The sequence below is a fragment of the Maniola jurtina genome, chromosome 17, assembly GCF_905333055.1.
Source record: "Maniola jurtina chromosome 17, ilManJurt1.1, whole genome shotgun sequence".
Taxonomy (NCBI): domain Eukaryota; kingdom Metazoa; phylum Arthropoda; class Insecta; order Lepidoptera; family Nymphalidae; genus Maniola; species Maniola jurtina.
This window is the reverse complement of record NC_060045.1, coordinates 11,946,514-12,048,082: the sequence shown is the minus strand read 5'-3', so window position 1 is coordinate 12,048,082 and position 101,569 is coordinate 11,946,514. Positions and strand designations below refer to the sequence as shown.

The following is a 101,569-nucleotide window of genomic DNA, read 5'->3' as shown; positions in this document are numbered from 1 at the left end:
GTTGACCCAAATTTTGCACGCTATAGAATGCGGGTTGTAAAAATAATAAATGACTAATACTACAAGTTAAGGCAAATGGTTATTGGCATTGGATTGTGTTAAGGTAGTATAATAATAACAACGATAAAATTTTGCTAATGTTCTGGTTATATCCTGTATACATGCACATAATCATAACATTTACAACCCTTTCTTTAGGCCGTAACTCAAATATTTGTGAGCTCCAAAAAAAACTGGTACATGACTCTCTTCGCGTCGCGGTTTTGAGTGTAGGCCCTCAGGTATGGATGTAGGGTAGGACCTATAGAACGTACTCGGACTTATTAGCCTGCAATCTGTAGAGCGAATTTCGACTTTGCTCAGATTTAAGTTTAAGTTAAAACAAGCCAGATTTATATCTCTGGCATAACGCTGTCTCGTTTTAACCCTAAGTTATGTGTAGAGTGAACTTTGACTTATGCTCAGACTTAAGTTTCTATTAAACAGAAGTAGATTTATGTGTCTGAAACTGTTTCGTTTTCTGTATAAGTAAAGTCTGAGCAAAGCATAGTTCGCTCTATAGATATCGGACTTGGTCGGGTGTCAATTAAAGAACACACATCGTGGGTTGCGGAAAAGGCGTAAGAGGGCCCAAATGTTTTATACATATTTATTGATTTAACTTAAACAGGCCTAGTAGTAGCATCTTGGGTCAACGTCCTATATACACTTCAATCAATAATTTAAGCCAACCAATCATTTTAAGCCTCAATAGCTCAACGGTTATAGGAGCGGACTGAAATCCGAAAGGTCGGCAGTTCAAACCCCACCCGTTGCACTATTGTCGTACCCACTCCTAGCACAAGCTTAACGCTTAGTTGGAGGGGAAACGGGAATGTTAGTCATGAATAAAATGACTAATATTCTTTTTGGAAAAAAAAACATAGCGTATCTTGGCAAGGATACACGATTAATCTTATATCTTGGCCAAATACATTGATCAAGGATATTGGCAAAACGCTGGCCCAACGTCTACTAGTGACCAGAGTTTTCAGGGTTACTAAAAATTTTAAACTTAGACTTATTGTGTAAATTGTGTAATTAATAATTATTATTATTATGAAACGTTTCGTGTTTTGTATAGAGAGTTATATATTATTATCAATGTAATGTTTAGAAATCTATTAATAAAATGTGTTTAACTGAATTTGTGTTTTGTTTTCATGTATCTATTTCCCAACTGTTGCCTACAAACCTTTTTTTTAATTGATAGACTAGTGCTAGTTTTCCTTCACTGTTAAAGGAAGTGATATTTGATCGCTTAAAACGCACATAATTTGGCAAAGTTAGAGATCCTGGGTTTGACTTCCAGAAGCTCCAAAAACCACTAGCTCTCATCACTTAGGGCTTGTATAAGTAAAACTAATGAGAAGGTTTAAATAATAAACGTAGATTAATTAATCATAAGTATATTATATATATCGTTAGTACATTTCTTCAGCCAAGAAGCATAGAATCAGCGTACTCAGTAGTAGCACGGCTTACATGCGTTGACGGATCCAGGGGGCCATGGAGGTCACCCTCATGAAACCGGCGGGGTGGCCGCGCGTGCAGCCGCTGACGTGGCCGAATGATGTGATACCAATCTGTCAAATGAAAATATACAAGTCAGTACAGGTAGTTCAAATGCGGATCCACCATAGCTCGATAGCTCAAGTAGGTACCTACCTGCCTATTCAAAAAAACAAGGACAAATAGTATTAATTTATCATCATTTATATTTTATATTATAATCCCCGCGATGTTGCCACTCAATCATTGATAATCTTGATAAGACTCAATTAATTAATCATGTGGCAAATCAAATTATTAGGTAGGAATATCCTGAATATGTTTTGATCAATTTGATTTCGTAAAAAAAGCTTCAAGGGTTTTTCTGTCGCCATTAGGTATTTAGCTACGAATTATTGACAGCGAAATTTTGCCGTTTCGCATTGATCGTTTTTGCATAGAAATTCTGCGCTCAATCCACATTAAGATAACCGGTGCTTAACAAAAAGGTAGGTAGGTACCCCTTAAAGAATTCTTCAAATCTAAATCATAAAATATGCACTTATTTTACAAAATGTAAGTACCTACCTACCTATCTATAGGCAGGTACCTACGTTGTTGAGATTTTTTGTTTAACACCAAAAACAAGACAATTTTTATAAGCAAAACCAAGTACAAAATTTAAATAAACAAAACTTTTATAAAAAATCCTAAATATATTTGCCTCTAATATCTGTTAACATACCTACAGAAAGAGACAAAATATTATGTCTGAAACAATAGCAAGTTTCTATTTGACATAATATTATATAAGGAACTATTTATATTTATAGGCATTGTAAGTTTTGTCGAAAACAATATTATCTTAACTTTTTTCTTGGTGTACATACCTAATCTTTCATTCATTCTTACCTACTACTATACTTAAAAGATTATGAAGTGTAGATAATATACAGTTCGACAAGGCTCTTTTGGCACTTGAGTGAGGGCGCTGTTGTAGCTTTATGCCGACACAGCGAACTATCAACAAGTGCATGTCTCAAGCTGGCGGCTTTAGTTCCGATTTTGGCCACGCGCCAAAAGAGCCTTGGACTGGAGGTACACTGACCAGGATTCGGTTGTTGCCGGTGCCGATGGCGAGAGGGCCGCCGGAGTCTCCGCCGCAGGTGCTGCGGCCGCTGGGCGTGGCTACGCAGATGGTGGACGCGACCACGGTCGAGGTGCCGTAGGTGCGCGCGCACACCGCGTTGGTGATTACTTGCAGGCTCACGTGGCTCTGCACTTGGTTTTGTGAGATTCCAGCACCTAAAATAAAACAGTTTATTATAATTCATCATCATGGTAAGCCCATCGCCGGCTCACTACAGAGCGCGGGTCTCCTCTTAGAGTATGAAGGGTTTTGGCCATAGTCTACCACACTGGCCAAGTGCGGACAGCAGAACGGCAGACTTCACACACAAAGAGAACATTATGGTTCTCCATAATGTTCTCTTTGTGTGTGAAGTCTGCCATTCAAGCAAGCAGGTTTCCTTCGATGTTTTCCCTCACCGAAACACACATCTACAACCGCTTTACAGTCTTCGCCGGCGAAGACGATGTGCCCGATTTCTAACATTTTCGTGAACTCACGCCACGGTCTTGGAAGCGTACGGACTTGTCAGTCCAACGACAGATGCATCGCCCGCCCGCCCGTATGGCGGCGAGCACGAAGCTTCCCGGTGACGCTGTAGCAGCCTGTAGCTACGCAGCATACCTACACCTACTCAATCCGAAACAAAAACTCACCGCCAAGGAGGTTGTATCAATCTGTGAACGTCATGTCTACGGCCTCTCTGGCGCAGTGGTAAGCGTCTATTAAAGGTTCCGGGTTCGATTCCCGGCAAGGTTTGGAATTTTATAATTTGAAAATTGCTGATCTGGTCTGGTGGGAGGCTTCGGCCGTGGCTAGTTACCCTACCGCCAAAGCCGTGCTGCCAAGCGATTTAGCGTTCCGGTACGATGCCATGTAGAAACCAAAGCAGTATGGATTTGATTAAAACTGCCATACCTCTATCAGGTTAGCCCGCTTCCATCTTAGACTGCATCATCACATGCCACCAGGTGAGATTGCAGTCAAGGGTTAACTTGTATCTGAATAATAAAAAAATGCTTACTGTCACTAGTTCTTCCGTAGCCAGCGGCGACAGCCCAGGTGCCGACGTACTGGTCGTTACCGGTAGGAAGGTTAATACGGTTGATACTATCTGCAAAAAGCAAAGGATTTATTATAAAAACTAGCTGATGCCCGCAGCTTCGCCCGCGTGGATATAGGGTCTGAAATCCCGTGGGAACTTTTGATTTCCCAGGACAAAAGTAGCCAATCCATAATAGCCCGTCCCGGGGATGCAACGTGTACCACGTAAAAACATTTAAACGGATGATCCTATAAAAATCCCGAGGGATCACCAGGATTTAGGAATGCAATTCCTTACAGCATCTGGGTTGAGGAGTTGGGTCCTCGAAGTCAACGACAAAGTCTTTACTTGGTACAGATACCTTCAATATCAATCAATTTATAATCGACAGTTTCTAAATCCCATCAGTATTGATGGTGAGATTCCCTGCAGCATCAGGATTGTGGAGTTGGAATCCAATTTTTTTATGAAACAATGTCACAAAGTTCCTCTATCGATCAAAAAAAAATTTACGCAAATCGGTTCAGAAATCTCGGAGATTTCAGTGTACATAGGCAGAAAAACACAACTCCCTTTTTGAAAGTCGGTTAAAAAAGTAGCCTATGTTAAACCCTGGTCAACTCTCTACTTGTCAGTGAAAATCGCGTCAAAATCGGTTCAGCCGTTTCGAAGATTAGCCTTTTCAAACAGACAGACAGACCAGACAGACAGACAGACAGACAGACAGACAGACAGACAGACAAAAATTTTAAAAACGTGTGATTCAGTGTTGGTATCGTTCAAATAACCATATGAGCTTAATATGAGGTAATTATTTCGAGATTACAGACAGACACTCCAATTTTATTTATTAGTATAGTATAGATAAGTAAGTAGGTCCTTATTCGTCCACTATTCAGGTGAGGTGCTTTACACACGGCTGCCAGCCCACGAGATAGTTGTTATAAGTATTTGTTACATTAATATAGCTGTGCGAAGAAGACCTGGTCAACCAACCAAAACCTGAGGTAACTCCATTGAGGCTGACCTTCCAACAGCGAGACTCTCGTGGTAGGTGCCATATCTTGGTATAGTAGAGAACATGGAAAACTGCTGATGCAACCCTATGTTCCACGAGAATAAGTCGTAATTTAAAAAAATAATAAACACTGCTCTAACTAAAAAGTAAAAAAATCACATTTGAAAATTCTCAAAATTTAGGCAGTAACTCGGGATGATATCCTAAGGATTTTACCCATACTCCATTAAATCTACTTGGCTATTTGGAAATTGTGGTGGAATAAAGAAACTACCATACTAAATGAACCCTGAAAACACTTAGACTCCTTTTTTTGGTTAGTATTTGTAATAAACGGATTTAATCATCATAAATCATCACACAAAAGAGTAAGTTTTAATAGCACTCACTGGTATAGCCGACGTGGTTGATTCTGATTATAGCGATGTCGTTGTTAAGGTTGTTCTCGTTGTACTGGGCGTGCATCTCAACCAGGTTGGTGTTGATGCGCTGGCCGCCGGAGAACAGGCGGACGGAGCCGAGCACGACGGTGAACTGACGGGCCTGGGTGGTGCGATGTCTCCAGCAGTGGGCCGCGGTCACCAGCCTGGTGTTGCTGAGCAGGGATGAGCCGCACACGGACTGCCTGTTGTCAGTCAGTGTGATCACCAGACCACCCTTGAATAAACAAGTGGATATTAATTTATAACACCCCCGACAAGTGAAGGTTACAGTAACTTATAACATTCAGACGGCTGAACCGATTTTCTTGGATTATAGCTAAGAACACTCTCGATCAAGCCACCTTTCAAACAAAAAAAAACTAAATTAAAATCGGTTCATTAGTTTAGGAGTTACGATGCCACAGACAGATACACAGATACACACACAAGTCAAACTTATAACACCCCTCTCGGGGTTGGGGGTTAAAAATGGCTGTACGCAATGAGCATTCAAATAATAAAACCGATGACTTTGCAGTGGAGTGCTTGTTCAGTGTTCATGGAAATCACAGTGCTTTAGACATACTGAGATGGCCTTGCCATCCGTCATACGGTTTTATGACTGTCGGAAATTTGAAGCCTTGCTCTTAAAAACAAAAATCTCGCACGAAAAGAAATAAATTAGTTAAGATTCTGAGTAATTGTAGGAAAGGAAGTATAAAAAACAAAAGGGCAAAATAAATTGCTCTAAAGCTAAATTGCGTTAGGGTCGGTCATAAATTAGATAAAAGTCGTAAATTTTAACTTAGAAATCTCTACAAGTGTACAAAATTGTAATCACGTGTTATGCGAGTGGTCTAGGCAAGGCAAGGGCGTGAGAAAGTAAAAGGTACGGCCCATTAAGGGAAGTTTGAAATACATTTTATTTTCAGCCAATTAGCCATCAGCCAGAGAAATTCTGTGCGCAAGAGTGAACCAATCAGAAACCGAAATTTCGCTGGTTTTTTTTTGCATTTCAGATCATGGGCGTGGACAAAGATATCCGTGTGGACGTTTTAAGTCTACACTGGGGGACCGAGAGGAACATTCGATTGAGGTCTGGCTCAACGTGCAGTAGAGCCTAACAGTGAATATTAAGTGTATATTGCAATTGTATAGTTAATAATAGAAAAATTATAAATAGAATAAAATAGTGTGTATCCGGGCCAGCAGAAGCTGATATAGGGTGATGTACTAATTTACATTATATTTTAAACTAGATTATTTGAAAATCAGTTCCAAAAATCTTGAGTAAAGAATTATTTTACAAACTAAATTAGAGATGATATTATTATTTGGATATTAGGAGGTGTTACAATATTGTGTATAACTATTAGATTTGCATCCAAAATTATAGAAATGGGACATTTCTCTTTGTGGAACTAGGATTCAAATATATCTAGAATAAATAATGAATATATTATAATTTACGCATAATGTGTGTCCTTAAAATTTACTTTATTATAGAAGTAAGAATTATAGATAATATCTCTATTGATTATGTGGGCATGTGTGTATTTTAGATAAAATGGTGTACATAATATTATATAAAGCCGAAAGGGTTTTTTTGTTTGAATATTTGCTTTTCCCTTTCAATAATTAGTATGGCTTAGGAAGCAAATATTCGGCCAGGAATTAATTAATGTAATAAAGTTACTTAATTCCCAGTCTAAATAATAAATTCAGTTTCTCTTCTTTATTTGGTTTTAAACTGAGTGAGTAGTAGAAAATCTATTCACCAGTAATAAATTATATGAATATTATTTTCCTCTTTTATTGCTATATTTAATTATACCTATATGAAGTAGTGAATATTGGAAGGAGATTCAAGTTAAAGATTTATTAGTTATGGTTCATTTGATTTTTTGATATACCTCAAACTTAAGTCACATGTGTGCATATTTAATTTGATAACCTTCAATATTGACTTTCTCTCTCTAATACATACCTAAATAAAAGTACTTACTATGGAACTAAGAAATACAAATTTCTTCCATCTTACATTGAAATTAGTATTGAAATTGAGTAAATAAAATAACGTCATTTAGTGGAAGTTGATCACAAAAGTTAGGACGAAGCATCATTATCATCATCATGATCAATCTTTTATATGGTTATGAATGAACTAGAACATTTGAGAGAACTCTAGGGATGTGAAATTCTCACGATGGTTTTTCCTTATACTTCTATTTTCACAAAACGATTAGTACCTAATTTACCAAGAATGCTCTACACTACTAAAGATAATAGAGTTGGCTGGGTTCGAATCTCAGGCTAAAGACAAAGGGACCTTTTTACTTTCGAGTCATAGCTAAATTTCATCTACTTACCCCGAACGAGACAATGGAGTACACGCTGCCTCCAGAGGGCAGATGGCGAGGCAGGTAGGTACCTTTTTTTATTGTGTACCGATCTTTCCCAAACAGTATTTTAGGTAACATTATCTGTTAAAACCGACGCCAGCTGAATTTCTGAATCACCGAGTTTTTGAATAGATAAAAATACTAGTTTTGCTGTACTTTGTAATTCCTTTGCTTGATATTATATGGTACATGGTTGATTGGTGACGTACCAGCAGCGAGATTCCGGCACAAAGCAAACACGTCATGTCTTTATACAGCTGGACTCTCCGAACTAATAAATTGGCCAATTTATTGACAATCAATCAAACAAATATATAAATATACAAAAATACCATGGTTTTGGGGCGAGCCCAGAGCTCATTGAAAAGAACCTAGGTTTCCGTACCTAGGCAAATTGAAAACGCTTCGCAGCGAAATAGGAGAGTCCAAGTGCTGTGCCCCGATAACAATGCTAAAAGACTGAGATTTCAGTGTAGGGCTCCCCCCGTGCTTGAGGAATGCCGGTTGGTCTCAAACCGATGGCCTAAATAAGGCAAATACACGTATCAACTGATTTTCCACACTAACAGGACGTTCTAAATTAGCAGATCTCTCCACTCATTATATCTATTTTGAGGAATTGAAATTTTACATTAATTTTTTATAATTCAATCCGTGTAAACCTGTTAGCTGGTCGAGAAGTCTACGTGTTCACCCAACGTACTGTACCAATTAATTACTTGTAAATAACTCATGACTTAAATACCTAGGTGTTTCTATAATTCAGCTGAGTTTATTTCTTATTTTATCTCTTCATAATGCCTAATCTTAACCACTAGTATAGACGATCACAGCGTACCATCACAGAAATTTGATGCCGAGTGACCAGGGATCTATGTACGTATTCGAAATAACGATATGACTAGATTTACATTAACATAAAAATAACACAACGTAGAAATTGTGATTGGGTATTTGAGAGAGAAAAATTTATAAACTTACATTGCTATTTATAAATTATAAGTTTTAAGGACACACTGCATGTTGTTTTATATTTATATGTTGTACATTTACATTTATTTATGTATAGGGGGAGCAGGAGAGCAGAAATAAGCTGTATGTCTTATAAATGTAAAATTTACAGGTTTTCAGAAGATACTACAGAGATCGAGCTATTATTCCTTGCTTATTTCTCAGACTTAATTTTTTTCAAACTCTGAGAATACATATAATCGAAGCAGACCCAAACATGTGATTGCAATTAGTATCAGTAATATATTAGTATTAAAAATACGGCTTCGCGACTTATGAAAGTTATTCAAATAAAATTTAAGTTGGCACTTGGGTAGGTAAAAGAAATAGGGTCAAATTGAAAAAAAAAGATGTCTTCAGGTAGGAAGGGACGTAGAACAAAGCAAGTAGGTGCGGGGCAAAGCGATGTTAGTACCGTAGAATCGAGCGAACAAACAACGACCTTAGGGAATGCTACATTAGAGTTGATTTTGAAAAAAATCACCGAGTTCGAAGCAAAATTACATCAGTTAAATTCAAATACCGGTTCAAATGAAATCGCGAGCGTCTCTTCACACGAGTCGAACGGGATTAATGAAAATGAAAAATCTGATAGGCAGGGGTCGAATCTTGAAACCGCGAGCACAAGTACATTATCTGAGACCCGGAATTTATATGTTGTACAGCCGTCAGTAACTAAACCAAATTTCGACGGAAAACCATTCACTAACCCCATCGTTTTTCTTAAACGATTAAAGAAATATATAAGGGCGGTAAATGGATTAGATCGCGAAATAGATATAGCGTTAGGTTGCATCTCGGGGCATGCTCGGAAGGTTATGGACTTGTATTCGAAGGGCTGGACTACGTTCGCTGACTTCGAGATTGATTTTAGACGAAATTATTGGACCGAACAAATTCAGGAATCTATAAGATATAAATTGATTAATGCGGTATATTCAAGCGATTCGGGAATGTCGATGTCCGAACATTTTGCTGAGCAAGCAGAATCAATGCAGTCATTAACTATTGCGTTTAGTGAGAGAGATTTGGTCAATTCTATTATGCGACATTATGCTATAGATATACAGCGATTATGGTTTACTAGAACAGAGGAAGTTAACATCATGAACGGAGCGAAATTTCTTCGAAACATAGAGCAAAATATTGTTGAAAAACCTAGGCAATTTACGAGAGGTAGCGTTAGTAATAATTACAGAGGTAGACGATACAATGAGTCATCATCGAGACGACCTATTGTAGCAACAATGTCAACAAGAAGTTGGAGAGCTAGGGGAAATTCGACGAGGGGACGCGGCTATCGTGGTCGATTAGGTTCTAGGGTTAACTTTAACAGGCCTACGGTATCCGAATCTAAACAAATTAGGCCGACTATCACGTTCGTGAAAGAGGGCGAGGATCTTACTGTGTCTAAGAATGTGGGGGAGGGATCATCAAAAAACTAGAATGCCCAACACAAACGAGGTCAAATCAGTTATTCTTGTGTGGCACGGGCGTCAGAAAGACCTCAGATCACGAAAGGACAGGTGTAGTCTATAGGATCTTAATTAATAGTGGATGGAAGCCAGGACAGAGTCTGGGGACCGGAGATAAGGGACTTAAACGGTTATTAAGAGGCGGCGTTGATTATAACGAGTATAGTAGTCAATTTGAAATTAGGAGTATAGGAATCTTATTGGAAAACCAGTTTGAAAATGTAACAGAGTGTAATGAGTTAGGCGTGACTTGTGAAACTTGTATGAGGAGAGGTTTGAATGTGTACACAATGTATCATGAATTAGATGAACAAACCGATGTGAGTGTTGATTATTCTTTACCTAGGTTACCTGAAGTATGTGTTAGACTGTATGGAAGGAGTATGAGTGCACTCATAGATACGGGAAGTCAGATTAGTGGAATAACTAGGGAATTGTACGACTCTATTCTAAGAGAACATGGGACATTGCCAGAGATCGCTATTCCAGCAATTCAAATACAAGGCGCGTTTGGATCGCGAAGTGAAAGCACAAATCGGTTAGTGCTAATAGAGTTTCAGTTAGGTAGTACTTTAGTTGAAGCACCTGTACTAGTTATGCGACGTCTTCCTAGGTCATTGATACTAGGATACGATTGGTTAGAGCGGGTAAAAGGAATAGTGAACTGTAATGGTGAACACACTTTGACTATTGAACATATGGGCGTTAGGTCTTGTGTTAGGCTGAATTCGGACTGCAAAATCGAAAGGTTAGGGGGAGAGACGAACGCAGCCACGATCAATTTAATATTAAATCAAAACTCTAGGCCAGTGGAACAAAGTGTATTAGACATGAATTTAGATAGTGAGAAATTTAAGGGATTAAAATTAGATGACGCGAACTTAAGTAATGAACAAAAGGAATTATTACTACCTGTGTTAAACAAACACTGTAAGGTATTTGCGGAAGGTTTAGGTTTGACAAACAAGTACGAACACGTTATTGAGCTATTAGACGAAACACCTTTTGTAAAACACAGTTATCCGGTACCTTTGGCGTATAGAGAACAGGTAAAAACCGAATTAGAAGAGTTAGAAAAACTAGGCGTGATCAGACAGGAAGCGACTCCTTACTGTAGTCCTCTCACTTTCACAAAGAAACGAGATGGGTCAATAAGACTTTTATTGGACGCACGAGAGTTGAATAAGAAAATGGTAGGTGACGCGGGCGCGCCTCCACTCACATCTGAGATTTTACAATCCTTTCATGGAGTAAATTATATCAGTTTAATTGATTTGAATAATGCCTATTTTCAAATACCTTTGCATAAAGATTCTAGGAAGTATACTGGGTTCTCGTTCATGGGGAAGACGTATACTTATAATGTTTTACCTCAAGGATTAAAGACTTCTGTAGCAGGGTTTTCGAGAGCAATGGATTATATCCTAGTAGGAGTACGAGAGTTTTGCGTAAACTATTTAGACGACATAGTCATATTCACTACGGGGGACATAAAGTTACACTTAGAACATTTAGATCGAGTGTTAGATAAATTAGAAACCGCAGGTTTAACTGGAAGGTTAGAGAAGTGTCGGTTCTTATGTGTAGAGGTAAAGTTGTTAGGACACATAGTAAATACTAACGGGGTACGTATGGATCCTGAACGGGTTAAAGCCATATTAGACTTCCCTATACCTCGGACTATAAAACAATTACGAGGATTTCTGGGATTAATAAATTATTTCAGAAGATTTATTTCAAAATATAGCGAAGAGGTTAAACCACTGTGTGACCTATTAAAACAAAATACGAAATGGTCATGGACAGAGGAAATTAACGACTGTTTTGAAAGGGTCAAGAAATTGTTTATAGACACGATACTTCTTGTACACCCAGATCCTAAGGGAACTTATTATTTACAAACCGATAGCAGTAATTTGGGGGTTTCGGGTTATGTCTATCAATTGAATGAAGCTGGTGAAGAACAAATATTAGGGTTCTGTAGTAAAGCATTGACAGAGACAGAACGCAAATGGACAGTTACTGAACAAGAACTATGGGCCATCATTTTCAGTTTGTCAAAGTTTGAAACATATTTGAGAGGAGCGAATTTAGTCATTAGGACTGATCATAAAAGTCTGATTTTCTTGCAGACATGCAAACTATTGAGCGCTAGGATGATACGTTGGGTACATTATATAGGGCGATTTAATTACACAGTCGAACATGTGAAAGGTAAACTAAACATTGTAGCAGACGTATTGTCTCGACATTTAAAGGGGACCACCGATGTATTAACTAACAAGGTCACGGGGCCTGAAATGAATCTATTTAAAACATCATTAGGACGATTAGTGCGGGAGCGATGGAGAGAGATAGGTAGTTATCAAAGTCGCGACAAGACTGCTAGTGAGATAATTAGACGCGTGCAAACAGCAGACACTTCTGAATCAAAGTACTACGTGCTTAAAGAAGGGATTCTTTATAGAACAGACATAAAAGGGGATATCTTAAGATTATATGTTCCCGAGAACATACTAAGGGATTTGATAGTTAGCATACATGAAGAAGTAGGTCATTTCGGGCGATACAAGGTTTATGCTCTGATGAAACGTCAATATTATTTCCCAAATATGTCTCGTATAATAGGTCGTGTTGTAAGAGCTTGCGAGGCATGTCAAAAGTCAAAGCATGCTTTGGAAACGCACACGGGGCCGATAAAAACTGTAATAGCGAAGGAAATAGGGGAGAGAGTTTTTTGCGATATTTTTGGACCTTTACCGGCAGGACGATTTGGTTTTAAATACATATTCGTAATGCAAGATGCTTATAGTAAGTTAATCAGACTATACCCACTACGCCAGGCTAGTGGGAAGGCTACTTTAACTTGTGTAAAAAAGTTTCATAAGCAGGTCACAATTAAGACATTATGTTCAGACAGAGGCGCGAATTTTACTTCAAAAGTTTTCGAGTTAGGTATTCGCCAACTAGGTATCGAATTAACGCACACATCTGTTAGAAATCCGCGGCCAAATTCGACAGAGAGGGTTAATAAAGAGTTAGGTAGATTATTCAGGACGTATTGCGACAAATCGCATCGTTCATGGGTAGATCTATTATCGGATATAGAAGATTGTTATAATCAGGTAATACATACTACAACGGGATATTCGCCAAACGAGATTATATATGGAAAACGTACTCTGCTATCGACTGATTTCAACACTGACTCATCGGTGAGGACAGACTTACAGGGTGAACCGTTAGAACAGATTCGACAGCAGGCACGACAAAACATAGATAAGGCGGCCGAAAGTAGACAATTACATTATAACAAAAATCATAAGTTAATACAATTCGAAATCGGAGATTTAGTGAAACTTAAGACTTTTACGAAGTCAGATGCGGATAAAAAGTTGACAAAAAAATTCATGCGCTTATATGAAGGACCGTACATAATAGGGGCAGTTCCATATAATAATGTATATACATTAATAGACGTTCATACTGGTAAAGTTAAGGGTAACTACAATGCCATTCATTTGTTTAGGTACTATGTAGATAAATAGAAAGATAGGTAAAACTAGAGTATTAAAAGGGACAGAAAACAGGTAGTTTGGGGTACACTAAACAAAGAGATACCTGAGTTAAATAGCTATGGTCATGCCCGAGGGTATAATAGATAGGCGTAGGAGGTCTGATACTAGCGTTCTAATACAGATAAGGGGAAAAATAGATTTTGAAACAACTAGCACAGCTGCAGGGACAAAAGGAGCTACGTGTATTAAAAATCTATTTTGGGGGAGCGTGAGATGGCCTTGCCATCCGTCATACGGTTTTATGACTGTCGGAAATTTGAAGCCTTGCTCTTAAAAACAAAAATCTCGCACGAAAAGAAATAAATTAGTTAAGATTCTGAGTAATTGTAGGAAAGGAAGTATAAAAAACAAAAGGGCAAAATAAATTGCTCTAAAGCTAAATTGCGTTAGGGTCGGTCATAAATTAGATAAAAGTCGTAAATTTTAACTTAGAAATCTCTACAAGTGTACAAAATTGTAATCACGTGTTATGCGAGTGGTCTAGGCAAGGCAAGGGCGTGAGAAAGTAAAAGGTACGGCCCATTAAGGGAAGTTTGAAATACATTTTATTTTCAGCCAATTAGCCATCAGCCAGAGAAATTCTGTGCGCAAGAGTGAACCAATCAGAAACCGAAATTTCGCTGGTTTTTTTTTGCATTTCAGATCATGGGCGTGGACAAAGATATCCGTGTGGACGTTTTAAGTCTACACTGGGGGACCGAGAGGAACATTCGATTGAGGTCTGGCTCAACGTGCAGTAGAGCCTAACAGTGAATATTAAGTGTATATTGCAATTGTATAGTTAATAATAGAAAAATTATAAATAGAATAAAATAGTGTGTATCCGGGCCAGCAGAAGCTGATATAGGGTGATGTACTAATTTACATTATATTTTAAACTAGATTATTTGAAAATCAGTTCCAAAAATCTTGAGTAAAGAATTATTTTACAAACTAAATTAGAGATGATATTATTATTTGGATATTAGGAGGTGTTACAATATTGTGTATAACTATTAGATTTGCATCCAAAATTATAGAAATGGGACATTTCTCTTTGTGGAACTAGGATTCAAATATATCTAGAATAAATAATGAATATATTATAATTTACGCATAATGTGTGTCCTTAAAATTTACTTTATTATAGAAGTAAGAATTATAGATAATATCTCTATTGATTATGTGGGCATGTGTGTATTTTAGATAAAATGGTGTACATAATATTATATAAAGCCGAAAGGGTTTTTTTGTTTGAATATTTGCTTTTCCCTTTCAATAATTAGTATGGCTTAGGAAGCAAATATTCGGCCAGGAATTAATTAATGTAATAAAGTTACTTAATTCCCAGTCTAAATAATAAATTCAGTTTCTCTTCTTTATTTGGTTTTAAACTGAGTGAGTAGTAGAAAATCTATTCACCAGTAATAAATTATATGAATATTATTTTCCTCTTTTATTGCTATATTTAATTATACCTATATGAAGTAGTGAATATTGGAAGGAGATTCAAGTTAAAGATTTATTAGTTATGGTTCATTTGATTTTTTGATATACCTCAAACTTAAGTCACATGTGTGCATATTTAATTTGATAACCTTCAATATTGACTTTCTCTCTCTAATACATACCTAAATAAAAGTACTTACTATGGAACTAAGAAATACAAATTTCTTCCATCTTACATTGAAATTAGTATTGAAATTGAGTAAATAAAATAACGTCATTTAGTGGAAGTTGATCACAAAAGTTAGGACGAAGCATCATTATCATCATCATGATCAATCTTTTATATGGTTATGAATGAACTAGAACATTTGAGAGAACTCTAGGGATGTGAAATTCTCACGATGGTTTTTCCTTATACTTCTATTTTCACAAAACGATTAGTACCTAATTTACCAAGAATGCTCTACACTACTAAAGATAATAGAGTTGGCTGGGTTCGAATCTCAGGCTAAAGACAAAGGGACCTTTTTACTTTCGAGTCATAGCTAAATTTCATCTACTTACCCCGAACGAGACAATGGAGTACACGCTGCCTCCAGAGGGCAGATGGCGAGGCAGGTAGGTACCTTTTTTTATTGTGTACCGATCTTTCCCAAACAGTATTTTAGGTAACATTATCTGTTAAAACCGACGCCAGCTGAATTTCTGAATCACCGAGTTTTTGAATAGATAAAAATACTAGTTTTGCTGTACTTTGTAATTCCTTTGCTTGATATTATATGGTACATGGTTGATTGGTGACGTACCAGCAGCGAGATTCCGGCACAAAGCAAACACGTCATGTCTTTATACAGCTGGACTCTCCGAACTAATAAATTGGCCAATTTATTGACAATCAATCAAACAAATATATAAATATACAAAAATACCATGGTTTTGGGGCGAGCCCAGAGCTCATTGAAAAGAACCTAGGTTTCCGTACCTAGGCAAATTGAAAACGCTTCGCAGCGAAATAGGAGAGTCCAAGTGCTGTGCCCCGATAACAATGCTAAAAGACTGAGATTTCAGTGTAGGGCTCCCCCCGTGCTTGAGGAATGCCGGTTGGTCTCAAACCGATGGCCTAAATAAGGCAAATACACGTATCAACTGATTTTCCACACTAACAGGACGTTCTAAATTAGCAGATCTCTCCACTCATTATATCTATTTTGAGGAATTGAAATTTTACATTAATTTTTTATAATTCAATCCGTGTAAACCTGTTAGCTGGTCGAGAAGTCTACGTGTTCACCCAACGTACTGTACCAATTAATTACTTGTAAATAACTCATGACTTAAATACCTAGGTGTTTCTATAATTCAGCTGAGTTTATTTCTTATTTTATCTCTTCATAATGCCTAATCTTAACCACTAGTATAGACGATCACAGCGTACCATCACAATACAAATGAAATGAATTTGTTGTAATTTTATAGAATAAATTCATAATGTGTATTATGAAAAGAATATGAATTATGATATAATAGACATTAAATAATTATATACCCTACTAATTAATTATTTATTATCTGTAGATAGATATGCAGACAGGTCTGCAGTAAATATGCAGGGATTTTTTAGATTTTAAAACCTCTGTAAACTACGGATATTTGGCAAATAACTAAATATCATTTTAAACTTACAAGGTGAGGATTTGCTCCAAGTGTTGACTGACTGCCGCCTGCAATCCTGGAGCCATCGAAGTCCATAGCCTCTTCTGCGGCCTTGATACGAGCTGCCTCGGGGATTCCGATCTCCTCGTGGTAGTTGTACATAATGGGCACGTAGGCCTCCGCCGCGAGGGCCAGGGCTGCGAGGACGACCAGGAACTTCATGTTGCAGGGGAATGATGCAAGATGGAGACCTTCGCCTCGACGACAGCTTTTATACTCTTTAAGATAACCTGTATCTAATCACTAATTAGAGTCTTAAGATTAAGCTTTCGTTGACGTGATAATTATGTTATCTCGTTTAATTGATTTTTTTTTTTAATAAACTTTATCAGTTAATTTACTATTAATTCCACCTAAGAATTTTCGCAAGCGATGTAGAGATCAGAGAGCTACCTATAATATTCTCAGAGTTTTTCTACGTGAATAAATCAGAAATCCATCTAGCTAATACAATTCCGAAGAAAGTATTAAAAAAAATTACTTTATACGTAAGATTTTTCACACCTTTGTTACCTGTTATGTCCCAAAGCTACCATGATCCAAACTTCATAGTCGCTGATTGTTCCTCCCTGCAATACGCAGAGAAACTTTCAGCTTTTATAAAATAAGGAAGGTCTAGCCCGCGCTGGCTCTTAGTCCATTATTTAATGTATCTAAGTATAAACTGCATTTTTATCTGACAATGATTTATTACTGAATTAAATATCTTTTGCGAATCGGCTAAGCGATAGACGGATAATCTTTTGTTTATCGAAATAAATTATGCTAAGACGCTGTTTCCTGCTGATTGATATTTTCTGTTTGTTTGTTTAGTGTGTCACAGTGGATACATTATGGAATCGTTAGGCGTATAGAGTAGCCAAGGTACAGTTTGAGTATAAACAACTTGCACGGATTGCTCAAGCAGTCTCGGATTTTATTCAATAAGACAATTTCTATGGGCCCGGTATACTTCTAGGGCCTGGCGCATCGAAAAGTTAGAGATGCGCCCGAAATCGAATTTCGGATTGCATTATAATAAATGAGACAGACGAGATTTTTGTCAGCAACAAGCAAACAAGACTGTGCAAAAGATGATATGATTTGATATCAATCAATTCATAACTATTCTGTAAATCTATGTCTCTGATTACATAGATATTCATAGTACCATACTACTTATGTTGGTAAAAGTACAAAAATAGCATTTTCCGAGTCAAAGGGCGAAGATAATTCCGCGTCCGTAAAATTGCCGCGTCCACCGGCGGCGTAGCGTCGTAGCTTTAATCGTAGGTCGTAGCTAAGTGTAGCTTTATGTTGAATTGAATCGTACAAACTGCGAACGCCACCCCTGCTTGGACGAACGGGGCAATTAGTGATAGTCGATGCATTCGAATCACAATCGAATAATTCGATTGTTGCTATTATGCTGAAAAACAATCGATTATTCAATATTATTACTTAGCGCGCGGGTCTGTGGGACGAATGAATCAAAAATCATTGCGCAATTAAATAAATAAATAAAATAAATATACTTTTATTACAGTTGATTTAGATTTTCGATGTTCAATTCAATCCAATATAAACCTCATAAGAAAAGCCCAGAAGAATCACTCAGTGGTATAATCCGCTGATTCTGAGTTTTCTTAGAGAGAAATACTCAGAGTTTCTTCATCAGAAACGTGGAGATCCGTCGGGAGAACCAGGGTAACCGACATAGCTCAACGGGTTGCGAAGCGGAAGTGGCAATGGGCAAGGAGCATAGCTAGATAACCGGATAGCCATTGGAACCCCAGGGTGCTAGAATGGCGACCTTGCACCGGAAATCACAGAATTGGAAGACCCCCTTTAGGTCCTTAAGCAAAACCTAAGCGTGTAGAGTCCCAATGTCCAGCTGTGGGCATCTATCGCTTGATCGTGCAGTCTTGGCCAGTAATATCCATTGCTTGTCATTGAGATAACAATGCGCTTTTGTTATGTTATATAAGTTACGATCAAGATTAACAGGGCTCTCTCCGTCACTCGTTTCCACTCGTTTCATACAATCGTAGTTCCAATTTCATTTGAATATTAAGCAACCAAAGTCCATGAAATTTTGCAGACATATTCTAGAAACTAATATCTGTGTCTGTGGTGTTTTAGATTTTTCTAAAAATATGTAGTTTTAAAATTACAGGGGCTCCAAGATTTGTATGAAAATTTTTAAGACCGCGTTACTTTGAAACCGAATATTTTAACAGAAATCTGGAAAACCACAGACATAGATATTACTTTCTAGAATATGTCTCCAAAATTTCATGGACTTAGGTTGCTTAATATTCAAATGAAATTGGAACTACGATTGTATGAAGCGAGTGGAAACGAGTGACGGAGAGAGCCCTCTTAAGTTTGATAATATTTTTTTAATTAAAGCCTTTATCTACCGTAAAAATATTTATAAAAACTTAACTCTTATCTACAGATGAACCTGATTAAAAACACAAGATAGGTAGATTTTTTAAATTAATTATGCCATGTAACTATAATGATAAAAAAATATTGCTTTCCTAAAGAACTAAGAAGGAACCAATAAAACAGATGCATTAAAAAAGGTTTTTCTTTATTGACTAATGTTTTAACATCATAGTGTATTTATGTATGTGTGAAAAAACAGGTACAACTATGCCATATTATGTGATCCCTCACTGTCATAATCCGACGCGATGGCGTTCTTGCACTACTGGAGAAAGATGGTGAAGGACCTGCTACGTGCTAAGGTCATTCATCACACTAATATTATAAAGGCGAAAGTTTGTATGTGTGTGTGTGTGTGTGTGTGTGTGTGTGTGTGTGTGTGTGTGTGTGTGTGTGTGTGTGTGTGTGTGTGTGTGTGTGTGTGTGTGTGTGTGTGTGTGTGTGTGTTTGTTACTCCTTCACGCAAAAACTACTGGACGGATTGGGCTGAAATTTAGAATGGAGATAGATTATACTCTGGGTTAGCACATAGGCTACTTTTTATCCCGGAAAATCAAATAGTTCCCACGGGATTTTTAAAAAACTACATCCACGCGAACGAAGTCGCGGGCATCAGCTAGTATTACATAATTGTAAAATAAGTATATTACTTACTAGCTTATAACTAGCTAGCATGTAAGCTAGTAAGTAGAGGTTGAATTTTCAAAAATTCTTTCGTAGCGGATGTCTACTTCATATTAGCTATTTGCGAAATCTCGAAATCGAACCGATTTTAATTTATTTATTTTTTTGTTTGAAAGGTGGCTTGATCGAGAGTGTTCTTAGCTATAATCCAAGAAAATCGGTTCAGCCGCTTGAAAGTTATCAGCTCTTTTCTAGTTACTGTAACTGTAACCTGCACTTGTCGGGGGTGTTATAAATTTTTAATTTACACTTGTTACTCAAACTGACGTATCTCTAAAGTTGTTCCGGTGATCTCAATACTATAAGGAGTATGTGTGGTGTTCAATAGTAATGCCACTTTTAACAATTTTATTCAATTGCCGCAGTCCCTGTTGAACGGGAATAAAGGACGGGGACGACAGGACAAGTTTTTAATAATTTTATTCAAATCCCGCCGTCCCCGTCAACGGGGACACGGTTAGCGGGGACAACGGGACAAGTTTTTGATAATTTTATTCGAATCCCGTTGTCCCCGTTAACGGGGACCGTTAGCGGGGCCAATGGGACTACACGGTATCATGTCCGTTGGTTATCTATTTTCCTGCATGTGCATTCCTGCAAATGTACAAGGTGTACAGATTTATTTGGTTTAGCGGATATAGGTACTAAAACAAGCGTGTTGTTTCTTTCAGTTCATTTTATTTATTATTTATATTACTTAAATATTATTTTTAATGAGTTGAATTCAGAGGTTGCTAGTGATCCAGGGGGCGAAGGAGGTGACTCGCGCGAAGCCGCCAGGGTGGCCACGCTCGCAGCCGTCGCGGTGTCCAAACGACGTGATACCGATCTGGGAACACAACAAGAGTTAGTTGTAAAAAAAACGGTCAAGTGTGAGCCCGACTCGCACAGATACGGAACCCTAAAAATCACCCCGGACATGTGGAATGCATTCCGTCTATTGCGCGCAAGCAAGGAGGTGGTAGTGATGAATATGTGACAAAGCAGAGAATTTTCCAGACATTATCATGCAAAGATCATCATCGTCAAACGTCAACCTATCATCAGACGTCAACCGATCATCAAACGTCAACCCATCGTCAGACGTCACCCTATCGTTAGACGTCAATCCATCGCCAGCTCGCTACTACCCCCGACCCCCACTCCCAACCTCCCAACTCCTACTTGGGAGGCCTATGTCTTAACTACTAGGCTACTACCGCTACATTCTGTTAACTTCTCTGTAAACTTGGTTTATAAAGTGTATTTTCAGCCTCAATGGCTCAACGGTTTAGGAGCAGACTGAAAAGGAAAGGTCGGGCGGTTCAAACCCCACCCATTGCATTATTGTCGTGTTGTTCCTAGCACAAGCTTTACGCTTAGTTGGAGTAGGGTAATATTAGTCAAAAAAGAACTGACCAGAAGGCGGCTGCTGCCAGTGCCGATGGCGAGAGGGCCGCCAGAGTCTCCGGGGCAGGTGCTCTGGCCGTGGGTGGTGGCCGTGCAGATGGTAGAGTCGACCACAGTGGCGGTGCCGTAGGTGCGCGCGCACACGGCGTTAGTGATGATTTGCAGGCTCGCTTCGTGCTTAGCTTGACCTTGGGTGATGGGACGGTCTGAAAAAATTATCAAAAACACTGATGAAAAGAGAAGAGCACGAAGAGTATCACTGAGATATGAGTATGAGACTGACGAGGCTCGCTATAAAAAGGCGCTGGATCGCGATGAAATTAATTATTACGTGATACCAATTTAGTTGTTACTTTGGCAGTAACCTGATGTACCTATAAGTAAGTGAGATAGTCTCACGGTCAGGACACGCAGTCAGGAGGTAACGACAAAAGAAGAAGAAAAGGAAAGGGGGTTCTCAGACTTTAATGGAACTTCCTACCAGGTGAGATTGCAGTTAAAGGTCACAGTTGTCATCTGAAAAAAAAAAAGAAAAAAAAGAAACTCAATACTGACTGTCACCATTAGCGCCGAATCCCGCAGCGACGGCCCACGCTCCGACGTATTGGTCGTTACCGGTAGCGAGGGCGATTGGCTGTATGTTGTCTGAAAGAGCATTACAGCAAATTAAATACTTTTTTTTAAAAGCGAGCAAAAGAGCTGATGCGTCAGCAGATTCTAAATAGTTACCGCTGTCCATGAACATCTGCAGCATCAGAGGAACCAAACCCTCTTGAAGAGTTGATTTACAGAGGTAAAGAGGTAAATTTAGAGAGGTAAGGGAGAGCCCTTGAATAGCTCCTTATTGCCGTATTGAGAAGAATAAACACCGCAGATAGAAGCTAGTTTCACAATATGCAATTATAAACCAGGAGGTGAAAACATAAGTTTTAGCTGTGTATATTTATTTAGTTGTATGTAATAAACATTAAGTTCGTTATAAGTGCTCTGACAGGCCCGGGGCTGCAACATTACCAACTTCTGAACGCCGGATGCTTCGGAGAAAATTGGCCAAGCCTAGGCTTAAACTGGTTTTGATTTCATCCGCAATATGGTAGCCACTAGACCCACGGGTTAATCAAAAGTTGTACTCACTGGTCAAAGCAACGTGGGGCAGCATGATCATAGCAATATCGTTGTTCAAAGTGAGCATGTTGTAGTTGGCGTGCGTGGACACAGAGCTGGTGCTGACTCTGGTGCCGCCGGAGAAGAGGAGGGTAGAGCCCAGCACGACGAGGAATTCACGAGCCTGGTTGATGCCGTGCCTCCAGCAGTGAGCGGCCGTCACTGCCCTGGTGTTGGACAGGAGAGACGAGCCGCAGACCGACTGTCTGTTATTTGTCAGGGTAATCAGCAGACCACCCTAAAAAATGAAGAAACGAGACCTCATCAAACCACTCGCAGAGAGCCACTGGATTCAGGCGGTGCAAGACAATAATGGTAATGAATGGATATTATTTTATTATACTGTGTTTGAGAATAATTGAACCTTGTTACTGCTTTACGAAACCGTAGTACCTCAGAGGAGCCAGAAACCGGCGTCAACATCCTTATGAGGTTGACATCAAATCAACTCACACAAAAGTCAAAACCTTATTGCTAACTGAAACTATTTCTGACATCAAACTGTTTTTGTTTTCTGCCACGTACATCTGAGTAAGAGAAACTAATGATTTTCTAGGTTCCAACCAATATTATGCGTTACATTATGCGTGGTTGGAAATAATGCTAAGGCATTATTTCCACCACCGGGCTTTGCCGTTAGAGTGATAATTAGCCACAATCGTAGTCTCCCACCAGACCAGACCAGGGTCAAATTAGAAATTAATAAGTTCCTAAATAGTCCCTACTGGAAATCGAACCCGCGACCTCCCACTTACGGCTTATCACAGCGCTCTCCACTGCACCAGAGAGGTCGTCAAACGACATGATGAAACAGGATGGGCTCAATGGTTTTTTATAATTTACAACTTACCAAATGAGGTTGGGATCCAAGCCGCGATGGCTGTCCACCAACAATTCTGGAGCCGTCGAAATCAATCGACTGCTCCATCATCCAGATGCGCTTGGCCGCGGGGATTCCGACTTCCTCATGGTAGTCTTGGAAGATTGGAGGGAAGCCCACGTCTGCCGCGACCGCTGCCACCACACCGAGGATAACAACAACCAGAAGTTTCATTGTTGGTGATAGAGTGGTCTGCTACTTAGTTTCTGTGTCTCCAGTTTATATATTATTTAACATTTTATCTTATCTATATTAAAGGCAAATCTTTAATAAACATCTGTAATTTAATCAAATCCTTGTCTCAAAATCTGATAAAACAATTTTGGTGTTTTTGGAGGACTATGATACCTAAAGATACAACTGCAATGCTCACGCGTCGTAATTATATTTTAATCCATTGATCAATGATAATACGTATAATAATGATTGATAACGATGATCAATGATAATATAAGTGGGAAAAACCAAAGCCAACCAAAAAAATAAACCAGTAGCTCGATTCCGTAAAACCTGCATCAATCATTATTACAATCGCAATTGTTGTTATTGGCTAAATTTATGGTATTCTTGTTGCAACAATGAATTGTAGCCAATAGTGAGCGAGCGTCAACCAATCAGAGGTGATTGCGATCGCGACATCGTAGCTGTCGTTCTACCGCAATCGATCTGCATACTATGATAATACATGTATATGTGGAGCGTGCTATGTTGGATGTCTCTCATAGATAAAATCCGGAACGAGGAAATTAGGAAAAATAACATGACCCACATACCTATCTTTTGGATTAGCAACCGGAAGGGGCAGTGGGCAGGTGAGTCATGTATGTTACAGAACCATCGGACGATGGAGCAGGCGCGCTCAGGAGTGGCGACCGCATATGGTAAATGTAGTGTAGGACGAACTCCAGTCAGCTGGGACTTAGTTCGACTAAAAGAAGTTAGCAGGAAACGAGTAGATGAAGCAAGTAGACCGCCATGTTTGGCAGTGTGGTCTCGATAAGGCCAGCTGTGGGTGCGTGCAGGTCATAGACCACTGCGGGCTAATTCATTGGCTTTTCTTGGTCTCTGCTTTTTCGAGAGCGTGCCATGTCACACGGTTCTCTGTAACTCCGCTTTCGTCATCGTGCTGTTTTTAGGATTCCGTACCTCAAAAACGAAAACGAAACCCTTATAGGATCACTTTGTTGTCTGTCTGTCTGTCTGTCTGTCCGTCTGTCCATCGTGTCTGTCAAGAAACCTATAGGGTACTTCCCGTTGACCTAGAATCATGAAATTTGGCAGGTAGGTCTCATAGCACAAGTACAGGAATAAATCTGAAAACCCCAAATTTGTGATTACACTAAAAAAAAATGAGTTTTAATTTTAAAAGTAAGATAACTGTACCAAGTGGGGTATCATATGAATGGGCTTTACCTATACATTGTAAAACAGATTTTTATTTATTTTTATTTTTAATAGTTTTCGATTTATCGTGCAATATGTTGGAAAAAATACTCGAGTACGGAACCCTCAGTGCGCGAGTCTGATTCGCACTTGGCCAGTTTTTTTTAATAAAAAGTCTAAATTTGTATAACCTACTCAAACTCCAGTAAAATCTCGACAAAATTTTGCACATTAGATAACTTACATTCTGGAAACTAAGTTACTCGTAACTAGACTAAGTTGAGGGCAAAAGTCTAATATATCCAATATAATCAATACGTACGTAAGTATATTGTACTCATTGTATTCATATTCGTAGTAAATGATATAATCTTTTGATAAAGTTATTAACCTAATCAGTAATTAAAATAAGCATTTACCTACTAATCACCGGGAAAACCAATATTTTTGTCACGAGTTGATAGGCCATTTTGAATCCAGCTGTGAAAACAAATAGACAACATGATAATGAATCCGTCGGTCTGTCTGTCCGCGGGCTGTAAGTACCTCATGAACCAGGGACAACCCTCCACCTCCCACCAACCTCTCGGTTATATTGACCGAATCACGGGAGGGCGCCCGTTCAGTACTTGCTCTTGGCGTTTTCCCGGGGCACTTTCTTGACTTTTTTAGGGTTCCGTACTTCAAAAGGAAAAATGAAACCCTTATAGGATCACTTTGTTGTCTGTCTGTCTGTTTATTTTATTCAGATACAAGTTATAGCCCTTGACTGCGATCTCACCTGGTGATAAGATGCAGTCTAAGATAGAAGCGGGCTAACCTGGAAGGGGTATGGCAGCTTTTATCAAATACCCCTTTGGTTTCTACATGGCATAGTACTGGAACGCTAAATCGCTTGGTGGCACGGCTTTGCAGGTGTTACTAGCCACGGCCAAAGCCTCCCACCAGACCAGAACAGCAATTATAAAATTCTAAATGCTTGCCGGGAATCGAACCCGGGACTTTTCGGCTCCCACTTAATAAGACGACAGCTCTTACCACTGCGCCAGGGAGTGTGTCTGTCTGTCTGTCTGTCTGCTACCTTTTCACAGCCCAACAGTTTAACAGATTCTAACGAAATTTGGTACAGAGCGCATTTTGCAATGCGCCTTCGCTTAATATTATAGCAATTGTATAATTCAGACACATCAAATAAAGTGACCATTTTGCTATAATCTAATCTAGTAATTATATAATTAAATACACAGAAATCTAACTCTTTAAGATTTTCTTTCACATAGACGATAAAAAAGGATTTTCAGAGAAGTGTCTTGTAACAAGTATTACATTGAAACTTGAAACTATTGGATTTCAAGGGACAATAATTTATTATAATCAGGTAGAGGCTTTACTTTCGATACCTATAGTACGCGACAGGTTGAGATGGCAATCGGAGGACGAGCATCGGGTTAGTGCGGGTATGCGGGGTGTCCCCACCGCGTTTGCCGTCTCGACCAATCGTGTGCTACTTATCACTATCCCACTTCGATTGCCAGTGCCGAGTAAAGAGTATGAGGTCGGACGACAGTCAGAATTTACGTAATTGCTATCATATTTGATAAGGCGCTCATTTTTATAGCTATCCCACTTCGACCAACAAATTAGAGTGACCATGGCGTGGTCCAACTTCCCTTTCTCACTCAGCAGTTGAAGTGGGGTAGTGATAAGGTAGGTAGTAGGTATTGGAAGTAAAACCTTCACTTCTACTAAGTGATGTTACCATAATACGCTATTGCTCTGATAATAATAGAAGGCGCTTTGCAGATGTTTAAAAATTGGTTCACATATTATTTTCTTGACCCAGCGTAGTATTTATAATATATCAGCCAGACAGTTTCTCCTTTTACTATGGCTATATATGTAATTATTATACATAACTCAAAGTACTTTATACCTACATTATAAATAGGTATTACGGAAATGTAAGGAGCAGGAGTTTAAAATAAAAACGTTTTTTTATATAAAATTCAACAGTATAATTATTAAAATTTAAATGTACAATATTTACAAATTTACAACTACATACTAGATACGAGAGCGCCTTCACAGAAGGCATAATATTCAGGCACTTAATGTTAACTCATTAGTCTTTGAGACGTAGTACACAAAACTCAGATACACAGTTCATAAGGACACTTTCATCATACTCTAGATACGTGCAGAGGTCTCTTGTAGTAGGGGTGATGAGCTCTGAGCAAGGGAGGGGCACAGCAGGGAGCCTTGCGCGGCGGACAGAGGGCCTTGCGCCACACTATGGCGGACTTCTTCGACCACGCCCACGCTCCTGCGGCGATACCACAGGACAACCACAAACACATGGACACACCCCGCGACCCCGCTGTTACCTCAATGTTCCCCGCTTCCAAAGCAGCCAGCAACGCTAGGTTCGTCTGCGCTTCTCTATTCCTAGCTTCAATCACACGAGCGCCAGTCGCTAACGCCGCTAAAAACAAGTAGAGCAAACCCCCCGCGGCCGCTCGAGCAGCTAATCGCCCGACCCTCTTCGCTCCTCTCGAATCCAGCGCACGCCGCACTCTCATTATACCAGGACACGCGCCGATAGCTAACGAGACTGAAGTGATGAGGAGAGCACCTCTCGGGACACCGATCAGCGCCGCAGCCGCTGCATCCGATATACCACAAGTTCCAGCCAGCTCGTCAGCAGTCACTCGTCGAAGCGCTAAAGCTGCTGCAGTCCACGCGCCGGCCCAGCCCCAAGCCACAGCATGGAGATACGCCGCCGCCCGCTCCAAAGCTTCAGTGGACCACTCGCTCGCCGCCGTCAGATACCAGGCTACACACGCGTTAGCAAACCACGCATCAGCGGCTAACGTGAAGTAATAGGTGAGGGAGAAGAACGCGACGCAAGCCGGTGTCGCTAATCCGTCTACGGCTAGAGTGCTGCCCGCGCAAGAAACCGTCTTCGCTCCCAGCCAGCCTCGTGTGACATGCGCCAGGGCGACTATAGCATGGCACGCAGCCATCCATACCACCGGTCTTTCCGGATATCGGTATCTCGAAGGTTCAGCACAGAAGGTTATTAGTGCGAATAAGGTGGATAGTAAAGAGAACCAGGCGAGCGTAATCATCCAGATTTCGACTGTTCTTTTGTTCGTTTGGGCGTATCGCGCGTGTTGGCCGCAAGCGGGCCAGCACTCTCCGGTCGGTGCCCTGGTGTGGGCCGGGGGACACCCGGATTCTCTCAGCTCCTGTTCCTGAAAGGGCCAGGGGGGAAGCGGGTGAGGCTCAGGATCTTCGATCGCGTTGGGTGGTCGCATGCACAGTCTTCTGTCTGGACGGAGAGGGAATGCAGAGCAGTCGAGCTTGATGGTGCTGGGCAGTTCTTTGATCTCTTTCTTGCAGTCGTCGACGACCTTCTCGCAGAGCGCTCTGCAGGCGCTGACGGAGCCCGACACCTGCTCGGAGCACAGCGGAGCGAAGGCCGAGCACAGCAGGAAGCGAGCGTGCACCGAGCATTCGCTTGTGAGGATACCCGCGAACGCACTCATCTGTAACAAGAGAAAACATCACGTTAGTATTGAATTGCAATCAAAAGATTTCACTCGAATAACAATGCGTTAGAGGCGCCTACCGCGCTATCCAGTGTTAGTGGTTTGGTTCTCATTGGAATATTAAACCAATCAAACTCAATGTATGTAGAGTAGATATGTTCTAGATATTATGTTCAAACTACATTTGTCTGGACCACGCTACGAATAAGCTCCTCATAAAACAAGGTCCGGGCGTCAGATGTTTGACATAAGGAAGTCGGCCAAGAAATCTTATAGCTTCTACGAAAACCTAGTTATCTAGCATCTATAATAATTTAAAGATAGTTACAGTACAAAGGAAAATACACTGGATGAGTAGATGTTCCGTAATCCGTTTTATAATAAAATCTATTCCATAGTTTCAGTTTACTTTACGCTCAAATATCAAATGTTTATCGTAGCAAATAAATAATGCAACCGAGTACCGGGAATCCGATAGCTCAATGGATTAGTTTCCTAGAGTAAACAAACACCGCTAAAGAGCTTTGAACTATTCAATTCTACGTAGTCTTTATGTAAGCAGATTAAAGTTCATGTTCATATTGTAATAGTAAAACGGATATGTGTATCACAATAGGTACCCCTTTTTTATGTGATCCAAAGACATTTAAAACGAGTGCGCAATAAGCAAATGTTGGTTAAGGCAAAGTTTGACTATGATTTTATCAATATCTATCAACGAAATAATACGAATAAGTTGATTCAAGTCAAATCTTCTAAGCAAGCACAGTCCAACTTAGACCCTAAGACCTCATCATCTTTGTCGTCAAAGAAAAGCCTATTTTGCGATAAAACTTAAATTGTTAAAGTTTGACAAAATTCTTTATAGAAAGGGGTAGGTTTAAAATATAAAAATTTAGGGGAAAACTGTTATAATAAGTATATGAAAATATAGGTTGGACCTATTGTATTCTCCTGGAAATATTATAAAATCGATTATTTTCAAAATGACCTAATTTTACTCAACAAAAATTATTCGTTACACTAGCTGCTGTGCCCGCGACTTCGTTCGCGTGGAATCAACGCGCTTTATATAGCCACGGACGCTCAGGCGCGAGGCGTGCAGTAGGTACGTACTCTGTACCTACGATAAAAATGTTCGCCGTGATTCTATAAATTGACATAACTTTTTTATTTATGAACCGATTGACATGAAATAAACACTAAATGTTAAGTGAAGCTTACTACAATATATTAGTGAAAACCGTATCTAAATCGAATAAGCCGTTTCTGATATTATCGTGCACAAACACAGACAAACAGACAAACAGACAAAAAAAAATTAATTACAATTTCGGGTTCGGCATCGATATAATAACAACCCCTGCTACTTTTTTTTATATATTTCCATTGTACAGACACCACTTTTCTACAATTTTATTATATGTATAAATTAGAGTTAGTTACCAGGTACTATATGGTATAAGTATTATTATAAACTGGCACGAATAAAGGCTAAAAGTATTGTTAACATTTTTACAATGCTTTCAGCAAAAGTACTTTTTAAACGGAAATAAAAAATAATTGTAGAGTTGAGATCTCAGAATAAATAAAACTACGTTGAAATGCTCCCCTTCACGAAAATATTTTGAAGTGGTGCCGACATACTAAACCTTTTTGGAAGGCAAACACGCGTGTTTGTAGTAGGTACTTTGTACACAATTGTTGGCTCAAACGAGGCTTTTTGGTAGAAAAAAAAACTAAAAAAATGTAAGCATGCTTTAGTTCGCAGTCAACCTACCGTACAACAAATCTATAGAAGAATTGTGCCCGGATAAAGCTGTTTACCCATTCCTTATCTGGAACCTTTAATAAAGGCAGGTTTGACAGAATATAGCCATTTTAATGTAGTTTGTACTTAAAGTGGTTTTTTAGAGCTATAAATTACAAAGGTTTCAAAAAACGTAGAATGGTAATTAATAGTGATATCTTTTGACAATTATACGAGTCTGCAAGTTAAAAAGTGTCTTACACAATAATAATATAAAAGCTTATCACAAATAACACCGGTATAGAAACTATTAAAGGATTTATAGAGCATTTCTTGACTATTAGATATACCTACAGCTTCCCTACAGCATCCAAATTCAAAGTTAGCGAGTTCCATCTAGAAATGATCGTCTAAAACCGGTTTAGTCGCCAAAAATAAGAGTCTAATTTTCCGCTTGTTTGGCGACTAAAACTCCTACCAGAACAATATTAGGATAAAGTAATAAATTATCATCTATGTATGACTCGTATTGTTAAGTTTACAGGGAACAAGATTTTTCAAAATTAGGCCACTGAAAAACTTGATTTTAGATTTATGCATATATTAGCTATCGTGATTATAACTGGTATAGATACATCGGTATCGATTGGTAAATAAATCGTTGTAACATGGTCTCAACTCTCAAGGCACTGCATCACTTAACTTAGGAGAGATTCTTAGTTTACCGACCGCAATAAGGTATCTACCGCAATTTTTGATACTGAGGAAAACTAGAAAAGAGCTGATAACTTTCAAACAGCTGAACCGATTTTCTTCGATATAGCTAAGAACACTCTCGATCAAGCCACCTTTGAAACAAAAAAAAAACTAAATTAAAATCGGTTCATCCGTTTAGGAGCTACGATGCCACAGACAGGTACACAGATACACACGTCAAACTTATAACACCCCTCTTTTTGGGTCTGGGGTTAAAAAACACGTGCTAAGACTAACGCACTTCCTTCGCCAGATGATAAAGGTGTCAGTTTCGCCAATGATTGTGACTGACAAATACCTAACCTACCATCTATTGAGATGATACATATCTGCATGACAAAAGTCTTGATTCGTCCCAGTGAAGTGTGATCTTCACACTATAATATTGTAAAGGCGAAAATTTGTCTTTATGTGTGTGTGTGTGTGTGTTTGTATGTTTGTTACTCCTTCACGCAAAAACTACTAGGCGGATTTAGCTTTTTGGAATGGAGATAGATAATATCGCGGATTAGCACATAGGCTACTTTTTTCCCGGAAAATCAAAGAGTTCCCACGGGATTTCGAAAAACCTAAATCGACGCGGGCGAAGTCGTGGGCATCGGCTAGTTCATTCATAATACACGGGATTGTCTGATACAAAACCTATAACAGCCTTGGACGCTCAGATAGATATTATCTAAGTACTTTTTGCAATCGCAGTCATGGATTGGAACTTGGAAGCCAGTTTACTCATAATTACCCGTGCAAATCTAAAACGAGTCCTTTCCCTCGAAAAGGTTCTTCAACCGCACATTAGTTTCGTCGGCCTCGCAAAAACACAACAACTTCGTCCTTGCCTTTGTTCGAGGCAGTCGCGAGTTTTTTAGAGTTCCGCACCCGAAAGTGCCAACGGGACCCTATTGCTAAGCCTCCGTCCGTCCGTCTCTCTGTCTGTCAGACGGTTGTATCTTGTAAACCGGAATAGATAGTCTTTTAAAGAGATGAACTTTTCCCAGAGTGTATATTTCTTGCCGCTATGAAAACAAATAATAAAAATTTCATTATAGCCGCTATAAAAATGTGTTATTTCTCGTACCATTTGTGACACGGAACCCTTTGTGTGCGAGTCCAACTCGCACTTGGCCGATTTTTTTGGAAGCCCCTGCCAATGCCGCGAGCCGTGCTTTGTGAAGTTTGAAATGAATTGACGTAACTGGTAGCCACTTGAAAGTTGGAACCAGTTTTGGTCTCATTTTTATTTCGCTAAAATCTTGATTTTGATGTGACATTAGAGATTTTGAGTGAGGCACTTAGAAAGATTAATAAATATCTAAGACGTCTTCGAACGCTCCCAAATCGCAATGAAGGCCAGTGTGTCCAAGGCAAGCTAATAAGATCGATAGTTACACATTACAACTGATTCTGCGTATTTAAACCTGAATTTGCGCCTTACATTTGAACATGAATATGGAACATGAATAAAACAGTAGTTTTGTCGAGCAAGTTTAGTTACTTTGTGCATCATCCCTCGCTCTGGTCATTTAATTCGTTCACCAAACTAGGTTGCCTGTAAGAGATTGCTTTATCAATAAGGCCGCCTTAGCACCCTCTTGTTATAGATTCTTCTGCATCTTTAAATGTTTTCCGTATTTATGTTTGTGTGTGCAAAAAAGTTTTTCTAAATAAATACTTTGGACTTCTAACCGAGCAAAATCAGCATACAGGAGTTTTAGAACTCCATACGACATTAATAAACAAAGTTAATTTATGTCTTGCCACTCACGGCCCAAGCTTAAAACTTTTAACAAAGGCCGGGGGACGACAAAAAATTAATTACCGGTGGCAACCGAAAATAGCCGAGTACTCCGTCCGACGCCGACAAACGAGTGGCTTTGATGTCTCAAACAGCTGAGCTTTTCAAAATAAACAGACAACTTTCTGTTGCAATGAGCCGTAGAAACATTAAAGAGGGTTATGCCACTTTTTCTTGTGGAACATAATGTTTCGCTGATCCGTGAACGTTACTTTAGTCTGAGAAGAGAGAACATTATGCACACATATTTCAGAATTCAGATGCATAACGACTACCTACATGATAAAAAACAAGGTTTATTGATTGGGAAGACTTTAATTAGGTAATTAAATTTAAATACTGCATAACTGCAGTATACTTAGGTAGGTAGCTACTCACTAAAGTATTCATTAAAGTACAAAATAAAGCGCGGGAAAACATGGTGATCTTTTTAAAAGAAAGTGTTGCCCATTTTAAAGTTTTCTCCTTTCTTTCAGACTTACACATAATTAAAGTTAACTGGAAAAATACTAAACTTACTAGAGCTTATCACACTATCCGGATAATCTAAAGAAAATCTAGTTTTGCTTCAATACAGTTACCTAACCTTAACTTCACACGTCAATTAAATTATTTACGAAGTCCTCAGGCGGCGGGCTTTTATCGTCCTATCGCTAAAGCAACAAACAAAAACCTGCACGACAGGACGTCACACTGAACGCACGAGTATGTGTGTACGATTTGTCATAGAGGGAACTGTAAGCACGTCACTCTACAGTGCGCTTTACACATCTTTATGTTATTAGCATTTCGTAGTATCGGGCCGGGCTCACTACTTTACGTAATCTGAGGGTTTAGTTATCAGAGAGAGAGAGGCATAAGAGATAAGAGTTCACGTGACAGAAAGAAAGGCGTTCAATCAATTTTAGGCCGCAGTTTTAACAAGAATGCTATTCATTTATATATCTTTGCATAGTATAGCTTTTGTACCTGTCAATGGTGTTAACACCCTCATACCTTGTGTTAAGCATTCTCTGTGTTGCAGGCTTTATTTCACATGTCTATTTCCGAAGTGCTCGGTCGGCTTTCATCGTCCTATCAGCCTTTTGAAGTTACGCGTCGCTTCACACCAGTGCTCACAAGTTGCACGTATCTAAAACTTCCTTTAGGTACAAGTTTACAGCTTGGAGGAGCCGCGTTGTACCCCTCAGCGACGCGCATTGTGTGTGTTGCAGGCTTTAATTCACATGTCTATTTCCGAAGTGCTCAGTCGGCTTTGATCGTCCTATCAGCCCTTTGAAGTTACGCGTCGCTTCACACCAGTGCACAGTGCTCACAAGTCGCACTTATCTGAGACTTCCTTTACAGCTATTAAACTATAAATAATAAGTGCCAGTGGTTGATAATATTTATGTACTAACCTGTAGTCTGTACCCGCAATTTCGTCCGCGTGATATAATTTAAACAATGGACTTCGTCTGTGTTGGTGTTAACTGGCGGGCATGCTCTGCCTTTTTGGAGTGTTTTTTTTTTGTTAAAACTGACTGGAAAGCGCTCTAAGGGGGTGCCGTGCGTATGTCGGTGAGCGCCGGCACAGACGGGGTCCATACTTGTATAGTTTAACTAACTTGTTACAAATAACTACAAACTTGACTTGGCTAATCTTTGTAAAGCCAGACGAGAGAGGAAAAAAAAATTAAACAATTTTAACCACTATATTAATAACGGTATCTTTATGCCTCTAAAGGATAATGTAACTGGCTATACTATATACACAACATTTTAATTTGCACATATTACAGACGCGACTGCAAATCGAAACTGAAATCGAGAGGAATTTTCAAAATCGGATTGTTACTTCTCGAAATTACCTAAGTATACAAACTCCAAGTTAACTTTTGCCTCTTGTAAATTATTATTAATAGATATTACAAAGTTTTTGTTAGCATTTTCCTTACACTACACCCTGTATCACACTAATATTATAAAGGCGAAAGTTTGTTTGTGTGTGTGTGTGTGTATGTTTGTTACTCCTTCACGCAAAAACTACTTGACGGATTTGGCTGAAATTTGAAATGGAGATAGATAATATCCTGGATTAGCACATAGGCTACTTTTTATCCCGGAAAATCAAAGAGTTCTCACGGGATTTCAAACCTAAATCCACGCGGGCGAAGTCGCGGGCATCGGCTAGTAATTTAATATTATAACGTGTTTCGACACATTTTAAGTTAAGGTAGGTAGAGGTGTACCTACCTACTGTTCTTTTCTTATGAAATCTACTACTACCTTTGTTCCAATTATTTTCTATAGTAAAATTACGTTGATTACATAAATTCCACTCGCTGTTCCACTAAATCCTCGGCAGGTGTCCACTTTCACTGTTATATCATTTCATTACCTACAACAAGGTTTGTAATTGATCATGTAATCATATCTGCTACGTTTTGTCTACATGCATGTCTTAGATAAGGAAATGAGAATGAAAGTGTATGTCATATTCATACACGTAATATTATATTATACTTAATATACAACTTGCTATAATTAATTACTAACGAGTAATGCCTCACTTGTGCAGCGATGCGAGGTAGGTACCTAACTACGTTCGATTTCAGGCCACAAAAAAGATTCCGACGAATTCAGAACCTCCTCCTTTTTTGAAGTCGGTTAAAAAGTCTAAAAACTAACTATGTATTTTTTCCGATTTCCAGTAGCAAAAAGTTGGATTTTTTTTTTTCATAAAATATCTTTAAGCAGGACTTGTGCACTGCTATGAAACTGCCAAAATCATGAAACATTTGAAAAAAACAAGAAGGAATATGAGGGTTTTGGGAGTTAGGGGTAAAAAACAGGTTTGATCATTGAGATAAGTTTGTACTTGACCATGCTTGATAAAAAGCAATGCTGAGTTCTATATTGGAGCGCGCTTGCCTTGAAGATGGCTTTACTCTTCCTTGAAGATTATTAAGTGGTATTTAGCTTATAGTTATAGGCAGGTAGTTACAGCGAACAGGATATTTATTTGTCATCGTTTTCTGCGTAACTGCTAAGAGCGCCGTACAAAAAGTAGATTACATCATTGTTTACATAAATCATGGCATGGGAAACCATATCCGAAGTAGCTCACGTCATTCACGAATCCCCATAAACAAAATGAAACAGTCAAATCTTTATACAAGTATTAGTAGTTACACTGATTAATCGTAGCACTACTATAAACAAATTCTAGTATAACACAAAGAAGTACCTATAGACAGTTTATGTTATAAATTCTAACCCTTCTTTAAACAGCGGGAGAGTTATGGACGTTACTAGCTAAGACTACCGAAGATAAAAATATAGACTAACCCAGCCTAACCACGAAAAGACAACAAAAAAGTGTTTTTTTTCTTAGGTTTACGTGAAATAGTATTTCTGTAGTAAGTAGCACTAGCAACCTATTTAATATTTAATAACCATCATGATAATCGAGTGTTAAATATAAATCCTGAATATTATTCTTCATTTAATTACCTATAGAATTAATTAATTTCAAGTCGTAATTTGAATAATAGGCAGTTAATTTATTTAAGTTAGATCTGTGGAAATAAATCATATGAAATATCCTGAAAAACTACATATAATATTGTGTATAAGTCTATTATTTAATAAGTAATCCGTAAACGAGTTTGCAACACAAAAGAACGGTCACGCCGTCACGCTCACATATTATTTAGGTATATGTATTTATTTTTGCTACTAACCTTTTTTAAAACGTTGGGAAATGCGTTTACACATCGGGGAGAGCAACCTAGATTAAGCACTTGACTAATTAATTTTCACGATGCAGCGAATTTATTCAGAAGTATACTAGAAGTATGCTAGGTACTATTGTAATCTTAGCTTAAATTGCAAGGTCTAAAATTTTTGCATGTTGCTGTATTCTCTTTAAAACGCAGGTCACTCTCAGAAAGGATCTTCGAAAAATTCATCTAAACGGAGCCAGAGCAGTTCAGCCAGAACTAGCAATAACAAATAAAGCATGTTGTCGCTTGCGAAGCTTGGCAAAATATGGCAATACTAAGCAGTCGTTAGAAGTTTACAAGTAAATTATCCGCGCTGTATTCGCGGTCGGTACCGGTTTTTATATCAAAATGGTTGGCGTCGAGGCCGGTGAATTGTTTACGCGGTGGTTCTTTGATGTCTAGCTGTAATTAGGGTTGTCGATCTGAGTCATTAGAATTAAAGCATTGGTCAAACACAACGAGTGACGATAGCGTGTTCATCGAGGCTACTAAAGTGTCAATAAACTACGTGTAAACAAGGAATTTTGGAACGTGGTTTACACTGCGGAGCGCGCAAAAGTCACGCTGCTGCCTCGTTCTTTTTGACACTGCTTCATTGTCCTAGTGTTTATTCGGTTAAAAATTGTAAACACGGGCCACAACCGAGTAAAAAAAGTTATTAATAAGTTTTTCTGTCAAGGATTTCTTGGTAACTGTTCAGGGTTGTAAAGTTGCACCGTTAAGTTGTTGCACCTTAGGTATATGTCTTTGGTCGTGTCATTTATTGTCGTCAACGTTCCATCGAACTATGAGGAAATAAAGAATGCATCTGTGTATGCGTATTGTGTAAATACTTGTGCACGATCCGTTGAGATTGGCTATGCTATGGTCGACATATTCGTGACATGTCGCTTTGTTATCAAGCGAAAAATAAGCCGTGCCATGTCGCTACCTCCACGCATCTTGTCTGACCAGATCTTTAGTTATGTCGATTCGAGTTGATTGAAATTTAGTGCGCTCGCCTTCATATCAGTAATTGAAGTTTTTATCTAGCTCCATTTCCTTTCATCTTGTAATTTGTAAACTAGCGAAACTAATTTAGAAGTTTGTATTGACGTCGTTATTAAATGGGAAAGCTATTTATTTCAATTTTAGATTTATTATATGTACTTACTAAAACTAAACGTGGCAGTAACCTACCTACATTGTAGGTAAGTACATTATAAAGAGGTAAAAGTTCGTTCAGTAGGGGGTAAAACTAATTTCGGAACTCCGGAATTGAACCGATTTAAAAAAGAAAATTCATTCACTGATGGATAGTTAGGTACATTCTTACTTAATTATCGAATCATCGAGTGCTGCTACGACAAAAGGCAGATAACACGTGTAGAATGTAAATCGCACGGACGAAGTCGCCGGCAAAAGCTAGTGTCTCTATATTATTATTTTGGTCATATACTCATGTAACCTATCAATTATCATCAAATTTTAAGGTAGTGCACTTTTAAGGTTGCTTTTAAATCGCAGCACGTAGAACGCGTCTAATAATATAACATCGGACTATGAGAGTGAAGGAATAGAGAGTGCATACTGCATTCTACATCTGTGTTTGTGCACTATAATATCTCCTGCACTAAGTACCTACTTGGTCTAGTCTTTCAACGGCACGGTGAAATTCGTTCAGGATTTGTACGTTGCAGCAAAAAATGAAATGGAAATTGCAGAAAACTGCAGTAGGGTGACACCCCTATTGAGAAAATCGGTTTTTTTGTAGAATATTGGCATTTCTAAGGAATGTATAGAATAGTGAAGCCTGAAGCCTGACAATATACCGGATCTCCAGAACAGCAAGCCTAGGTGTAGCCATTCCACATCTCTCTATTATTAAGAATTAACACGCATTACATCAATGACCGCAATCTCATCCTCATCTCAGCTGTGTCCAATCTGATCAACAAAACCGATGAAGCAAATTGAACTGTATCTGCACGAGATAAAGTCTAAAACCCTATGATTGAATTGAGTAATTGCATAGTATCCAACCGTGGAATCTTATGCAAACTTGAAAAGGAGTTTGGTTAAGCGAATTTGAACTGTATTGTCAAGTGTTTAAAGTATACGGAGGTCGTAAAAGTAATTTGGTTGTGATTCTGTTGAGATCGGTCTCGAGCTTCACTGGATTATGAATTAGCCACGGCTGGCCGAATGCGGTGCCTTTACAAATTTTTATAAGGAATCTCGTGGACTTTTCGGCGACTGTCCACTCGTGGTCATTAGCGTACTCTTGGTTACAGAAATTAGCCTGTGTGGTTGCTAAATTAGCCTGTGTGGTTACTAAATTAGCCTGAGTGGTTACTAAATAAGCCTGTGTGGTTACTAAATTAGCCTGAGTGGCTACTAAATTAGCCTGGGGGTTACTAAATTACATTGGTGACATTTCCTTCTCTCAAATCGTGATCAATTAAGTAGGGGAGGTGTGCTCAAAGTGACTAAGTTAACTTTGAGTTAAGTAAAAAAACATATCAATAAAAAGTTATATAGAAAACTTTCCGGTATAGACCAATTTTATTGGTCAGCCAGGAAAGCGAAAAAAACCTTTCCAACCAGACATGTGAATTATCATAGCTTCCTGCTAATTAAATAAATGAAAGTGACTACTCTATAGGCTTCAGAGGGAACCTAGGCCGACTAGGTTCAGGTGCGAAACACTAAAAACAATACCTATCTGTAATCTGTAGATAAGTTACATAACAACGTTGTAATTTCGGCCGATAGTGCGCGGGAGCCCTAAATGCTTAGATGAGGGAAACTGGGTTCATTATTCTCTCAATCTGACTCGTTTTAATTTAACATAATAGATCTTTTATTTTTCAATGGAATCACTCTTACGTACCGATTGGTTCAGACGGCTTAGATGATTTCAATTTATTATACTTACACACAGACAGACAGCAGTCAGCAGACATATAGACAGGCTGAAGACAACGAAGTGATCCTACGAGGGTTCCTATTTTGTTATTGAGCTACGGAACCCTAAAACGATAATGTCCACAACCAAATCATTAGTTAACTAAATGACATCAAGATGGCGCTATCCGTTATTAACTTGTAGTTAAATTACTGTATCTAACCTACTGGTTTGACATTTCTTGTACGATGATACGGAACCCTTCGTGTGCGAGTCTTGAACTCGCACTTGACCGGTTTTTTATTTTGCCTCTACTGAAAAGAAAATAACAAAAATCCTTACCCACGAGCCGGACGTCAGAGACAGGGTAGGCAATGAGTTTTGCCTTTATGGAGAGAAGACGGCTTGCATGTTCTTTGAAATTTGAATGTCTTGAATAATAATATCTTCAACCTCTAGTATCTATCCCAAAAAGCACTGTTACATTAATTTTACCTATTATTTTCCTACCTATATAAATAAATAACTTATTTTTGGAGCGAAGTGTAGTCTAGTAGCAGAAATAAACACATCATTTGACGTCTACGGATGGACTAAGAGCCAGCGCGTGCCAGGCTTTCGTTATTTTATAAAAGCTGAAAGTTTATCTGCGTATTTACCCCAACACAGGGAGAAACTATCAGCGACTATGAAGTTTGGATTATGGCGGCTTTGCGAGATAACAGGTAATAAAGGTGTAAGAAATCTAACGTCAAAGTTAATATAAAAAAAATTGACTTTATACTTTGATTTTTAAACCTTTATTACCTGTTATCTCCCAAACTTCATAGTCGCTGATCGGTCCTCCCTGTGTTAGGAACTTTTGCAAAGAAACTTTTCGCATTTATAAAATGACGAAGGTCTGCCACGCGCTGGCTCCCTGTTTATGAGCTGAATGAAAGTTTATTTATTTCTTATCATGAAATATCTAGGCGCTAAACTACCGCCAACGTTATGTTCAGAGTTTCAGACCTAACACATAATAAAAGCTCACGTGAAATACGCATTTCAGCACCTCGTATCAGTAGGTACCTACCTGTCTGTCGATTCCGAAACTAGCGAAAGCATCTGGTTTTATCCGGAATTTTCTTTATTTCCTTAGGGTTTAATACATTATACCTACTATAATACATTTATTCAACCCATTTATCGAGTGCTAAATTCTACAAAAATCAGAAACGTAAGTATGATAGCGTTCTGCCCAACAACGTCATAATTATCGCGACAATTCCGCCAATAATCAACGCGTTAAACTGAGTGACCACACTTGAACGGCAAACGTCTAATGCCAATTGAATTTGGGTTAAAATCGTCTAACGCCAAACGGCAATGTGAATGCCGTTGTAAAATTAACGCGTTAGGTAGTGGTTACACCTTCAGCCATTAACGCGTTTTTCAACGGCGTTTCTACTAAGGTACTTCTAAATAATGTAAACATGATGCTAATGGAAGGCTTAACAGGCGTGCGGCGCGGCGCCAGCTGTTATCAGCTGATAAGCATATATGGGACAACCGCGAGTGCCCGCATTTCAGGAATACCTCGCTCTATTAGACAACAAACAGACTAGTTATTTTTCCAAGCCCAAAATATGCTGTGTTCAAATATACTAGAAAAATCCTACATAATATATTGCCTCTATGAAGTATTTCGACGACATAAAACTACATGAAACGCATTCTAGTTCATGATTTCAGAGGAATAGTTTTATTTATTTTTTATGGTTTAGGCCATTGTCCACTACGCTGGCCAAGTGCGGATTAGCAGGCTTTACACACTGTTAAAAATACTATCGCAAACTCTCAGGCATGCAGGTTTCCTTACAATGTTTTCTTTCACGGTTAAAGAAAGTCCAATCCAATCCAATCCATCATCCTGTATATGTCCACAGCTGGACATAGGCCTTTTTAAGAGCGCGCTACCAAACACAGTCCTCCGCCTTCCTCATCAACCAGCTTCCCAGCACCTTCTTAAGGTCATCGGCCAGTAGTTAAAGCAAGTGATATCACATAACTCCGCAAAGTTAGCGGTGCGTGCCCGGGATCGAACCCACGACCTTCCGATTAGAAGTCGGAGTTTACAGATCAAATACTCTACGTTCTATTACCTTTCGGTGTACAATAACTTACCAAGAATTCTCGCAAACAAAATGATTTTTCACAGCCCATTTAGTGTGTCATTGAAAATTGTCCACGATTTATTTGGTGTGGGGAATATTAGTTTCGTCAACATTGCGCCAAAGCAAACCGTTTGAGCCTTGGACGTTTGACGGCTTTTAAACTGTTTGGCAAACAGAAATACACGACATTCACGACCAAATAGCTCAAATAGCACACACGTGATCACGCTGAATAAATAATAGTGGACGTGAGACATGTTTCGACACACAAGATGTTCTGTTTATTTCAGAATGGTAGGTAGGATAATTAATTTATGATTATTTTATTATCATTATTCACAACCAATCGCATACTCACATAGTGAACAGTCTCCTCTCAGAATATTAACCTATATTCGCATCGGCGCATCGGTAATCTCCGCACACCTTTCAAAATATTATGGAGAACTTTCAGGGATGTAGATTTCCTCACGAATCCATACTTCCATACTAATATTATAAATGCAAAAGTGTGTCTGTCTGTCTGTCTGCTACGTTTTCACGGCCCAACCGCTGAACCAATTTTAATTAAATTTGGTGCAGACATGGGATACGTCCCGGGGAAGAACATAGGCTACTTTTTATCCCGGAAAATCAACGGGATTTTAAAAAAATCGACATCCACGGGTGAAGCCGCGGGTATCCTCTAGTATAATAAAATTATAAGCGTAAACGCACATGAGAAAAAGCCAACCTAAAAACGGCAAACGATACAATTTATGGCTGCTGCTAACTTTGAAAAAGTATGTTATAGAAACATATTATTTACAAAAAGCATATTGTCATAGATTTTAGAAGCGCCCATATTGTGAAAAGAATAACACACTTTCTAAAGCTATAGGTACTATTGCATTGAAGCAACTGAAAAACGCACGTAAAGAAACTGGACCACGCGACGTATGAAGCGATTTTTTTAAATTAATTATATAAATAAATAAGTGGATACCTACTAAGTACTTACCAGTTACCTATTTAGTAATAGGTGCTATATATATTGTTGTATATTATATGTTCTTAGGTAAGGTAAAGAGAAAGAGAAGATTCGACGGCAAACGTAGAAATTTAATGTAGGTACATAGTTAAAAACGAAAGTAGCCATGATAACATCTAGAGAGTGCCGGTTATTGTGAACAAGTAACAACTGAACAGAGAGTTTAAATATGGAGATAAGATCGGCGGCGAACGCATCGACTCGCTTTCGGTTCTAATGAGTTTCTATTACTTTTAGATCAACTTTTTTTACTTTTTATTCAGATTGTTTAGCTTTCTTACCCGACTGCTGAAAAGCCAAAAGGAAGGGTTATGACTTTAGCAGTCTATACATGTATGTATGTGTGTGTAGGTATGTATGTATGTGTGTTTAGTTTTCAACTTTATCTTGTTTGTAGCGTTGTCTTCATGTGGGAAAGAGATACGACCTATTAGCTAATCCGTATGTAAGTCGTTCCGGGAGTCACTCAATAACGTAGTGGGTTGAAGGCACAGAACACCTGTTGAAGGTTATATTCCGGGCACGCAAATCTAAATTCACGGAGCTATGTAAAGTATCACTTGCTTTATGAGTGAAGGAAAACATCATGAGGATACCTGCATGTCTGAGAGTTATCTATAAAGTTCTAGAAAGTGTGTGAAGTCTGCCATTCGCACTGGACGCCAGCGTGACGGACTAGGGCCTAATCCATCTCATTCTGAGAGGAGACTCGTACTCAGCGATGGGTTGTTCATCATGATGATGATGATGAACCAACCTACCACAAAATGTAAGGCTTTATGCCGCTCTTACTACCTACCACGTAATTACATCTTATAATATAAAGTACAACAAAAGTAAAGTAATACAAAAGCTTTTGTAAAAATGATATTCCGATGACAAAGGGCCGCAGGTTGAAACTCCCGATGCATTTGTATCGCATTATCCCCGACATTGAGATATACGACCATAGAGCAGCAAATCTCTTGCTTCTAAAAGCGCATAATATTTTAATGATTGCAAAGCTTAGAATCAACATGTCTAACAGTATTATGAAGCAAAACTGTGTTTGTTTGTTGGTGGATCCTTCAATCATGCCGCAGCGGAGCAAGGGTTTGTCGTGATTTTTAAATAGATATAGCTAAAGATTTGAGAAGTGGTAGGTAATCCTTTTTTATCCGAGAATACAGGATTTTTAAAAAACCATCATCATAATGACCATAAGAGTTGTATAATACGATAAAAATAGAGTTATTATTGACAGTCAAAGGAAAACCTCAGAAAAATGGCACGGCATATAATATGAAGCAATAGTGGGAGGGTGGATGGTGTCAGACATTGTGATTATCAAATTGTAGCTATCAAACTTCAGCCTGCAGAAGATCGATTATGGTAAAATGCAGTGAGACGAACGCAATTACCTGTGATTGACTGTAACTTTGTCGCTATTGGCTAAAATGCGTTATCACAGCTAAAATAACAGGTAGATAAAGGCAATAACAACAAAGGGGGTAGCAATGACTGATGCAGTTTTTTCGCAACCGTTCAGTTGGTCAAGAGCATGACTGGCCTACTTGTACGTACAGCAGTCAGATGGAGTATAACGTGGAGACATTGTTGCTCTAGTGAAGCCAACTCCCTACTCCCCGGCGTATCCCCGGTAACGGCCAGCCCATTCATCGGAGCGTGTCGGATGCGCCGTGCACGGGTTCGAACCCACTGCCCGTAATAATTGAACTGCATTCCTCGAACTGGCTACATTGTAAATGTACAGCCATCTTTCTTTCGGCATATTAAAATGTAGAGTCGCATTAAAACTTTTTACGAACATTCGGTTAAACCTTTTTTAACTTAAAGTAATTTTAGGGAGCCTTAAAGGTATGAACGGCTAAGATATTATAAAATATTAAAATTAGTGGAGACTGTCGACAAAAATGAAAATTTTAAAATTACGAAAACCCCGTATTTTTTTTGACATTTTGCATGATAAAGCAGTTGTGTTTTAGATTTTTCTAAAAAATATGTACATAGTTTTAAAATTACAGGGGCTCAAAGATTTGTACCTAAGTGAATTTTTAAGACCGCGTAACTTTGAAACCCAATATTTTAACGGAAATCTGGAAAACCACAGGCATAGATATTAGTTCCCGGAACGTTACTACAAAATATCACTGAGTATGATTGGTTAGTATTCCAATGAGAGACGAACTACGTTTGTATGGAGCGAGTGACGGAGAGACCCCTCTTAAAGTTTTTACCCATCATCCGCCAATCGCCCAATGCACCTACAGAAATTTTCGCTTCAAAAAATATTAATGATTAACCGTTAAGTCATTTTTCATGATAATTGCTAATTGCTTTCGCCTACGCACTATTCTGTAATGTGATAATAGCCACATCGAATGGATGGATTTACAATTCGATGCAGCCACACCCTAATCTCTAAGTTATCTAATGTCGATTAGTGAAGACTGAAGGTACCTATAAGGATGGTAGCAATTAGTCAATTTCGAGTTTATTCGAGTTGTTTAATCTCGGATTTATGGCCCGCGGGACTGATTGGGCCTCTGGGAATACGCGTAATGGACTCATGGACTTGAATCATTTATTTCTTCTACCGTTAAAAGTTATTTTAATGGATTTTAGATTAGGCCAGTCACTTTTATTTATTAGTAAGTAGGTAAATTACATTTTAAAATGTTGAACTGTTTTTGATTGGTAATGTTCCTATCGCTGCTTTCATCTAAATTCTAAATATTATAATATACTAACATATAATAAAGTCATAAGCACAGAATAAAATAATACAAGTTCTTGATAGATTTAAAATAAAAGCTAATCCTTCCGGTTTCTCTTTTACTTGAAAAATATCAGTGTATTAAAATAATAAATAAGTAGTTTAATAAATTGTTATTAAGGCTACCTATCCACGCAATAATTACTACAAGATCTGATAAAAGCAATAAATTCTCCACTCACAACTCAAAACAATGCAAAAACAAAATCGTCTAAGGACGACTACGAACGTCTACAAACTTAACAATACATTTGAAAAACTACTATATTATTATTGCTTGGAATAGGCTTTGGCCGTGGTTTCGTTCGTACCACCCTACCGTAAAACCACCAAGTGATTTAGCGTTCCGGCACGATTCCGGATGTAACATCCGTTAGGTAATTTTTTTTCGTATAAAACATAGCCTATGCCACCCGGACCTATACGACGAATCAATTGACACCTCATTCATCAAAATCGGCCTAGTAGTTTAGGCACTAGGGTGGATCACACAGACTTTGGATACAAACAAACATATATACATACATACCTAGACTGCTAAAATCATAACCCCTCCTTTTGGCTTTGCCGCAGTCGGGTAAAAATAAAATGAAGTAGGTATGTTGTCAATTTTTTGCCTAACTTCGTAGAGAATACTAGAATAGTTAATTTTAAGTACCTACCTAATTAATTGTGATTTTAATTCTAATAGAGTAAATTATTATTTTTTAAATGCTTTAAATACGCCCTAACATTATTTCGCCTGTCATGTATTCACAGTTATTAAAAGTACTATATTGTAATCACATTATTGTAAGTTTGTAATTGCCCTTACCACTCAGTCGGGTCGTTGCACGGGTATAAAGTAAAAAATAAAACCTGCGCGCGCGCATTCGATATCTTTGCCTTTGATCCTACCGGCGAACCCCCTTCGCGCATTCCCCTGCAAGACTTTATAACATATAATTGCAATTATACTAAGTATTTATGCGTTCACAACATTATAAATGGTATCTTTTTAAGTTTATTTCGTTGGATAAGATAGGTATAAGTACTTTGATCGGCGCGCAGTCGTGGAATGTAAGTGGTAACTTACTTTTTTGTAGCTACCCTTATTAAGATAATGACTATGTTTTTTGCTCAACGATGTAAAATGTGTTTAAAGTTCTCGATTCTCGGTTCAATAATGGGTTTTTATTGTTTTGGTAGCAAACAAACCTAGTATCACAGTTTTACGATATATATCATAAACTGTGCTGGTATATTATATTTTGTAATCCGTTGTATTGCCACGTCATCGTTTGAAGCTAAAGTCTTGAATTTCAAACTTGAGGGGTCTCTCCGTCACACGCTCTATACAAACGTAGTTCCAATTTCATTTGAATACTAAGCAACCAAAGTCCATGAAATTTCGCAGACATATTCTAGAAACTAATATATTTATGAATTCGGTTTCAAAGTTACGCGGTCTTAAAAATTCACATACAAATCTTTGAGCTCCTGTAATTTTGAAAATAAATATTTTTAGAAAAATCTAAAACACCACAGGCACAGATATTAGTTTCTAGAATATGCCTGCAAAATTTCATGGACTTTGGTTACTTAATTTTCAAATGAAATTGGAACTACGATTGTATGGAGTAAGTGACGGAGAGAGCCCTCTTAAACATATTTTGCTTAAATGAGTAGACTATAATTTAATTGATTTTTTCATCCCTGCCAAACACACCCCCTTTAGCTACTTAGCGAATATAGATAAATAATGGATAATTAAAACAAAAATCGATAGTTTCAGCGTCAATGACACGATAAGATCTAGATAACATATCGATATACAATTGATATTTTATTAATTGGACGAGGCGATGTAATCTTCAAGCGGTTGATATAATCCGTGATAATTACTATGATTTTTTTATATTTTTAATATTCTCATTATAAGGTATTGAGTTAGAAAATAAATTATAACATTTCTAAGAAAATATGTACTTAGTAGGTGTGTAAGAATAAAGAATACGTAACGCCAGGAGGGCCAGACGCTTTTCGAAAGAGAAAGGTAAGTAGGTACAATAATTTAGTTTTTGAATCTACGACCTTTTGGATTTTAATCATTTCCTAGTTATTTGCGCTATTGAGGCATAAAAGATACTTATAGAGGGTGAAAGTTTGTTCGCACGGGTGCAATGTACCTAGGTATTAATGTGGTAAATAATATTCAAATTTCATTTTCGATGAAAAGCTCTCAGTTAGCTTGATTTCTTCTAACATTTTGAAAAAATCGTCATATTTCAGCAAATTAACACAAAACAATACCAAACTATACTTACCTACGTATAAACCTTCCCCTTGAATTCTATTGATGAAAACCGAATGAAAATCTATTGCGTACCTACATAGTTTAAGAGATCTAAAGCGTACAAATGAACAGACGGTAGGAAATAACTTTTTTTTAGAGATTACGAGTAGTAATGTCATGTTATTCCGAAATTTATTACATACATATCTACTTACATAAACTACACATTACAAAAAGTTGCAACTTTGTCATATTATAAACAGGTTTAGTGGATTCGGGAGTTAAAACTTTCTTTCAAAAGTCAAAAGTGCCTCGCTTACCTGCGCTAATGATAGGGCCCCAAAAACTCACACCTTTTCCAAACAAAAAGTTCCCAAAAATTATAAACTCCAGACAATATCGGGTATATCAAAGACGCCGACGATTTATTGGAATGTTATAATATTATTCAGAAAGGCAAAATGTAGAGGTAACGTGGAATTGTTATATTTACGAGAAAATAGTTATCTAAAGCACACAATACATAGGTAACAGAACAGGTAATAGTTAGAAAATTGAGTAACGAAAATTTCAATTTCAACCCATCGCCGCCTCTCCTCTGAGAATGAGAACAATTTGGCCATAGTCTACCACGCTGGTCAAGTGCGGATTGACAGACCTCACACCTTCAAAAACTTTTGAAGGACTCTGAGACATGCAGGTGTTATATTTAACTGTTAAAACGCAAATAACTATGAAAATTTAGAGGTGCGTGTCCAGGATAGAATTCCAGACCCGCCGACAGTTCCTTCCCTTACGTTAATCATAAAATGTTCTAAATGATGTTGTAAATCGCATTGAAATCCACTATGTTTTAAATTATACGCGATTAAGTGGAAGGAAAACTGGACATTTTGTATTTCGGTATCATCTCTCTTTAACCCCCCACTGAGAAAGGATTTTCAGAAAGTTCCCTCAAGCAAAGCTGGGGTGTGTCAGCTAGAAAAACATTAGAAAAACGAAGCAAGTCAGGTACTTATAAGTGTATTGTATAGGTATTACTACCCATGTTATAAATGCGAAAGTGTTTGTTTTACCATATTATTATGAAGTGTTTATTTGTTTGCGTCGCAACTCGCAAAGGAGCAACGGATCGTCGCGTCATGATTTCTCGCATGATATTTTTAACTATAAGTACTTAATATGTAGGTATAGCTAAAGATCTGGAGAGTGACATAACCTATTTTTATCCTGGAAAAAAAATCAAATCCACGCGGACGAAGTCACGGACATCAGCTAGCTAGTATTTTATAGTTAAAAAAGATGAATTCGAATTTGGAAACCTTCAATTCAGGGCGTAGTGCGGGCAGCTCATATTTATGGTGTTCGGAACCAGTTTTAAAATAACTTAGCACGTTTTTTAGTAAAAGACCTTTGTGCGCCGCCTACCTGCTGTAATTAGGGGCAATTTGTAGCCCCTCAGGCCTCAGGGTTCGTTTCGCCGTTCGTGTGCTGTTGGGGTGACCAGGATTGTGGGGTAGCAACATGGGATAAGTTATATAATCGGTACAGTAGGTACTACCAGTTTTAAGACGCAACAAAATTGACGACTTAAGATTGTTTTAAACTTTTATTGTGGCAAAAGTTTGCACCAAAAAGCACAACTTGACGCCGAAAAAACCCGAATGTAGGTACTCCAATTAAATACAGACCTTATTGCTTGACGATAAGATTTTAAACACAAGAAAAACTGAGATTCGTGCTGTCTCGCTCATAATTCGCGCGTACAAAACTCGGGCATGAATGAAACTTTTGTTAATATTATGCATGTAATAAAATGTATGATGTATTCTTTTTATTGCACATCATTAAAGCAGAGAACAGATTTCAAAACAAAATTATGCTAATTAATTAGCTCCAATTAAGGCGGCTTGTGGGAAGTAAAGATAAGATAAGAATTTAAAATAAATAGAGTTATTATAGTAAGGATAGCAATTCTCTTTCACGCATTATTTAAACATGATTGTTTTGCTAATGAATAAAACATAATTATTCAATATTTCAAAGTACAGTAATACGTTAGCTCTCGACTTATGAGTTGAAAATCAATAATAAAATAAATCGTCTAATAAAATCTAATGCATGCGCATAATATTAAATTTCTTGACAAGTTTGTATACGCTACAATGATTATGTAACTAAAGATTTTACTATTCAGACAGGATTTAAACTATGTATTACTTATTCCGAAGTTCGGAAGCTCAGACAGACGGACGGACAATTAATGCAAAACCTAAGTAGATTCAAAGACCTCACTTCGTTGTATCAAAACCTGGGACCCCTCTTGTAAGGCGAAGGAGGTCGTCAATGCAACGTTTTTATTCCACGGTTTTTATTCCTTAATAACTGTACATTTGTGTATGAGTTCATACATAAGAACGATCTTAAGTGGATGTATTATTTTATAATAAACTAAAACCTTCCTGAAAATATAAAATGTAAATTACGATAGTGAAAAAAGTATTAAACTTGTTCACTGGTCTTTGAGATAATCGCGAACATACATACCTACCTACACGAAGAATGAAGATTGACTACATAACGTCCTTTTTTTAAGGTCGGCTAAAAAAGTGGGACTAGACTCTAGAAAGTCATTGATTTGGTCACCGCAAGCGCGTGGCGCCGCAGGCTGCGTCTAAAGTTTTGTTGGAGATGAGTTTTATTACATTTTGATACTTTTGTAGTTTGAGCAGGAAGCGGCTAAGCGCTGACGCCATCCTTTTGTTAACTTAACTTTGCCTAAACTTAACAAACTTTAAAGTTGCTTTAAAGTTTTGGGCCGATTCCAATACAAAGTTTAGCAAAGCTTTGCGTGCAGCTTTCATAACTCCGAATTGACCAATTTCTCTTTTTTCTGTCTGCGGCGTACTGACTGACCATTGCTGATGATTGCGATCCCTTTTTTAACCGACTTAAATAAAAAAAAGGACGACATAGCTGAAGCGGCAGTGGTACGTCTGCCACAGAACCGATGGCCGCTGGGGCAGACGTTCTGGAGTGGAGACCGCATATCAGCAAGCGCAGTGTGACGACCTCCGACCCGCTCGACTGACGACCTCAAGAAGGTAGCGGAAAGTGGGTGGATGAGGAAAGCGGCGGATTGTGCGTGGCAGTGCGCTTTTGGGAAAACCTATGTGGACGCAAACAGGCTGATCGATTGAATGCTAGATATTTCAGACCATCGATGTATATGGATGGGCCCTTCGAAGATAAAAAACGCGCTCAAAAAGTCAAGAAAAATTGCAAAAGTCTCTTGACTTTGTCAATGACGATTACGTAAGATTCAAGCGTATTTTTGCGGACGGAATTGTATGGGAAAGGCTAATCCATATATATCGATGTTTCAGACATAGGTACCTAGTATTCGCAGGTATCTTCTACGAAACTATAAAAGTTAAGTTACTTCCTCATATCGCAGTTCGAAGTAAAGGTGAACGACCGATCCAGTATCAGATGGAAGATCCGTGAATGGACCGGCCCACTACATGATTTAAGATAAGTGCCTACTTTTGACAATTCCACTAATTTTTAACTAGCAACAATACAAGGTAATTTGAACTTAGGACCACAAGTGGAAAGACGATTTTCGTTTGTGTTTTTTCTTATGTGATTAGTTAGGGCTGCTAGGGGACGTTATTTTTTCTAGAGCAATAATTATTATTGCAAAGAATTTTTTTTGGTTTTGCGATAACCAGTCATCCTGAGTTTAAAAAAGGTACCGACGGATATTATAGTTCACCACATATACTTCTTAGTTTTTTCAATCATTATACTTTAATTCTGAAAAATTTTAGTATTTAAGTATTTTAATATTTTAGTATTTTAATTTTTAACAATTTAATTTTGACTTTTCCAATGCCCAAGGCGCTTACGTTTATTAAAATCGAAACAGTAACTAAATAAATTACTAGTCATTAAATAAATGTTTTCATGCATTAATACAGTACAGTACAGTGCAGTAGTAAGTAATAAATAATAATCATAACATTTGGTTTACATGACAAAGCTTATTTTTTCATGAAAAAAGCTCCACAGTGAAATAAATGCGACAGCCCTAACAGAACGCGCGATGAAAAAACTTTTCTCGTTCCAACAATCGTGATGCTCTAAATCTAAACGGCAGTTAAAGGCCAATTTAAACTCCCTCGCAAAAACAAGGTAACGGTTCATTTTTATTCTTATCAAAAAAAAATAGGTAGGTACCTATCTATCTAAGTACAAAGTACCTACCATTTAAGCATGTAGGTAAGTTTATTTGTTGGATTGTACTACCTCAATCACGCTGCAAGAGAGCAACGGCCGATCGTGATTTTCTGCATAATTTTTTTATTTATTTTATTTATTAATTGATATTTATTTATTGAATTGATTAATTAATATACTTTTATTGTATGTAGGTACACCACAAAATTACTACAGAAAACATATACCTACAAATCAAAACAAAAATATAGGCAGGTACCTACAATTTGGCGGCCTTACCGATCTCTACCAGGCAACCATGAATGAATGAGGCAGGTATGAATGAATCTTTATCCCGGAAAATCAAAGACTTATCACGGGATTTTTAAAACTTAAATCCACGCGGACGAAGTCGTGGGCATCATATAGTTGTAATAATAAAACATCTTCAAAAATCCCGACTTTAATAACCACAAACACTAAAAAGTAAAAAATAATTTAATTTGTTGCCGAATATAATATTGTGTACATACAAGAGTTAATGTAAGTAGTTCTATAATAACATTTTTGGAGTCGGTGCCATTTAGCCGCACGAACCATTTACTCTTCATATTGTTTGTGGCTCCACATTGGCACCGAACTTCCTCCTTTTTTGAAGTCGGTTGTGAACTGCCATGCTCCATGACCACTCTATGACCGATCAGCGCTATTCAGAAACGCTTCAAAGTGATACCTAGACCTGTCAGCGCCGACGGTCAGCATGATAACAATCCGGCCAAAGACTATTAGCCTACATATAAATAATAGGCAACGTACCTACAAGGCCACACCATCGGATGCGAGCTTGGATGTGAGTGGAATCAATAACCACGGACGCTTTCATAAACAACGATAGCGGTATCTTTGCTGGGCAGCCATTTATTTTATTTATATCCCTTATCGCCTAAGTGCTGACGTGGATCGCTAATGCGTGATAAGGGCATCAGAGGCGCCGATAGATAGTGATAGTGCTTTTTTTATTTGATGACAAGTTAGCCCTTGACTTCGATCTCGCCTGGTGGTAAGTGTTGATGCAGGCTAATATGGAAGTGGGCTAACCTGGAAGGGTTATGGCAGTTTTCATTAAAGCCATACCTACTCCTTCGGTTTCCACCCGGCATCGTACCGGAACGCTCGGCAGCACGGCTTAAGGGTGTTAACTAGCCACGGATGCACCGATGGACCAGACCAGATCAGAAATTTACAAATTATAAAGTTCTAAACCCCTGTCGGGAATCGAACCCGGGATATCCCACTTATAAGACCACTGCGCCAGGGAGGCCGTTTTATGAAACCTAGCCTTATTAAAAATTCATGGTCAACTCATCGCCGGCCCACTACTGGATACGGATCTCCTCTCGGGGTTTAGGTCATAGTCCACCACGCTGACCTAGTTCGGATTGGCAGTCTTTACCTTTGAGAACATTATGGCGAACTTTCAGGCATGCAGGGCTCTTTACGATGTTTTCCTTCACCATTGAAGCAAGTGATGTTTGATTGCTTCAAAGTTCAAACGCACATAACTCAGAAAAGTTAATTAAATTAAATTCAAAATATGCCTATTCAATTTAAATTTTACAAGTACTTTTGAATCGTCAAATGACTCTATCACTGGTTCGGAATGCCTTTCCTACCGGGAAGAGGCCAGCAAGATGCTCAGCGGTTAATTATTATTACAGGATGGTTAGATGTGTGTGAATTGAAACCCGGGATTCAAACCCCGACTTCCCGAGTAGGAAGCCGCGACGTCTTAATTACTGGGCTATAGCTCTTTCGTTTAGGAGTTATTACTTTCCAAAGTGCCTTGATCGGGAATCGAACCAACACCAATGCCCAGGGAGGTCGTCGAAATCGTCGTAGTTGCTAATGCGTGATAACTGATAACTGATAAGGGCATCATAGGCGCCGATAGATAACGCGTGTGTAAAAGATAAACGGCGGTTCAATTTCACTAAGCCTCTACACGGGTTCAAAATTGATGCCACGGAAATTCTGAGTGGAGTGACAAGTGACATTATGTTACGTTATCTGTACAATCTACTCTATGATTGGTATTAAATAAATAAATAATATTTTATTTTAGTATATAATTCCTTACAATGATGTTAGTAATGTTAGTACTAAGTAAATAAATAATGTAGCCTATGGCAATTCGTGGCAACTCTAGTCGCCCAGCGCCCGACTAGTTTCGAATTGTCATTCGAAACTAGTCGGGCTTACATCGACTAAATACGTGAGATAGCTGTTCCGGCCTATACCTACTTATAATGGAAATCACTCAATTTAAATGTTGTAATTTAAATTGAGAATATATAATTTAAATTGAGAATTGAAATAAGAAGATTAGGAAACGAAATAAGAATAATACGAAAACAGGAAGCAGTGGTGAAGAGAAGAAAGAAAGTAATACAGGCATGTCCATGGATGATTGTGATGATGAAAACAAAGGCAATGAGAAGAACAAATTCGAGAGAAAAAAAGGTAGCATAAATTATATGAAATTAATTCAAAAATTGAAAGAGATATATTTGTCCGACTGCACTTTCGAAGAAAAGATTAAAGCATTTATTGGTTTAATTATTGAGGAGATTATGAAGTATATTTCGGTTTGGTTTGGGGATAATGACATCTGCACATGGCTGCTTTCTAAATCAAATTATGGATAGTGAGAAAGACTTATTTTGTTAGATTAAGAATTTTGTTGTATTGTTGTATTTAATTAGATTATAATAGGGCTGACATGTACTTTAATGTATCAAAGCCCTTAAATAAATAAAGAAGAAGAAAAAAAAAATGTTGTAATTTTATAACTTTGCATGAGCCTTTAGGTAACATGTCCAACATAGCTACCTTGCATGTGGAAAAATAAATCGTATGGCTGTGTTCATTACATAATTTGAATTCCGAATATCGAATCAAATTAAGCGAAAAATATTAACTAATTAAAATACGTTTTACATTTTTACTGAATCGAATTTAATAGCCCTTTTAGAAGACGCCGTACAAGATAACCAGTTTGCTTTTATCGAATATCTTTGAGGGTTGTCACTCATAGTTATTTTTTTATAATAGTAAGTATTTTAATTTAATACATTACTTTAGTTTGCTTATTGTTGTTATTTTATTTATTCACCGTTCCTCATGCTACGCAGGAAAGAAAATAGGAAACGTTTAAGAGGGCTCTCTCCGTCACTCGTTTCCACTCGTTTCATACAATCGTAGTTCCAATTTCATTTGAATACTAAGCAACCTAAGTCCATGAAATTTTGCAGACATATTCTAGAAACTAATATCTATGTCTGTGGTTTTCCAGATTTCTGTTAAAATATTCGGTTTCAAAGTTACGCGGTCTTAAAATTTTCATACAAATCTTGGAGCCCCTGTAATTTTAAAACTACATATTTTTAGAAAAATCTAAAACACCACAGACACAGATATTAGTTTCTAGAATATGTCTGCAAAATTTCATAGACTTTGGTTGCTTAATATTCAAATGAAATTGGAACTACGATTGTATGAAACGAGTGGAAACGAGAGCCCTGTTAAAGATGTTTTTTACTTGTACCCAGGGGCATTTTTTCCAATAGAAACTCGAAGGCACTTCTTACTCTACCATTTGGGATCTACAAAATTATGTGAAAGCCTTTTTAAAAAAATTTGAAAAAATCGGCCCCCTACAATACGACCACGAGCGATCGGGATCGCGATCACACGGTCACGATCGCGATTGTGCAGTCGACATACTTAGGACTTTCACGTTAACTTTCCAACTCTGAGTTAGTAATGAGAATTACTTGACCAATACCCAACCACTTTTGAACTTCGGGTCAGCCCTGAGCATTGGGCAGGCGGTGGACGGCGCGCTTTGATCGCGTCATGCAGCCGGCCCGAGTCGCAATCGCCGGCCTGATGAGACCAGTGACGGGGCAAAATAAATCTATGGGGCAAAACTTCACTGCGAAAAGACCGTTTCCGACTTCATACTTATCGAGCTGTGAATCCAACAAAAGTTAATCAAAATTCATTGAATGATCTGTTAATTCGGTTGCAAATCGATTTTTTTATTATTTACTAGCTGACGCCCGCGACTTCGTCCGCGTGGATTTAGGTTTTTTGAAATCCCGTGGGAACTCTTTGATTTTCCGGGATAAAAAGTAGCCTATTTTTCTAATCCAGGATATTATCTATCTCCATTCTGAATTTCAGCCAAATCCGTCCAGTGGTTTTTGCGTGAAGGAGTAACAAACATACACACACACACACACACACACACACACATACACACATACACATACACACACACACACACACACACACACACACACACACACACACACACACACACACACACACACACACACACACACACACACACACACACACACACACACACACACATACAAACTTTCGGCTTTATAATATTAGTCTGATACTCTGAAGTCTGATAATGTGCGAACTTCTCAATTACCTTTCCCAAACACCCTAGTGTCTCTACCTACTTTGAAATAAAATTTTTAGAGTCCAACAGGTGTGGTTTGAACCTGCACCTTTTAATACTAGTATAATACTACTACGATTTTTAGACGTGTCGGCGTTTGATCATGATTGCGATTTGCGGAGCTCATGTGGCAATATAAAGTTTGCACGTTTCGCAAAACACTCGTATGATGTTAGCATAATATTACTCGTAGCTATCGCGAAATCAACAAAGGAGCGCTGCCTTTGAAGTCCGACGCCATTGACTCATCGCCACATGTGCCGCTTTGATTACTTACACGATACGAGATTACTTGTAGTGTTTATTGTACTAACATAGATATCTAAGAGCTAGGTATATAGCATAGTGGAGTAAAGACGTCCACCTCCGTCCCGGGCACCTAGCTAACTTTTCGGAGTTGTGCGTTTAAATATCACTTGCTTTAACGGCGAAGGAAAACATCGTGAGCAAACCTGAATGCCTGAGAATATTCTCCATAATTTTCTCCAAAGGTTTATCAAGTCTGCCAACCCGAATTTGGCCAGCACGGCAGTATTAGTTACCTATGGCCAAACCATTCTCATTTTGAGAGGAGATGTTGAGGATGACCGTTATGTAGGACTGCATGGATTAGGTACACGCAGTCAGTCTTACTAAAACCGCATCCAAGTTGCAATTTTGCTGCACTTGGTTTGCATTTTTTTAAATTCCATACAGCCTATGACTGCGATCTCACCTGGTGGTAAGTGATAATGCAGTCTAATTTTGAAGCGGACTAACTGGAAGGGGAATAGCAGTTTTTATCAAACCCTACACTCCTGAACGGTTTCTACACGGCATCGGAACGCTAAATCACTTGACACAGCTTTGTCGATAGGGTAACTAGCCGCGGCCGTAGCCTCCCACGAGACCAGACCAGCGACAATTTAAAAATTGTAAATTCCCTTCCTGCCGGGAACCGAACCCGGGACCACCCACTTATAAGACCAGCGCCAGGAAGGTCGTCGAAGGTTGCATTCCAAATGCTGACCGTAGGTATCGAGTATCGACCTCAAACGTGAACCGATTTATTGAACCTTAATAGGAAGGTATAACCAATTAAACTCTTATCTCAATCGTAAAAGTATCCGCGTTGCAACGATTTCCGTTCCCAATTTATGCAACAATGAAATATAACTCTCGTGTGAACCAGAGCAGTTCAGAAAGGGGAAATCCGCGGTAGCGAACTCAAAATTCACCCCTTTTCTAAATGCTGAATAGATATTATTATGGACTAAAAGCCAGCCCAGATTAGCCGTTAGACTTTCTGAGTCAATTTGAGAGTTATTGTTATTAATATTATAGTATTCAAATTAAGTTAATAAGTAAGTAAATAATTCTGTATAAAAGCTATTAGAATAGAATAGATATAATACTTAGAAAGGTTGCATGAACTTTTGAAGATCGTTTATAAACCTATCACTGATTAGAATGACATTTAGTACCAAGAAGAACCAACAAGAAAGTCGGCGATTGTACTTTTCAAAATTTCAATTTAGGTACAATAATATTATTGCATAGGTATGTATTTGCAGATTACGGGTAGCTACCTAACTCTAAATCTAAAACAGAAGCTTTCTACCGTTATAGAACTATAGAAACGTTGTGAATAAGTATCATAATGATCCCATCCAAAGTTACGCAATACAAAACAAAACAGATCTTACATGTCGTTAAATCTATTCATCCATAAGCTCGTAAATCGACCCTTGACATAAAAACCACCCCCTTCATAAATTACACCCCTCCATGTTGAAAGCCCTGTGAACTAAAGCCGTGAGCCGCAGACAAGCGTTTAGGAGATAAAATCATTGTTTGCCGATTTATGCTTCCCTTTATTCCTTGCGCCCGGCTCTATTTTGAAGTTCAAATCAAATCAAATCAAATCAAATCAAATCAAATCAAATCTCTTTATTGCGAATTTGGGTAAACAGTGGAGATGTTACAAAGATAAAAAGGTACAGCCAAATTCTGCTTATAAGCATGCAATATGTTACATTAAATTAAGATACATTTTGGTCACACAAAAAAAATAAAAAAAAAATAATAATAGCAAAATGTCCAAAATTAAAATACAGTTATAACTTTTCTGAGAGGTAATCATTAATTGAGTAATATGTCTTTTCTAATAATAGTTTTTTCAATTTTCTCTTAAATAAACCTCATTCTCATAACTCGCGCACTTTTTGAACTTTCATAACATTGGTTGTAGAAGAACCTGGAAACCCACCGCATTGTTAACCCAGGAAAATTATGTGACTCATGGATTGCTTTTTATTAAGCACTAGCTGATACCCGCGACTTCGTTCGCGTGGATGTAGGTTTTTAAAATTCCCGTGGGAACTCTTTGATTTTCCGGGATAAAAAGTAGCCTATGTGCTAATCCAGGGTATAATCTATTGCCATTCTAAATTTCAGCCCAATCCGTCCAGTAGTTTTTGCGTGAAGGAGTAACAAACATACACACACACACACACACACACACACATACAAACTTTCTCCTTTATAATATTAGTGTGATTAGTGTGATGTGATGATTGTCGGCAAGCCTATCTCGCATTAAAAAATAAAAGGTCGTGACCCTCAGTAATGAGGAGTACGACGCAGAGAGGGAATCAAATAATACTTAACTGGTAGGGTCTTTTGAATCGTCCTATCTATGTTAATATCTAATGAATCTATCACTACTTAGAGATTACAAATTTCCAAATTTGCAACAACCGGGAATCGAACACAGGATCTACCACTTGCAAGGCCAAGACCAAAGCGCACACCAGAGGCATAATCAAATGATAACAATAATAATCATACTAAAGAGACTCTTGTCGGTGTAGAATTGTAGAAAATATAGACAGAATTATTATAACTAGGTACTAGGTAGTAAGATACCAAGATATTTAATATTAATACACTAGCTGATGCCCGCGACTTCGTTCGCGTGGATGTAATTTTTTAAAAATCCCGTGGGAACTCTTTTATTTTCCGGGATAAAAAGTAGCCTATGTGCTAATCCTGGATATTATCTATCTCCATTCCAAATTTCAGCCAAATCCGTCCAGTAGTTTTTGCGTGAAAGAGTAACAAACATACACACACACACATACACACACACACACACACACACACACACACACACACACACATACAAACTTTCACCTTTGCAATATTAGTGTGATAGTGTGAAGTGTGATAGTAGGTATCTACCTCAATACGTAAGCACACGTATAGGTACATTATGGGAGTTTAATAAATAGTTTTGAGGCTATGTACCTACCTCTTACCTACTTATTATGAAGCGATTGCGGCAGATATAAACAATACTGTTATCTTTAAGTAGCTCTATCTCTCAAATGGGTATTATAAATCCAATACAGCTGTTATCTGTTGAATAATAAAGCGTTTAAAAATATCCTCCGCGCGGCCTAATTATAGCTAGGTCTGTGTAGGTACTACTTACTAGGTAGGTATACCACCTATATAGAAAGAAGTTGCTTCTTATCAAAAGTGACTGAAATATTAGGTACCTTAGGACCTAAAAATGAAGTACCCGCCTAGGTAGGTTTAGAAGTGTATTCCTACTTCCTACGACTACATACTATGGCTCAGAAAAATCTAAATAATATATTCCCTGCAGGTATATAACATAAACTCTGTAAGTACCTAGGTAGTAGATACTTAATATTATTATTAACTAGCTGACGCCCGCGACTTCGTCCGCGTGGATTTAGGTTTTTCGAAATCCCGTGGGAACTCTTTGGTTTTCCGGGATAAAAAGTAGCCTATGTGCTAATCCAGGCTATTATCTATCTCCATTCCGAATTTCAGCCAAATCCGTCCAGTAGTTTTTGCGTGAAGGAGTAACAAACATACACACACACACACACACACCCATACAAACTTTCGCCTTTATAATATTAGTGTGATTAATTATTATTATTAATTAATTATTTATTGTTTACAATTACAGTCCATACAATATCACGGTGGTCTGTGAATATCACGCATGATCTACATAATTTTACTAACAATACGTTGCCATTATGATAAAAGTAACCAACTAAGATTGAAAACTAGGACGATCAGGCAATTTTGGGGCAATTTAACCTTAAATGTTTCTCAAAATGCCCCAACCCTAAAATAGTGCCTGGGGACGGAGGTTAATTTTTAAAACGAAAAGTTTTATTGTGATTATTATAATTAGCTTGTCCTGGTATTCTATAACCTATCCAATACAATCAGAAACATCAGATTCAATCAAAATTCATTTCCAAAAGATCATTTTGTAAATGAAATAATAATTATCATAATTATTTAGGAAATAGAAAAGAATCTCACCGCTTCTTCAGCTTCCTTCTGATCTCTATGTCCAACTAAATTGGGCATAGCAGTCCAGTTGTATCCCAGATCCTGGCACTGGGATAGACTGATCCTCTCGCATTTCCCACTGTCTTCTTCCTGGCCAGCAGCGACCATCCAGACCAGGAGAAAAACACACAAAATCCTTCCCATCATAATGTCACAATAACAAAACTTAATAGAACCGTGATATTTTCTCTCATTATCAAACTATTCAGTTATGAAAACACTGTGAACACTCTCGTAAAAAGTTTATGAATAAAATGAATTCAAAAGCTCTCGTCCGTCCTCGAACAATACACGCAGCGGACTGATTCGAATTTCGAATTTTGTTTTCAGCGGCGCGCGGTGGTGTCTCAAAGGCAAAGGAATGAAACCGGTCGGCCGCTCAACCCAACCGGTGCGTTCTCTGCTTCTCTCGATAAAAGTCTGTACGCATGAACAGGGCATTATGGACAGGAAAAAAATAAAAAGGTGCCTAATTCGTGCATCATGCATGGCTCAACGCAATCAGTGGGAGTAATTTTGTTATAAGCATCCGTGGGTGAGAAGATTCGAGACAATGATCAACATTAAATTAAGTTTGGGGCTTATGTTGAGCCCATGACCGATGGTTTAATTTTGGGCAATTAAGGCTTTAATGCTGAAATGACAAAATTAAGCTTAATGGCATATCAATAAAGCTCATCTTCAATGTAACTCCATACAATACAAGTCTTTAGAAGTTTAGACATAAATGCCCCTTGGAAACCCCAGTCAACTGTAAGTAGGTAACTCTATCCCTTCTCTACCTAATCAAAAGTCTTGACGTGAATTGCGAAATCAAATCCCTTCGCAATGATCCCGGAAAAGTGCGAGAGGGATACCTAATGGCCTTTTATCGCTCGCTCTTTTATCTCCCAGGCATCCCGAGTAGAATACACAATTAGGCCCCTTCATTACATCACTCCAATAACACCTTTAGAATGTAAACAACACAGTACAATTCCCACTCTATATTTATAGAGGTAAGACAAAAAATCGATCTACAATCTTTGTATCTTCGTCGGTGTTCGTGGCCAATTTACGTTGAACTTGGGTACGAAGGGTTCTGTTTTATCTTGAAAGACTCTGAGGGTTCGAGCTATGGTGGGCAGTTATATGAATAGATGTATTGTGAGAACGGGACGGGGCGAATAAAGTCAAAGGCACCGCCGCTGCGCGTACGCAGGCCGGACGAGAGCGGAATGCTTAATTAAGGACGCATGCGTGGACTGTGGGGTGTGGGTTTTGGTGCAATTCATAAGAAAGATAAAAAAGATTTTTTTTGTAAATAGATTTCTCCAAGTTTGTGAAAGGCGATGGACAATTTAAAAACTGTGCATTAAGCAGTAGCAAAGAATGGGCAGACGGCAAATTAGCATCAGCTGGGGATCGTTGAAGTGGCCAATCCAGCTAATCTCCAATAAAAGACTACACATTTTATTACACTACCAAATATTTACTTAGGTATTTATCAGTCCACAATATTATAAGCAACCCTGGATAGGTAAACGGAACATTGAGAGATCCCTAATATGAGTAAAGAATTTCACGAGAGTTACTGGGACACAAGCAGCACTAAATTGTTTTATGTTGAGATTTTCGCATGAGATTTATTTCCAAAGTCTAAGTCATTTAATCATAATAAATAGGTACCATTGTAAACTCTTTGATTGTCAGTTGTTGAATTTGTAAGATAATATTGATGTAATGGTGATAATAATTAATTACAAAAACTTAAAGTCAAACATTACGTAGTAGTAAACAATTCCGGTGCTGGACTTCTATCGGACAGAACTTGGAACAAAGGCGATGCACGACAGGACATTTTAGATTTCATGTATTGTATTGAGGACGGAAATAATACCTAATCAGTAGTATTTTCAATTGATAACACAATATCTATTGTTACTTACTATCCCACTTTCACTTATCGCTTCGAACGATTACAAACTAAAACAATTTCGTAGTTAGAATTGATGTTTTAAAGTGCCCTCGATAATTTCGATAAGATTCGAATATCAGATGAAAATTGTATTCGTATAACCATATCTGCATAAACAATCGCAAGAATTCATTGATAAGAATATCGGCACCTTTGGCAAATGAGAAAAATGAATACTACCTTTTTGTATCATAGAACAAATTGCAGAGTAATCATTATATTTACCATCATCAATCCATGGTTGGCTCACTCCCGAATGCGGATCTTCTCTCAGCATGAGAAGGGTGTGGAGTCCACCACGCTAGCTAAGTCCAGATTGGCAGACTCACACACTCTTGAGAATATTATGGAGAATTCACAAGTATGCACTATGCAGGTTTCCTCATGAATTTTGCCTTCACGCAACGTTATTAAAACGCACGATATACGATGGTTTGTTGGTGACGCTCCGTAGTAATTTATATGTAGCTTTTATTAATTTTTCATATGTTAAGGGAAGACTCTGCCTCTTGTAGCACAATTTATACGTATCCAGACGACGTATAAATTGTGCTACATGGGCAGGGCCTTATGCTTTAGTTTGTTTGTTAAATTAATAAAGATTATTATTATCATACCCTAGTAGAGTAGCTTAGCAATTTTTTTTTTTTGCAAAAATTACACCTTTTATCTCATTTGCTATATGGGCTTGTTGTTAGATTGGTTTCCGTTACGCTGAGCAACAGTGCCAGATCAATCCTTAATCTAAACGCTTGTTCTTGCTGTATGTATGTAAAAAGACTATGTATTATTTTTAATTTAAGTGCTTTGTGAATTTGCTGTTGGTGTACCGAAAAATAATAAATATATTATCAAATCGCTTGCTCTTTATAATTGAACCAAAATTAAGTACAGTCAGCCGAGAATCGTAATTAAAACGTCAGATATGGCTCGGGTAGCGCGGCGCGATTGACGGCGCGCGGGCACATGCAAATGTGCAGGAAGTGCCCTCGGAATAACAATTCCCCAATCTGCCCCGAGCGGTATCACTTACACGCGAAAATTATTTTTATCTGATAAACATTATGTCAGGTTAGACATAAATTAGTGGACCTGTTTGGATAAAAATTCCTTTAGAACAACCAACTGTCTCCGCCACTGTCTGTGAACAATGTTATCAGATTTTATTTATAATTTTTATGATCATTTCAAGGAAGCAAATAATTTTAATACATAATGAAAAATGAAAAATATAAAACGCGGCAGGATTTGAACCTATGTCTTCTGGGTTCGAGGCTCGCTCACGATGCCCTGACCACTAAGCGACGCGCGACGGTTCGCGTGCTGCCTGTGCCGATCGCGATGTTATGAGAAACATTTTATTAATATAAAAATTTATTTGTAATAGGTAATTCTTCAAAGGTAAGAATGACCCAGGGGTATACCTAATAGTTTGCGATTGATTTGAACTGTCTGATGAATTAGGTCAGTTGGTCATCTCTGGGTCTGGGTTAAAAGTACCTACCCTCAGGGTAACTGGTCCCCAAAAAGTTTTATTTATTTGCTCAACTTTACCCTATGTCTAAAAATATCTGTGTTTCAGACAAAATTATACAGCGGTAAATTAGTAATGTAGCCTATGAAAACTGCTTTTCGAACGTATCTTCTAATTATTATACTTAGTATGTTTTACCTATAATTTGACTTCTCATCGCACATTCTTTAAAATAAATTCTTAGTAAGTAGGTTGGGCTTGGCTTGGAAACGGCCAAATGAACAGGTAAAAACTCAATAGTTAATCTTAAATTAAAGAGAAATGTCTCGAAATATCCTTTTAAACGGGTCCATTTTAGGGTTATTATCGTGCCGTGGGGTTATTATGGCACAGTGGCGGTTAGCGGGAACACTCGCCATCAAAAAGACAATTCGGCACAATTACTGCGCGTCTGACGTGGCCCGGGGTCGTAGACACAATTAAGTGAATTTGCCAGCGGTGGGCAAAAACAAGGACGCTTTCTGGACTTGTAGGGTGACCACGCATATTGGATTGGATAATGTAAAATCAACCTTTTTTTAAAGGATATTACCTATGTTAATCATGACTAATATCCCCCCTTTGCCTTCAAATTAATGAAAGCCTGTCCTAGGAGTGACAATAGTGCAAAGGGTGGAGTTTAAACCACCAAACTTTCGGAATTCAGTTCGCTCCTTAATCGTCGAACTACCCTTTAGCTGATAATGCGGTTACCACCTGGGTGCCTGGTGCTCTTCGACCACCAGTTGCGCCAGATCCTTTTTTCTACGCCCTTGCAAACTGTGGAATTAACTCCCATCGGGCGGTGTTTCTACCAGTTTGCAACATAGGGTTATTCAAGGGGCGGACCAACAAATTTCTGAAAGGCCGGCAATGCATTAACGGTTCCTCTGATGCTGCAAATGTACATTATCAATTATTATAGTCTAATATAAATAATACTACCAACTTTGTTATAACCGTTACTTTGAAATCACAATCGACGATTATCTTTGAATTTTCTCATGCAGTTTTCGAAAACAAATAAATCATGGCCACCATACAAAGCCGGTACAATTTGAGCGGAATGACGACCACATCTCACGCAAAAACTGTAACGGCGAAAGGCGGCGCGGATTTTTGCCTCTACCCGCAAACAAGCGCGACCTTCACAACCTGGTCCCATCAGAGCAGCAGACATAGGTATACAATATACATAGCCAATTCTCCATATTTGACCGGGTTGTGGTAATTATTATGAATTACTAGATGATGCCCGCGACTTCGTCCGCATGCGTAAGTTTTCTGAAAATCCCGTGGGAACTCCCGTGGGATTTTTCCGGGATAAAAAATAGTCTATAAATCTGATGCTGATCGCAACTAAATTTTAGAGTAGGTTTTTAGCAACTTTTTCTTACCAATGTAGGCAATAAGAAAAGAACAACAAACTTAATTTAATTTAAAACTTTCACACTTAGTGACTTTAGAAGTTCGACTTAAGAGCCAGTAGAGAAGCACTTTTTTGAGTCTTTAATTCAACTCGATTTCTTCCGCTGGACTAGCGGGAAGTACAAGTAGGTGCATGAGGAAGGCGGAGGATCGTGTGTGGGGGCGCGCTATTGGGAAGGCCTATGTCCACTCGTGGACGCATAAAAGCTGATTGATTAAGGTTGATTGATTGATTGATTGATTGATTGATTGATGTTGTGAAAAACATCACAATCGACGCCATGCCACTCTTCAGGTCTTTAACCACTGCTTTCTAATAAGTATCGAATATTCTAACGCAGTTGTTACTTTTAAGGTAATGTAAAGAGAAAAATAAAGATTTTTTCATTTTTTTTTTCTGTCTGTCCACCCGTCCGTCCGTCCGTTCGTCCGTCCGTCCGTCCGTCCGTCCGTCTGTCTGTCTGTCTGTCGTTATTTATTATATTATAATATTCTGTTGTTATTTGGTATTCATAAGATCAAATAAAGTATTTTTATTTTTAATCTTTTGTTAAGCTAAATAAACTTTTATTTATTTATTTGTCATATCGTTGGCATGCCTACTACATAATATATTGAAGATAAAAGTAAAACAATGAAGTAATAGTTACAACAGAAAACAACAATAATTTCGCTTGTAACCGCATCATCACAGCGTGCGATAGATGCAAGACTCGATACCGGGTTGGCGCAGCGGGGGCCTGCATTAACACCTATTCACGCGCCATGACGTCTCACAAAAAATGGTGGTTGCCCTACCGACATAATGTTACTATAGTCTTTCATTTTTGTGTTAACCTAACAAAAACACAACACACAAACAACCAACGACAGTAGATTAAGTGCAAAAGTGGGTTTCTTTGTTGGTTTATTTCTCAAGCGGCAGTACGGAGCAATGGATTGAGGTAATTTCGTATGGATATACTTACTTCATAGTAAAACAAAGAAGCTATAGTTACAATAGAAAACAGCAATAAATTCGCTTGTAACCACAACACCAGTTTCCACAGCATGCGGCCAATAGCAATCCACGATACGGTCGGCGCACCATGTGTCATGTCACTCATGACGTCTTAGAAAAAAATGGTGGTTGCCCTACCGACTGTTATCACTTGTAGAATCTTTCATTTTTTTTTGTGTTACATAACAACAAAAGAACAACCCTATCACGGTAATATTATGTATCAGTATTCCAACTTCATACAAACGGACGAAACGCGAGCTATACCTACGCACCTCGATGTCGGCAGGCGCTCGACATGCAGACAGTCGCGACTGTGCCGCAGTGACGAACGTGCGGTGTTTTGTTTTTCTAACAATAACCGCGCCATTTTTTCGTTGTATGTGAAACCCGATCAAAGAAGCCACAATTTCAGCTCAGAATGTCAGTATTTAAGGTACCGTAACTACAATAAGATTAATTTGCAAACTTTTTTGATTGTACCCAGCGATGATTTTGTGGAATATATAGAAAAAATGGAGAAAATATTCCGAACTTCATTTTAAACCAAATATATAAATTGTAAAGTAGCTGCAGGTATCTATAACCAAGTAAAAGATATTCATTTTTCTCCATCTTGTCCATGTTTCCCAAAACAATTTTTAATTAAAAGCTTTATACTAGAATGCGGATTTTTTAAACTTTAAAATTTAATAATTCGTAACGTTCGTTTAATTTCCTACGTCTCAGTCGAGGCGCAAATATTTTTCGGTCTCAAATGTATAAGATCGATTTGTTATTCAATTCAAATTCAAATTCAATTCAAATTATTTTTATTCAATTAAACTTTTACAAGTGCTTTTGAATCGTCAAAATAATCTACCACTGGTTCGGAATGCTGTTCCTACCGAGAAGAACCAGCAAGAAACTCGGCGGTTGCTCTTTTCAAATGTACAATTTACAATAATATGCCATACTGTATACAAGCAATTGCAGCGCCGTATATTGCTGGAGCGAATCAAATCCAAGCTTTTTTGTCATTTACATAATCTTCGATTGTATAATAAGCTTTTTCCAGGAGCATACTTTTAATAGATTTTTTAAACTTGTGTAAAGGCAAGTCTAAAATTGATTGTGGAATTTTATTATAAAATATTACACTCATTCCCACAAACGATTTTCCCACTTTCCTGAGGCGGAGCGTAGGATATGCGAGCCTATTACGGTTTCTAGTTTGCCGGTCGTGGAAATCACCGATTTTTTTGTAACTATGAATGTTTTGTCGTACAAAAATTATATTAGCGTAAATATATTGAGAAGCTACTGTAAGAATACCTATTTCCTTAAATTTCTCTCGTAGGGAATCGCGCGGTTTTAAATTATAGATTGCGCGTATTGCCCTTTTTTGTAATACGAAAATTTTTCCAATATCTGCCGCTTTACCCCATAGTAAGATTCCGTAAGACATAATACTGTGAAAATAGGCAAAATATACAATTTTTGCAGTTTCCACATCAGTTATCTGTCGAATCCTTCTAACAGCGTAAGCAGCAGAGCTGAGTTTACCAGCAAGTGTTGATATATGGGCGTTCCATTGAAGCTTTGCATCTAAAGTTATCCCTAGGAACACGGTAGTTTCTTCTACTTTCAACATATCATTATTTACCATTAAATTAAAATCATTTGCCGTCTTAGTATTGGGCAATGCGAATTCGACACACTTAGTTTTCTTTGCATTTAAAAGCAAATTATTAACAGTAAACCAATGAGTAACCTGCGATATGGTTCTATTTACATCGTCAAAATTATTATAATTTCTATCGACTTTAAAAATCAAAGACGTATCATCAGCAAATAGTACAATATCGCAATCATTTTGGACGAAATATGGTAAATCGTTTATATATACCAAAAACATGAAGGGACCTAAGATAGAGCCTTGTGGAACACCCATTAGTGAGGCTGATCCGGATGACTTCACATCATTTACACATACAGTTTGTATACGATCACTGAGGTAGGACGCAATGAGACTAAGCGCAGAGTCTTTGATTCCATAGTGGTTCAATTTAGCCAAGAGAGTCTCATGCGAAACGCAATCGAATGCTTTAGACAAATCACAGAAAATTCCAATAGCATTCTGTGAGTTCTCCCATGCATCGAATATATGCTTTAAAAGCATTGCGCCCGCATCGATTGTTGATCGACCTTTAGTAAAACCATACTGCTCCGAATGAAGTAATTTATTCAGATTAAAGTGCTGGAGCAGTTGGTTGAGCATAATTTTTTCAAATATCTTGCTAAAAGTCGGTAAAATTGAAATTGGCCTGTAATTATTTGGGTCAGTTTTACTACCCGATTTAAAAAGAGGAATTAATTTACTGTATTTCATAAGATCTGGAAAGGATCCTGAATCTACGGACTCATTAAAGATTAGAGCAAGATATGGAGCAACAATATCAATAATATTGCTGATTACTTTTACTGAAATTCCCCATAGGTCTCCGGTTTTTTTGCACTGTAGCGATTTGAATACTTTAACAATATCATATGGGGTAACGTGTTCAAATTTAAATAATACACTGCACTCAGAAACATTGCTCCTTAGAAGAGTGTAGGCTTCCGTTGGCGACGAGTTAAGGGAACTGGTAGTGGTAACTGGAATGTTTCGAAAAAAGTCCTCAAATACGTTTGCTATTTCTAAGTCGGAGTCAGTAATATGGTTGTTAATTTTAAGTTCCAATTTATTATTTTCCACTTTACGTTTCCCAGTTTCATCTGTGATGATATCCCAAGCTGCTTTGATTTTATTATCAGAATTAATAATTTTCTGTTTTATGTGAATTGACTTAGCTTGTATGCAAACATTTCTAAATAATTTTGAATAATTTCTTACATACTGAACAAATGTTGGAGTATAATTATATTGCTTTTCTGCATACAAGTCAAACAGCTTGTTCCTACTTTTATAAATGCCAGCAGTAGCCCACTCACTAAATTTAAGATTTTTAAACAATCTTTTTTCTATGACTTTAAAAATACAATTAAATTGGGAGTTTATACAGCTAAAAAAAGCTTTATAGAGTTCATCCGGACCACCCTGTGTAAGGTCAATTGTAGGTAAAGTAGATAAAATATTGAGTTTGAATTGCCTTACTTTTTTGGTGGTGACTGGCCTATACTTTATAACTTTTGTTATATTTTGTTGAGAGCTGGGAACAGATATCATTTGTCCACAGTGGTCGGATCTAAGAGTGGTGATAATGGATTTTTTAACAATTTTACAATCACCAAAAATGTTATCAATACAAGTAGCTGAAGTTGCAGTTACACGTGTGGGCTCAACAAAAATGTTTTCTAAATTAAAACTTTTAAATAAGTTAAGTAATCTGTCTGTAAAGGAGGTGTGAAGTAAAATATCAATATTAAAGTCTCCACAAATCAATATTTTTTTTGATGACCTACATATCCGCCTCAGTGCCTCCTCCATGACGTCCTCAAACAGAGAAAAGTCACCCGAAGGAGGTCGGTATGCGCAAACTATAATATATCGCTCCAGCTCAACACAGGACAGCTCAATAGTGCGTTCAACCGAAAGATTAAGAATGTCTTTTCGTTCCTTCAATCATAAACATGGTTTTTTAATTAAATCTACCAATCAAAAAACAACACGCATTTTTATTGAACATTTCCTATGCAATTCACAAAGTATTTTATTTGTTTATATAAAAAAAGTATACTTATTTACAATCACAAAACTAGATGGAAACACAGAGTAGGCAAGTGTAATTAAAATGCTGGCGGCGGGCAGCCCTATCGCATGTTTACGTACCGCGCAGCTGTAGGTATTTATTTCAAAGATACGGCCGAGTTAGAATACTGTATAGATAATATTACCGTGACCCTATCGTGTAAATTACTTTGTCAATATCCCTACTAGGTAATATTATAAAAGTGAAAGCGTGTCTGTTTGTTGGTTTCTACTTCAAAGAAATTATTTTCCAATTTAATTAAATTCAAAAAAATTATCGAAAATCGAATCCAGGACCACCAACCATAGCATTCACCACTGAGACTGTCGTAACTATGTCACAGAATATACAAGTAATATGACTGTCTACAGGATGATGACTTGCACAGCGCTGTGGCCTGCCGCCAGCCACTGTATGCAAATGAGTGACTCCTGATACGCTCCTGGCAGTGACGGATTAACCCTTAATCAAATTAAGCAATTGCCTAGGGCATCACGTCTGAGGGGGCACCAGAAGAAGCACAAAAAAAATCCGTCCTTAGGGCATCAAGTCTCACGACTTTGATTCTTTAGAAGCCCGTGCAAAAGAAAAGCTACCAGATGTAGAATATAAAGACACTCGTCAAAGACGAAGAAAGAAAATGCCCAATGATGGTTCAGCTCCTAAAGTAAGTTTCAGCCTAAGAGAACACTTCAAAATAACGTGTTATTATAGCATCATTGATAAATTAAATGCAGAGATGCGAAAAAGAGGAAAGATATACAAAGAAACAGCAGAGATATTCTCATTCTTGAATAAAACACCCGATGCCGATAAAATTATGTGTACCGATCAAACTGCAAAATACTGTTAGCACAGTACAAATCTAGTAAACACATATCCAGAAGACTTTAACACCGAATTAATAACAGAAATTTAACAGTTTCATTTATATGTCATAAGTAAAGTTAACGGGTATTTCTTCCAATATTTTGCATGATAAATCAAAAACTATTTATTATACATAAAAATAAATAAAAATCTGTTTTAGGATGTACAGATAAAGCCCTTTCATATGGTACCCCACTTGGTTTAGTTATCTTATTTTGAAAATTGAAACACATTTTAATTTTTTTTAAATGATGTACGTAACCACAAATTCGCGGTTTTCAGATTTATTACTGTACTTGTGCTATAAGACCTACCTACCTACTAAATTTTAATGATTAGACGGGATGTACCCCATAGATTTCTTGACAGACACGACGGACGGACAGACAACAAAGTGATCTTATAAGGGTTCCGTTTTCCTTTTGAGGTACGGAACCCTAAAAAAACTGATGTTTTTAGGCGGTAAAGGTTTAAAGACCGATTCTAGTTGACATACGGATAGGGGGGCCTACAGGCATGGACTGCTTAGGGCATCAAGTAGTCTTAATCCGTCACTGGCTCCTGGACATGAATAATGTAATGTCACACCTACCACTACCAGTTACCTCTTCACCACAGTCTGAACTTACCCTGCCGCGACGCACAAAGGTGGTAAAATGTTAATTTCTGACTTCCTCAATGGAATTACCACGACAGTAATATTATAAAGGCGAAAGTTTGTGTGTATGTGTGTGTGTTTGTTATTCTTTCATGCAAAAACTACTGAACGGATTTGGCTGAAATTTAAAATGGAGATATATAGCCTGGATTAACACAGGCTACTTTTTATTCTGGAAAATGAAAGAGAAACCTGCATCCACGCGGACGTAGTCGCGGGCATCAGCTAGTTAATTAAGTTTCCTGGGATACATGGGGTAAGCTTAGGGTTAATTTGCCATTTAACTTGCAATTTTAAAGTTCAAACCAAGTCTGCTACCTATCTTAGTTATAAGTTATAACCTGTGTGGATATGCAGTGATCGACGTAACTAAGTGGGTTATACGTTACACCGCCTTCATTAGTAAGCATCTCTATCAACTCTATCAAACAATAAACAAAGATAACTAGCAAGTTGTTCCCAAGGCAATAAACTGCGCGCCGACAAAGCAAAACTCTTACATTAACACGTTATTGTTCAACGAATAACGACATTATTCCACTAGGGACGGTTTACAACTTAGTTGCTTTGGTAAATTTTACACATAGGTAACGTCTAAAAGCTGTTAAATAGGTCTTTTTGGAAAACGTGCTTTTTTATAACTTTTCGTGGAGGTGTCAAAAATTCTTATCCACGGGTAAACTTTAAAAACCTAATATTTTTGGAACAAATTACCTAGGTAAAATAAAATATGATGTATATATCTGCTACATGTATATAGAAATTAAAACAGTTTAGATAAAAATTGTGTATTTTATCATAACAAATACTCACAGATTTTACATTTTTTTAAATACTTACTCAACATTTTCAATTAAGTAACAAAAACATTTAAGTACCTAACAGTGAAGGTATACTTGACAATACAGCATTGTAAAGTCGAAATCTCCTGAGGATGCTCCGGTGTCGGGGCGAAACGTGCGTCGAGAGTAGTGGAAAAGTCTTGTGTGGTGGTGCATGTGAATGGTGGTGGCAGTGCTTGCTTGGGAACTTGGCTTTATTGCTTGGTTGGGGAGGTAAGCGGTGCTTAGCTTGTAACTGCATGTTTGACCATACAGATTTTTTCTGTTGGCGGATTATAGCAAAATAATTTTTAACTGTTTCTTGATAATAATTATATTATGTTGGTATAAAATCAACGTTTTCTCTGTTTCATCTGTTTGAAGTGGTTGATGTTTGAAAAGTTAACTAAAACCCTGCTAATTTATGCAGGCTACAAATTATCACAAAGAATGACTGACTGAATGCAAGGGTTTAAGATCTCAACAAAAACATAACCCCGTTACGCAATCTCTGAAAGCTCTACCCTTAAACAAAGAACAATGAGAAACAATAACTATTATTTTAAACTAAAAGAAAGAGGTAAAACTTGAGTCGCTTGTAAAATTTAATACTTAACCGAATACCTATTTAACATCTTCCAAGAACGGAGTCTTTGATGATAAATATTTTTCTTTAGGGTAGCATTGGTAGCAGTGTTCTTAGTTACAAATTAGATTTAAATACATAGGTACATAGTTTCTTGGTAAACATAGTTCAACAAGTGTAAATTAAAAATTTATAACACCCCTTACAAGTGAAGGTTACAGTAATTAGAAAAGAGCTGATGACTTTCAAACGGCTGAACCGATTTTTTTGGATTATAGCTAAGAACACTCTCGATCAAGCCACCTTTCAAACTAAAAAAAAAACCAAATTAAAATCGGTTCATTAGTTTAGGAGCTACGGTGCAACAGACAGATACACAGATACACACGTCAAACTTATAACACCCCTCTTTTTGGGTCGGGGTTTAAAAACTAAAATCCGACATGTCCCACTTACTATCGCAGGTAAATGGCGACATCAGCTGTGATTTCGGGAATTTCTTTAGGGATATCACGAAATCCCGGAAGAAGCTGAATACTTGAATAAGTGATTAGGTACCTATACCTACTTACCTCATTTGATCTACCTAATTTGGGAATTATTAGGGAACCGAATTCGATGTACCTACCGACAAACATACACACACACTGCTGAACTCATTACCGCCTTTGTTGTTGTAAACCGTAGTTGGATAAAAAATAATCACATAAGGGTGAATGCACACTTATCCGAGCCGAACGAGTCGAACGAAACGAATTTTAGAATTTTGTGTATAAAATCTCATGAAACCTCGCACACTTCTCCGCGTTGAATCGTCCGAATCGGAAGTGTCCTAGGTTTCACGAGATTTCATTATAGAATTCTAAAATTCGTTTCATTCAACTCGTTCGACGCGTTCGGCTCGGATAAGTGTGAGTTCACCTTTAATGAGAGAGGCATTACAACTTGCTCCACATTTTGTACTAATAAAGTCCCCACATCTTTATGACTACCCAGATCTAAGATTTCAAAGCTCTAATGATCTTTCATCTTACACGCCGGAAATGTAAAGTGTCCCGGCTTTAATGCCGTCGCTACACGCTTCCAGTCGTCAACATCAAAGCTACCACCAAAGCTCTCTTATGCGAAGATGTGAAGTGTCATATTTAACTACTTAACCCTACCATTTCCGCTCTACAATTTTTTTCTTTGGAAATTCGTAAATATAGCATTTTTCTATGTGTTTCAAGTTTCAACACGATTTCAATTTACATAGGTATCTATTACTTTATTTTAGTAACTTTGTGCAACGTTTTCTAATAACCTCATTCGTAAATCATAACTAGGTTAGATACCACATATATTAATTCGTTACATATTTAACTCTACGCTAAAAAAAAAAAATTAACGAACTTGTTATGGAATGTCTCTATTAATTATTAAATTATCTTTTACTTTTTATAAGTAGGTATTTTAATTATGAATTCAACCATGAGGCTACTATGCTACTGTACCTATTTTTCTTCATTTGAAAAAAATCAGACCTAATCATGGCATGTAGGGGTTTAAAATACCGTAATTAAGTCGTGAAGATCAAAGTAATAAACTTTTAACATGACAACTCAAAATTAAGAGTATTAAACCCATATTAAAACAACATGGGAGACAAAGGCGGCGGACACAAAGGCCGGCGGCGTGTTTGAAACGAGGTAATTGTACACCCGTCTGCCCACACCAGCGATATTAATGTTCCACTAGATACGGCGCTTCATAGTTGGCATAGACGAGTTTGTCCAACGGCTTGCAAAAAAGCTGTTCGACCGAGCGGTTTAGACCAGAGTCCTCCAGACACTAAATGGCCACCAGCCCGGCTAGCATGGGCAATAGATAAAAATTATATCCCCGATTATATCCACTGATTTGTATGACATTAGTGGATATAATCGGGGGATATAATTTTTATCTACTGCCCATGCTAGCCGGGCAGACAGGACAAAAATTAACCTCAAACTTGACAGATACATACAGAAATCAATCCCCATACACTTCTTAAGTAAAGGAAACGGTGACTATTACTTGGCTAAGAGCATTGCTTACTAATAGCATTTACTTAACTATCGAACAAAATAAATTACTTTTATTCAAGCAAAGGCTTTTTCTTGTTTATAAATACGAGTGTAAGGCTCAATCTCGACCTGAGTCAGGTTGCGAGATAGAGTAGACGTAGATCTAGATACAAACATACATACATACATACATAGACTGCTAAAATCATAACCCTTCCTTTTGGCTTATCCGCAGTCGGGTTAAAACCGGCCAAGTGCTAGTCAGACTCGCGCACCAAGGGTTCCATATTCGGATATTTTTTCCGACATTTACCGTAAGAAGCACCCCATCTAGTGAAATATTTAAGTATAGATCACTGGAGCGGGGTAATTTTACACCGGCCGGCACAGTGCCCACACCCGATGAATGCATTCACAGGGTTAATGTGCTATAAAGGCGGATCATTGTTTTTTGTTTAACACTTTTCTATTCATGTTTTTTAAAGGGTTATAGAATTTAGTTTTATTTTGACCCGACTGCGGCGCAGACCAAAAGGAGGGTTATGTATTTAACCTGTATGCATGTGTGTATGTACATCCGTTCCTGTCGTAGCTACTCAACTAGATTTTAATAAATGATACGTCATTAGATTCGTCTTGATGGCACTGGGCACGGCGGATTTTATGCGTCGGTGGGCTGAAAAATATGCAGTGCAAACCGCAGGTTTTTGAAAACTACACTACTACACTTGAAAACTACATACTTAAGTACTTACAATAGGTGCTTACTTTTAATTACATACTTACTTCTTTTGACGTATGATTTCGTCGGTTAATCAAACGATACCTACCGTTCAAATCGAAATTTGGGGGTTCCGAGACGAATTTCCGAGATTTAAATGACACTGAATGCAGTTGTTGCGCTCTTCAATATATCTACCTACTTAATTAATTTCTGCCTTTTTGGAGTGTTTTTTTTTTGTTGAAACTGACTGGAAAGCGTTCTAAGGGGGTGCCGTGCGTGTGTCGGCGAGCGCGGCACAGACGGGGTCCATACTTGTATAGTTTCCTTAACTTGTTACAAATAACTACAAACTTGACATTGGCTAATCTTTGTACAGCCAGACGAGAGAGAAAAAAAAAATCTTTTAGCTTACAATGAAATGCACCATGCGCCAGAGGGGTTATCAAAACACAAAGCGGCACTTCAAAGTGACCTCCCATCTGTCTATGTGGAGATTCACTTAATTGCCCCCCCCCCCCCTCTCCCATTCCGTTTGCGTGCGCGGACGCAGCGGCGAGCGTGGCAAATTGCAGTCTCGGTGAATACACCTAATGATAGCTTAATTGCCTGTAATTCTGTACCGCCGATAGCTGCTAGCCGGTGCAACAAAGTCCCACTAAACCTACCGTACAAGTTTTGGAGATATTACTACTATACCAGTATACTATACCACCTACTATACCAGTTATAATAAATACCGATATCGATAGTATAAAAGGAAAAGCTGACTGACTGACTGATCTATCAACGCGCAGCTCAAACTACTGGTATAAGAATACCAGAAGTGAACCTCAATAAAAATATAAGAATGAATAAATATAACCCTTATTTGCATGATTAAGGCTTGATACTCAACAAAACTAAGTTAGCGCAATAATAACAGATGGATAAAACACGTCCGCACACTAAGATCGACCGAACCAAAGTGAGTCGAACTCTCGCAAGTCGCAGGCCACTTTCAAGATAGTTTTCCGAGGTGGCGCCACCATTGCGTTCCTAAAAACATTACCAACAGATGCCACGTGACTTCCGTTCAAAAGCGCGGCAAACATGTGCGATAACACTGGACGGATCGGGCGGATGTAGATAGCTATTATGACGTAGACATCCACTAAGAAAGGATTATTGAAAATTCAGCCCCTAAGAGGGTAAAATATGGGGTTTGAAATTTGTGTAGTTTTTAAGACCAAAGTATTCGAATTCGAACAGTGCGCGTTGCCTTGCCTTTGATGATGACATAATATGGATCCGAGACATGTTCGCTACTCGCTAACTATAGGCCTGATAAGAAAGCAAAGAGTCATTCAGCGGGCCATGGAGAGAGCAATGCTTGGAGTTTCTCCATGTGAACAAATTAGCAATGAGCAAAGTAACCGACAGAGCTCAACGGGTTTTGAAGATGAAGTGGCAATGTGCAGAGCACATCGATTCAATCCGAATTCGAGTAAACTGATAGACCTTGGGCTCCCAAGACCTTTCCACTAGGTAGATAGACGACATCAAACCGCAGCAAGGAGCCGCTGAATTCAGATGATGTGATAGACGATGATGCTAGTTTAGTAACGAATTCTCAAGATTTACAACATGGGACTTTCCGTACTTATTAGGTTCTTAAGTTGATTTTTTACGATTCAGTTTTTGACCCAGAATCATGAAATTTGGCGAGTAAGGAAAACATCCGAAAACCATGAATTTGTGGTTACATCACAAAAAAATAATTAAAATGTGTTCTCATGAACAAATAATCAGTATTTTCAATTTTCAAAGTAAGATTACTATACCAAGTGGGGTATCTATACCAATAAGAAAGAGCTTTACCTGTATATTTTAAAACAGATTTTTATTCATTTTTATGCATAATAGTTTTTGATTTATCGTGCAAAATGGCGGAAAAAATACCTACCCGAGTACGGAACCCTCGGAGCGCGAGTCTGACTCGCACTTGGCCGGTTTTTTATTATAATATAACTATTTTAATATAATATAACTTAAGACTATAAAAATAAATATAAATTATATCCCGCGATTAACCTCTGTAATATAATATATCTTAGAGATATATATTCTTATCATCCAGTTCCGTTGCGGCCGTCATTGTCTAACGTCTCGTTGGACAAATTAAAAATTTAAGTTTTATTGTAATACTTTCGATAAAAGAAAAAAATTGATATTTTGTAGCTGGATTCTCTCGATAGTTCATGAGAAGAAGGTGTTACAACTTACAGCGTGGTTTACGCGTGTTACAATTAATATAAACCTTAATTCTGGATATCAAACCATATAAAGTTCAGAGAGGAATTCGGTGAATTTAGGCATTTTAATGAATAATTCGATTATGAAAAGTTTTTCAATTATTATTACCGGATGACAAAAAGCCAAATCGAACTTCATAGGTACTGTGAAGTGTTGAATAAGATATGAAGCAAAACACGGTTTGCGTATTAATATTACTTCTACAGAAAGTCTATTAGCAATGACTTTAAGGTGAGTTTAAAATAAAAGGTGCATAATTATTTGATCAATTATTTAATTCACAGTTACTCAAACTCAGTGTATAGGTAAGTACAGATAAGTAATAAACTCAGTATTTTAATTAGTCCGAATCTTCATTATAAGTTTTAATATCGGTGATGTTTTCATTTGAGTTTGATATGGCTGTATGCGGAGGTGAAGACGCAAGTAAGAACACTGAATGTGGGGATTGAGGGCTTTGTTTAATATGTGATGATACATGTCTAGATGTGGAACTAGGTCGAGGTGTTGAGGTGGTTGGAAATGGAAGTCTCAAGGGTGGTTTCTGTGTCACGTTGTAAACTGTACTTTTAGATCTTGAATTTTCTTCTCGAACCTGCATCACACTGTTAAAAACTTCACGCTGTATCTGCATTTGGGCGTGTTCTGGCAAATTTTTGCTCATTTCGTACATTGTATCGAAGAAAGACTTCATTGCATCCTTCTGTTTTTGCTCTGTTACTGATACTCTCCCTAACAAATCTCTTTCAGCTGCTCTTATATCGCTTGTTTTTTTTTCGTCTTCGGTTATGCTATCATTAGCCTTCCTTTTTTTCGTATTACTTTCAAAATTATTTTCCAAATTAGGGTCTATTGTATTAAAATCTACTTCATAGGTATCTATTTCATCGGCTGTACTATTTTCAGATTCCTCCAAGTCTTGATTTTCGCTTGTAGATGCATAATCAGTGGTTCTTGGTCTATTTGCCATGTATGGAAGCAGGAACTCCATCATTTTATCGTATTTCCAGCTTCTCCTGCGAGAATCAGCCTCCCCGGTTATGGTTTTCCTCCTATTGAGTGATTGTCTATGGCCATCCCTAAGCTTCTTCCATAAATTTTTTGCCTCTTTTACTGTAACAAATCAGATTTATAACATTAATGCATCTATCACATCGATGATCTATCATAATTCGATTTTCAATTTCAATACTAGTGAAAGTTTACCATGGCAAAATCAAGAGTCCAAAATAGATTGGTTCGTAATAATAATAATCATAATAATTACAAGTGTAAATTAAAAATTTATAACACCCCCGACAAGTGAAGGTTACAGTAACTAGAAAAGAGCAGATAACTTTCAAACGACTGAACCGATTTTCTTGGATTATAGCTATTCCGCTCCTACGATCCAAAGTATCTGACAAAGAGTATGTAATCAATACGTTAGTATCTGAGTTTTCCACAACATCATTTTTTTTCTCTCTCGTCTGGCTTTACAAAGATTAGCCAATGTCAAGTTTGTAGTTATTTACAAGTTAGGGAAACTATACAAGTGTGGACCTCGCCTGTGCGCGCGGCACTCCTTCAGAGCGCTTCCCAGTCAGTTCCACCACCAAAAACACCAGTAAAACACAAATCCCGGCCACTTTTGACAAAAAAAAAAACACTCCAAAAAGGCAGAGCACGCGCGCCATCAAACACCAACCCAGACGAAGTCCAAACATCATTTTCAAATAAATAATTATGGATCTAGCAACGTCCATCTTGACAGCTTGACATTTGTCAATTGACATAATATTATGAACCTAACGGTTATCTAACCTTCTTTTCTACAAGAAAACTAGAAAAGAGCTGATAACTTTTAAACGGCTGAACCAATTTTTTTTGATTATATCTAAGAACACTCCCGATCAAGCCACCTTTCAAACAAAAAAAACTAAATTAAAATCGGTTCATTCGTTTAGGCGCTACGATGCCACAGACAGATACACAGATATACACGTCAAACTTATAACACCCCTCTTTTTGGGTCGGTGGTTAAAAATAGGAAAACAATAAAATAACTTACTGTCCTGTAAACCGCATTCTTTTATTACATCTCTCCAAGCAGCGTTCTTAATGTGATACATTTTATATTCTTCGCTGGTGGTCGCCCATAGGCAGGGATATTTCCTAATATTTTTTATTAAGATGCGTTCCATTTTATTATTGAATCTTTAAATGGTGAAATACAAATGCACTAGCAGTAGGTTATACGTACTCTGTCACTGGCTGACTAACACGGACTGACGCCGGGAGCGGGGGTAAGGGCAGGGCGACGCGGCCGCGGGCTGCGGGCGGTGTGTGGGGGGCGGGAGATGTAAAAGTTCAAACTACGGAAATATAATATATAAATATCGCTCACCCTACTTTTAAATGTCACCCTACTTTGAAATGCCACAGTGACATTTCAAAGTATACTGAGCGATATTTATGTATCACACTAATGTGTGTGTGTGTGTATGTTTGTTACTCCTTCACGCAATAACTACTGGACGGATTGGGCTGAAATTTAGAATGGAGATAGATTATACCCTGGATTAGCACATAAGCTACTTTTTATCCGGGAAAATCAAAGAGTTCCCACGGGAATTTAAAAAACCTACATCCACGCGAACGAAGTCGCGGGTATCAGCTAGTTATATTATATTTCCGTAGTTTGAATGCAACTTTATGTCCTTCAAAACATCGGTCGGTCGCTTGAAAATGTTTATAGTCTGGGACGTAATAGGTATAATGTATTACATCTCAGTCAGGAAAGGGATCCATTTCAAAGCAAGGTGAGCGATATTAATTTATATCCCATGTTATAATATCACTACCCATATTATAAATGTGAAAGTGTGTTTGTTTTTAGGGTTCCGTATCTCAAAAGGAAAAACGGAACCCTTATAGGATCACTTTGTTGTCTGTCTGTCTGTCTGTCAAGAAACCTATAAGGGTACTTCTCGTTGATCTAGAATCATGAAATTTGTTAGGTAGGTAGGTCTTATAGCACAAGCACAGGAATAAATCTGAAAACCGCGAATTCGTGGTTAGGTACATCATTAAAAAAAAATTAAAATGTGTTTTAATTTTCAAAACCAAGTGGGGTATCATATTAAAGGGCTTTACCTGTACATTCTAAAATAGATTTTTATTTATTTTTATGTATAGTAGTTATTGATTTATCGTGCAAAATGTCAGAAAAAATACCCGAGTACGGAACCCTCAGTGCGCGAGTCTGACTCGCACTTGGCCGGTTTTTTTTTGCATTAAGTATCGTTAAAAACCCGATGAGTGACATAGGCGGTACTTTTTATTCCTAAAAATCAAAGAGTTTCATGGGATTTTAAAAGTATTAGTACACTCATGTACATAGTAATATTATGTATGGGATATATTATAATATATATTACTAGCTGATGCCCGCGACTTCGAAAAACCAGCTAGAAATTAAAATTTGTTATCCTTTCGAAACATTCAACGAAGTTCGAATTACACTGGTCATCACTAAGATACGTAAGAGAATGCAGTTCAAGATGAACGCTCTCCCGTACGGAGTTTTTATCAAATATTTAATTATAAGCCTTCCACTGCAAATTAAAGGTGGCCTACGCTGAAAAATGCGTACATTTAGCTCATTATTTACTTTTTAGGGGGCGTCACTTAAGGGGCCGCAACGGAACTGATTTGTAGCAAAAATAAGTTTGCGTCATCAATCATTCCAAGCCCTAGCCATGCGTATGAGACGTATGGCTAGGGCTTGGAATATTCTTAAGTGACCAGTGTTTCCTAATTCCAACCAACCCTGGCATCATAAAAAAAGAAAAGACATCTTCTAGGCAAACGCGTCCCATCTTATTTCACAATATCACTTCCCATCAGGTGCGATGGTAGTCAAGCGTGTGCCTATCTAAGAACATTTTATTATTCGTGTACCAAAAAGTATAATATTTTGCCAGAATGCAAAATAGCTGCGCAGTAAGAGGAAAAATTTTATAATGTCTATTAGGTTCCATTCCTGCCACTTGCCAGTGATGCCATATTTTTTAACCCCCGACCCAAAAAGAGGGGTGTTATAAGTTTGACGTGTGTATCTGTGTATCTGTGTGTCTGTGTATCTGTGTATCTGTCTGTGGCATCGTAGCGCCTAAACGAATGAACCGATTTTAATTTAGTTTTTTTTGTTTGTTTGAAAGGTGGCTTGATCCGAGAGTGTTTCTTAGCTATAATCCAAAAAAATTGGTTCAGCCGTTTAAAAGTCATCAGCACTTTTCTAGTTTTATTGTAGAAAAGAAGGTTAGATAACCGTTAGGTTCATAATATTATGTCAATTGACAAATTTCAAGCTGCCAAGATGGACGTTGCCTAAATACATAATTATTTATTTGAAAATGATGTTTTGGAAAACTCGGATACTCGGATAGGTACTTTGGATCGTAGGCGCGGAATAGTCCAAGAAAATCGGTTCAGCCGTTTGAAAGTTATCAGGTCTTTTCTCGTAACTGTAACCTTCACTTGTCGGGGGTGTTATAAATTTTTAATTTACACTTGTTGATTAAAGTGTAACGTAATTAAACTAGAATAAAACTAGAACTAACTTAAACAGAATAAAATTATACCTACTTAATAATTTTAAAAATAAATTCATGTTATGAACAAAAAATCTACACGTTTTTGGACGTTGTATCCATTTTTCTGTTGTCTACGCATCTATAATAACCCAAATAAAAATTACTTACTGAAAAATTCATGACCACTTCCAATTAAAACTGAAAAAATCGAGATTTTTGAAATAGTTATTTTTTTTCTGGAGAGAAATTCTTTCATATCTCAATATTTAGATTAAAACATATGGTGTTTCCAGATCAGATCGAATCGCCAACCTGCTGAATAAGAGGTAGACGTCTTCCACTAGGCTATTACGTCTCTATGATTCTCGTTGATGATATGAGATTTATTCTGTTTGGTTTTAAAGCATAACAAAAGTCACATAAATTGTGTATGCAGCCCCTTAAGTTATATTACAGGAATAGCGGATCTGAGCGATTGGGAAGACAATTTGCCGCAAGCATTTGTGATAATATGCACTAATAACTGTCTTCAATTAAAATGTAATTATAATAAAGAGTTTTAAGAAGAACTAAATACTTATAGTTAAACAGCAACTTATTTTTAACCCCCGACCCAAAAAAAGGGGTGTTATAAGTTTGACGTGTGTATCTGTATATCTGTGTGTCTGTGTATCTGTGTATCTGTGTATCTGTGTATCTGTGTATCTGTCTGTGGCATCGTAGCGCCTAAACGAATGAACCGATTTTAATTTAGTTTTTTTTGTTTGAAAGGTGGCTTGATCGAGAGTGTTCTTAGCTATAATCTAAAAAAATTGGTTCAGCCGTTTAAGAGTTATCAGCTCTTTTCTAGTTTTCTTGTAGAAAAGAAGGTTAGATAACCGTTAGGTTCATAATATTATGTCAATAGACAAATGTCAAGCTGTCAAGATGGACGTTGCCTAAATACATAATTATTTATTTGAAAATGATGTTTTGGAAAACTCAGATACTTTGGGTCGTCGGGGGTGTTATAAATTTTTAATTTACATTTGTACTGACTGTGAGAGTCAAAAGGGATCAGTGGAAAGATTTACTTACCTTTTGAGAAATGTTTTATTTATTCCACACTGCGGCTTCTACTAAGCTGATCCATACTATTATCACATACTATGATTATAAATGCGAAAGTGTGTATGGCTATCTGTCTGTCTGTCTTCTAGCTTTTCACGGCCCAACAGTTTAACCGATTTTGATGTTTGGTACAGAATTAGCTTACATCCCGGGGACGGCCATAGGCTAATTTTTTAAGTCCCAACCTAAATCCATGCGAATGAAGTCGCGGGCTTCATCTAGTACATAATATCTTATAATGTAATTACGAGAAATGCCTCAAAACATTTGTTAGTTTTTTGTTCATCATCATCAGCCTGTGGACGTCCACTGCTGGACATAGGTCTTCCCTAAAGAGCGCCACCACACCCGGTCCTCAGCCTTCCTCATCCAGCCACTTCCCGCCAGCCGCTTAATATCATCGGTCCATCGTGCTGGAGGGCGTTTTTTTTTGTTATTATTAACTTAAGAATTCCCATTGGTCCCCACCTTGATTCCTCATTGTATTATTTCTGTCCAGTTGACCCTTCTGAGGGCCATTGGGAACAAAGTACTTAGGTAAAAAAATTTGCGAAGCCAATGCATTGCATTGGAAGGATTGTAGACAGAACTTTAAAAACTAATAGGTTAAGTACTTGTGGCCGAATATTTTTTTAATCAAATCATCAAATGGCCATTTTTGGCTGTCTAGACACTTATATACTTAATAACACTAAGTATTAGCAGCCTAATTTTAATAAATTTACTTAAATAACTGCAAAAATAAAAATAATGAAAAGAACACATTAAGTAGATAAAGTCATAAATTTCATACAAATACAGGCAATATTTAAATTAATTCAAACGACAATTCAGATAAGAAACTTTTATTTACATCTATCCTTAATACAAGTTTGCACATGTTGATAACGTAGATAGATTTCGAATTTCGAATCTCTGACTCTAAGTAAATGAGACCTAAAAATGATTGTTTCAAGGTTCAAAAACCGCTAAATACCGGACCCAGCTGAATTGAAAATGCCGCTCGATTGCAATCCCTGATCGTGTTAGGTATAGAACAGTAATATACGAGTAGTTATGTGGTCGTACTAAAGCAAGCAGATGCTGGTCCAAACACGGCGAACCCAGGAGTCGCACCAATATCAGGGTCCACATCAAAGAGTTATGGCCGCCCAGCCTGAAATGTCAATAAGCATTGAGATAAACTAAGCTCAGGCATAAATTTCCATGGCTTTTAGGTCAAAAAGTTTGAATACTTAACACAAATAGTCCAAGAGATTGCAGCAGAAGCTGCTTGGTGTTGAATGTTGATGGGTAGAAAGAAGCCGCGATCTCCATACTGACTTTAAAAAGTTAAAATAGACCTATGCCAATGGGCAGGGCACATATATAGTTCGAAAAACCAATCAAGTGCGAGTCAGATTCGCACACCGAGGGTTCCGTACTCGAGTATTTTTTCGACATTTTGCACGATAAATCAAAAACTATTATGCATAAAAATAAATAAAAATATGTTTTAGAATGTACAGGTAAAGCCCTTTCATATAATACCCCACTTGCTACAGTTATCTTACTTTGAAAATTGAAACACATTTTAAATTTTTTTTAATGATGTAACTACAAATTCATGGTTTTCAGCTTTATTCCTTTACTTGTGCTGTAAGACCTACCTACCTGCCAAATTTCATGATTCTAGGTCCCTATAGGTTTTCTTGACAGACACGACGGACGGACGGACAGAGAGACAGACAGACAGACAGACAGACAACAAAGTGATCCTATAAGGGTTCCGTTTTTCCTTTTGAGACGTACGATTGACATTGATGATTTAACATCAGTGATGGACTAGGTACATCTCAGCAGCCAGTGGTGGCCATTCATTCTGTTCCCACTCTAATTAAAGACGATTACCCGTCATAAAGCGTCGCCGAACGTGATAGGTTCTCACAAACTTTAGACGTTTTCTACAAAATCTGACTTACCTAATATGTCGTGGAATTTTCACTTATCCATCCATACTAATATTATAAATGCGAAAGTGTGTCTGTCTGTCTATCTGTCTGTCTGTCTGTCTGCTACGTTTTCACGGCTCAACCACTGAACCGATTTTTATGAAATTTGGTACAGATTTGGAGTACATCCCGAGGAAGGACATAGGCTACTTTTTATCCCGGAAAATCAAAGAGTTCCTACGGGATTTAAAAAACCGAAATCCACGCGGGCGAAGCCGCGGGCATCCTCTAATTTTAAATAAATAAATAATTATTCTTTTATTTGAGATCATAATTAAAACACAGCACAAAAACAAACATACAGAAGAAACATTCAATGCATTTCAAACGAGAAATTTACTGCCATCCACTTTGCAAACCTTAGTCGCTTTCTAGTCACCTCACAATGTTTTCCTTCACCGTTATTTAAGCAAGTGTTATTTAATTGCTTAAAACACACAGCTCCGAACAGTTGGCCTATATCACAGCTATCACAAATATTATGCGATCAAAGACCGATCCGACTAAATTGTCGAACGATAAAAAGTCTGAGGTTTACAGAGACCCTAATTAGAGACAATTACCCGTCATAAAGTGTCGCCGCTAATTATGCTTCGCTACGCGCCAGCAATTACGCGTTTTACGACCTCCTACATGGCGCGAATAAACCGAACTAATGAGTTATGACGCTTTTACGAATTTCATACTCATACCTATGAAGCAAGTGATGTTTAATTGCGTAAAATGCACGGAGCTCGGAAAGTTAAGGAGCCCGGGATTGAAACCCCGACCACAGAGTAAGGATGTCTTAAGGTGCCCACGCACTTGAACTGAACTGCAATTGAACTGCGCGTCGCGGCAGCGCCCCGCACGATATTCTCTCCAGCCGCGACGCGCGGCAGTGACGCGCTACGCGGTATGCGCGTCGCGGCTGGAGGGAATATCGTGCGGGGCGCTGCCGCGACGCGCAGTTCAGCTGCAGTTCAGTTCAAGTGCGTGGGCACCTTTAACCACGAGTCTGTCACCCATTTGACATGTTCAATAAACAATAAGAAAACCAACCTTGCCTATTTTTCCTACCAACGGATTCACGCGAGTCACTTTATTGATCACAGGTCACAACGATGGGCCCAATAGACTTCGACATAAGAGAGGATCGATTTTTCGTATTTGGAAAGTGAGTATAGCTGCAACTCCAAGTTCTCGCGGTAATAGGGATGATGACTACTAGTCAAATCAGCGACTTTTTATCAAACGTCAAAACGCTCGCTTGGTATGGGAGCTTGTATGAAATACATAGATGTGACGTCATAGACATTTGACGTACTTTTTTAGTTAGATACATATTTTAAAATGGCTAGCAAACTAAAAACTAACAGCGGACGTGGATTTTACGAATTTTGGACGACTCTCTATAGTCTATATAATAATTAAGTACTAAGAGATAATTTATTCTTGACCTAGGCATCATCCCCATTTTCTTTACATCAATAAATAAGTTTCTTAGTCACTACCTCCTAGCCTACATCGGCGATACAAAGTCTCCGGTCATAATCGAATGATTCCTTAATTACTTGCCTTTATCTCGGGCCACCATTAGCCGGCGTCCCACGCATTCTTAATTGCTATCATTCGATTACCATTCGACTCTCAATATACCGGACTCGATTTTTAAATCGATTTAATGGTTCTTTTATGTTAGAAGGTAAAACGTAAGGCATGGGTTCCACTGCTAACGGTCTGCAATGTTAATAGTTCTGCGTTCTGTGGTCAAAGGTCAAAACTACGTAATTAAATAAATAAATAAATCTTTATTATCTTAGCAGAACATTATTTACAGACTTTGGTGTGAGGCCCTGCCTCCTGATGAAGTGAAAACTGTGTTTCAGGAGGCAGTGTCTTCCCATAATATAGTGTACAGCACAATATAAATTATAATATAACCACTTATAATAATTAAATTAAGTTTAAAACACGTGAGTACTTGAGTTTGTATGTGTAATGTTTGTGTGCGTTTGCGCGTGAAAAGAAATATAAAATATAATAATTACACTTATTTCATTTGTTAATTAAAGTCAAATTCATCAAATAATAATAATAATTAGGATTTAGGACTGTTTATTCTGTTAGGCTGTGTGATCGCTGCGGTTCTCGCTTTGTGTCGTTCGTCGGCCGATAGAGGTCCACAGCTGGACATTCTCTCTTCAAGATCTCTTGTAAAGGGCTCCCCCACACCGCGACCTTGAGCCGCCTGGACCTGGACCCTAGATCTAGCGGTTTCCTGTAACTAGACTGATGTCGTAGTCGCACGTCCACCTAGTGGAGGGTATGATAACGCTGCCCTTTTTTATGTGAGGTCGCCGTTCCTCCACCATTTCCAGCAGCAGGAAATTTGCAAGGCACATACCGTTAGGGGGCCTTAAGATCTATGAGCCCTGCAAATTTCCAATTCAACTTCGCAACTTGTTGAGTCTCACTATGTCGGCTATTCTGTTATGGGGAGCTCCTCATTTCCGATTTGATCTCATAGAGAAACTCCGAGCATAGTTCTCTCCATCGCCTGCTGGGTGTCTTTTAATACATGGTGTAACCAGAACGCTAGCAAAAACTTAGCGTTATTATTATGCTACCTTAACACAATCCAATGCCAGTAACCATTGGCTTTGTCTTGTAGTTTTAGTGATTTAGTATTTTTCAAACCCGCATTGTATAGCGTGCAAAACTCGGGTCAATACCCCTCCTACGACGCAGCATTGACTACGAGTGCCCTATTTACGGAACGTTCGTTGACCTCTACTGTCAGTCAGATGTTTTATTTGCAATATACATATCGTGAACTTTTAAAAATACAGGATTTTTAATTTTATTTTTCTTGATTTTTTTGTGGTATTCTATCAGTAATCATCAGTATACCTAGTCACTTGTCTTAATTTTTGCTAGTGTTTTGGTTATACCCTGTATAAAACCCATAGATAGCGTGAATGTCTCGAATCTGTATATCAATATAAACTATGGATTGGATACCTTATGTTAGAATGTAAAAAGTAAAATGCCGTAGTAAATAGTAATGGAGTTCGAATGATAGACAAGACGAAAGGCTGGTGAATGCAATGTATCTTAATTTAATGGATTTAATTGCGTGGATCTAATTCATAATTTTACCTAACAGAAGAGAAAAAGCTTAGCTTACTCTGTTAAATAAGTATCTGAACTTATTTCACAGAGCAGGTAAGTACTCACAGAACAGTAACAGGTAGGTAACCTAACTAAGGATATTATGGGGTCAAAAATTCCAAACGCTAAGCAATTCATGCCTACTAGATGCGATCCATTTTTTTACATACTATAATGGTATCCATTTTTTAAAATTTAATTTTGGATCCCGTACCACCTGTATACGCCAATCATTAAATCTATCTATATTCCTCTCAATTTTGATTCTGGTCTCAATTACCCAAAATCAGACACTAAGTACCTACTTAAAGTATTCGGCCAAGCAGGGCCCAGCACCCAAAAATCATTGCCGGCTTATTTGTCAGTGTTTCCAGTGGAAATCAAATTGAGACCGGCGACCTTCTGGCGACGACTTATTTCCTGGTACTTAGATACCTGCCTACTTAGATATTAAGTATAGGTAGATAATTGTACGGTGTGCTATGATGGCATCACCATGTGCGGCGCCACGGGGCGTGGTCCCGCGCTAATGTATGGCCTCTTGTGTGTCCGTAATAACAGGGTGCGCGTGCGCATCCATAATGCGAGCGGAGCGACGCGGACGGTGATTTAGACACAGGTTTTTGGCATTTTTGAAGACAGAACTTTTTAAAAGTACATTTAGCCACTGAAGTTCTTGCTGGTTCTTGGTAAAGGAAAAACATTTTAAAAGAACACACTACATCTTTGCTCTGCCCAATAAAATTCAAAAAAAAACCCGCCAAGAGCGAGTCAGACTCGCGCACTGATGGTTCCGTACTCGGGTATTTTTCCAGCTATATTTTGCATGTGAGTGCTAAATTAGTAGGTAAATCATAGGCAAAGTCTTATCCCATTTTCAATGAGTTTTTAAGTGTATTCTTTGCCAGATATATGTGAAGTGAGTGAACAGATGAAAATCGAATTTCAACTTCGAGAGAGCCAAGGCCCAAGGTGTAATAAAAATAAAATATACTTACTTAAGTCTTTCTTAGCTCGGGAAGAGAAGGAATCAAGCTGAACCGCGAAGTTAGCGGGAATCAATTGGACACACCACCGCGCCGAAAGCAAATTGCCCGGTGCCTCGGTGCTCGCGGTCAATGAAAAAAATATGGCCTTCCGAGAATAAAGCGTGGTACATACGTGCGTTGTCATTCTTTATTCACGCAGGTGTGAGAAACTGAGAACTATTGCGTATTGTAATATCATATTGGAAGTAAACCATGATATTACAAGTGTAAATTATAAATGTATAACACCCCCGACAAGTGAAGGTTACAGTAACTAGAAAAGAGCTGATAACTTTCAAACGGCTGAACTGATTTTCTTAGATTATAGCTAAGAAAACTCTCAATCAAGCCACCTTTTAAAAAAAACTAATTTAAAATCGGTTCATTAGTTTAGGAGCTACGATGCCACAGACAGATACACAGACACACACGTCAAAAATATAACACGTCTCTTTTTGGTTAAAAATTGGGACCTAATTTTTAAGTCCCTTACTATCCCAAAATGCTTTTAGATTATGCTGCTAAAGAATGGCATTTAACAGGGCTCTCTCCGTCATTCGCTTCATACAATCGTAGTTCCAATTTCATTTGAATATTAAGCAACCAAAGTCCATGAAAGCAGACATATTCTAGAAACTAATATCTGTGTCTGTGGTGTTTTAGATTTTTCTAAAAATGAGTAGTTTAGTAGTGTGTGTGTGTGTGTGTGTGTGTGTGTGTGTGTGTGTGTGTATGTTTGTTACTCCTTCACGCAAAAACTACTGGACGGATTTGGCTGAAATTTGGAATGGAGATAGATAAAATCCTGGATTAGCACATAGGCTAATTTTTATCCCGGAAAATCAAAGAGTTCCCACGGGATTTCTAAAAACCTAAATCCACGCCGGAGAAGCTGCGGGCATCAGCTAATTTAGGATACTTTATATTACCTACTATACTATTTACTTCTCTAATTACGCGTTAGGTAGTAGGTAGGTACATAAGCCCTTCTGGATTTTTTATTTTAAAAATCCTTTGAATACCAACGAACGGGTAAAATATCATATAACAAAGGATATCTACAAAAAATAAAAAAAAGAATTGAACGATACAATATAAGGACCGTAATTCTAAACCTAATTAAAGACTCCTGAATAGAAACTACGAATAGAATCCGAGATAAAACAAGACGGGAATAATTACAAGCTCTAAAACAAAATCATTACGAGGCGGATGGATTAAATGGAAGCGAGCTTTCAATGAGGACTAATGAATGCCGGACTTTTTCCTTTGCCTTTGTGTCACAAAGATGCAGACACGTATTGGTACTGGAAGAGACCACCGTGTGACGGTATCCGTAAAAAGTAAATGGTACTGAAAATTGACGATCATACCAATCCATATCCATACAAATGGAAATGTGTATCTGTCTGTCTGCTAACCTTTCATATCCGTTAAACCGATTCTGACATAAGGTACCGAGATATCTTGCATCCCGAAGATGGACATTTAGGTTTCTTTTTATGCCGGAAAATCAAAGTGTTTTCACAGAATTTTTAAAAACCTAAATCCACGCGGGTGAGTTCGGGGGCTTCATCGCTACCCATATTATAAATGCGAATTGTTGGTTTATCCTTGAATCACGCCGCAACGGAGCAACGGATCGACGTGACTTTTTGCATGTATACAGTCCAAGGCCTGGAGAGTAACATAAGCTACTTTTTATCCCCGAAAATCAAGGAGTTCTCACGGGATTTTAAAAAACGAAATTTACGCGAAGTCACGGGTATCAGCTAGTAATATCATAATACATAATGTGTTTTTGTTGGATTGCGTGTGCGCGTGTGGGTGTGTGTGTATGTGTGTGGTTGTGTGTGCGTGCGTGCGTGCGTGCGTGCGTGTGAGTGTGTGTGTATGTCCGTTCTTACGTCCGCTTTACTATTATCTTATTATTATTATTATTGATCTTAGGGTTTAAGTGAAGGGGCATTTATCACAGGAAATATCATACACACCAACGGGCAGAAAGGCAGGATCTAATGTAGACATTCTTTTTATTTAGATACTTACATCAGTCTAATATGTCTCAATAAAGGCTCTATGCACATAAAAACAATACATTTTATTTTTACATATTTTTATTTTTTATCTTAAAAATACGAATGGCTTTTCTAGCACAAAGTAACTCCTTAAAATCGTGTCCATGATAGTGACGTCAGCATAAAACTTATCGATGAAAATATCTCGGCGCTCCTAATATCAATATCTTTTTAAATAATTTGAAACCATTGAGGTGGTTTTTGCTTATAATAAAGGTTGTATAACGGATGTACTTACTTATATGTAATGTAAAATATCTAATTAGCTTTAATTCTAAGTTTTTTTTTTACAAATCGTCATACGTAACAAAACGTGCGTACGTAAAAAAAGGCTACCATTTAAAACAATAACCAAAAATAATAAATAATCAACATAATGACCGTTCTATCGTAAGTTTAAACCATGTTTAAACATTATTTTTATCGTAGATCGAGATTATTTTGCATGTAATTTACATGTCGCATATAATCTTGTCTGTATCTCTAAAACGTAGACTCCCACATAATTCTTAAGGAAGAATTTTCAGAAAAGTCGCCACTGCCAAGGAAACGGGTCAGATAGTTTTCTTACAAATATTAACCTGCTTTAATAAATAATTTTAACATCATAATATAAAGGTAGTATAAATAGTTAAACAAGTGTAAATTAAAAATTTATAACACCCTCGACAAGTGAAGGTTACAGTAACTAGAAAAGAGCTGATAACTTTAAAAAGGCTGAACTGATTTTCTTGGATTATAGCTAAGAACACTCTCGATCAAACCACCTTTTAAACAAAAAAAAGTAAATTAAAATCAGTTCATTCGTTTAGGAGCTACGATGCCACAGACAGATACACACGTCAAACTTATAACATCCCTCTTTTTGGGTCGGGGGTTGATAAAAATACTAAGTAACATTTCTACTATGTGAAACAAGCTTTGTATTTTTTTTTTATAAATCCTGTCAAATCGAACAGGCAACGGTTTTTTACAGCCAACAACTTTCCGGAAAAAATATTTTATATTCAAATACCTACCTAACCTACCTAAGCTAACAATTCCCTGCCTATTCCAGCCATTAATTCCTCAGCATTTTAATAGTCCCCAATGACTAGAAACAAGTAGAGTGGAATGTGTTTTTTCCCGGCCACAGATAATGCGAAGATAGCCGGGTCCCTGGAAGGCGGCAATCAGCCGGCAACGTAATCAAATTGATGCCACAAAAAATATCAAAATCATCGCCGGCCACCGTAGAGATACATGAAGCTGAGGATGGTAGAACTGCTATTGAAAACATTTAGCTTGAATAGAATAGAAATATTTTTATACTATAGTATTATACTGCAGCGCACTGTTTTATACTATTATAGTATCATACTAGCGCACTGAGAAAATTACTCAAGATGTGCGTGTATAATGTATAATGTAAAAAAGAGTGAGCTATTAGTTTTTAAGAGCAAAGGTAACTCGCCGGATGATATCCCTCCTGTGACTCTTAACGGAGTTCCTCTTAAAAGAGTCGCAGAGTTTAAATATCTAGGGCATATTGTTACGGAAGACATGTCTGATATAAAAGATATAGAAAGGGAGCGCAGGGCGTTGGCAGTCCGATGCAGTATGGTAGCTCGCAGGTTTGCACGTTGCAACAAACAAGTAAAAATAACTCTCTTTAAGGCATATTGCCAAACTTTCTACACGTGCAGCCTGTGGGTGTCATATACGCAGAGGACCTACAATGACCTGCGCGTCCAATATAATAATGGATTCAGGGTGCTGATGGGGCTGCCGAGATTCTGCAGTGCGTCACTGATGTTTGCTGAGGCTCGTACCGATGATTTTTATGCAATTATGAGAAAAAGAGCAGCATCGGTGATGAGCAGAATCCGCGGTAGTTCCAACGACATTCTGAAGACATTGTCTGAACAACTAGATAATCCATTTATGAGACACTGGATTATTTTGCACATGCACTCTTAGTGTCTCATGGGTGGGTATCTAGTCAAATAAAATTATATTATAATAAATAAACAAACCTACTTACTAACATAGTCATAAGCAATTGTTTGTATTACTAACAAAATGGATGTAATATCTGGAATAAAGATGTTTATTTATTATTATACTATATATATTACTAGATGATGCCCGCAGCTTCGCCCGCGTGGATTGGTCAGGTTCCCTGCAGCAGGATTGAGGAGTTGGAATCCAAATTTTTTATGGAACAATGTCGCATAATTCCCTTAACGATTAAAAACAAAATTACGCAAATCGGTTCAGAAATCTCGGAGATATCAGTGTACATAGGCAGAAAAACACAACTCCTCCATTTTTCAAAGTCGGTTAAAAAAGTAGCCTATGTTACTCCTTGGTTAATGCTCTACTTGTCTGTGAAAGTCCCGTCAAAATAGGTTTAGCCATTCCGAAGATTAGCCCGTTGAAACAGACAGACACTTCAATTTTATTTATTACTAAGTATAGATTAGTAAGTAGGTATAGATAACAACAAACACTTTTGAACAAACATACCAAATACTTTTGAATTTTCAAATCGGAATGCCTTTCCTACCGAAAAGAACCAGCAAGAAACTCGGCGTTTGCTCTTTTTTATAGATTCGGTTTACAATATTGTGCCATGAATACAATTATGTTCGATAGAAGCAGGAGTCACTCAATTATTATTCGTCCTTTGCTAAAAAGTGGTTAAGCAAAAAAAAATTGTAAGTTGTCGTTAAAAAGTATGATGAAATTTAGAAAAACTGATGTTTTTGAAAAGGTTTTCTATATTTAAGACAAAACTAAAAACTTTCGCCCCCGAAGGCATTGTTTTTGGAAATATCGATTTTTGAAAATTCCCACGATTTTTGGCCATGACTCGAAAAACCAATTAAAAAAAAACTCAAAAGCTTTTAGAGAAAGAGCGAAAGAATTTTACAGTGTAGAATCGACATCTACTGAGGTTGCTCTAGTGTTTGAGTGAAACACATTTTAAAACATTATTTTGTGTAGTATTGTGAGTGTGAGAAACGTAAACATCACTTCGCTTCTAAAAGACTTTTACTTTAATAATGCCACCGAGTGCCTTGTACTAAAACTGAGAAGGTTGTTAAGTAGCTAATCGGCCCATTCTTCTTGGCATAATACGAAGTTTTGTCCCTTTATCCTATCTGTCACTAATGCATCGGTCAAACATCCCCGTCGGCCACCGCGGCTCAGGGCCAAGCGGACGTTCCATTTGTGGAGATGAGAATATTTTTATTCATTTTCCAACTTGAAGAAACTGATCTTTTTGCGTCACACTACTTGCCATAAGAGACTTAATAAGTACCTATAGGATAATGACTAGCTTTTATCTCTCCATCTGTTAATCTGTTGTACAGCTCAGCAGTAATGCCTTGCATCATAATATGCGTCAACACGCATAAAATGTAGGACCAGGCACTAAGGGAATCACGTGGACGAATATTATTCCAAAAACGGGTTGCGGCATACTTGAAACTACCCCTAATAGCGGCAGTGCAATGACACTTGCACTGCCGCTATTGCCGCTTTGACTTTGCTTAAAAACGAGACAGATTTATGCCAGTGCTATAACGTTGTCTCGTTTTTACAGTGTCTTAAATCAAAGCAAAGTCAAGTGCGCTCTATAGATCTCAGCCTTAGAATTTTGCGCGTGCCTCTAAAATGATCCCTACCATGAAGGTAGGCCTATCCTAGGTGCCATTGAACACACCGAAGAGCAAGGTTGTAAGATATCTATACCTACCTAGCTACCTATCTGCCTCCTCGATCTCATCTTTACAGTAAGCCATGCTTGTTTAACATAGCGCAATAAGTGAAACATCTTCGAAATCAAGACATAAAAATTGTAAGCTACATTACTTATCTCCAATGCAAATCTCTCTAGCGCAGATCGAGCACGAGCAAAAAAGGAAAAAAGAAAATGGCCGCTTTGTGGCCGCCCGCCACCCGAGTCCATTACCTGCGTAATTACGAGTCATTAGAGCGAGCCGCTCCCGTGGGGTATCATGCCAAGTAAGAGCCTAAACACATTAAACGCGATGCGGTACCCACGCCCGCCGCAACACAATTTGCATTGTGCTATGCGCCGCGCCGTTTGGTACCATAGAATACTACTACATAATATTATAAACTAGATTTTAAATTACTACTTCGTCCGCGTGGATTTAGGTTTTTCGAAACCCCGTGGGAACTCTTAAATTTTTCGGGATAAAAAGTAGCCTATGTGCTAATCCAGGATACTATCTATCTCCATTCTAAACAGCCAAATCCGTCTAGTAGTGTTTGCGTAACAAACACACACATACACACACACAAGTTATCGTCTTTATAATATTAGTGTGATATTCTGTGCCACAGAGTAAGGACTCCTGTGGTTGTGACGTCATAGTTTTGTGACAAAAACCTCAATGTCCTCCACGCTCCTTTAGAATAGAATAGAATAAAATTGATTTTTATTCAAATATACTTTTCCAAGTGCTTTTGAATCGTCAAATAATTTACCACAGGTTCGGAATGCCGTTCCTACCGAGAAGAACCAGCAAGAAACTCGGCGGTTGCTCTTTTCAATTGTTCAATTTACAATAATATTCTATACTATACAAGCAATTGCAGACCCGCGCATTGCTGGAGCGAGTCAAATCCATGCTTTTTTATCATTTACATAATCTTCGATTGTGTAATATGCTTTTGCCAGGAGCATACTTTTAATGGATTTTTTAAACTTTGGTAAAGGCAAGTCTAATATTGACTGTGGAATTCTATTATAAAATATTACACTCATTCCCACAAATGACTTTCCCACTTTTCTTTAAGATTTTTTTTCTGCATATATTGTATTTAATATGCTTACTACCTGTTCAAATGATGACACGCTCATTCTAGTAAATATACAAAAAAAATCATCCATCTTTAAGGCTCCATATCCATATTTTCGGCGGAAGTAAGTACTTGTCAAGGTGCAAGCCTGAAGTTCTTCCACAATAGATACGAGTACGTTTGTAGTTCTTGCGACGCGACATCGCACCTCAGTGTGATTTCCATGTAAATTCCCACGCTGCGTTGTGCGCTGTCGCAGAATTTTACGACGCGACCGTCGCGTCGTCGCACCGCAAGCATTGTGAAAAGGCCAGAATATTAGTATTATTTGCCTTTTAATAACATGGACTATCAAGTTTTGCTAGCTAACTCGTACCGGCTTCGATCAAGTGGTATTTCAAAAAATCCTCATACACGTCATCATCGTTGTTAACCGATAGACGTCCACACCAGCAGGAGGAGGACCAAGGTTACTGACATAGCCCAAACTATATTAGCAGGCTGAAGTGGCAGTGGGCAGGCCATGCCTGTCGTAGAGGCGATGGCCATTGGAGCCGGAAAGTCCTTGAGTGGAGACCGCGTTTAAACAGGCCCTTCCAGCACGATGGACCGACGATATAAAGCGGCTGGCGGGAAGTGGCTGGATTAGGAAGGCTGAGGACCGGGTGTAGTGGCACTCTGTAGGGAAGGCCTATGTCCAACAGTGGACATCCACAGGTTGATGATGATGATGATGATGATAATAATGATGAGACGTCCACAGCTGGACTTAGGTGTATTGTAGGGGCTTCCACACGCCACGGTCTTGCACTGCTTGAACGGTTCCCTGTGTCTGGTTTGATGTCGTCTGCAAACCTAGCGGAACCGCTCGGGGGTTCTGTAACCGGTGCTAGGTTACTACTGTAAGGTTACTTATAAAAATTGATTTGAATTGTCAAAAATTATATAAAATTATTAAATTATCTTATGAAGGTAGTTTGATAAAATCGATATTTGGCTCATTCGATGTCATACAATCTGTTGCTAGGAGGCCAACAAGATTGAACTTGCATAAATACAGGTGTTTTGAAGATTTTAGTTTAGTCCACATCTTAGGCCACATCATCACTTTCCATCAAGATTGATTGTGGTCAAGCGCTTGCCTACAATGAATAAAAAAACCACGTTGAGAAAAACATTATTACGTGCGTACGTTCGTTCCGTACCTATCTGAAGGGTGCCAATGGAACCCGATTACCACAGTTTTACAAAGTACTATACTAAACCCACAGCCTCCAATGTCCGTCCGCCCCATAGACGTCATGCGGCACTCGGCAGTGGCAGCGATCACTGTAAACACATACACAATTGCTTCTCTAAAGTTTACTTTAGATAGCATTCCAAAAATACAGAGTAGCTCGTCGATACTTGTGGTTATCAATGTAGACGCTGTTTTTATTGTTCGCTGGGCTACAAACAATCACACGATCGAATGTCGCACAGCGCCATCTACCTTCCACATTTGTACTAACAAAATAATATGCATTATTTTGTTCTCAGGGTTCCGAAGAATGCTAACGAGTCCCTATTACAAAGCCTTCGCTATTTGTCCGTCTATATCTGTTCGTTCATCTATCTGTCTGTCTGTCAGCGGGCTGCGTTCCATGAACGTAGAGAATCGAAATTTTCACAAAGTTTGTATCATTGTTGCCGGTATAACAAGAAATAATAAAAACTTTTTGTCTTGCAAAATCAAAAGTTCCCACTGGATTTTTGAAAACCTAAATCCACGTGGCCGAATCTGCGGGCATATCTAGTTATATAATAATATATTAGGCAATAGAAATAGACTTCCTAGTTTACAATGATCTGATTGGTGGAACCTACACTATGCGTTCGAGCTTACTGTGAGACCTCATAGTAACGTTTGTGAATACGGCCGTTAGTTGGCACACTTTGGGGGAAACTGGAAACCCAATCCTAAACTCGCATTTAAAGCTGTAGCGAGTCCTATCTTCCCATGCCGTTAGGATAAGGATCGAATCCTGAAAGGCGTCTATCAGTCCGCATAAAGATATTGTCGCGAGTGATGGACGGACAGCACAAAGATGCGCGGGCGCAGCTTTGTGTCGACTCCCTCTCCTTACTAGTGCAGGGTTGCCAAACTTTGGGGGGATATAAAATACTTTCAATGGCATTATATTTTATTGTAACTTAAAAAAAAAATATGTATATGGGTTTTTGTGCCTGACAATAAAAACTATAATTAAACTTACAAAACAGAACAGAATTAATAACTTTCAAAATAAATATAATTTTACTACATTTACATTTTTATTGTAATTTTGCAAAGGTGATAGAGAGCTAAATCGATATCTGGCTTAGTTTTATGTCTAAATTGTAAAACAACAAAAAAAATCTTTTTTTTTAACAAATAAATAGATTAATTTTATTTATCAACGTAAAGCGTATGGAGAAGCGCAAGCGCATTCTTAGTGCGTGCTATTGATGGTTTCTTAGTAAAGGAATAAGGAAGGGATCCTTAGTTATAGTTTTATGTGTTAATTACAGTTTTATTATAAGTATACTAGCTGTGCCCGCGACTTCGTTCGCGTGGAATAGTGACTTTTCGGGCAGCATGTACGTTAAAAATGTTCACCGTGATTCTTTAAATTGACATAACTTTTTTATTTATGTACCGATTGACATGAAATAAACACTAAATGTTAAGTGAAGCTTATTACAATATATTAGTGAAAACCGTATCTAAATCGAATAAGCCGTTTCTGATATTAGCGTGCACAAACACACAGACAAACAGACAAACAGACAAAAAAAAATTAATTACAATTTCGGGTTCGGCATCGATATAATAACAACCCCTGCTACTTTTTTTTAATATATTTCCATTGTACAGACACCACTTTTCTACAATTTTATTATATGCATAGATATATAGATTAGCAACCCTATGCCTTCGGGTAGCTGCGCGGCGTCGACACAGAACAACTTGTGTTCGTCGTTGCGTGACGATCGCCTTGACAACCCGGTAAAAACGTAATAAGCCGACGCCGAGATTTGGCTTATGGCTCCTATGGCCCGCTATTTAGGAGTTAGCCCTAATTCGCACGAGTGTCAAAAAGCGTTGTGGTAAAACCCGGCGTTGCGCTGATAATACAAAGTGCGCGTTAAAAAAGCTTTGACATGTGAACAGATACTTGGGAATGCATTTGTTCTATTTGACGCTTTTAACGCACGTTAAGAGGGCTCTCTCCGTCACTCGTTTCATACCATTTCATACAATCGTAGTTCCAATTTCATTTGAATATTAAGCAACCAAAGTCCATGAAATTTTTCAGACATATTCTAGAAACTAATATCTATGTCTGTGGTTTTCCAGATTTCTGTTAAAATATTCGGTTTCAAAGTTACGCGGTCTTTAAATTTTCATACAAATCTTTGAGCCCCTGTAATTTTAAAACTACATATTTTTAGAAAAATCTAAAACACCACAGACACAGATATTAGTTTCTAGATTATGTCTGCAAAATTTTATGGACTTTAGTTGCTTAGTATTCAAATGAAATTGGAACTACGATTGTATGAAATGGTATGAAACGAGTGACGGAGAGAGCCCTGTTAAAAAAGCTCTCGTGTCAATGAGGCCTTAAGGTGGAAGCGACGGGCCTGCCCGCGAAATTCAAATTTCGCATTTTTTAAATTAATACGACAACATAGGCTTATGGCATTTTCAATTGCGACAATGGCAGTATCATCCTCACAGGTTTATATGAAAATCTTTACTTGAAAGGGTCCAGTTTAAGAAATGAATTCCAGTATCGACTAATTTGACTGTTATTGTCGCAAATAGAATGCCATAAGCCTACTTTGTCGTATTAGTTTACAAATTACGAAAAACCAAATAAAATTTGAATTTCGCGGGCAGACCCGTCACATCCACCATAACTATGTGAGTATTAATTAATTATCTTCGAATCAAATAAATAAAAGCGTCATAGCCACTGACAGCGACGGTTGTTGATACAAGTGTAAATTAAAAATTTATAACACCCCCGACAAGTGAAGGTTACAGTAAAGTAACTAGAAAAGTGCTGATAACTTTCAAACGGCTGAACCGATTTTCTTAGATTATAGCTAAGAACACTCTGAATCAAGCCATCTTTGAAACAAAAAAAAGCTAAATTAAAATCTGTTCATTAGTTTAGGAACTACGATGCCACAGACAGATACACACGTTAAACTTATAACATCGCTCTTTTTGGGTCGGGGGTTTAAAATTGATCGTAGACTGATTTTTCGAACATTTTCGCACATTATGTACCTAGGTACAAAAAAACAGTTGATGATCGTAAAGTCTGCAGTCATAATTACGTTTTGTTTATTACAATTGGCCTTTTACTGCAGACGGCTATTTTAATGTAAGTAAGTACCTTCAAGTACTTGAAGCAAGTCGGGCGGTCGATTAAAAGTTAACCGTTACAAAGCGGTTAATAAGTACTTCCATGGAATTAAGTGTAACGAGGGATAAACGGATAACAATTATTAACTATTTGCACTAACAAGAAGCGTATAAAGTTGATCGCATATTGCCGCAAGAGCCCGTAAAAAGCGCAAGAGATAAGTC

The 101,569-nt window shown here is 37.9% G+C and overlaps 5 protein-coding genes across 6 annotated transcripts; 1 reads left to right on the top strand and 4 right to left on the bottom strand.

Annotated features, from left to right (window-relative positions):
* Positions 1-1,468: 1,468 nt before the first annotated feature.
* On the bottom strand, positions 1,469-16,914 carry LOC123873736 (collagenase-like). Its single transcript, XM_045918757.1, has 5 exons — positions 16,722-16,914; positions 5,108-5,379; positions 3,684-3,769; positions 2,639-2,835; positions 1,469-1,625 (listed from the first exon to the last, which is right to left on the bottom strand). The coding sequence occupies exons 1-5, from the start codon at positions 16,911-16,913 to the stop codon at positions 1,521-1,523; spliced, it is 852 nt and encodes a 283-aa protein (XP_045774713.1). The 5' UTR covers position 16,914; the 3' UTR covers positions 1,469-1,520.
* A 3,615-nt stretch (positions 16,915-20,529) lies between these two features.
* LOC123873734 (collagenase-like) lies at positions 20,530-23,642 on the bottom strand. Its single transcript, XM_045918755.1, has 5 exons — positions 23,272-23,642; positions 22,392-22,659; positions 21,813-21,902; positions 21,267-21,463; positions 20,530-20,697 (listed from the first exon to the last, which is right to left on the bottom strand). Exons 1-5 carry the CDS (start codon positions 23,473-23,475, stop codon positions 20,593-20,595), a joined length of 864 nt encoding a protein of 287 aa, XP_045774711.1. The 5' UTR covers positions 23,476-23,642; the 3' UTR covers positions 20,530-20,592.
* Positions 23,643-26,680: 3,038 nt separating this feature from the next.
* Positions 26,681-62,877, bottom strand: LOC123873719 (frizzled-10-like). Of its 2 annotated transcripts, none has more exons than XM_045918727.1 (2): positions 62,494-62,877; positions 26,681-28,232 (listed from the first exon to the last, which is right to left on the bottom strand). In XM_045918727.1, exon 2 carries the CDS (start codon positions 28,230-28,232, stop codon positions 26,865-26,867), a length of 1,368 nt encoding a protein of 455 aa, XP_045774683.1. In that variant the 5' UTR covers positions 62,494-62,877; the 3' UTR covers positions 26,681-26,864. The 2 variants fall into 2 exon arrangements, with proteins under 2 accessions (XP_045774683.1, XP_045774682.1); XM_045918726.1 differs by lacking the exon at positions 62,494-62,877 and adding an exon at positions 60,536-62,487.
* Positions 62,878-78,467: 15,590 nt separating this feature from the next.
* On the bottom strand, positions 78,468-80,440 carry LOC123873732. Its single transcript, XM_045918750.1, has 2 exons — positions 80,241-80,440; positions 78,468-79,303 (listed from the first exon to the last, which is right to left on the bottom strand). The coding sequence occupies exons 1-2, from the start codon at positions 80,371-80,373 to the stop codon at positions 78,531-78,533; spliced, it is 906 nt and encodes a 301-aa protein (XP_045774706.1). The 5' UTR covers positions 80,374-80,440; the 3' UTR covers positions 78,468-78,530.
* Positions 80,441-93,669: 13,229 nt separating this feature from the next.
* Positions 93,670-94,086, top strand: LOC123874053. The gene has a single exon (XM_045919212.1). The coding sequence runs from the start codon at positions 93,670-93,672 to the stop codon at positions 94,084-94,086; it is 417 nt and encodes a 138-aa protein (XP_045775168.1).
* The last annotated feature ends 7,483 nt before the right edge of the window (positions 94,087-101,569 follow it).

What these genes read in the sequence shown, in the direction of transcription:
- LOC123873736 (XM_045918757.1), bottom strand. Translation starts at nt 16,913, where the DNA reads ATGAAGTTCCTGGTCGTCCTCGCAGCCCTGGCCCTCGCGGCGGAGGCC. An exon ending in CTACGGAAGAACTAGTGACA is followed by an intron (nt 2,836 to 3,683) that starts GTAAGCATTTTT and finishes GTTTTATTTTAG; the next exon opens with GTGCTGGAATCTCACAAAAC. An exon ending in CCGGCAACAACCGAATCCTG is followed by an intron (nt 1,626 to 2,638) that starts GTCAGTGTACCT and finishes TTCATTTGACAG; the next exon opens with ATTGGTATCACATCATTCGG.
- LOC123873734 (XM_045918755.1), bottom strand. Translation starts at nt 23,475, where the DNA reads ATGAAACTTCTGGTTGTTGTTATCCTCGGTGTGGTGGCAGCGGTCGCG. An exon ending in GCCCCACGTTGCTTTGACCA is followed by an intron (nt 21,903 to 22,391) that starts GTGAGTACAACT and finishes ATGCTCTTTCAG; the next exon opens with ACAACATACAGCCAATCGCC. An exon ending in ATTCGGCGCTAATGGTGACA is followed by an intron (nt 21,464 to 21,812) that starts GTCAGTATTGAG and finishes TAATTTTTTCAG; the next exon opens with ACCGTCCCATCACCCAAGGT.
- LOC123873719 (XM_045918726.1), bottom strand. Translation starts at nt 60,712, where the DNA reads ATGATGGGAAGGATTTTGTGTGTTTTTCTCCTGGTCTGGATGGTCGCT. An exon ending in AGAAGGAAGCTGAAGAAGCG is followed by an intron (nt 28,233 to 60,535) that starts GTGAGATTCTTT and finishes CTCTTGTTACAG; the next exon opens with ATGAGTGCGTTCGCGGGTAT.
- LOC123873732 (XM_045918750.1), bottom strand. Translation starts at nt 80,373, where the DNA reads ATGGAACGCATCTTAATAAAAAATATTAGGAAATATCCCTGCCTATGG. An exon ending in AGAATGCGGTTTACAGGACA is followed by an intron (nt 79,304 to 80,240) that starts GTAAGTTATTTT and finishes GATTTGTTACAG; the next exon opens with TAAAAGAGGCAAAAAATTTA.
- LOC123874053 (XM_045919212.1), top strand. Translation starts at nt 93,670, where the DNA reads ATGTCTGATATAAAAGATATAGAAAGGGAGCGCAGGGCGTTGGCAGTC.